At 38.5% G+C, this 144,179-nt stretch overlaps 7 protein-coding genes and 8 pseudogenes across 8 annotated transcripts in view; 11 read left to right on the top strand and 4 right to left on the bottom strand.

Annotated features, from left to right (window-relative positions):
- Window positions 1–2,628, bottom strand: part of LOC129376468 (OTU domain-containing protein 4-like) — an 11,986-nt gene extending 9,358 nt beyond the window's left edge. Inside the window, 2 exon segments of the mRNA XM_055056091.1 lie at window positions 1,824–1,907; window positions 2,219–2,628. Of these exon segments, the coding sequence (XP_054912066.1) occupies window positions 1,824–1,907; window positions 2,219–2,359 (225 nt within the window). The 5' untranslated portion in view covers window positions 2,360–2,628.
- A 7,431-nt stretch (window positions 2,629–10,059) lies between these two features.
- Window positions 10,060–20,362, bottom strand: LOC129376467 (zinc finger protein 169-like). Its single transcript, XM_055056090.1, has 8 exons — window positions 19,768–20,362; window positions 17,213–17,413; window positions 16,473–17,141; window positions 15,807–15,867; window positions 15,644–15,714; window positions 13,106–13,160; window positions 11,723–11,908; window positions 10,060–10,615 (listed from the first exon to the last, which is right to left on the bottom strand). The coding sequence occupies exons 1-8, from the start codon at window positions 19,982–19,984 to the stop codon at window positions 10,060–10,062; spliced, it is 2,016 nt and encodes a 671-aa protein (XP_054912065.1). The 5' UTR covers window positions 19,985–20,362.
- Window positions 20,363–27,766: 7,404 nt separating this feature from the next.
- LOC129376466 (reelin domain-containing protein 1-like) lies at window positions 27,767–31,530 on the top strand. The gene is made up of 5 exons (XM_055056088.1): window positions 27,767–27,926; window positions 28,674–28,721; window positions 28,776–28,950; window positions 29,048–29,205; window positions 30,451–31,530. The coding sequence occupies exons 1-5, from the start codon at window positions 27,767–27,769 to the stop codon at window positions 31,281–31,283; spliced, it is 1,374 nt and encodes a 457-aa protein (XP_054912063.1). The 3' UTR covers window positions 31,284–31,530.
- A 1,417-nt stretch (window positions 31,531–32,947) lies between these two features.
- On the bottom strand, window positions 32,948–38,385 carry LOC129376648 (sodium/bile acid cotransporter 7-A-like; the record flags this gene model as incomplete). Its single annotated transcript, XM_055056235.1, is given in 12 exon segments — window positions 32,948–33,357; window positions 34,513–34,658; window positions 34,883–34,956; window positions 35,147–35,198; window positions 35,629–35,794; window positions 36,240–36,323; window positions 37,156–37,191; window positions 37,274–37,312; window positions 37,408–37,483; window positions 38,115–38,251; window positions 38,328–38,358; window positions 38,360–38,385. Coding segments are annotated over 12 exon segments (900 nt in total), but the record flags the coding sequence as incomplete, so codon positions are not given.
- A 1,610-nt stretch (window positions 38,386–39,995) lies between these two features.
- Window positions 39,996–46,137, bottom strand: LOC129376646 (tetratricopeptide repeat protein 29-like). The gene is given in 12 exon segments (XM_055056233.1): window positions 39,996–40,529; window positions 41,088–41,177; window positions 41,251–41,374; window positions 42,453–42,544; window positions 42,633–42,718; window positions 43,283–43,495; window positions 43,567–43,743; window positions 44,331–44,444; window positions 44,447–44,493; window positions 44,574–44,633; window positions 46,062–46,083; window positions 46,086–46,137. Coding segments are annotated over 12 exon segments (1,209 nt in total). The 3' UTR covers window positions 39,996–40,397.
- Window positions 46,138–52,090: 5,953 nt separating this feature from the next.
- On the top strand, window positions 52,091–71,548 carry LOC129376649 (endothelin receptor type B-like; annotated as a pseudogene).
- Window positions 71,549–74,282: 2,734 nt separating this feature from the next.
- LOC129376645 (transmembrane protein 184C-like) lies at window positions 74,283–80,885 on the top strand. Of its 2 annotated transcripts, none has more exons than XM_055056230.1 (12): window positions 74,283–74,519; window positions 75,853–76,015; window positions 76,185–76,315; window positions 77,098–77,134; window positions 77,822–78,027; window positions 78,107–78,181; window positions 78,893–78,986; window positions 79,081–79,193; window positions 79,267–79,366; window positions 79,796–79,873; window positions 80,030–80,123; window positions 80,360–80,885. In XM_055056230.1, exons 2-12 carry the CDS (start codon window positions 75,899–75,901, stop codon window positions 80,632–80,634), a joined length of 1,320 nt encoding a protein of 439 aa, XP_054912205.1. In that variant the 5' UTR covers window positions 74,283–74,519; window positions 75,853–75,898; the 3' UTR covers window positions 80,635–80,885. The 2 variants fall into 2 exon arrangements, with proteins under 2 accessions (XP_054912205.1, XP_054912206.1); XM_055056231.1 differs by having other exon boundaries at window positions 74,283–74,545.
- A 1,291-nt stretch (window positions 80,886–82,176) lies between these two features.
- On the top strand, window positions 82,177–89,990 carry LOC129376640 (protein NLRC3-like; annotated as a pseudogene).
- A 3,694-nt stretch (window positions 89,991–93,684) lies between these two features.
- On the top strand, window positions 93,685–100,476 carry LOC129376749 (protein NLRC3-like; annotated as a pseudogene).
- A 3,448-nt stretch (window positions 100,477–103,924) lies between these two features.
- On the top strand, window positions 103,925–119,762 carry LOC129376750 (serine/threonine-protein kinase DCLK2-like; annotated as a pseudogene).
- A 6,215-nt stretch (window positions 119,763–125,977) lies between these two features.
- Window positions 125,978–128,342, top strand: LOC129376758 (tripartite motif-containing protein 16-like; annotated as a pseudogene).
- Window positions 128,343–131,298: 2,956 nt separating this feature from the next.
- LOC129376756 (tripartite motif-containing protein 16-like) lies at window positions 131,299–132,996 on the top strand (annotated as a pseudogene).
- A 1,628-nt stretch (window positions 132,997–134,624) lies between these two features.
- LOC129376754 (tripartite motif-containing protein 16-like) lies at window positions 134,625–137,260 on the top strand (annotated as a pseudogene).
- Window positions 137,261–138,524: 1,264 nt separating this feature from the next.
- LOC129376753 (tripartite motif-containing protein 16-like) lies at window positions 138,525–140,300 on the top strand (annotated as a pseudogene).
- A 1,653-nt stretch (window positions 140,301–141,953) lies between these two features.
- Window positions 141,954–142,526, top strand: LOC129376762 (E3 ubiquitin-protein ligase TRIM47-like). Its single transcript, XM_055056333.1, has one exon. It carries the CDS (start codon window positions 141,954–141,956, stop codon window positions 142,524–142,526), a length of 573 nt encoding a protein of 190 aa, XP_054912308.1.
- Window positions 142,527–144,179: the final 1,653 nt, after the last annotated feature.

Below are 144,179 nucleotides of genomic sequence, written 5' to 3'. Positions count from 1 at the left end.
TGAGACAGTAAACTAGATACATAGTTTTGTTTCTCTCAATGATATCGATGCAAGTTTTCTTTAAATAAATTTATGTTCTCTTCATGTTAATTACCTACTAAATAAAAACACTTTCATTAAAATCTCAAATTAAAGCAGTCTGACTTTTTATTCAATTATATCAATTAAATCTCCTTATTACTACATCTATCTACTTTGCTTATGTCCTAATAATAATCAGAAATATTCATAACATACTTTTTGTTGGTAAATTGAATAAAAATCTAATCAATAATTACTCATTCAATAATTTCATGACATGATCTGTAAAAGCAGTGAGTAAAGGATTCAAACTCCCAGAATTCACAGCATGTTATCAGTGAGTTCCTGAAAGTTGCCGGTTCGGTTCTGCAAGGCGGCCTGCAGCATTCTTTCAGGAGAAACGTCCTGATCGGCGTCACAAAGACGCAGCGTTCATCTTTCACTTTCAGTTTAAGGAAACAAACCGAGAGCCGAGTCTGAATCTCTGACAGCTTTTATTGGTTCCTCCTTCAGAAAGCCATTAAAGCAACATGCAGGCTCACTTTATGTTTATATTCACCGATAAAAACCTGCAATGTCTTCACCTCCTTCTGTCGTTCACTCAAACTTTGAAGATCTCCATTTTTGTTTAATTAAAATATAAAAACATCTCACGTTGCTCAAGTTGGAGTCGATATTTTTCACTTGTAAGACCAAAATGACATGAAAAAATGAGAAGCACAACTGGAAACCAGGAATCTGGGCTGTTTCTGGAAAACTGAAACATGATAGAAATATTTAACCGCTTCATTAAGTCATAAAACCAGAGCTGACCTTTAAGCCGTGTCGCCCAGTTCTACTGTACATCATGATTCTAGGCTCAACATGATAGTGCTAGCTGAGATGCTATCATTTGTATTTTAGCTTTTTAACTGTTACAGTTGAGCTTTGTAAACAGTGTTCTGCATGGATTTGTTGGTATTTGTGTTGACTGAAAGATTTTACACCTTTTCTGCTGTTTTTTCTATTTGCGTTTTTCAGGATTTTGCTTTATTCTGCTGCTTCTACTTATTTTATGTTACATTTCTGCATCTCTTCTGCAGCTGACATCAAATGCTGCTGCAATTTTCACTAAAAATATTCAGCTTACAGCATTCACACTGAATTTTCACAGGAAATGCAATGATTTCTAGTTAAGTTTACTTCAGAAAATATTTGGGGGAAAAAAGATACTTTTTTTTAACCACAGTGACTGTGGATGCTAATAAATATTTTACTCAATAATAATAGAGTAAAATCTCTGACTCCACCCAGTGGGAAATAACTTTTCTGAATGAACAATGTACCTGATATTTATGTCAAAGTGAGACCTCTTTGTGTGTTTACCATCTTTGATGTTATTTTCCATCTGCTGCATTTAGAGGTCAAGTAAACAAACAGTAAACAAAATGTATTGTCACTACACATACTTTAACTAACATTTATATTAGCTACTGCATGTTTTAGTTTTATATTTAAATATTTTTATTTGAGAGAATTTTGTTTTATAATCATATGTATTTACACATGACCTACATTTTAGTGTTTAAAATATCTAAATTTGCTCAAAACTTTATACTATTAAACTCTGAGGACATCATTTTAAATTAAGTCAGTTGTTATGAGCTCAGTGTTTCTTTATTCTTATTTCAGTATTAATATGTTTTAGAGGTGGTGCTATTTTTACTTTACTTTCTGGGTGCTGCACTCAACTCTGACTGGAATCATAATAACAGAATGAAATGATGCTCTAAATGTAAAGTGTGGTTAAAGCTGCTGCTTACCGCCTCGTAGCTGTCCCGGTTCTGCTTCAGGAACTCCACGCATTTGGCCCGGACCTCAGTGTGGAGGCTCTGGCAGTGCAGCACCTGGGCAGGGTCAAAGGTCAGCACTTAAAACAGGAAGGATACACCTTAAAACAGGAAGGTGTAAATATAACACGTGTTTTTAACACGAAAACATGTGTTATATTTGAAGTTTAGGTCGAGTGTTTGGGGATAGGGAACCACACATAGGGGTGTTAGATTTATCCCGCGGCGTTCCCCGCTTGGGAAAGTTAAATTTAAACTGGAAGAAGTTGCTATCGCACAGCAACACAACAAACACGCCTCACCTGAGCGCAGCAAGCTAACCGGAGGACAACTTCCTACAAACATTTTACTGCTTTGTCCCACTTTACCTGCTCGGCCACGGCTCGGAACAGACACGACCCATCTTTGGCAATCTTCTTCCGATGAAAACCAATCGCTTTCAAGTAGTTATCCATCTGTTTCTCCGCGTTTCGCTCCTCGTTACTCTGCATGTTTCCGCCGCTGTCCATGCTAGCGGGGCGCTAGCCGCTAAAGCTAGCCGCTTAAAGCGACGGTTAGGAGGCGATCAAAAGGGGGAAACTTGAACACAAACTGGTAATATCACCGCTGAATGTGGTCATGAAGACACATTTGTGATCTAAAGGTCCTTAGGTAAAACTAGAACTCCTTCTGGTTTCGTTTCCCGGGAAGTCCTGGGTGTCCTGCAGAGGAACCTCCTCAGCGGCAGAAAGTGAAACTTTAGCCTGCCGTTAGCAGGCGAGCTAGAAACTGACAACACGCCCCCTTCTGGCCATGAGAGTGAAGTCACACGCAGTGTTACATATTGTTTCCGGTTTAATTTCAAAGTAAAGCTAAACAAAATACCATAATCTTATGGAGAAATAATTGAATAAGACAAAAAATAAATAAATTACTGTTTTAGCAAACAGTCATGTAGCAAATATCTCTTTTTTCTTAAATAAACACAATTAAATTGATAAATAATTTGTCAAATAAATAATATTGGTGATATCCAAAACATTTGAAAATACTAACATTAAATAGATAAATTAATGAATGGATTTATTATTGTGTAACATTTATTAAACTCACCATTTAAATTTTTCGTGCAAAAATATTTATTTCAAACATATGTATTACATTTTTAAAACAATTACCATCATTTATTTATTTATTTTTATTATTTCATAGTCAGGTTTTTATTTTTTTCTGTAATTATTTCCTATCAACCAGCAGGTTTTTCTCATATAAACAGTTTTTTTCTTTATAAACAAGCTGATTGGTCTTCGGCTGAGTTGCTGCGCAGGATAACCAATAAGATGTTAGAGTCTATTTAATAAACTATAACTGCAGCTGAAAAAACTGGATAGCACAAGAAATACAAAATAATTGAAGAAATATATAAATAAAATAGTACAGAACTTTACTGATATGGAGAATTCAAGTTTCAATATCTATATTTAAATGTTTTCTTTACATTTCTGCTTCATTATGACAAATAATTTTTTAGTCATAATTTATTATAAACACAAAAAAACACAACTCAAACTCTCCATTTGAATAGAAGTCCTATTCCAATGTTAAATAATATGTTGGAATATATTTTCAAACGTTTTTATTACAAATTTTCTGTTGTGTTTCATTAAGACAAACAATATTGATGAAGTAAATTGTTAATTTATTGAACTGTGGAACATTTTACCTTGGATGGAAAAACTGGGTCAAACATTTAAAATGTACACAAAACACTAACAAAACACTAAATTATTATATTATTATTATTATTATTATTATTATTATTATTAATTAAAATAATGATGATGATAAAATAGATAATATTAACAATTCTAATAGTAATAATAATAGTAATAAATATTTACTACTAATATGTCAAAGTTTGCAGAAAACTAAACTAGTCATTGCTAAAACTTTTTGTTCTTCACTGCATGTTGCCTTTAAATGCATTAAATTTGTTGGAAAATCCCCAGAAGTTGTTATTCGCCAAATAAATCTGTGACTTTGTCACTTTTTTATTTACAGTAAATCTTAAAAGGCAAGAAAAGAGAATCATATCAACAGCAGCAGCAGCAGCTCCATCAACATCATTGATTTGCAGCCTTCAGAGAAGCTGCTGAGTGCAGCGGGGCGTCTGGGCAGCTGGAACAAGCTGTCCTGTACCAACATTCATTCAGTCATTACAGAAAAGCATCATTTTAAAACCCAATAATTGCATTTATCTCTAAAATTTCTTCTCCTACATCAGTTTAAAACTTATTTTGTTCCTCAAATTTCAGTTTTCAGTGGAGAAATCACAATGGATTCAAGTTCTGATGCTCAGTTGTTTCTATAAGATGGATCATAAACGTCTCTTCTAAGAAAAGACAAAATCATTTTTTTATTTAGCCATGCTTGAGTCGAACAAAGGTCAAAACAAGGGATCAAAACCAGAGGTCAACAAAGGTCAAAACCAGAGATGAACAATTCAAAGAGGCGTTTACACTGCAAAAACACACAATCCTACCAAGTGCTTTTCGTAAGATAAAAAAGCATTAATGACTTTTCAAAGGCTTCTGTGGTGGATATTCTCTCAACCAATAGAAAACAATCAAATCCTCGACTTCAGCATCTTTGTGACCAGCAAGCAGACAGAAATTTAAAGAGGAGTGGCCCAAGCAAAGGAGGTCGATCATCAGAACTAACTAATAACTGATGAGGTCATCCGGGACATGCTCCTGTAAAACATCTTTTGGTCTTCAGTCAGAGGCTTCTCCAGATTTGTCGTGAGACTGACTGCTACTGGAGATTGTTGGAGGTCGTTGCTGTCCACAGCATCACCAGCTTCAACGTTTCTTTGAAAAAAATGTATTAATAAGTTTCAGCAACACTTAATTTCCCTTTTGGGAAAATGTGTTTGAATTTAATTTTCTGCAACTTTTGTTTACATTTTCTGTCATTTCTTTGATGTCCTGTCGCACCTTTCCTTATATTAATAAAATGTGCCTTTAAAAGTGAGGAAAGCATGGCATTTCACATTTTTAAACAATTTCCAAAAGTTTTTAACTTATGCAGTTAACATTAATAATGAGAAACCCAAGGATTCATGCAGAAATTCCTAAAACGGAGTGGATGATTAGCCTGGATAATGACCTGACGCTACTTAGCCGTGCAGCAGGAGCCAATTCAAACAGGTTTCCTCACCGCTGGCTTATTTAATCTATAATTTATGGGGTCAGCAGGGGAACGGTAATGAGGACATGCAGCAGGCTGTACATATGGAAACGCAGCGTCTAGAAAGCTTTTTCTGCAACTGTTAGCTAAACAGCATCAAGGCGGGATCATCGATCAATAATCTGGATTGATCGATTTTATCATCTTTATCATATTGATAAAAATGATCAACTGAGACACTTAATGCAACTGTATGAACAACTGTAATGATAAAAGTTTCTGTTAAAGTTTTTAGACAGTTTTATAGTGGCCTAGTCAAAGTCTGAACTATGGCTTGACATTAACAAGCTGATTGTATTCAAAAATCTTCAATGTATCTAATTCAATGCAATTCTCCACAGAAATGCTGACTCATGTTCCAGCAAAGTGTTTTTAAAGACACACAGTAGTTTCTTCCTTTAATAACTGAAATCATCATTTGGGAATCAGCTCTTCTGTCGACTCAGGTTGAATTTTTATGATTCTAATGAAATGTTGGAAAACCTAATCCAGTTCAGATTTCTCCCAAACAGAAATGCTGCTCGTATGAAACGGCTGTTAAGGCAGCAGAGACGATGTTAGAGGGGATGTGTTTTAATATCTCTCTTCTCTCTCTGCATCAACAAAGCTTCGTCCTCAGCTTCTCCTGGAAATGGGGTCAGAGTTCAAGTATTCACTCAGAAAATGTATGTAGAAAATTAATCTCAGATTTTTCTTCTTGCACATGTTTGACATTTGGGACTCAGAGACTTCTTTATTTCTTCTAGAAAATTTCTGAAATTTATCTAAAAAAAATTCAGTTTTTTTCTATTCAGATTTATTTCTAGAACATCTTTCAGATTATTCTTTTCCTATAATTTTCTGAGCGAATCTCAAAATGTCCTCCTCATCTCCCTGCAGTGACCCTCATCTTCTTCTTCCTCCTCCGGTTCCGTTTCCTCAGATCTAATAATGACCTTTGCGCGCGGCGGAGCGCGCTGCGCGGCGGAGCGCGGCAGAGCGCGGCGCAGCGCCGCGCGGCTCGGTTCTACGGCAGGACGGGTCGCCATGGCAACGGGCGAGGAGGGGGACAGGACCCATGGCGGCTGACACTCATCCTCCCACTCGCGTGGTGAACGCGGTGCGTGACCTTCATCCCCTGCGCCTGCAAGGAAGCCGCTTTCCTGCATCGCGGCTCCGCGTCATGAAATCACCGCAGCCTTGAGTTAAAGCGCCGCTTTCTGCGCGGTAACGCGATCCGAAAGCCACGTGACCTGAGCAGGGCGGGAGCAGAGGTGAGCCGGATGAAATTAAAGTTTATTATTGATCATCGCAGCAGCAAACAGTTACAGGATACAGCAGAGAAACCCAGGAAATGAAAGGTGAACCACAGACAAACTGTTTCTACTATTTCATGCATCTGTGAGTAAATAAAGTGTTAAAAAAAGAGACGTGCAGAGTCCAGCACCACTGATTAGATTTCATATTACAACACCGGTGTGCAGGTTTGTCTCGTCCTTCCTGCACATGTTATTGTCTCTTCTGCACATGCGCACTGTGCAACAAAACATGAATAAATAAAATGCTTAGAAATATTCAGATTGCATCTCATGAATCTGCAGCAAACCACAACATAAGCAGTAAAACGTGGAGAGCTGAAACATTCAGATAATCACATCCTGTTTTCAGGAGGCTGTTCCTGTGTGAGGTGAGTTATTTTCATTACGGGCCTGTTGGTTAGACATGCTGGGTCACAGGAAAGCCACGTTACATTCAGTCCAAACATGAAAATGAAGTTAAAAAAGGCAAAACAAAAAACTTTTGGTACATAAAGGCATTTTAAGGGCAGCTGAAATTCATCCAAGGCTGAATCTTTGTTATGTTAAATTTGGAAGCAAAAAAATAAAACTAAAAATGTCAAAATTTAAATGTATTTTTCTGCCTTGATGGCACAAAACAAACTGATGGCAACATATCAAACAAAATAAGTTGTTTAAATCCAATTTTTCCCTAAAACAGCAAACAGACAACACACCAGATATTGAAACAAAGATTTAAATAGTGATCGGCACAGCTAGCTCATTTTTCATTTAGCATTTTTGCTAACATTGGAAATGTTTAGCATATATTTTCCCCTTAATCAACATTTTCAAGATAAATTTTAAGGTGCTAAGTTGAGGTACCAATGGATGCAACCATTTCACATCAGTTGGTAGCCACTAGCTAGTGAGCTAACAGCTAGCTAGTGAGCTAACAGCTACCTAGTGAGCTAACAGCTAGCTATTGTTCCTTTAGTGCTAACATGGAAAGAAAGTTACCAAAATAAAATTGAAATTAAATTTTTTGCAAATAAATTGTGAGTAATGAATAGAAGCGTTGCATATCGGTTAGTATTGATTAGTTTTCAGCATAATTCTGCTAATATGTAGCTAATTTTTGGTTTGGCTCCAGAAGGTGGATTACAGGTAAATCCAGCAGCTCTAGGAAAGTTTTATTAAAGGGATATAAATTTGGTCAATCCTTAGTTAACCACTTGAGGGCACTCACAAAATATTTTAATGAAATTCCCAGATAGACAGCTGATCTTTTATTTTGACGAAGAAAATAAAACAAGTTGTAAGTATCAGGGAAAAGTAACGTCCCTGGTTATGATCCAGCGGGACACTGAGAATTTCTCGCTGATGTATTTGACCTTTGACCCTTTCATAAAAACACATGTAAACATCACAGGACTTGAAATTTAGTTTCCTCATGTTCGCGCCAAACAGCTCAAGTGTTTTTAACAAAATCCCAGCATTCATGTCGACACGAAGCAGCAGCAGTTTAATGTTATGTATTAAAATGAATTAAGTGGAATGTGAATGGGTGTAACATAATTAACTCGAATTAAACAAAACCTGTCTCATTTTACAAAACGTTTGTCAGAAATGTTTACAACTGAATGAGGCTTAAAGATTATTATCATTTAAGCAAATTTTTGCTTTTGTCCAGTGATTTTACTTAAATCCTCAGAAATTTTAAATTAAGGAGTCAATTATAGGTCTAAAAATTGTTTTTCTGTTTTATCTCATTAAAAATATGTTTGTCTTCCAGCTGAATTCAGAAGATCATTCAGAAGATAATTAAAGAAAATTACATTAAAAAAATAAGTTTGTCATCTGGTGTGTTGTCTTGCTTATTTTCAATAAAATATTGAGTTGAAAAAATACAAAAACATTTACTTCCTGTATTTATTCACGCTCAACACAGAACCAGGTTTTTGAAAAATACTAAAGCAAATCAAGTGATTCTTCTCTTGGGGAAGAATCACTTCCTGTCATGCGTGATAATAAAGTCATGTGAAGAAATCCATAAATAAAAAAAAAATTGCACAATCCTCTATGTTTTGATCAACACTTTCATAAAATAACAGGTTTTAAAAAGATATGATGTTTTTTTTTTTTTTTTTTTGCTTTGTTCAGATTGGAAACAGAAAACTCACAATATTTTTACTTTAATCAAATCCACCCATTTGTTTGTGTTTCTATGGTTCCTGATATACTTAATTAAACCATTAATCAACTGTTAAAATGTGATATAATGTAAATATGAGGGTTTATTTGGCTTTTGAGTGCTTCAGTGATTGTAATCAAATAAAGAAATGTTTAAAATGATTCCTCTCTCATCTCGGAAAACCAACATTTTAGTGCAACTTTCGAGATGTTTTGTCCTCCGTAGAGCCTCATGTTGTTATGTAAACACAAATACATCATCAATACACAACACAAGTATCAGAAATTTCATCCCCGTCCTCCAGAAACACGAATCCTTAAAAATCCTGGAGCGGCAAAGAGAAGGCAACAAACTGAACAGGAAGTAGAAAAACTACAGCTGAGAATAAAAATAAAAGCACTTCATGGATTGATTATATACCGGTTACCTTAAATAATGACCGTTAGCCCTTCATGAGTTATGTGTTCATTAACTAATGGAAAATCTGGATTTCTAATGAACATTTTTAGTCTGGATTTTAGCCAATTTGTTTCCTAAATTAAGTGGAAAACGTTTTTTAAATGGTTTTTTATCTTGATTTCAAGTTAAAGTTAAGAGGGAAAAAAATGAGGCAGTAAGATTGGAGGCGACTTCACACAAAATGAGACGAAAACAAACAGAAAGTTGGTCATTAAAAGAAACATACAGTTATGGAATCAAGAGGTCATTATCACTTCATCCCCATATTATTACAACAATATTATCAAATTATTCTGACTTTGTTGTCGTATTAATCTGATTTTATTTTCACATTATTTGCATTATTACTCCAGTTTTATTATCATATCTCACAATTGTAGGAGAAAAAAAAATATTTTAATTTTATTTCTGTTATTACAAGAATAAAATTATTATGACCTTATTCTGGTAATTTCATATTTTTTATACGCCATCATAGTTCTAAACATCAAGACTGATTTTTGTTTTAATTTGTTCTTCATAGCATATAAATAATTACCTTTGTTTGTCTTCTCTGAAAGACGAACTTCTAAAATGCTGCTCAGCTTGATTTTCTGTAAACTGGAACCATCTCCTCTGATCTGACTAACCAGACTTCATTCAGAAAGGATTTTCATCCAAATAAACCTTCCTGTTGTTCACTATGAAACAATCAAGATTTTCAGTTTCAGCATTTCTGGAGGACGAGAGACGGGCGATAGATAAATATGTCCCACGGTCACCTAGCTAAGAGTAGAGTGGCTATATGAAGGAGTAAAGCAGGCAAAGCCACGAGCTTGATGCACAAGTAGAATAAATAGAAAACATTCCCTATGTGAGCGCTGTTTGACATTCTCATACGTAGTGCTGGGTGACTTTACATCCATCGCTTTGTAGTCCAGAGGACGGATAGAAAGAAGGGAGGACGAGAGGAGAGCAAACATTTACAAAGAAGTGAGGCCAAGGTAACCCAGGAAGGAGTGTTTGTTGGAGCAGGGCGGAGAGGAGGAGGAGGAGGAGGAAAAGGAGGAAGAGGAGAAATAGGAGCGAGGTTTCAGAGAGATGAGCGTTGTGATGGGGAGCAGAGGAGATAAATCCCTCCACCCTGTGCAGTCGGAGAGCAGCGGCTGCAGCAGAGGAAGAGGAGGAGCAGCGGGGCGAGGAAGAGAGGAGGCGGTGTGCAGCCGCCGGACGTGTTTGCTGGAGCGCTGGCCGTCTCCGTGGGGGGCGTAGGTCCGGTGCGTGTGCACATCGGCGTGTGAGCGCTGGCGTTAGCGCTGGCGTTAGCGTGCTTCACCTTGCAGTGCAGCCGCAGACTGTCCCGCCGCTTGGCGCTGTAGGGGCAGAGGCCGCAGGTGAACGGCCGCTCGCCCGTGTGGACGCGCACGTGCTCCACCAGCTTGTTGGCCGTCCGCGTCAGGTGGCCGCAGCGGTCGCATCGGTACTGGTTGCCCTGGCGATGACCCTGGAAGTGGGCCAGCAGCTCCGGTTGCCCGGGAAACGACCTCTGGCAGATGCGGCAGCGATGCTCAGAGGTGCTCTGCTCCGGAGGCGTTGCCACGGCGACCGGCAGAGCTCGGCTGGGGGCGGCGGGGAGACGGGCCGGCCGTCTGGACAATGAGAAACATCCTCAGCTGAATGTCAGGAACTCTCAGCGTCTTTATTTAGGATTTGATCTGATTCACACAGAATGAAACATTTCTGGATCCTCACTGGGTTTAGTGTTTTTATGATGGACTGTCTGGTTGCTGAAATGTTATCCACTGATTTATTGATTGATAATATTTTAGAAATAAAATCTCAAAAGTGTGGAGTGCATTTATTTTCAGCCCAACCAACCAGGAAAACCAACTGCCTTCAATTTACAAAAAATTCTAAGTCTATTTGTGGTTTGGGGATTTTTCTGCACTGTAAAAATGCCTTTCTTAAAAATTAATAGTTTAGGAAACAAGATGTTTTTTCCATATTACAAATGAAGAAATCTGAAACTTTTTATCAATATTTAAGAATTATTCACTCAAAACAAGCTCCTATGTCTTGTTAAACAGTTACCTGTAGTTTAGTTTTTTCTGATTTCAAATACTAATGTATTTGCACTAAAACTGGGTAAAAATACCTGAAGACATTTAGTGTTTTTGGACTGTGGGGATTGTAATTCCAAATTATTTGTGGAAAATTTGACGACTCACACAGTTCTTTGTATCTAAATTATTCTAAAGAAATAATCACAATATTACTTCTGTTACATATACATATTTAAACTTGCTTGTATAATTGCAAACGTTTATCTAAATGATTTATTTAGTCATCATTTTACCCCGAAAATGAAGTTAAAAAATAAAAAAGTAATGACACTCATACCGTTAGTGAGAGTATGTAAACTTCTGACCACAATACTATTCATAATGTCTGTTCCTATAAACACATTTAAAAAAACATTTAAGCTAAAACCAAACATATTTAGGTAAAACAGTATTGTTTGAAAAAATATAAGTACTTATTTATATTAAATGTGTCAAAAATTTGGAACATTTAGATAAAATTTCAAGCAGATGAAATCTAACAGTGAAGAGTTGAAAAACTTCACTGTTACAAAAAACTTGAAAAGTTTTTACTATTTTGATATAAAATGTTTAAACATCTTTGTTTCTGAAAATAAAACTAAAACATAATGAAGAAAACAATTGCAGAAAAGGATAAGAACCACATGAACTGACCTCATTTCTCCCGTCTTGCCGTGTATGTGCGTGTCCACGTGGGCCATCATCTCTGCCTCCTGATTGGTCGAATGGTCGCACCTGCAACAGTGCAGCGAGAAGGAGCTGTGTTCCCATTGGCGGTGCTCCGTCATGTGACTCTTGAAAAGGGCGTGGCCCTCCGTCTCAAAGCCGCACACGTGACACCTAAAACGGACGAAAAGGAAAACGTGTTTATCACCTGAAACAGGCTGTTGCCATGGTAACGGACCCGAGCTCTACGCCCTGAATGTGTTTGTCTTGAGTTAAATCTGTCTGACAGCTGACATCGAGTCTTTTGTCCCAAATCATGTCCAACTCAGTAATTCTTACTAGTGAGTTCCCCTCTATGCCGATGATATTGTAGTGGGATCATTATTTTAATAAAACGTTTCAGTACCAGCTGGACCTCAATGGAGCCAAGAACTAAATGGGCCCTCGGTCACATAAAGGTGATGTTAATATTGATATTAATTCACAACATATTTCTGTAACATACAAAAGTAAAAAGTAAAACCAGATGTCACTGCTTGTTCTGGACGACTAGGCTGAACACACCAACTGATACTACATGATATAGAAGAAACATTAGTTAATTTAAATACTGTTGTAAAATATTTATTTACTACACAGCACTGTGCCATTTAAATATACCATAAAATATAACAGAATTGCTAATAAATATTTTTCTACTGCTGTTATTTCTGTAAATGATGTTAAAAAAATCCACCAAATTTTGTTCTATATTTTTATAATTTGAAATTTATTTTATTGTGTACTTTAAACAAACTCACAAATAAAAGTAAAAATTAGAGCAACACTACTTGGCTATGAATGCAGTTTAAATGTATATGTATACTTTTTAAAAAAAAGTTTTTGGCGGTTTTTGCAGGAGATCTGGTGTTTGTGAAAAGCATTGATCTATTTAATACCATTTTAACCTTCAGATTTAGAATAAATAAATACGTAAACAGGGAAGCTTTTCCATTTACTGGGGGTTTAGCTTCCACTCGCTAATGCTCTTGACTGTTCTGTAGTTTAAGGTTAAAATGTTGACTGGTTTGGATTTTATTAGGGTTGTATTTGATAAATGCATTAACATTTATACTTTGAGATGAAACACAACATATTTTGATTTAATGACCTTCAGTTCAATGCAGTTTTTTACATTCTGATTCAGAGAAATAAAGCCAAATCAAAATGATTAAAACAATATATCGGTTAAAACACTAAAAAATGAAGAATAATGGAACATGTAAACCTAAATTAAATGATTTGTTAATTTAATTCCAGTTATGAAACTGACTAATCTAATTTATTTAGCTTTATTTTGTGATTCCTGAAAGGACAGAATATATGAATTACCTGAAGAAGTAAGAAGAACCCGAGGTTTGATCTCTAACGATGTTGGGTTGCGTTTCTGCAGAGAAAAAGGAAATATGTTTATAATCCTGCGAACAGATTCATGAATGAGTGGATTAATGATGTGAAGTTATTGTTGTCAAACCTGTCGTTGACGAGGTAATTTAACTTCACTTGCATCTTTATTATAAAGCCAAAGGGCAAAGCGTCCATTAATCCATAACACAAACAACAGCAGTGCAGCAGAAGACGGTCATTAAAAACCAATAACTTCACCAATCAGAGGGACAATAAAACCACTGCAAGGGACCGGAGGAACAAATTCCCTTGCAGCTTTTGTGACGACATGTCGGATCAGACGGGAATCTGACGGAGGGTAATTATTAACAAAGTCCCTTGTCTGAACCTGCTCCAGTCGGCACTTTGGATTTCACACATGCAGAAGGCGTGAAAATTATCTGCATGTGAGGCGGGTTCAGTGGGTCAGGCGTTGTTTAAATGCCGACCAGTCAGGAAGATTTGGCACGAAAAGGAGATGCCAGCTAATCGGGGAAATGTGAGAAAACAGAAAACATAACAAAACATGAGAAAACATGAGAAAAAAAGAAAACATGACAAAACATGAGAAACAAGAAAAAACAGAAAACATGAGAAAACATTAGAAACATGAGAAAAACAGAAAACATGACAAAACATGAGAAAACATGAGAAAAACAGAAAACATGACAAAACATTAGAAACATGAGAAAAAACAGAAAACATGACAAAACATTAGAAACATGAGAAAAACAGAAACATGACAAAACATGAAAAAACAGAAAACATGACAAAACATTAGAAACATGAGAAAAAACAGAAAACATGACAAACATTAGAAACATGAGAAAAACAGAAAACATGAGAAAACATGAGAAAACATGAGAAAAAACAGAAAACCAGAACAAACAGAAAACAGAGAAATATGTAAGCAAACTGAGCCTTTAAATGATTCATGGACTTTTGTACAGATGGAAGAAAAACATCAGACAAATTGGTTGGTTATGAAGCCGCTGACACAACATCCATCCATCCATCCATCCATCCATCCATCCATCCATCCATCCATCCATCCATCCATCCATCCATCCATCCATCCATCCATCCATCCATCCATCCATCCATCCATCCATCCATCCATCCATCCATCCATCCATCCAGTTTTGAATTCTCTCTCTCCTTGCTGTTTTCCTTTTCCAGATGCTGTGTCATGATTCAATTAACACAAAGAACCAAAGACGGTTTGACAGAGAGGAGGAAGGATTTGGGTCCAACAAGGACACATTATCTTAAACATCGATCCCTGAGGATCATCGCTCCGTCTCAAACTCTGCTAATCATCGTCTTATAGATTCACCTTTCTTCTTTTGTTCTCCTGCTTCATAAAACCTGCTGAAATCTCCCACGGTTCCCTTGGTGGACCCGCTTTCACTTTAAATTCACTTCCATCAATATTTCAGCTCTCCATAGCCCTCGTTTCTGGCAGTGTCACTTTTTATTATTCAAACTAAGGTCAGGAGTGGCAGGTGAGACACATCAGTGATGATGTTGACTCCATGTTTAATTAAATGTCTAATTAAAAGAAAACAGAGCCAAGAGACTGTTATCAACAGAGAGAGACCTATGCATCCTGAAGGAAGAACTGACGGTGCTGTGATCTGCATCATTAGTGTGTGTTTGTGTTGCATTTATCAGTGAATATCATCTGCAGAAACAGGAGGGTTATCTCTGTGAGAACAACAAAAGGTCTAACTCGATTCAGTCAGGCTGTTACTAAGCCAAACGTTTTGGTTTTGGTTGTAGTTGGACCCAACATGAGGAAGAGTGGCGAAGTGGCGAATTTTTAATAATTTAAACATAAAGACCTACAATGATTGTCACGAACAAGAAACCCTTATGAAAGTGACAGAAAAGAGAGATGATATCCAGAGGAAGGAGTGGAGGTTGGGATGGGAAACAGGAGAGCTAATCAGAGGAGATGTGGAGCAGCTGTGGCAGGAAGAGACCAGAGGATGGGCAGCTGTTTTCATGCCTGATCGTCTTGATACTGTTATATGTTCTGGAGATAATAACATTTTGAGAGGATATACTTGCATTAATATGTCATTAATATTATATTAGTTAAAAATGGAACAATTTATCATCCAGCAAAATCTGTCATCATAACAGGCTTAATGTCAACACATGCCAGACAATAATATACGCAGAAATTAAACATAAAACACCAGAGATCATAACACACTTTTCTGTCTCAGACATTGTTTCTTCACTAAGTTGAGCCCGTTCTGACAGGATTATTGGGTTTCACCAACAGATTTCAGGTAAACATCAGGATTAGTTTGTGCTAAAGTGAATAACATTCAGAAATGCCAAAAATATCTCCAACTGTTGCTCATTGTGGCTCATTGGTCTGGATTGATGGTATCTCTGAAAGAAATATTGGCCCGGTTCCGTTCGGGTTTGTTCTGCTGGTGAATAAAACAAACCAAAGCAGAGTTTTATTACCAGGTGGAGTTTCTCTGAGGCTGGACTGTGGGGAGGAAGAGACGTGGTCCATGTTGATCTTCAGAGCAGGACTACAAAGACGACAACAGGCAGACAGAGTCAGGCACATAACTGAGATTTATTTATTTATGGTGAGGTTATCTGTAGGAATTATTAATGCAACCTGCTTCTGATGGGTGGAGCCATCCTCTCCACCTGCTGACAGCTGGACTTACTGACCTTCTCTGTTGACAACCAAGAAAAACTTATTTTATAACTCATCAATTAAAATCACGTCACCAGTATTAATATCACAGTTATCCCTGATATTTACTGAGTTATATGTATTTCCTACCATTTTGCCAAAAAAATAAAAACAATGTTGCGTCTCTGATTCAGTTAAACTCCCCACAATCCTTTGCTGCTTCACTCTCACTGTCACATGACCAGCCCCTCCCCCAATGGCAGCAAGATGGAAGCAAATATTGCTTATCAATATCAGATCAATACGCTAAAACATGACATTTCCAATAGAAAAAGGTAAAACCAACAAATGTAATTTAATCTATTTGTATTTCTCCTAAATTTTGTTCTGATCTCCATTTGGGTCGGTTAAATCTTATGACTCCCGATGGAACCAGAATATTACGGTGATGTGACAGTGAATTTAACCAGCCGTTAAATTCATCAGCTCAACCGCAGTTTGTTGCAGTCAGTAACTGTTTTCTTTCAAGGTTTCCTTTTCAGGGTTGCACTTGAGTTCACATTGACCCCGGAGAATAAAAGTTGCACTATATCTGAAAAAAAGCAACATATTGACCTGAAAACGACCGGTGATTAATTAGCTTACCGGAGAGCTGATGCAGTAGCGTAGAGGCCAGGTTGACGGACATGTCCTGCCACAGGACCGCTCTGAGACACTCGTCCTCCATCTTGGCTCCAAACAGAAAGTGCTCCTCTATTTTCACTCCAGAGAAAACCTGAGCGGCCATCTTGGCTCCAGATACAACCCCGTTCTCCAACATGGCCGCTGATGGAAACTGGCTCTCCTTCGTGATGCCACAGAAAAACTTGTTGCTCATCTTAGCTCCACTGAACGGTTTCTCTGAAGTCTTTGCTTTGACAGGACGAAAGTCGGCCATCTTGGCTCTGGGATGAAGGAGGTCCTCGACTGCGGTATCAGGAGCTGAACAATCCTCCAGTTTCACCTGAAACTGAAAACCGTTTGATGTGTTCAAGAAGCAGTCTGCTGGGTGAGAGGAAGAAAATCCATCTGCTGCGTTAAGCCCAAAGCTGTACTGGTCCACCATATTGGGTCCAGGGTGCAACTGGTCAGCTGGGTTATTCCTGGTGAGGAACTGGTTTTCTGGCTTCACATTGAAAAGATGGTGGTTCGTCATCCTTAAGGTGGAATGAGTCGTCTCCTTGACGGCCGGCTGACTTGGGGTCATGGCGTCGACCTCCAGAGGCTCCTCTTCCTCTTTGAGCCTCAACATGTGGCCGCTGACATCCTGGCGCTCTGGAACAACATGACAATGTGCTCTTCATTATCTCTGAACATGGTGACGTTTCTCCAACGTTTGTCTGTACCTGCCAGTTTCCTGAGCAGGTCTGAGGCCAGGGTGTCTGAGGTCAGGGTGTCTGTGACGGCGTTTCCCTCCGGGGTGTGGGTCAGCGACGGCGGCTCGGGACTCGCACCGGGACCGTCCGGTGACAGGGCGACGCCGGGTTCGTCCTGCTGCTCCGCCTCCTCCTGGCTCCCAGGATGCATCTGGGCCTTCTGGGTGGCCTCTGAAGGGAGTCACACAGAGTTCAGCTGGCAGGACCGACTTGACCCCTGAAAGGCCAAAGGTCAGCAGAGATCCTGACAATACCATGTCATAACAAGTTGATAGCATCCAGTTTTCTGGGATTTTATTCCTCTTTACCCAAATTATGCTGATTTAATTTGTGGTTCTCATCAGATATTTTACTAGTTTGATATTTTTAAATGCAGCCTTCATTGTCCAACCAGATTGTTATTTAGATGTTAAAGTTTCTACCAATGACCAGCCAAGCAGCTGGTTTATCCTGAGGTAGACTGGAATGTTGGGGGTATACCACCAAATTTTAACCTTTGACCTCTGAAGACTTGTAGTAAATCTTGGTGATGTTTGGCTCAACGATTAAAGGCAGAAACAAGGAAAACTTGACATTAGCTTGTGCTGTACAGAAGCCAATCTTTGCTTCCTCTATAATAAGCTGGTTTCCACAGCATGTATTAGTGCATATTAAGGCCTATTTGGTGTCTGAACCATTAAGACAGGCAGTTATCAACTGATTAATGATCCATGTATTTGTTTCCATCCACTATCTTTCCACTTTCTATCCAAAAAATGTTAAAAAGTTAAGTTGTATGAAATGTTATGCAATATTCCAAAGAAATTCAGCAGCTTTCCAAAGCTCAAAGAATCCAAGTTGGCTGTGCAGAGAATACAAATGATCAGACGGCGTTTTTCTGCTGTTTTTAGGGAATGTTTATGGATCCAGGAGGTTTGGGTGAAGAAATACTTTTGGATTATTGCAGGTTTGGTAATTTAACAGGTTGCTAAATAAATGCTGCTCTGTACCAAAGATTTTTCCTCCAATCCTCTATAAGTATGAACAATTTGCATGTGCTCGATTGGGATGACAGCTTTCTTCGATGGTTGCTGCTGCTTTTCCTGTCTGTCGGATCGTTTTTCAGTTACAGCTGGAATAAATTGGCTGCACTTGGGCCTCAGAGTCAGCAATATTTCATTAAATCAGGTAACTTTTCCCAATTGTTGCTGCTTTACAGCAGACATGTTGACAGGCTGTTTCCCTTTGCCCAGATAGCCCAAATTGTAATGACTTTTAACACTTTCCCTATAATCAGAGCCTTATCTGCTTTCTTTAGAGCATGTGTGTTAAACTCAGGGCTCAGGGGCCAAATCCAGCCCATTGTCACATTTTATATGGCCCTCTTAATTCTATAAATATAACCTTCAAGATAACAGTTGAGTGCTTAAATACTGTTTTGTCAATGAAGTCAAAGCAGTTTTTAATCTGTATTCTGCAAAAATACATCAATCAGTTCCTCCTTTCTTACTTTTACTACACTGTTGCCTTAGTGTCTCTGGATGCAAGCTATAATCTGAGATCGATGTGCTGAATAACAAACAGTCATATTTACTGTCAAACATAAACATACTGCAAATATTTCTAAATTAGATCTTCCTGTTGGGTTTCAACTGCTTCTAAAAACAACCAAAGCGTTTAAAAAATCACCCAGACCCTTTTTGGCAATAAATAAATGTTTCTTGGTGGAAAATGAGTCATTTCAAAAACCTCCTGATTGGGCGCCGTGCTGTTACCTAGCAACCGCAACAAAACTCCACGTGTACCCTAGCAACCCAAGCTGAGCTCCAGCACGTTTGGTCAGCTGGTTTTACTGCTGTACAATGGCTGCTGGAAAAGATTAACTGCGAAACAGCTGAAACACTGATTTCCTTAAAAACAACCCACCTGTTTAGAGTTGCTTTTGAACCATAATAAATGGAACATTGAACAACACTTTGATAATTGTGACGATGGTACATGACCAAATTGAATGTGTGTTATTGGTTTTCACCATTGTTGATCATGTTTATGATGGAAAGCATTTTGATCTGCCATGCTGTTGAAATATGCTACAAATAAACTTGATGGGTTGACTGATTACCATCCAGAAACCACTTGCTGCATTGTTGATTGTGTAGAAGGCTCCACTTCTGCTTTTCAAACATGTATGGCTGTATGATTGCACATCTGTTTACACAGCCATTTGTAAATGTTGAGAGCTGGGGGGCGTGACCAACACCAGCTTACTCAGATTCAAGGTGACAGAGGTCCTAAAACAACTCATTCTGAAACAAAATCTTACAATGATTTTGTGCAAAAAAATATATATATTTTAATGTTTTGCATACATTAAAGCATAATAGCTCACCTTTAACGGGTTTTAAATATACATTCTGGGACATTTGTGACCTTGAAATGTCTCAAAATGACAATAATTGACACTAAAGTCAGTGAAAAAGGTCAAATCCTGGAGAAGTGAAGTAATGAATCACCATGTAAACTGATGAATCTGTGTGTGTGACTACCTGAAAGCCTGATGAGGAGGTCAGACGCCATCTTGGTGCTGACATCAGGGCTGAACAGAGAGGTGGCTGCTGGGAAGGGACTCGAACCCGCGGTGCGCGCGCCACACACACTCATCGACAAAGCCTCATCACTGGAGTGTGTCTTTGTCAGTGCGGGGTGTGTGTGTCGTTTGGCTGCATCAGAGGGAGGCTGCAACAAACTCGACCCACGCTTCATCTCACAAGAGTGTGTGTGCGTGTGTTTGACGGGAAAAAAAAAATTAAAAAAAGGAAAAATCAAGAGTCAAAACTGAGAGAAAGAGAAGGGCAAGAGAGAAAGAAGAGGAGGAGAAAGAAGAGGAGGAGGAGGAAAGCAGCGCTGCTAAATAAGAAGGCTAACGTATGGAAGAGAGGAGATCATGGTGGAGAAGAGAGGAGAGGGAGGATTTGCTCTTCGCAGCGAGCTGTTGCTGCCTCTCATTGACCTGAAACACAGAGAAGAAGAGAGACGGATGGAGGGGAGCGAGGTGAAGTCGGGGAGAGAGGAAGATGAGGAGGGAGGAGGAAGAGGGTGAGAAAGTGGAAGAGGAACACGAACAAAGTGAATCTGTGAATGAATCAATTATTAAACAGATAGAGCCTAATAATAATAAGAGGATAAATCTTTCCTGTTACCACCATGGTAACAAACCCTGCTGTGTCATCTCCCTCCTTGACCTTCCCACCGACAAGCAATCATCAATTACGATCAATAATCGTCACTTCAGCCTGCCACCCTCTGTTAGTCTTGATCTCTTCATGCACTGCCATCCTGCCTCTGTGCTACGAGCTACATGCAGACACTACATGTACATTTAACTAACAAATAGAAAATAGTACTTAAAAATATTGAAAATATCACATAGCAATCAAACTTAAATATATCTAAATATAAAAATCCAAATATAATAAGGAATCAGAATAGTTAATATTAACTAATTAAACCAGTAAGATATATTTCTAAGATAAACAAAAATTATATAAGTAACAGAATAAAATAAATGTAAATTAAAGAGTAGAAATTATGCAAATTTTTAAAAAGTGGTTAAAAAAAGGTACAAAAAATAGAAAAAAATTGTAAATTAAAATTTTATTAATTTTGTTTAGGTAAAAATATTAAAACAACATAGATTAAATAAATTATTAAAATTTGATTAATATCTCAATTAGCGGAAATAAATTCAAAGTAATATAAAAGTTATATTTAAAAAAATAAAAACAAAGAATATAGTTAAATTATTATTACAATTATAAACAATGTATTTAAAACATAAAATGATAATAAATAATATAAATATTTGTAAATGTGATTTTTAAAAGAAAACTAATTTTGTAAAATTATAATGAGCATTTGCAAATACTATAAAACAAATAAATAAAATTAAAAAAAATCTTTCAAAAAAAAAAAGATTGTTTTACAAAGTTACATTTATAAAATATAATGCTTTTTTTAAAAATGATTTATTCTTAGAGAAGACACAAACATTCACCCCAAACATGTTGCTTTCAGTAAAACATTAAACGAAGCGATTTTGTTCCCGTAATCTGTCAGAATATCGGGAACATGTTGTGTTCCTTCCCTCGACCCCGTTTCCTCCAGCCTCGCGCCCCCGTCTCTAGGCGACACCATGCGGGCTGCTGCATCCGGCAGGGGGGCGACGATCCACCGGACACCAGTTTCACCACAACACCCCTCCCCTCCGGTCCCCTCGGTGTCGGTCAGTCGGTCGGTGCCGGAGCCCCCCGGAGCCCCGCTGTGTGTTAGCTGGTCGGTTACCTCTCTCCCTCCGTCTCCCTCCTGCTGCAACATGGCTGAACGGCGCTCGCGCTCCCCGGCACGCCGAGTCAGAAAGTCATCTCGCGGGGCTTCGGGATGCTCGGCTCCGAACCGCTCTAACGGTTTCCGCTCGCGCGCTGCCTCTCGTTACCGGGAACAGGGGCAGGTGTCAGCGCGCGACCACACACACACACACGCACACACACACACACTGTTACACACCGTCACACACACACTGTTACACACACACACACACCGTCACACACTGTTACACACACACACACCGTCACACACACTCCTCCGCTCCTCTTCCCTCGCCCCCTCCTGCAACATGGCTGAACGGTAACCCGACCTCACAAGACCTCAGAAGTCATTTTCACGGGTCAGTTAGCATCAGCGCCCGGTCATAGCCGGGACCAACCCGCCCCGGGACGAGTCCATCCCCGGCTTTTCCCTCCGTGACTTACCGGTACCATGAGGGCAGATGGTGGCGGCGCGGTGGTGCAGTCCGGGGCACAGCCTATATAGACTATAGATCTCATCCATATTAAACCTCCGGTTTTTACTTCTTCTCTTCATCCATCCTCCCGTTGTTACTCCCGTTTCTGCATCCGGTGTTACATAAAGTATTAGGGAGAGAAGCGGAGAAGATCCGTCTCCTCCCGGTTCCTGAGGATGACGGGTCGGTCACCGAGCAGGGCAGATGGAGGTTTCCGCCTCCTCTCTTTCTCTCTCCCTCTCTGAGAGAGTAACACAGAGCAGAAGAAGCAGTGCTTCTTGTACATGTAGTCCTGGGTTCATGCAGTTCCCACCATGAAGAAACCCAGAAAATACCTGAAACCCTGACAGACATGATCATGTAACTCTGCAATGATCGTTCGGGCTGTAAGCTGTTCATTGTGTCCACTTACTTCAAACAAGACAATTTAGAAAAAAAAACAACGTCACTTTCTTTTGATAAAAAGTTTTTGCGCAAAGATAAAAAATCGATGCATTTGGCAGAGTTGCAATGGAAACACTCCCCCCCCCACCCAAATCATGAGTCACGTGATCAATAGCCGGATGTTACTCCTGGCGAAAACCATGAAGAAATGCAACTGGAAGTAGTCTTTTTTCTGGATAACTAGAGCTTCAATAGAGCTCTTCTGGCACAGTTCATAAAAAGTTGTGTCATCTAAACGGGTTAAATCATAGTTTCTCTGTAAAATGGCAGACTACAATTTCCTCCAAATGCTACATACTTAGCCATTTTCAGGTAGAAAGGGGTTGTCTCTGCAGCGCCTTTGAAAACCCAGATGTTTCCTCTGATGGCTGATAGATGACATTAGTGGAACAAGAAGTGGTAGTTAGCTAGTGCTAACTAGCTGCTGATAATACCATTGCTAGCTCGTTAATTAGCTTTTGCAGTTGCCATCTGAAATGAGGCTCAGTACATAACTATAAGAACTCTCAGGCACTCTCAGGTTTGGTTACGATGTGTGGTTGTGAGCTAAACAATTTTATTCACCAACATTCAAATGTCAGTTCTTCAGAGGCCAAACGTGAGTCTAGAGTAAACAAACATCGTTGATGAGGAAGAAGCAGTGACAATAGTTTGTAGACTATGTTTAACAAAGAATATTAATAAAAATAAAGATGTCTCCAACATCCGCCGGAATTTCTGATGCACCATTCAGTTGACTTGTCTTCAGGATTGGACCGAAATGCCTGAAATAGCATCGTCAACATGGCGCACTAGTTTGTCTTATGTTTGTCACAAGCAGTGACATTTTCTGTCTCCCAATCAGTGGACTGTGTTGTGTGACACCAGTCAAACCATCCTTCTATGGTACCATACCATTGTCCTTTCAACCTGCAGCTGGAAAGGTCCAGGAATTTTGTGGACCTAGTCAGTTGTGAGGACTATCTTTACAGTAGAACCAGACAATATACTGTACCAAACCACACCGACATGTGCCATATAGTGGAAAAGAGACGGAGTTTATTAGAAGACAATTAGCATCAAAAAGACCAAGGGATACAGGAGAAAGGTACAAAAAGGTTTGATGTTCACATCCAAATTGACAAGAAGGGAGCATTAATCAGAGAAGACGACACAAGATCCAAAGATCCACAGTTCCAGCCAACAGACTACTGACAGGCCGACTGTTAGTTGTCCACTCAACAAGTCTGGCATCAATGGAACAAAGCCATAAATGCACTGATTGTAGCTTTTCACAGTTCGACAAAGTCTAGAAAGTATTGACGCTTGTTGGGAGGTACAGATCTAGAGGAATGAAGCAACACTTAGCTGTACCTTTGACAACTCCAGGATACTGATGTTAAGGCCACATTTGCATAATGTCAAAGTAAGAGCCAATCATGACAAGGTTAAAAAGTTTGAAAGATTCCTTTAGAAAAATGCAAGGAAGATTGGACTGGTTTTCAGCTGGGAAAGTCGTCACCATTCCAGAGTATTGTTCTGTCAAAAAGATGAAGAAGGTTAGTCTGAGTGACAGAAATGTTTTCAGAGGAGAAAAGCTTACTGTTGAGATCCAGAGGGAAGAGCATTAGTAGAGGACAGGCAGGTGAGTTGATATGAAGAGTACTAAACAGCTTTTATTGAAGAAACAAAAGCCCAACAGAGGAATCACAGAGATTGGCTGGAGCAAGGAGAATATGAGTGGGCAAATCTTGGAAGGCTTCAACGGGACAGAGATCCAAGAACAGAACATGCAAACAGTTGCTGAGGAGCTCAACAGTCTAATTACTCTAAACAACAACCTGATGGACGACACAGGCTTCAGCTGGTCGTTATGTACTGGTGGGCCGATCAGATGATGATTAGCATGTGTACCCAATGCCTGAGGGACCCAACAACCATGACCTACTCTGGCCTGACAGGTGACAACAGGTGAGCAGAGAACAGGGCGACACCTTGGGTATTACATCATCAACAGTAACGAGTTGCTCCTAAAGAATCAACTGGAGTCCAGGTTCTAGTTGTACCAGTTTCAATTATAGAATTAGAAAATTTGCAATAAATCTGGTGAAAAAAAATAATAAAAAACGGACCATGAGGAGTTTGTTTGTTGTTCTGATTACTGTTTCTTGTTAATCCCCCTGATAAGGGCCTGATCAGGGGGATTGAACTATTTCTAAGGCTTTTGGATGCGACTATCACAATGTTCCTTCCCAGGAGAGGCTGGACTACGAACTATCTTCAAGAATGCATTGACGGCTCATCCGAAAGGTCACTAAGAACCCAAAACTACTTATTTGCCTCAGTTAAGGACAGAAAGAAAGAGACACTGGCAAAATGGAAGAGTCCTGGTCAAAAAACCACTGCTCACCAAAACAAAAAACACAAAGTCTCGTCTCACGTTTTGCTAAAAAAAAAACGTCTTGATTTTTCCAAACGTTTGGACTGATGAGACAAGAATGGACCATTTTGGAAAGTGTTTGTCTCATTACCTAAAATTAAAGCCTTTAAGAAACAAACCACCTCAGTGACAGTCAAACATGGAGGTGATAAATTAAAACAATTCTGCAAAGAAGAGATCACTAAATTTCCTTCATAAAGATGCACATGTTAGTTGTTGCTGCCACAACCATGGAATAACCATGGAATCATTTTAATAAATGAAAGTATCATTTAAAAAGTTAATTTTCTTAATTTTAATCAGGTTATTTCTGATTGCGGTTCACCCACAGACGTATAGAAAGGTGCAGTTCTTTGTTACAGCCAGCAGAGGGAGACAGAGTCAGCCATTTATGCAAAGACCTTTCACTACAAGAAGCATCAGTAAAAAGAGAAAAAGTGTAAAAAAAAATAAAAAAAAGTTTGAAGGAATGTAATAAATTTCATCTTAGGGAGAAACTGGATTCATTTGTTGTTACATTTTAACATGATGGAAGGAGAAGAGGAACAGAGACTTTTCTCATAACTTCTAACCAGATAGTGTCACTTGGCTTAAGATAAACCTGGGCACAACTTTCATAAAAACACGCTAAAAACAAAACATATGTTGAAGTAATTCATATCAAAAAGGTTTGTAACATATTAAACACACAAAATCCCTGATAACAGATAAAAACACACCTCTGTTGTAATCAACTGGAGTAAAACTGTGACTGTCTTCAGTGAAATTTTATGTTCAAACATGATTATTTTTGATTGACCATTGATCAGATAAAACAAATTTGAACTAAAAAAACCAAGAGAAATCTTTTCATTCAAGTCCAGATAAATATTCCTAATTTGAAAATATTAAATAAGTTGAACTCTGAGGAATCTATAAAATTGATCAAACAGATTAGTTATTTGCCGGTTGCTGTGATTAAATCTCTAAACACATAGAAAACAATCCAGGACAGCCAATGTCTGCTGTTTGGTTCCCTGTTGCTCCTCCACAGAAGAAAATATCTTGTTAATTTGGTTCAACTTTTTCTTTTTTCTCTCTCCAAGTCTTAATCTCCACTCATTCTTTCTTTTTGCATGTTGGTTAATGTGACCCACTCCTCTTTGTTCCTTTCTTTTCATGTCTCCCCCTGTGTTTGCATAACATCAGCCTGACCCAGACTGATGTTTCACTGCCTGTTAAAAAGCGGCTGCGCAGTCGCGCTTTATTAAATAGGATTTAAAAATAAAATAAAACAAAACAAAAAAAATACACATTCCGACGAGCAGGCGCTTCAGAAACCTGCCCGGCCTCCCATTAGACTGATCTGCTCCTGAATCCATTCATCCGTCCAGAAAACGATGTTTTCCCCCTTTTCTCTCTGCTGTGTTTAGTTTCTCCTTCACCGCAGCTCATTTCTGCTCTGGAGCGAAATGAGCTCAGAAAGAAGATCAACAGAAACGTCCAGGAGATCCTGGAGGGAGGCGGCTGCAGCTGGCCAACATCCTGCAGATAATCCCGTAGAGAAAACTCACCTAGAACTCAAGGAATCACATCACAGTTCACATTTTTAATGTTAGGACTGAGTTAAAGTTTAGTTTTTATTTGTAAAATCTTCACAAAGTGATGGAAACTTTTGGCTTTTTGTATCAACAAAATAACAAATTGAGTTATACACTGCAAAACCACAAAATCATACCAAGTATCTTTGGTCTATAGTTTCTCATGCAAATATTTTAGTATACTTGAAATATGACAAAGCTAACTCAGATAAATTTTCAGTAAACTTTAGGAGCTTATTTTAAATCAATAATTCATTAAAATTGATCTAAAAAGTGTGACTAAAATAAATTACAAAACAAATACTTTGTTTCACTTATATATATATGAACATTTTATGTCTGTATCTGCTCAAAATTACTAAGTATAATTTAATTATATTTTATCAGCAAAATTAACAATAATAAATAATGAAGAGACAAGATTTGCCTCAAGGTAAAACACATTGGTAATATGTGAATTTATTGCTTTGGTTCTTTTTTAAACTTCATGAAGATGAGATAGACTAGCGTTTGGGTAGATTCTGCAGTTCTACTGGTTCTGGTTCTATGTGTCTCGCTCCAGTGGATCCTGTGAAATCCTGAAGTCGTCCTCTTTTCTCCCAGATCGGATAAAAGCCTCAGAGCTGCAGCAAACAGCAGAGCTGCAGAGGAGACCCGCTGAGAGGTGAGGACGCTCCTGATTCATGCTACCATCATTTTTAGTAAGAACAGGTGTAAAAATCAAATGTTCATTTTTTAATTTAACTTGTCTAAAATGTCATTGTTTATTTTAAATGTAACTTCTTAAAAATTATTTATTTACTGTTTATTTTACATTGAATTTATTTAATATTTATTTTAAATTTTTATTTATTTTTCATTGAACTTATTTGAAAAATTATTAATCTATTTTAAATTTAATTGTGATATAACTAAATCAAAGACAAGTGTTAGGATTTCCTGAACAGAGACAATCAATAAATGAATTATGTGCACAGAAGGAAAAGAGTCCAGCGTCGTCCTCTGGGTATTTGTAGTACTGACTATTTTATTTATCAAATCATCTGTTTTGGTAAAACATTTTAGTTTTTCCACTTTTGTTGTATATAATTAAGTTTTGTTACAAAAATCCCTCTGATTCCCATGTATAGTTTTTGGATTAATTTGCCAGTTCTGCTCTTATCCTGCAACCTGTTGGTCTAATTTCTAATGGCAGTAATTATGCAGGTTTAATGATGTCATCCAACCTCCTTCTTTGGGGTGGAGCTGTGGTTTTATGCTCCATGGTTTTGCCCGTCCTATGTTTCTCCCACGGAGCAAGTCTCACTTCCTGTCAGGAAATGATTCCTCGACACATCCGTGCTCATCCCCTGGACCCGAAGCACAGCTTCATCACCTTACAAACCTCATCATCCTCATACCTGCCTGGGCAGCTAATGACAGGTACCAAATAACTCAGTTATTTAAAGGTTCCGTTTCTGAAAGTAGGGTCGTGTGTTAACAGGCAAGCTAATAGGCAACAATGTCAAGCTAACAATACCTAAGAGTTTACCTAAAATTAATAGTCTGCTAACATTAAACTATTTCCAATTAGCCTAGCAATAAGACTGGAGCTAACAATAAACTGAGGCTCGCACAAGCCAGCTAACAGTTAACCATCTTCTCCACAGACAATATAACTAGCAATGTTACGCTAAGTACTAACAGTAACCACCAAACAGCACACCTTACATCTACCAAAATGTAGCTACAAGATAACATGGTAGAGTTGAAAGCTGACACAGGCATGGAAACATAGTGAAGCTAATACCTAGCACAGTCGAGCAGCTTTCAGGAGTCTATCTAACAGCTAACACTTATCAGCAGAGCAGAGATAGCGTCTAGCCAAATTTAGCTAGCACCTAACAAATTAGTCCAAGCAGCTAACACAAGTCAGCAAACAGAAGGAAGTTAGCTAGTTTTCAGAAGTTTAGCTAACAGAGTCCATCTAACAGCACAGCTAAGGATGATCAGAATTTAGCTAGAAGCTAACACTGTAAAGCTAACAGCTAACACAGTTAACCTAACTGCACAGCTTACATCTAGCAGAATTTAACTAAAAGCTAACATGGTAAAGGTTCTATGTAGTTAACCTTAAATGATTCTCACATTCCCTCTGGTATGTCCATCAATCCCTGTCTCGACTCTCAGTGACTGTACGAAGCTCCAGAGACTTCATGGGTTTCCTGCTTCAGGCTCGCAGTATTGGTGGGGAAAGGAAGGATTTTGGAGAAGGTTCTGGTATCAGGACAGAGAGACTCGGTCCACTTCTGGTGGGTGGCTCCTGGATTCGATCTCCACCAGGTACCCACACCTTACGCTGCCTGTTTGAAGGTGACACGGTCACACACTCGGACAAACAGCTAAAGAGGAACCTGTCGTTTGTGTGGAGAGCTCCTGACATGCCAAAGGGAGACATACGCTTCCAGTAAGCTGCCATTTCTTGATCACTACAAGCTATTTAGGGAATTCCAATAAATCAAAATGTTTATTTTGCCATATTTGTCTTTTAATCTGTACGCCAGCATAACTGTGGTACAATCCTACTTCGTGTACTGGACTGGTATTGAGTCTGCAGTGGTGCGTGATCGGAGACCCAGTGCTTGGAGACGCAGTAAAACCAAAATGGCGGATGGAGCAAGCACAACTGTTGCTGTGCAAGAGACTGTTACTGCCCAGACAGGTTGGCATTCTGTGCTCATTATTAGCTAAAAACAATGAGAAAGTTAAGAAAATGAAAGGTGTTGTGAAATGTTATTTATTTGTCTTTGTCCTTTTTCCCCTCCTTGCGCTTAAAGCTAGCAGAAAAGCTACTCTTGCTTCCTTCTCTGGACGGCCTTCCAATATAAAAAATGCAACGGAGATTCTGAAATTTTTGAAAGTACAAACCGAAGATGATCACACATTAGAAACAAACAGCTCTGTAATTTGGACAACTCAAACAGTGGCTGCAAGGAAGACTTTAACTTCAGGATCTCCTCAAAGTGCCATCAATGAGTCTCCTGGATTCCTCACAGGGGTGTCAAAATGGATAACAACTGAACCCTTTTCTTACACAAGTATCTTTCCCTTACCATCATCACCTCCTGATACAACATATAAAGGCACTACAGCACAGTTTCCACTTGCTTCATATTCCGCATTAAACTCTCTTGTACCCTTACAAATGGACACATGGACAAAGAGCAATGATCTCCAGATAAAATCACAAGAGCTAAAACTTAAAAACAATCCTGGAGGAAAACATTACAGGACATTTATGGTAATACCAACCCAAGGTCCAACAATGGAAACCTTTATCAGTACAGATACTCCTGTAAACCACACTTTGACAGACCCAAACAAAAACAAATCAAGAAAGTCTGAGACCTCAAGCAGCACAGAGAAACTGGGTGACAGTGTCCTGTCTAATTCCCAATTGAAGATAGTCAAGACCGAAGTAACCCCATCCTACCAAAGATCTTCGTTCAATTCTTCTAGGGTTCAAATGGCTGTAGATCTTAAGTCCCAAACTAATGCAAGTCAAACTTCTGTAGGACCCAAAAGTACTGCAAAACAAACGAGTTCACCTAAAAAAACAATCCCCATCTTTCAGCAAACTCTGCCTCAAAGTCAACCTATTTCTCTCCAGGGAGAAAATACCCATTTTGACTCATTAACAGAGTCTTTGAGACCCTTTTCCAAACAACTGTCCCAAACAAGAAGGGTGTTTTCTGTAACTCCTCAACCGGTCACAGTCTCCTCAGGAGGAAATGATCCTACGTTTCAAGGAAATACCAAAACCATGGTCCCAGTTGTTGGTTTTGTCACTTCATCATCTTTTTCAGTGTCTAATTCCTTAAGCAGTTCTTTTGCTAGTTGCCGCAGTGAAAACTTCACCTCAGTCACATCAGTATCTCCTATTCATTCCCCTTCTCGCCCATCTCAGAACAAACCTCAAACAACCCCAATTATTCTGTACCAGCATCACCTTCCCCAATATCCATACCTCACCATTTAACCTCTACTAAATACCAAACTACCACTCCACCAACCTTCTCTACCCCTTTCACCATTTTTTCCTTCAGTGCCTCCAACTATCCAACAATGCCCTCTTCCCCTACTTCAACGTCCTCAACTTCTAAATCCTCGACTTTCTCTTCTTCTACTCCCTCTTTCTCAGTTACCTCACCATCTTTAAGAGTGAGTTCCTCATCTTTTATTTCACCCATCACCTCCCTTAAATCAGAACCAACATCCGCACCTCATAAAATCACTCTAGATCAGAAGTTGGTAACCCAAACCCACCATGCACCAAACTCTGAGACTAGATTCACCTCTCCGGCACACAGAAAGTTTGTCCATCCAAACCCCAAACCTTATCCCAACCTCAGACCAAATCATGACCAAGAGATCAAACCAAACATTCAAAACACGGATACCAAACCAAAGCATCCCTCAGATCCCGCTGACGCTCCGGACAAAGAAGGAAAGTATCCGGACATTGTTCCCAGACACAGCGCCTGGGAGCTGGGCATGCTGCTGGGCTGCTCAGCCGGGTTGGGCATGGTGCTGGTGGTCGGGCTGAGGTACGTCTACCGGCAGGCCTGCGGCAGGCGGACTGAGGTGACGCTGAACGGCCGCGAGCGAGAGTACGGGAGAGGGGACCAAGGGCTGGTTCACCTCCAGGAGTGTGGTGATTTGGTGAGAGTTAGAAAAATCAGAGAGAACAGCTTTGTGCTTCTGGCGGAGTACGATATTCTGGCTTCACCTTCAAACTGAGAGGCTCATAAAGACCGATTTTAAACATCCAGAAGAGGACAAGGCCCACCAAAAAAAAGAAAAAAAAACTTCACAAAATTCATATTCTGTCATATTTTTTTCATACAAAAAAGTCAAAAATTTTGAGATCTCTGTCAGAATTCAAAGGAAAAATAATGTAAGAATTCTGAGAAGAAAAAAAAAATTCTGGGATTAAAGTCACTTGAGAAGATTCTTTTTCGTGGCCATAATCCTCTTCCATAGGGAAGCGAACGATGACAGAAAGAAATGTCAAAATCTACCAGAGGAAATTCCTTTTAAGAAGAAATGGATATTATCCTTTATATCCCAAACCTGTTGCCATAACGCTTACTTTATATTAGTACAACAATTTTAAGTACTTTTATCATATTTTTATATCGTTGTTGTTTTTATTGACTAATGTTGACACGTTTGTTTCATGCCTATAACTGTCTGAGAATATAATAAAAATACTTACAAATTGGTTCCCTTCCACTACGTTGTGGCTATTATTTCTAAACTCAATCTGTTGTTTTCCTTGATGGTCCATTCATGTTTCACTGATCTTGTCAAGAGCAAATACAAAAACTGTAGAAAACTATTTTCCTCAATTTTGAAATTAAGGAATTTTCTAGAAAAAGTGAAAATCTGAGTTTCAAAGGTCAAAGATTTAATCTCAGAATAAAATCTGAGATTGATTGGCGACTTAAAATGCCACTTTCCTCAAATGTCAAAAATTTCAAATTTACAAATTTGACTTTTCAAATGTCAAATTTTTTCTCAAATTTCTCACTTTAATTCCCAAATTTGTCATTTTTTCAGAAAATCTGTGACTTTCAAAACTTAGAAATTGAGTGTTTTTAATAGAACATTTCTCGTTATTTTTCAGCAACTTTTCAAACTTACAAAATTTCCTTGCTAGATGTAGGAAATGGCTGAGATTTTTGGCACATATTTTCTCCTTCTATTAATAGTGGCTCAAATACATCATCATATGTCTGCTCATGTGTAAAATAACATTTTCAACTTTTAAGTCACATAAAGGTAATAATCCAGTTTATTTTCAGTGATATGTGGTTTATCCCTGCAGGCGGAGACTTTACATTAGACAATGATGTTTCCTAAATGGCCTAATTCGCGTTAAACCCCCCAGATATTTCACAGGCTGATATTAGCTGCCACTTCTGCTTGCAAACGATGTGTCAGAAGCGCCATCTGTCCTGGAAAATGACAGGTCACTAAATTAATGAGCCGCCAGTCGATTTGTTGCCAATTTGTTGTCTAACCAGCAACTAAAAGGAATTATTTCCACATGGATTTGTCCTGCAGTGCAAACGAAATGCTCATGAGGAATATTCCATCTTAAACACCAGGTGCTGCGTTGTTTTGGGGCTCCATTTTATGAAATGTGTGATAAAAATATTGTTTTATGTATTATTTCAAATGAAAAAGAACAAACTACCTGGTTAAAACCCAAGAAACGCATCCAAACAGAAACTGTGGCGTTTAAATAACACAATAGATATATTAAAGTTAAATAACAGGAGATCGTTTGTTTAGTTTTGTCGATTAGAAATATGAGTGATTAGCTCAACACCGCCCCCTGTCTGTGTAACACCAACACTCCTTCTGCTATATTAAGAAAGGGTCAAGAGGCCAAACTGTTAATGTTCATTTCTATATTCAATGTAACAATCCAGCATTAATTTAAACAAAACCATTTACAGTTTCTGGCAGTCAAAGCTGGAAGAACCAGAATAGAAAACAAATAACAGAACTGGTCCCAGAAACCTCACCCACTTCCTGAAAATAGATCCTTTTCCCCCAGCACTATTTTTCCCTCAAAAGTTCAAGATATAAAAAAATAAAACACATTTCATTTAAATATTAAACAATGGAAATGTGATTTTTGTTTTGTTTTTCGTAGAAAATAGTAACAGGCTTTGATGGCAAACAGCAAATCCCGCTCTGCCACCTGGAGGTCCTAGTTGTTGTTGGTCGTAACAAGGCACTTTTTGTATCCTTCCGCCGCTCTGACGCATCAGACCGGCTGCAGGTTTGATAATTTGATCCCCTAAAACAGAAAAAAACATGTTAAAACACTGATATTAATTCTTGTTAAAGATTTTAATTAATTGTGTTTTCATTGACATAGTTTGATGAAGAAGGAAGTGAAATGGTGAAATAAAGGAGTGAATTTCCCACCACCAAACAGAGAAGCTAATTTTTGCAGCACTGATCCCAGCAGGTGAAATGTGGGCTTTTACCAGCAGGGGGCGCTAATACATAGTACTCTCAACTAATTTACAGCCAATCAGAAAAATTAAACGGTTAATACTGTAAAGGCAAGACTAAGAGGTTTTATCATTTGAAATTATGAGAATAACTTTCTAATATTAACAGTTTAAAGACTGAAAAATGTCATAAAAATTCCAGGAAAAGAGACTTCTTAATGAGAAACGGGCTTTTATAGAAGATCTACTACGACGTATTAAGAGCCAGACGAAGAGAAAACAGAGTAAAGAAATTACATTAACAGAATAAAGATGAAATATCAGAAAGAAATTATGGAAATGTTGTTTTAGGGAGAAAAAGCTTCAAAAATTAAAGACATTTTTAAATTTTAATATTTCTTATATCTATTTAATTTTTAAATTAACTTATATTTTGTTTTTAATTTATAAATTTTATTGACTTTTATTGCTATTTTGTAATTTTTGAAAAATTACTTTGATATTCTTTTTATCATTTAACTTATTTTCATGAATACTTTTTTTATATTTAGTGACTATTCTTTTTTTATCTTATTCAACTGAATAATTTTTATTCGGTTTATTTTTTTCATTGCTTATTTCTATATTTTTAGGAAAGATTTTCTGTCTATTTTATTATTTAACTGAAGGATTTTTGTATTTTTAAAACAATCATTTTTAATCGAATCATTTTTTAAGCCAAGTTTTCTTCATCGTTGCCTCTTGAAGACCTTAATTTGGGCTGAACGGCGCCACCTGCTGGCGGAAGGAAACAGGATAGTCTGGGATAATTAAATAGCGGCACAAATCACTCTGACTTAAAGTGTCAGGCAGAGACAGTCTGCTTGGGGTCAGTCTTTACTCACTCAGCCGTGGTCTATCTCAACAATAGACTAGTCTGTCAGAGAGGACAGAAGGTCAAAGGTCAGAACTGGAGCACAGCCAGCAGCCGGGGAGCTCCACAGCGACTGGGTTACCTTCTGTCGGCTCGTCATCCAGCTCCGGATGGTCGGCACCAGGACGGAGCCGAGCAGGATCTGGGCCGGGTGGTAGATGAGCAGCGGGACGGAGATCAGAGACAGATGCTGGTAGCCTTCGAAGACGATCTTCAGCATCGGGATTCCTGGACACAAAGCCGGCGTTCAGTCGCGCTCACAGCAACGCCAAACGGTTTTCCACACAACGAAAATTGTATTTCCCCTCATAAAACTATGTATTTGAATCCATTTTGTCTTTCACTCTTTCTACATTATGGCCTGTCATTACTTTTGATTTGTTGTCATTCAATGCAAAACTTGTTTGTTCAGTTAAGATTAAAAACACAGTAATGTTGGGAGCCGACAGTACCCAGAGTGAGAGACTTGTGTGTGGAGCAGAACATGATGGCGACGGTGTCAGCGGGGCTGAATCCTGATCCAGACCTGAGAGGAAAAAACAGTGTGACGCCATGTTAGGGCCACTGTAGGCAGAAAGAAAGAGGAGGAGCCAAAATAAAATCAGATTCCCTGAAATTCTCCAGAAAAGCCCTGGAAATTTCTGCGTATCAAAAGGCACAGATTTGCTGGTTAAAACTGGTTAGTGAGCCGAATGTTAATTCATGAAGAAACTGACCTGGTGGAAAAGGTGAAGGTGAGCAGCATGAAGCTGACCTGGATGGAGAAAACTGCAGAAAACAAAAGAAAGTGAAACGTTTACAACCTCGATTTTAGCTGAATCCAAGAGGAAACATCTTACTTTACATTAGAGAGGCAAAGCTACATTTATAAAATACATGCATTTATTTACTTAATATACATTTACATAGAAACTTCCAGAAGCATTTGCACCTCTTGGTAAAGTCTGCACTGCAAAAACATAATATTACAAAGTATTTCTGTTCCAGTTTGGCAAGATTGTTGATTTTGCAGTGTATAAAAAGCCTCAAAATAAATTTACCAATCACCACAGGCAGTGTTGTCATTGAAACCACCTTTTCCAATTCAAAGGTTGGAGTTTTCTAGTTTTCAGGTTGACATTAATTTATTTCAAGGCTTTCAAACCAAAAGCTGAAAGCCAAAAACCCAAAAGGTTCCAGTCAGGCCTTCAATACTGACTGATGATGACGACCAGCAGCAGGCTGGTGGGGTCCAGCTCGATGTTGGGGTTGCTGAACGTGTCGCAGAACGTTGTGTAGATAATCATGAGGAGGACAGCGCTGCTAATGGCGCCGAACGGAGGCTTCCGGCGCTCCAGACACTCCCTGAAGAAACCGCGGCACACCTGCAGGCCGAGCCGGGAGGGGTTAGCAACTCGGTGTGTCCCAGTTCAGGAGCTGCATCCTCCGAAAGCCGCGGATATTCGACAACCGGGACAGACAAGCTGTGAATTCGGACATATCGGAAATATCGGAGCAATATTGCAATAAGGTCATGTGCTGATAAACTGAGCAGGTATTTGAGATTTACACAGCTTCAGTAATTGCTGCTCTTCACCGCCATTGCCACTCAAGTTCAACACTTGGCCCCGCAATGAATCATGGGATGTGTTGGGCCGTGAAGGATACGCCGAACCCATCCTTCAAATCTGGAGAAACAAGGGCGCATTTGGAGGAATCTTCGTGTTCGGTTAGGATCTATCGCGGCCTCTGAAGGATGCAGCACTAATTTCGGACACGGTCAACGGGAACAAAGTCGCCGGAAGTGGTGCGTCAAAAACGTCTTCCTACCTGTCCGAGGATCAGCGGAACAACAACCGTCATGAAGAGCTGAGAGAAGATGGAGGTGAAGGGGACAGAGGATGAAGATCCGAGCTGCAGGAAGAGGAGAAAAAATGAAACATCTCCAGAGTGGACTGGGATGGTTTAAAAACACAAAACATTGCAAAAACACAACATCTTATTAGTTCACTTTAAATAACTTACAAGTAACTTTTCAGCAAGATATACAAGCTTGTTTTAAGCCAATATTTTTTTAATATTGATTAGAAGTGATAGTTCTCGTGGCAGATTATTTCACTGGTAACAAAATATTTTTCTCATGTTATTAGTGAAATAATCTGCCATCAGAAATAGTACGTTTTTCATCAGTTTCAGCCATGTAGTGCCTCTAAATAAATTCCTATATCTTGCTGCAAAGTCACTTGTGAGTTGTTTCAAGTGCACTGAGATATTTGGAGTCAAAAGTAGACCAGAGTTACTTGGTAATAGTTTGTGTTTTTTGCAGTAATTAAAGCAAAAATTATTCAAAATAGAAGATAGATGATCCAGAGTGGGTGAAGATTTTGTGATTTAATTATAACTGATTAATAGTAAAGAAACCCTGAATTAAAACATTATAATATTGATTTAATTATGAATGTAAAGAGCAACAAGAACATCTTTTAAGCCCAATTTACAATAATTTGAGTAATTTTATGGTTTGCAAGCATTTTTTGTGATTAGAAAAAGAAATTAGAAAGGTTTGGAAAGGTAAAAAAGATAAATATAATTTAGATGAACAGATTCCTACCAATGAATGCTGATATGAAATAAGGTGTAAACACTTATGCAACAAGGAAGTTACACCACCTTTACTAAAGAAAATGCAAAAAGATAAATACTTTGAGTATTTATCTTTGTGTATAGTGAATGTTTTATGACTTACAAAGAGGAGCAGCAGCAACGGAGTCACCACAATCCCCTGCAGGACAAACAGAAATCATTAGAGTCCGGCCCGCTCCGCTTCGGCCCCCAACCCGACCCAAACCCGACCCGCTCCTCACCAGGAAGCTTCCAAACGCAGAGTTAAAGATGGCCGCCGCCTGGAGACACAGAGAGCAGGCGGTCAGCAGGGAAACAGCACCAGGCCGACTCACCAATCTCCTCTCAGGCCGAACCGACCCGGTGTGAGCGTCACCTCGTTCCCGCCGACTGCTTTGGTCAGAATGACGGCGGAGGAAACCGGAGGGGGCATGCAGCTCACCGTCTGTAACCTGGGCAACAACAACAGGAAGAGGGTCAACTGGGGAAAAACACCAGGAAAAAAACGTTTTCCAAATACATTCACATCTACACACCCCCAGTGTATTAAAAGCCTGGCGGGCCACCAGGCTTTACTTGTGCCCCCACCTGGCTGAGCATTGCTTATTTAAGTCCTTTTAAAATGTTGGCATTTTTTAAGAGTTTATAGACTTTATATTAATCTTCCAATCTTTCAATAACACATAATTATCAAGAGGCATTTTAAAATTTCCTATCAACTTTAAGTATTTTTTAACTCAAAACATGACGGTCTGCTGGATGAGTGACTGACCTCTGACCCAACCCACCGGGCTGAGCAGTTTTCTGGAGGAACCTGTTACACAATAAAATGTGTTCTTGGCAGTTTTAAGTATTTTTACATAATGTTGACTTGGTATTTTCAATGCTGCTGCTGCTGTTTTAGTAGCAAGCCCCAAAAGAAAAACACAGAGCTTCAACTGAACATGAAGTTTGGATGTTGCTCCTAAACTTGCATAGAGAATCAGCTGTAAACGGTGACTGTGGCTCTTTGTGTTCGGCTCTCAGGTTACAGTTTAGACCCAGACAGAGAGCCTCTTTCACACACACGCACACACACTGTACCCTTTGAGAAGCCACTGGTCGATGGTGGTCAGCGCCAGGACCTGCAGCAGCATCCAGACGACCAGGGGGAAGAAGACCAGTGTGAACGACTGGACGAAGAGGTGGAGGCGAACGTGGAACAGCGCTTTCCTCAGCTCCTGACGGGGAAAAAACAGACGTGACGATGGGAAGTGTCTGAGCTGCACCTGAAGGCATCGCGGCGCTGACTCTCACCTCTGTTTTCAGAGACAGGCGCTGTTGAAGAGATGAGGGAAACGGCGATGTAGGCGATGGTGACCTCTGGCCTTAGTGGACCTGAGAGGCAGGAAGAGCGAGGTGCTATTGTACACTGCTAACCACAGTAACAGCTGATAGACCTTCAGTTTATGTTGTTCTGATGCAGTGGTGTCCAAACATTTTGACCTCTCACATTCATTGGCCAAATTTCCTACCATTCTGGACTTGTGGTCAGAAACTGAACAATAAGAACCATTTGTGGAACAAAGTGTGCCACACTACACCCCTGTTCAAAAGTTTTAAATTAGAACAATGGTTAATAGTCTTGGATGTTTTTTCATACCAGATTAAGTTTTAATTGCTTATTATTTCTTTGTTTCTTCAAAAAAAAGAAAACAAAAATTACAAATGGTAGAAAATATTTTCATAAAGTGGCTTTGTTTTCAATCACTGAATGTTACTGGAAGGAGAAACGCCACATTTTTTATATTTTATTCATATTAAAATTTAAAAGGCAAGAATAAATACATATTCCTATGTTTTGTAAATCGAAAGGAGGATTTTCGAGGCGCCTGAAGGCATCACTACAGTAGCAGCCCAGCAGGTTGTCTTATCTACAGGTGAGGCTGAATTACATTAGATTACTTATTTATCAGTATTTGTTTCACTACTGTTGAGATAAAGAATCTCTACAGTAGTTCTAAAACTGTCCTCAGATTAAGTCTGAAAATCCCGAGACTGATTTTTCCTATAAAAACTAAAAGATAAGAGGTGAAAGGAGTGTTGACATTCCCGCTGAATGCAACGTGTCACTAGGATCCAGGCAGGAGGAAACATTTCAGCTTCTTCCAGATAAATTGGGATCAATTCACATTTATATTCAGCTGAGCTCTCCGTTTCTAACGTTTGAAGTTAAAAACTCTATATTCATTCAAAACTTTGACCCAACCGCTCCGAACTCCGAGGCTCACCTCCTTTAACACCGACACGGGCAGCAGTTTGGCCGACAGGATGACCAGCACTATCCCGATGATGAACCACTCCTTCCTCAGCTTCGCCAGGAGGCCCATGATTCAGCTGCCGGGGCTCAGCCTGCGGCCTCCCAGCCGGCCCTCCGATCGCAGCAGCCAGGCTCAGGTTTCTGCAACCTGCCGCTGCTTCTTCCTTCCCGGAGCTCAGTTGGAAAACACCAACGGAGCAATAGGAGCCTCTTCCGGACACGTGGGCTGTGACGCCACCGTAATGACCGAAGAGAGGCGCACAATAACTTACCGTAACAAACGTTTGAAAAAAAAAATATATATAAAAATATACAGAGAACACAACACACTTCAGCCCAAATAAACCACTCAACCGTTTACTTTTGCAACTTCAGAGAAACGTTCACAACTGAAAATACCGGATACAATCTCAAAGCCGGAACTTGTCCCTTAAAAATAAGAGCGATAAATCTAAAACCGGAAGTTAATTATACATAAGCAAAAACCCTGTGTGCCAAGAAGGGATACAAAAAATATAGAACTTAATTTTGGGTTATTAAAAAAAAATCTAATTATAACACATGTTTTAAAGTTAATATATTTAAACAATAAAGAATATTACAGTATAAATTAAATCAGACAAGAGGAGAAATGTTAATATTAGATTCTAATAATTTTTTGTAAGAAAAAACGATTAAAAGAACAACTACATTATAGACATCAAACAAAACATTCTGACCAAAAACATTGGCGTTTAAACATTTATTTTGTTGGTCCATTGACATCTGGCACAAGTTCATAGAGTTTAAACTGAAAGCCAAAAGGTTTCCAGACACTTTAATAAAGATGAACTGAATCAATATAAATAAGCTGAATACTAGTTAGATCACATCATCTTAGTTGGAATTTGCTGATAAATGAAAGTTTTAAATTATTTTCAGATGTGAAATCTTGCCATTCTGTTAATTTATTATTTCTTGAACAAAATAAGTGGTGGGCAATATGCAAAGATAAGTAATAATATATGTTTTTGTTTGTTTTCTCCTTCCTCTCAACAATCAGCTGCTGAATGTTAATTTCTAAACCCTCAGCAGAAGTCCTGGTGTCCTCTGGTTTCCTTCCAGTCCACCAGCTGCGTCACAGAGGACTGAGAGGGCATCTCCATCTCAAAGATGTATCTCTTGATGAGAGAGTGTGCAGATGTATGACCCAGCTTCACCTGAAAGAGGTGACAAAAAACAGGAAAATTGAGAGATATCCTCTGCCCTTACTTGTAGTTTTGGTGATCCTCAGGGATCTACACTCACACCGCTGTTGTTTAGTTTTAAAATAAATTATCTCTGAACTGTATCCAAAAAGTCTGAGGTGCATTCTCACCAGTCTGGTTTAGTCTGCTTTAATCAAACTGGTTCTTTTGCCTCGAAAGTTTGGTTCGTTTGCGGAAGTGTGAACGTGCAATCGGACCAAAACAGTGAATTCTGGTTAACCTACAAGTCTTTGTTCGGTTTAAATGAATTCTGGAGCAAAACAAAAGTATATGTGAAGGCCAAGCGGACCGGAGACCTTTCCAAAAGCAGGAAGCAAACTACAATGCAGGGCATTCTGGGTAAATACAACCAAAACAAACACCCTTTTTTAAAAAATGCAAACAGCAACAGGAAATTGTGTTTTAACGACATAAGCGTAAAATAGTTTTGAGAAAATTTGAAATGGAAATGCAGCTACAGTTTCCTGGTACCAAACAGATGTCTCCAGATGTGATTTTAAAAAGATGCACCTGTGCTTTATGCTGCAGAAGCACTTCTCTGGCGGTGCAGGCAGCTTTGTAACTCTGCAGGAAGTATTCACACGATTTCAGAGGCCGATTCTGCAAAAAGACAGATGAAATCACTTCAAAACTGACAGGATAATAATCAGCTTAACGTGTCTCAGTTTGGTACCACATCGCTGTAGATGCAGCCCAGAATCAGGCTGATGTCCGCCAGCCTCTCCTGCATGTCGCTGCTATTGCACAGATCTGCTGACTTCTCCAGGATCTCAATACACTCCTCGATGTTTCCTTCGCTGTTAGAAAGATAGAAACCCTTAGACCAACACTTTGATTAACTGTTGTACCAAGCAAATTTTCTCTTTAGACCATTACATGACCATTAGCTTTTGGAAAAAGATCATGCTCATGTACTGATTCAGTCTAAGCAAAGAAGATTTTTCACTAATATCTAGGTGCACGGCAAACAATATGCACAAATTTCTACTTGGGACTCACTAAGAATGACACCATAAAATGCTGATGACTTCAGATTTTTAAATATGGCTGATTTCATTGCAGCGATATGGACGTAAAGTTTAATCATGATATTTTGTGCAACAATCGTAATAATGAAAAAATGGCAATAAAAACTATCCACTATCTTTTTCAAGCTTCTGATTGGCTATGACTGCAAGACGCAGCAAACCAGAGCCAAACAAAACCAGCCAAGACCAACCAAAGCCAATCAGGGCCAATCAGAGTCAACCAAAGCCAATCAGGGCCAATCAGAGTCAACCAAAGCCAATCAGGGCCAATCAGAGTCAACCAGGGCCAACTAGATCAAACCAGAACCAATTGGGGCCAATCAGGGTCAATCAGGATCAAGTCAATAATTCCTTAGTAATGATAGAGAGCATTTGTTCCCCTGGCTGTTTTTTCACTTATAACAAGACATTTTCCCCATGTGATAAATGAAATAAAGTGCCAGTGGAACTATTAACTTTTATTCACTGTTAAGAACTTAATGACTATATCTTGCTTTGTCTTATTTCAAGTGTACAAAGATATTTCCACTAGACAAAAGTGGAGGTATCTTCAAAATATTTTAATCGTATATTAAGAAAAACAAAACAAATGTCAGTGTATTTTTTCCAAACCAAACCAAAGGATTTTGGAGGTGAAGCTGAGAAACTGCGATACAAAAATAAAACTAAATTTAGCTAAATACAATTTAGGTTTTGGATCAAACTTGACTTCTGTTTGAAACGTCTCATCATTTCATCCCACAGCATGATGCAGCCACCACCATTGGTCGGATGATTGACCAGAAAGCTGAAGCCAGGTTTGATTTTTTATGACTAGAAACATCTGTGATGATGTCGGTGTTCGTACCTTTGTAAGGACTTGGCTATGGCCTTGTAGGACTTCACCAAACCTTTAACATCTTGCAGAGAGTCAAACAGTTTTACACAGGTGTTGAAGAGCTGGGAGTCATTTGTAAAAGACACTCATGAATTTATTTTCGTCAGCTGAATAATGTTTCTGTTTCCAGCTAAAGTCAAGATTTGATACCTCCTTGGCTGCTTCATGATCTCCTGAGCTCTGTAAGCCCATTCCTTCCCTGAAGAACGACTCGGCCTTCACCGACTTATCGCCGCCTGAAAAAAACAGATTACAGACTCATGACAAAATGCTTAAGTTAGGTTTCAAATAAATACATTTCAACCAAAAAACCTACAATTTTTCAGAAAAACCTGTTCATGGAAGCATAATAGGTCACATGTTTAAACTCCAGGGTAGAACAGAGGAAAACGGACGGCCTGATAATATTAATACCACATAACGTTTTTAGTTATTATTTTCTTCCTCTCCCCCCTTCTGCCCAAAATAACTGTGACCCTCAGTTAATTGAGAAATATCAGAGAAAAGCAAAATAATGCAAATCAGACAATAATTGCCAGGATGAGAGAAAATAAAGTATATTCTAATATTTCAAACAATTTTACTGTTTTTGTTGTGACACAATTTGGTTATGTTTTACATTTGTCCTAAATATATCCATTTTAATGTTTACTTCATTTTTTTTTGTTCTAATTTAATTTTGTTGCTGTTATTTGCTACTTATTTTGTAGATCAACTCCTCCTTTTGTCAGTCTGTAATGTTTGTTTTACGTGCACTAATTGGTGAATTAGTGTGAACTCCATATTCTCCTCCCACTCACCCTCAATAGCCATCTTGGATCCCAGCTGCAGCAGCATGGTGGCTGTGTCGTATTGCTTCGCTGCGAGGCAATTTTCACCCAGCAGGCTGTAGATTTCTCCCAGTTCCCTGCAGCCCCAGAGCCTCAGTGGCCGGCCCTCCTGGTCCTTCCAGCCTCCCTCCTCCGCCTGCTTCAGGGCCCTCTCCGCCTGATCCCTCGCCTCCATCAGGTCGCCTGGGGGACGGGACACAACTGCGTACATTTGGCGTTTCTCCAGGCGTGACGGCGTCTGTGTGACGGCTTACCTTGCTGCCGGTACAGCTCAGCCAGGTGGAATCTGGCCTCCGTGGCGAATTTGGATCGGCTTCCGAACACTCTGTCAGCGCAGCTGTGGAAGAAGTGAAAGCTGAGCCAGATGTCGGTCGGATGGTTGAAGTAGCGACCCAAATGCAGCCGCTCTTCACACACAGCTGTCCAGGAACCTGCACGAAAAAACCTTTAGTACTTAAACTACAGTAGGACTAAACGATTAATCGATTATTAAAATAATTATCAACTAATTTAGTAACTGATTAATTGTTAACTGGAGTATACAAACTGAAAGAACGACACAGGCAGAGCAGTGATTATTGATTAATTAATACGTATCAGATTAATTGATTATTTTGATAATTAATTTTAAAAAGGATTGAACTGAAAAATCCACAGAATGTCCCAAATCCTGTGTCTGATAATCGATTAATAGTCAGAATATTTTGTTATCGCAATTTAGGCAATAAAATATTTATTTCCTTATTTAAAAAGATACTAAATTATGTCTTTACTTGCATCTTTGAAGTATTTTTAATATCTAATAAAAATGTTGAATCAAAAAATATGCAGAATTTGCCAATTTCTTGCGTCAGACGAATCAAATAATCGTCAGAAGAAACGATCAGTCAGTTAGTAAAGTAATTGTTAATCACAGCTCTGAACTAAAGCTAGATGATTTTATGGTTTTTTGGATCCAGATCGGATTTTTCACAACTAATAAAATAACTCCAGATGACCATCTTCTTCCTCTCCTCACCGTCCCGTTCTGCTTTCTCTGCCCGGCTTAGGTGCAGCCGGATGGTCTCCAGTTTCTCCCGCTGCTCCTCCAGCGGCGGTTCCTGCAGCCGGGGCGATCTGTGCGGGGCGTTGGCCTCTGCTTCAGGTCTGAGCACAGCAAAGTGAAGAGCTCTGCAAACGACCTGAAACTCAGACACGGATCAGTCAGCCGAGCCGATGTGCGATCGATAACTCAGGGTGATAGCAGGGAGGGGAAGGCTACCTGTGGTAGCCGTCCTGCAGCATCTCCACACACATGTAATGCTTCGGCGTGTTTCTGAACCTGAAAAACAGGAAAGTATCAAAGGTCAACCCTCGTAGAATCAGAAAACCACTGCAGTCCTGATGTTGTTTCCGCTCTGATCATTAAAACATCACAGTTCATGTTGCTGTTTTCTCTCTGCTCCTCTTTTCTATCCCATAGAAACTACCCCTGACTCAGCGTCTCTCCATTTGCTGCCGTTCCTGTTCCATGGAAAGTTCTCTAGGCTCAGAGCTTCTTTCTCTAGAATTGTCTTTTTGATTGGGCCATCAAAGAATTTATTACAGCTTTGTGTGATAATTTTTTTTTACTAGATCAGCTGATTGAAGATATTGCTAGCTTTAATGCTGAATTATTTTCCTTTCTTATTGAAAGTACACCTCGCTCAATGTGTGTTTTATTGTCTTTTTGTAAAAAGAAAGAACTACAACCTCAGTTGTTCTGTGCCAAGCTGTGTCTTGGCACAGAACAGAAACAGTTTAAGACAAAACAGCTTTGTCCCAGTCAAAGCTGTTTTTTGTCTTAAACTCAGTGGTATTTTTTCTCTCTTTAAAAAGTACACCTGTCTCAGTGATATAGAGTATCCTTCGAAATGTTCTGCATTGATACAAAGCATTAAAACAATGCTATATATCTTTTCTCTAAATGCTATTCTATCATGAAATGGATTTCTCTGCGTTGTGTTCTCATTTGTTTTGAACTGCATGTGTTTGACCAGATTAATGTCTGAACTGAGATTAATTTGAACCACATTGTATCTATATAGAGTTGATCTTACATATTTATGGACATCTCTTAAATTACTGCTTTATAATGTTGAGTTAGTAGGTGGTTATTTCTTGTCAGCAGAGGGCGCTCTAACTCTTACTCTCATTGTTCTGATAGTTTTCAGTTGTTGATCTTAGATTAGTGGAAGATCAGGATTTATCAGGTCCTCGTCTAAATGTTGTTAAAGTTGAAATTTTTACACGTTTCTTCTCTTACAGCTGATCCAAACCATCAAAACTCACCTGAATTTTATCTAATCTGCATTTTGGGTTTTTTTTAAACCACGGCAGACACAAAGCAGAATAAACATCAGTTTTTAAATGTGTAAATATCTGATGGCTTTTGACAGTGAAGAAAACATATAAATATTCTCATTTTGCCTTTGGAAGAGTTAGAAATAATATAAAGAAAGATGGAGGATATATTTATGTGATAATTTGTGATTTTATTAATGGTGCAGTTAAATTCATCTAATCTGGAAATAACTAGAAGCAGACTGTGACTGAAATTTCATGTTTATTTCTACCACAAATTGTTTTTCCAAATTTTGCCTCATTTTGTCTAAAATGACTTTTAGGCATTTTAAACTCACAAATAATTTATTTGCTATAAATTTTCCTATATATTGTTTTTTCTATTTGATGATGGAAAACCACTGACAGTTAGTCATTCTGGACTCACAGAGCTATTTCCTTTCTGGAAGGATGGATGAATCCGAAATCTTTCTGTGTCTGAACATCTCCACCATCTGCTTCATCCTGCACAAATAACAAAGTCCAGTTAAAATCTTAGCAGAGACAATTCTGATCATTTGAGGCAAATCTCAGCCCAACTTCTCTCTCCGTGTAAACTGAACATTTTTACTCCTTTATTATGTCCTTGTCATGTCTAAATTCTGACGGTTTACTGACAAAAACTGAGAATATTAACATATTCGGTGGGTTTTCTTTGATTTGATTTATGTTATTTTACCAGCCTTGGAATTACACAAGATATTTTATTTACTGGTTGGCAAGAACAAAACTAGATGTTACTTAGATGTTGTAAGTAATGCTAGTAATTCAGTAATGGTTGGATTTGCAATTACTTTTATAATTCTTAAAATAAGTTACGTAACTTGGTAGAAGTTCATTTCAAAATATCACATTTGATTGAACAAAAATTTTATTTAATAAATATCGTGTCTTTAAACGAGCTTTCTGCTATCAGGAAACACTGCACATTACAATGCGGACATTATTAAAAGGCAATAAGTTAAAAATAAAGTTACTTTCGCAGCTAAACTTCGGAGCTTTTATAGCTTAAGCTAACTAAAACGGAAGCTAGCAGCACTTCATTAGGTTAAGAGCCACAAACGGAAGAATTACTGGTGTGCAGCTAATTTTACTGCGACCTCGCCTGATTCAAACCTGAGCTTCTCTTGATGCCACTTTGCGTCTCTTCTCAGTGAAACTGCAGGGAAAATGTACAGAAATACAAACAGCTAATTTAGCCTGATTAGTTTCCCAAGTCAGCGTACAACAGCAAAGCTACGTCGTCACCATGGCAACGAGGGGATGGCGGAAGCGTTACGTCACTGGTACCCGAATCTTTTGGTTCTAGTCACAAAATAATTATTTTACTCTTCTAAAATCAACTAAACAGAGGAGCAACACAAGTGACATATATTAGCCCTAATTATTGTCACATTATCAGAAGGTATTTTCTAAATAAACCAATAAATTCACAATCAGATTTGTTGAGTTTGCTGTGTTTTACCACAGGCAGTAAGACAAAATGAGTAATTTGACTAGAGGTTAGAAAAGTCACAAGTGTCATGATAGAATATATACTAAAATAATATGCTGAATAAATAAGTTATTGCATTTGAAAATGGGTATGTTGAATGGAACATTATTTGCATATTAAAAATATTTACAGTTGATGTTACTGAACTTCATTTATTTCATAGTCTTGTGTTGCAACATAGCTAGCTATATCACTATCTTGCTAGCTGTCTATCTTGGTAGCTAGCTAGCAAGACATAGATCGCTAGCCTTAGCGAGCTAGCTAAATAGAGCTAGATAGACTGATTACTAGTTAGCTAGATAGCTAAGTAAGAGACAGATAGATAAATGACCTCCTTGTTTATACCAGAAAAACCTGACGTCAGCTGATATGTGCACTCTTTTTATATCAAACGTGTATCTCAGTCACAGTTTAAAAGCACCTCTTTATCCCACATCTGGAAAACAAACCCCAGTATGTTCTTGCTGAAATGTTTAGCAAAGACCAGATGTTGGGTCTGTGCAGTGAAACTTTCCATCAAACTCCACCACAACTGGATGGAAACTCAGTTGATGTGTGACGGCGCGCGATTTGTGGTCAGCTTTGGTTCTTTTATGCATAGAGCTGTTAATAAAGTCCCACATTCTGCATGGAAAGCTGTTTCCTGAGTGAGCGTCTGGCTTTGATTTGCTTTTTGACTTTGGTTTGTTTGTTCTTTTTATTCTAATTAGCTTCAGGAGTAATTTGTTGATTAACCAGCCTGCGCTTTAAAGGGACAACCAAGAATTAAACTATCATTTTCCCACTAGAAGAGACTAACAATGTGGAAACTGCATGCGACGCTGGCTGTAAATCCAAACATCAAGCATTTAGTTGTAATTGTCAATATATCCTTTCATCTCTGTAATAGAGCTCAGGAAATAGACCAATAAAGCAGACTTAATGATAAAAAATGTTATTTCCCTTTTTCCCCTTCAAACCTTCTGTTCAGATGAAGATAATAGGCTTAGATCCAGCTTCTTCTGCCCCCCCAGTGGTTCCCAAAGATTTTCTGGGCCCCTTAATGGTTTACAATAAAATCCCCCCCAAAAAAGAAAAAAAAATCAACTGGGCCCACATCATTCAACCAGGCATAAACCTTTACACATATTTTGTTTTCAAACTCCACTGAAATTTATTTCACACTTCAGGTTGCCACAAAACACACTACAAACCACCTTTACGGTGAAATACTTTAGTGTAACTGTTATTTTATTTTTCATTTATCCATACTGCTTCCTGCGACCTCCTGCAATGGCACTGCACCCCCTTAGGGGGCGCACCCCACACTTTGGGAACCATTGGGTTAAACCAATAATAAAATAAGAGATTTTGATTCTTGTTACTGACTAGTTATATATTGACCAATGACATTAAAGTGTTAAATCTTAACCTGAAATGAGTGTGAAATCAGAGAGGAGAATGAAAAAGTGTCTATTTTACATCAACAAATGTCCATTTTAATTTGAAAGCATGTATGAATGCTAAGGGGACTGCAGAACGCTCCAAAGGCAGGAAGTGAATTACAGCGCATGGCATTCTGGGTAAATACAACCAACACAAACATGTAAGTTTAGTGCTAGCAGCAGAAATGACTGTAAGTCTTTTATTAAAGGAAAAAAAGAAATCCTACAACCGTTACAATCTGACGCTACTCCATTTTTGTTTACTTATTTGAACAAGGAAGTTGTGCTGGTATTTCACTATGTCGTTTCCTTCAGTGGTTCTTGTTGCAGCGCCACCACAGGCGAGCAGGGGAATAGGTTTTTCAAACTGTTTGGTTGGTTTCACTCATTGCAGCAAGAAAGAAAACCACACCAGCTGAAAATATATCAAATGCTGCAACTGGATCCACTGGATAATAAAGTGTGAAAACATCCTTAAAATTGTTAAGGAGTATGTAAAAGAAGCAGGGCTGAGTAACTCAATAACAAACCAGATTAAAGTGTGTAAATGCACAGACTGAGGAAATAGAAATTATTTAAAATAAATGTTTTATCTTTGGCGTCAAACAATTATCTTTCTGCATGATTCAAGTCACTTCTGCTTATCTCTCTATTTATAGTAGTAAATGAACAAACAGACTCACACGCTGACGAACCACATTTATCCACCGACACTCAGTGATGAAGATAACACAAAATTCTTGAAACGAATTTAGACCATCAGCTACACAAGGTCAGAGGTCAGACAGGCGTGAGCTCAGACACATTATGTGTTACAGATGTGTAAACTCAGCATGCGTGGCATGTGTTGCGACCGCAAACATATTCCAGTCAGAAACCAACAGAGCAACGACAGTCCACAGCTCAGAGTGAAAACTAAGGTCAAAACTGGGCAAATCTGTTTCCTTCAGCGATTTATTAAATAATAAAAAAAAGACGTGCAAAGCAAGAAAAGTTATCGATCAAAGCTTTCAATTCCAACTCTTCTCTCATTTTTGGACAAATATTTCAGAATTAACCAAAATTACAATAAAATTTGAATAAATGTGAAGACATAAAGATAGCACCCTTGAGAACACACTGAAGCAGTTTACCAGAAAAAAGTTGATTTGGGGGTTAATTACTCTTTAAAATGTCCTTTTCAAACTTCCTGTTGCAGATAGCAAACCATAAAGTGGATATTTACTTTCACTTGTCCTACAATAGCAAATAGTGCTACTGTGCTACAGTGCTAATGCTAACTTGTACTCCAGAACAGTAAGAGGACATTTATGCTCCACTGTAGCAGTATGGAGGACAAAGCTTGCCATGAATAAGAATAAATACATAAATAAAACAATGCTCATTAAATCAACATACTCACAATGCAGCTTGAATAAATTAAATAAATCAGTGCCATTAAACACAACAAAATAATAAATGAAAGTATATAAATGGAGACAGTGTCACAGAAGTTAAATAGGAACATATGTTTGCCAAATTAACTGACCAATTATTAAATAAATATGTCCTTTTTATTATTTTGTTGCATGTAATGAGGCACTAATTTATTTGAAAAGCTCCTTTTAGCTGTACTTAGATCAAGATTTATATATGTATTCATAATCATGGCAGGATTGGTCCTATATATAACCATAGCTAAAAATAAATGAAATACATTTAAACAGTCTTATAAAGTCTGGCTTTATTACTCCTTATTTACTTTTATGTCAGCAGTTCATTGGTAATTTAAACTGTGCTCATTTTATAGCTTTCCTATTCAGTTTCATTGTTAATATTTATGTTAGCATGACAGCTTATTTAAATAGGCATTTTTAATATTAAGACTTTAATTGGCTTTCAAGTCAAGTAAATTAAAACGCCCTCCACTTTCTCTAACTGTTTCTCAAATCAAGTTGTATTAAATTTGTTTACCATCCTTTGTTTTTTTGCAAAGAACATGTTCTGCTTACTTAAAATGTAGCCTTAGTCTAACAAAAACTTTTCTTAATAATACTTGTTTTATATTGCAATCTTGTCAACATTTGTTGAGCTGCCTTCAAAGGAACCAAAGGCGAAGTCTTACCCCGAGTGTATCTCAAATTTCTCAAACACTATAAAGTTGTGTGTAAGATGAAAAGAAAAGCTTGAAGAAAATGAGTTTTGTGTGGCATCAGTTTTGTTCAAACAGCAACCCAATATTAAAATTTACAACCTTCCACCAAACTGCCAGCCAAGGCTTGGGTGGTAAAGCAGAAAGACTGTTGTCTGTTCGTGTCAGACAGTAAAAGTTCAGTCGTCAGCGTGTTTACGAGATGTTCCGTCGTAACTGAGGAAAATGGAGGAGAAAAGCCAGAAGGAAACAGAGAAGGAGGTGAAGGGGGGACAACAGAGGCAGGAAGCTGAAGGTCCAGCTGATGAGCAACAGCAGCAGGTGGGAACAAAGGAAGAAACAAAGAGAATAAATGATCTCAAAAATATCACACTGACGTCAGCTACTTTATTTCACTCAAAATCAAATTAAAAAATACAACAATAAGCATGAGAGTCAGTAATCAACATGCAATACAGACTTATTTTCTCTCTCTCTGAGAGACACATAAGGGCCATCGTTGAAAGAAAAAGAAATGAGTAAACTTCTTCTAAAAAGACTCAGAAAATCTGGATTTGTCTCAGAAATTTTCTTGGAAAAACAAGGATATTTCTGAGCGGAAATATTTTGTTTCAAGAGTAAAAGTCAAATTTTCCTACATTTCTGAGTTTTTTGGGGTATAAATTTACTTCTTGTTTCTATCTACAATGGGTCTAACTTTGTCATTTTATTGAGTTGTATTTTAGAAAAGAAAACCAGGCAAATGCAAATAAATAAATAAATACTCACCTCTTTCAAGTCTATAAAATGACCTAAATCTCATTTTATTCGGGTTCTGGACCGATGCTGAAAACCTTTTCAATGAAGTCATTTATTCTTAACATTTCTAAACTATGGCAGTTTTTCACAATGGGTGTTAAGGCCATTGTCGATAGAATAAAAGAGTAAATTTCTGTCCAAAAACTCCAAAAATGTGAGATTCTCAGAGATTGCTTTGAAAGGTTAAGAACATTTCTGAGCTTCAAAAGTTAAATGTGTGAATCAACACAATTTATGAGATTAATGTCAAACTTTCAGATTTTGTACATTTATCTTTTACATGTAGGACTCAAGAGTTTTATTGTTGTTGTTGTTTTTTGTTTCTAGACAATTTCGGACATTTCCGGTCTCGTTTTGCGCCTCTGTTAAATGGCGCCCGGAGCGTCGCCTCGCGCGCAGACGCGCCGTTTCCTGTAAGATGGCGGAAGAACGAAAAGGAGCAAATCTCTGCCCAAAAAACTTTAAAAATGACGGATGAATCAAGATGAAACTTGGAAATTTAGAAGTTTAATAAATGTAAAAAAAAATAAAAAAAAAATTAGAAACTCGATTGGATCCTGAGTTGCCATGGCGACGGGAAAACAAACGGTTGTCGCCCGTTACCGGGAGAAACGGGAAGCAGAAAATGAGGGAGGAGAGCTGAAAGGGCGGCACCAGAGGCAGGAAAACAGTTAATGAGCGATGACTGGAGGAGGAGCAGAGGATAAGGGTGAGTAGGAACCAGAACCCGACCGTCTGGACCAGTTCTGTCTCGAGCCTGAACGGAACGCTTGTCCTTTTCGTGCCGCTCTGTCCCGAAACCTCACATGGAATTTTGGAAAAAATCAAAATAAAGAGCAGACAAATAGAAACAGGTGAGATTTTAGTTTTTTCCTTCAATAATCTTCTTTCAGAAAAACATTTAGAGAGAAAAAAATGTTTTATTACAGAAATAAACTCTTTACAGCAGTGAAATCTAAGATTGTTCAGCGTTAAATCCAGATTATTTTGTCATATTTGCAAAGACCAATGTTTGTTGTGGTTTTGAAAGATTATAAATTTAACTAAAACTGTTAGCAAACTGTTTGCTGTGGTCAGATTTAAACATTAGGAAATAAAGATAATGTACATTTTAGTTTAGCTTAAGAGAAAGTAGATCATTGTTGTAGCATCTTTTGTCTTCATTTTATTTTGAAATACTTCTAGTGTTTAATCCAAAAAACTCTAGCAGCACATTTGAAATTCATATCCAAAGACACTTTATTGGTCCCAAAGGGAAACTAAATGTTGTTGGAACTCAAATTAATTCACATTTACATTTTAGGTTTCCAGCAGGAACCATAAATGGTAACAGAATGATGTGTGGTGGTGTATTTTATAAACATTTTAACTATTTATAACATAGTTTTCCACTTTTAGGGATAAAAAAAATCTATAAAAGTTAGTTTTTGCCACCGATTTTTGGGTTATTCTGAGCTTTGAAGTTTGTAATGCTTCAGATTTAAAGTTTTATTCTACATCTGGAAGGTATTCCTGTTACTATTCTGTCATTTAAAAAAGATAATCAAGGTCTTGAAGTTGTGTTTAATTGCGTCTGCACAAACTAACACAGATTTGTTTTTCTCTTTTTTGTCTCCAAACAGCAAATCAATCTGACAGCTCCTAGTTCATGCTGAAGCAGTTATTTGTGCTTTCAGTAAAAGGTTCTGTTTTGGTTTTGAGGACACCAAGTAACTACTGTAAGTACTTTCTCCAGGCAGTTCCAGGATTTCAGAGCAGAGTCCAGGATGATTTCTGGAGTTCAGGATGTTGACTCAGTGAAACCAAGGAAGTCCATGTTTCTCCCGCTGCTGCTTGTCTGGTGTTTCCTGTTTGTCTCCCATGTTGAGGGCCTTCAACTTCACGCCTCAGCCTCCCAGTCAGAGACGGCGTTACCTGAACTCCCCAGCACCAATCGTCCTACAAACGCAGAGACGCACATGTCGCAAGAGACGGTCAATAAACCGTCCGTCTCGTTGGACTCTGAAGCAGAAAACCTGAAGGCTGAGAACAAACTGAGGGCCAAACATAATAGAAAACTTGCAAGTTCCCAGAACTCGTCTCAAAACTCAAACCCTAAGCTGCCAGTCCGCCCTCGGTGCACCCAGGAAATGTCGGTAAGAGCCGTCTTCAAGTACATCAACACGGTGTTCTCCTTCATAATCTTTGCTGTGGGGATCATCGGCAATGTCACCCTGTTGAGGATTATCTGCCAAAATAAAAGCATGAGGAACGGACCCAACGCCCTGATAGCCAGCCTCGCCATGGGAGACATACTGTAATCGTCATAGACGGCCCAATCAATGTCTACAAGGTACAGCTCTTCATGTGTTTTCACCTGTTGCTTAATTCAGGGGGTCAAACCCAACTTCATTTTGCCATATAGGGTTGCCAGATCTGGAGTTGCATTCACACCATCCCCGTTTCGTCCGCTTTAATCAAACTGCAATTTGTTTACCTTGAAAGTCTGGTTAATCTGGGAAATGGGCAAAAAAAGCAAACTCTGATGTGTTGAAAACGTTGGTCCGGGTTTGTCTGAAGTGAACTCTGGTGCAGTCTGAATGCATATGTGAATGCCAAGCGAACTGCAGACTGCTCCAGAAGCAGGAAGTGGACTGCAGCTCAGGGCAATCTGGGGAAATATAATCAAAAGAAACATGTGAGAGTCTAGCATTAGTGGGAGAAACTGCCTGTGGTTCTTTACCCAACAAAAGAGAAATCCTACATTCGCTAAAACCTAACTCTACACCATTTTTATTTACATTAGTGAAATGTAAATACTCACTCTGTTCTTCTGGGTTTTTTTGAGTTGCTTCTTTCAGTACTTGTTGGTGCAGCGCCCCCACAGGTGAGAAGAGGAACAGGGTTTCAGTTAGTTTGGATCGTTTGACAGTACAGTGTGAAAGCGAACCGCACCAGCTGAAAATTTAGCAAATGTTACAAGTTTGGACTATCAGGTACAAAAAATTCATCTCAATCTCCAAAACTCCTGTTAATGGCACCAGATTTACAATGTGAGAATTCACAACATTTTTGGTCGTCCTTCACATGTCCTTTTATTCTGACCTGAACCAGATTGTGCGACACCTTTTAAGTCACGATTTTACACAAGGATTTATGTTCAGAAATACTACCTACACAGTGATACTTGACTAAACAATGAGTAATCATTGACAATGTATTCTAGATATTTCAAAATGAATTAATAAATGCAATTACAGCATTTTATTAAACCTTGTGCTTTTCAGCCAAACACAATTATTTCAAAATGATTTTTTCTACTAACCTTTTCTAAAAACTCACCAAATGTAATGAAAAGCTGTCAAGTTTTTAACATCCACACAAATCACAAAGACTTTGTGGCTCTTTGTCAACCTGCTGAAGCTTTGTTGGTGTTTTCTTGTGTGCAGCTCCTGGCAATGAGGTTCCCATTCGCCGACCAACCGTTTGGTCAATTCCTCTGCAAGTTGTTACCCTTCATACAGAAGACTTCAGTCGGCATCACCGTCCTCAACCTGATTGCTCTCAGTGTGACAGGTAACAAACACACAATGCCCACAGCAACGTCTACGGCCGAGTGTACAAAAATAAAGTCACAATATTCTTAGTTGTTTTGAAAAAAATCATACAATAAATGCATTGTTAGTGAAAAGAATATGCCATTGCAACTAGTATTTAAAAAAGAAATATTAAGGAATTATTGACTTAAAATAAGCCCTTTTGTCTGAAAAAGTATTTTCAAGTTTGTTTTGTCTTATTTCAAGTGTCCTGAGATGTTTGCAGTAGAAACTAGACCAAATATATTTGGTAAGATGTTTTTGCCTGATAAAAAGATTTGATGATGTGTAACTGAAGGATCTGTGTTTGTAGCGCTACAACAACTACAACCTACAGCGTTGTTTGCTAATAAACGCGGTCTGAGAGCTGTTGGTGAACCTGAACTGGTGACGTTTTGTGTGCAGGTATCGTGCGGTGGTGTCCTGGTCTCGGATTCAGTGCGGCGGCATTCCCAAGGGAACGGTGGTGCAGATCATGGTGATCTGGTTGCTGTCTGCCTTACTGGCCGTGCCGGAGGCCGTCGGCTTCAACCTGTACCGCTTCACTATCGGCAACAACACCATTAGTACCTGCCTAATAAGACCCGAGAACTCCTTCTCGAAAGTGAGTTTGTGTTTCCAGGCTGGAGCTGAAGGTGTGTGTGGGAAGCGTTTATGTGTCGGGGTATCGCTGTGTGTGTTAGCTGGAAACTCCACAACCTGTAGCACAAAGCTTGTGCTACAGGTTCCTGCTCTAAATTAATCTATCCAATGGTTATAGCAGTGCTGCTGTTTTATAGCATAACAACAGTAAGTCACATCTACTATCTATCTATCTATCTATCTATCTATCTATCTATCTATCTATCTATCTATCTATCTATCTATCTATCTATCTATCTATCTATCTATCTATCTATCTATCTATCTATCTATCTATCTATCTATCTATCTATCTATCTATCTATCTATCTATCTATCTATCTATCTATCTATCTATCTATCTATCTATCTATCTATCTATCTATCTATCTATCTATCTATCTATCTATCTATCTATCTATCTATCTATCTATCTATCTATCTATCTATCTATCTATCTATCTATCTATCTATCTATCTATCTATCTATCTATCTATCTATCTATCTATCTATCTATCTATCTATCTATCTATCTATCTATCTATCTATCTATCTATCTATCTTCCTTCCCTTCTGTCCAAGAAAATGAAAACACATTCATCTTGTTTACTTACTATACTGTTAATAATATTGAATTATTTATTTGTTCATATATTTTCCTATAAATATGTCTATTTTATAACTATAATAGTGCTGCAACTAACAATTATTAAGTAATCAATTATGCTATCACTTATTCTGATGATTAGGATTAAAAAAATGATCACATTCTACAGACTTTTTATTTAACCACTGAGCCATTTTTCTGCTCCCGTTATCCAATCAGTTTTCTTTTTCTCTCTTCCGGTTTGGTCTTATTGCTCCTTCAGTAAGACTTCATTCTGCAGTATGTTTCATCTCAAATGTTTGTTTTGTTGCCGGAGTGAAATCTGTGCAGTCATTCATTTATTTCTACACCAAAGAAGACAAAAGGAAGAGCGGGGAATGGCTGGTGCTTATCTAATCTAATCAGAGAAATTAGACAGGAAAAGAGTCGTTGTGTGAAGTCAGCAAACGTCCGGCAGGATCAGGAATCAGCATGAATACATTTCTGTAATGCAGTTAGCAAAGCGATGAGTTATCAATTACACTTGGAAGAAGACACAAGAATTCAAGTAAATTGTAGGTTTACAACATAAGCTTATGTCGGGAATAGAGATTTTGCACACAGCTTCACATTTTTCATGTTTTTCCTTCTTCCATTTGGGTTCCGACTGCGTCCAGAAACAGCTTCCAAACAACATCCAGCCGTTTTGTTGGCAGTGAGTTAAAGTTGTTTAGTGTCTGGAGAGTGAGCAGCTTTCAAACCCATCCAGATTATGAAATCACATTCAACGGGAACCGGCTGCTACCTAGCAACCCAAGCAGAACTCTACCCCGTTGCATAGCAACCCAAGCAGAGCTCTGCCCCGTTGCATAGCAACCCAAACAGAACTCTGCTCTGTTGCATAGCAACCCAAGCAGAACTCTGCTCTGTTGCATAGCAACCCAAGCAGAGCTCTGCCCCGTTGCATAGCAGAACTGTTGTTTTAGGAGCCAGAGTTTCAGAATGAGATCCAAATGTTCAGTTTCATGTTTATGTAAGAATCATTTTATGGGTTCTTGCTAGTAAAACACAGCCAGTCTGATGCTGAGGGTTCTCCATCTTCCAGTTACCTAGCAACCGAAGCAGAGCTCCAGTACATTTGGTCAACTAGTTATTGACTCTTTGCAACTTCGTCACTCAATCATTCGAGGCGTCTTGATGGACGTCGTTAGTGAGGGACAGGAGTATTGAACTGAACGACTGAAATTGTTCCAAGTTCTTTTTGTCAGTTTATTCAGCTTCTACTTTTTGAGTCAAGCTAATTTGTCTGTTAGCGACAAAGAGGTAGGTCAGCAGCAACTTGTTTGTATTTCAAGTGACAGAGGCCCTGGAACAGCTCATTTTCAGAGAAACTGAGCTGATCCCATCATCTGTGCAAAAACATATGTTGAACATGTTTGTATAGCCCATAGATCTATCCTGGCTTTTCAAGGAAGCGTAACACGTCACCTTTAACTTTTCTATTTTCAGTTCTACATCAACTTCAAGGATTGGTGGATATTTGGCATTTACTTCTGCATCCCTCTGACCTGCTCGGCGATTTTCTACGGCCTCATGACTCATGAGATGCTCCGGCATGAGAAGGGAGATCTAAAGCGGTCACTGGGTGAACAACTGAAACAGGTACGTCCAAAGCATGGCCCAGAGGCCGTTTGTGACCCTGGACCACAAGTTAAGCATGATCAAAAGCACTGGGCTACAAAATATAAAACAATTTGTGATCAAAAACATTTGGAAATTGCTTTTTTCTAATAAGAACCCTAACCCTAGCTCTAAGCCTTTTTTGTGTTTTGCATCTTGAATGTCACACACATTTTATAAAACTATTAATGTTGAGCAGGTAAAACAAAATAAAAATAACAAAAAAAAAAGTCTTCATAATTAATTTTATTTGTTATTTATGTTGTTTTATTTTAAATATTTAAATGTTCTCCAGTTTGTGTTAAATTTTCATTAGACTATAAAGTTTATTGATCTTTTTGAATGTGTTCTTGCATTTTTACTCTTACCATTAATTACTTGAAAATGCTTTCAGGCAACAATATTTTTGTTTATTGCAATAACTGCGGGGACAATTTATTGTCCAGCAAAATGTGTTATGGTGACGGGGCCTTTCTGGGCGGGATGATGCTTGGACATCCCCATCATGTCTAGATTTATATTAGTCTTTGAACAGGTGAAGGCGGCTCCTTCAAGAATCAGTAAATTGTTCCCATCGATGAACCGAGACGCCATGATTGTAGAAAGTTTGGACGACTGCTGTTGTTGAAATTAATACTCTGAACTTCAGTAAATAACCTCCTCAAACACACTAAGGTTTGAATCAATGTCCTCTCTGCAGCGCCGCGAAGTGGCCAAGTCTGTGTTCTGCCTGGTGGTGATCTTTGCCCTCTGCTGGTTTCCTCTCCACTTCAGTCGGCTGCTGAAGTTGATGATCTATGACCCCAGCGACCCTGGCCGCTGTGAATTACTGAAGTGAGTGCCAAAACTGAAACCGAAGGCTGAGTCATTTTTACATTTGTGGTTTTGTTCTGAAAGCCTCGCCTCCTGTCGGTTGCAGCATTCTGCTGGTGCTCGACTACTTCGGCATCAACTTGGCGACCGTCAACTCCTGCATCAACCCCATCATCCTCTTCTTCGTCTCCAGGAAATACAGGCACTACTTCATGGTAAGGATGTCTTGTTTTATGGCTTCCTGGTTTGCTACGAAGCAACAGACTCTGTGCTTCGTCCTGGGTCAGTGCGACGTCACAGTGAGGTCACGGGGTCATGAGAGACAGATCTAAAACTGGGGGTTGGGAGTTGATTAAACACAGAAAGGTCGCGACCTCTGATAAAGGGTTTGTGGGAAGTCAGTAGAAGCTTTCTGGTTAAGAAGAGTACTCCACTCAGGAGTGACATATTTACTGTTCTGTTCTTTTTATATTCTGGGAATCTAAGGACAGATTTTCCCCTTCAGCTCCACGTTCTGTCGCTTCATAAATGTGCTGCACCAAGAGCAAGATTTGAACGCAAACGATTCAGCAGGCAGTTTTTTGATATTTAACTTACTTTTCTCACATCTAACACACTTTCATCATATATCTATCTGATGATATGATGATGTATATATATTTATATTGTAACTGTCATATATCATCACAATGAAGCTGAAACAGCAGCTGGACTTGCGTTGTGTTTCTCCTTTATCTGCATGGAGATTTTCTGGAATACAGAAACGATGGCGGTGGTAGAAGTTTGTCCTGCTCTGAGTGGGTTGCTGTTCTCCACCCACGTTGCCTGTTGGTGGTGGTCAGAGGGCCCGGTTGCCCCAGCCAGCCACCATCAGCGTGTGAATGTGTGTGTGAATGACCGAAGCACTTTGGGGTTCTCTGGACTTGATAAAGCTCTATAAAAGCACAGGACGTTTACCTCTTGATAAATTCTTCCACACGATGGGGTAGGCTTGAGCGTCATGAGAAAAGGATCAGTAACAACAAGCTACAATATTTTCAAATCCCCCCTCCGATTTCTCCAGGCAAAGAAAGTCTGTACAAGATCCATGGGGGCAGCTGCTGTGGATGCTGACAAGAGGAGCTCCGACACTTCTTGTGGGCGTCGTCCTTCGTCTTCACATCAAGATTTGATTTCCTGGCCCATATTTGACCAGTAGAATCTCTCAGTTATCAACTGTAGAGTTCTCTAAAAGCCTAAAGGCCTCAGTATTTTCAGAGATCCACTCAAGATGGCCTTGCACATCATCCGCAGAAGGAGACACTTATGACCACATGTGTGTACTTGGTGTCGCACAGTGTGGGCAGGAAACAAAGCTCAGATCGTGAACACCGATTATGTGACACCAGTTTGATAAGGTTGGCCTGATGGAGCAAAAGGCCTTCGACTAGCTCATCAGACATTCCACTATCCTAGAGGTTTGTAGGGAACGAAGGAATTTGTCACAAGCAATGTAGGCAATCACTATGCTTGATGATGTCTCAGAAACGAGGCAGTCGACCCGCTCCATTCCATCTCCACGTTTCAGTGCATGAGCAAAGCAGCCACTCTGGATTAAATATAATGTAAATTCAGTTTTTATGACAGCCAGTGTTGCGACCTGTCCAGGTGACCCCGCCTCTCGCCCGGAACGCAGCTGGAGAGGCACCAGCAACTCCCCTAGGGATAAGCATGAATAGTAAATGGATGGATGGATGGATGACAGCCAATGTTTTCTTTGTTTGTTGTTTAGCCAAAACTGCTAAATCGCCCCAAAAACGTGCATTTGACTTACACAGCCTCAGTGTTCTGTTAAATGAAGGTGGATACAATAAAATAAAAAATAAGGGACATCCTGGATCTGTTTCTTGATTCCCTCTGCAGACACCATGTGGTCCAGATACTACACCTCCTTCTTCATCAACTGGCACATCAAAGACCAGCTGGATGTGTTCCAGATTCTCCTCAAATGTTTTAGAAAATATTATGAGGCCATCAAGGTAACTGAGCAGGTGAGTGAAACTCAGATGTGTGAGGAATAAATGGGGTATTCTGAAGCCCGAATGGCATTCTGTTGGCCTCAAACAGCCCGATGGGCGTTCTGGATGGAGTTCTGTGTTTATCATGCGCTGCCATATCCATTTGCCAGTAACCGGTCGCTGGATCCAGCCTGGACAAGTATTCAGATTTCCCCAAGGCCTCTAATGCTTCCTCACTTTGTGGCAGAGGGAATATGTCACATGTGGTGCAGGAGTTCAGTTTTCTGAATACAGAACTTTAATGTCTTTCTTGTTGGCCTAGAAAGTCCGGTTCATTTGGGGAGGTCTGAATGCACAATCGAACTCTAATGTGGACCAAATGTGTGAGTTCTGGTCCGCCTAAAAACCTAGATTTCAGTTCGGTTGATGTGAACTCTGGTGCGGTTTGAATGCGAACACCAAGCAGACTGGAGACCGCTCCAAAAGCAGGAAGTGGACTAGAGAGCAGGGCATTCTGGGTAAATACAACCAAGACAAACATGTGAGTCTAGTGTTAATGGGGGAAATTATATGTGGCTATTTACCAAAGACAAAAGAGAAATCCTACAACTGCTAACATCTCACATGATTCCATTTTAACTACATCTTATGAAATGCAGTTGTGCTCAGTTTCTTCTTCATTGGTTTTCTGTAGTTTCCTTCAGTGGCTCCTGGTGCAGCGCCACCACGGTCGAGGAGGGTGCCTAGGTTTCTCAAACTGGTTGATTTGATCAATACAGTGCAGCGTGAAAGCAAACCACACAGCTGAAGATGTAACAAATGTTGCAATTTTCAAAAATTATATTGCCATAATATAATTTGACAATATAATTGCACATGTTTTGCAACTGCGCAGTCAGTGTTACTAACATAACCGATTAGCTTTTCGGTTATAAACATGGTAATATATGACAGTTTTTGTTTTTAGACATTTCCATTTTAAATGTGATGAAAGTGCGCAAAATGTGAGAAAAGTAAGGTAAATATAAAAAAACCTGCTAAATATTTTGTGTTCAAATTTTACACTTTGCAGCCCATAAATAAGCAAACAAGACAATCCAAGCGGTTCTGCAGCTAATGCTAACTGGGATTAAAAAATAACCCAAATCAGCTGAAATATTGTTCAAGATCTGCTGAAGACTTCAGATTGAGAAAGAAGCAACACAAGAAAAAATAAAAACAATCAGATTTAAAAAACTCATGAAATTAGGAAAAAGTGAAACAATGATTTTTAAAAATTATTTGTTTTTTGTATTTTGTTGAACGAATCAGAAAAGGAACGTTTGAAAACAGGAAGATAGTTTTGATTTTCAAATGTTTTCAACATGACACAGTGATGCTGCTGAAACACTCAGAAAGGCTTTTTATCCATTTGATTTTATGAAATATATCTGGATAAGTTTTTCTCCATCATCATAAATGATGTTAAATTTTAAAAAGTTTAACTTTAGATTTTAATTCTTCTGTTAGGCTTCTCTCTATCTCTTAAATTATTATTTAATTAATTATTTAATTACTATCACTTCCACCTCTTCTTCTTTTATGGCAATTAAGAGTTCGTCGCACTGCTGGTGTGAAGTCAGCTTTAATGAAACTCTTTAAAGACGTTCTTATTACAGCTTCAGTTTCCCTGACACCAACACCACCGTCGAACTAAAACACAACGTAAACTTAGTGAGATGGTGTCAAGAATACAATATCGATATAAAAATAACATAAAACATATAAACATACCTCGCTGGCTAACCCTTCCTTTTGAGGTAGAAATGAGGTCATTCAGTAAATTCTTACACTTAAATCATGTTTCTTCATCTGCTTGCCAACGCGATGCTGTTATATCGCAAGCGTCTCTGGTAACCTGGTAACCAGACGCTTCTACATCTACTTCCTACCTTAAACCTTCAAAATAAGAGTCTTAACAAAAAACTATAAATAATACAAAATAAAATCTGTAAATTAAAACTTTGGCAGTAAAACTCCCACCAAATCACAAACCTATGGTGATTTCAAATAACATACAACATTAAATAGGAATATATTTACATTTTAACATTTACTCTGCTTCCAGTAACAACACAGTTTTATGAACTGGTCTATCAAGATACACTGGCTTGACAGTCCTTTTCCATCCTTATCCAAGGTCGAGTCACTTAGTAACAGCTTCACCTTCCTGATCCTTCCATCTGCGCTTGTATATACTTCTGTTACTCTTGCCAGTTTCCACTTGTTCCTTGGAGAATTGTCCTCTTGAAGAATAACAATGTCGTTTACCTTTGCATTTCTCTTGTTTCTTTGCCAGATTTGTCTCTGTTGAAGATTAAGAAGGTATTCTTTCTTCCACCTTGTCCAAAATTTATTAGCTAAAAACTGAACTTGGCGCCACCTCTTTCTCAGGTACAAGTCCTGGCTTACAAATTCACCAGGAGGAGGCAGAATAACACTGGACTTCATCATGAGAATATGATTTGGTGTGAGAGGCTCTGAACTTGGATCACTTAGGTTTTCTACTGTTAGCGGCCTGCTATTCACAATAGCCATCACCTCATACAGAAACGTTCTGAGGGAAGAACTATCGAGTCTCTTATAAGTTTTATCCAGAATAGCAGTTAAAACGCTTCTGACAGTCCTAATCTGCCTCTCCCAAACACCTCCCATGTGACTTGAGGATGGGGTGTTCAGAACAAACTCACATCCATATTGTTTCAACTGTTCTTTGTCACAGTCCTTCAGTGCATTCAAAAACTCTCCCTTAGCACCGACAAAATTTGTTCCTTGGTCACATCTGATTTGTCTTACATGTCCACGAATAGAAATAAAAACAACGCAATGCATTAATAAAAGCATCAGTAGTAAGGTCATCTAACATTTCAATATGTATTGCCCTGGAACACATACATGTAAACAAAAGACCATATCTTTTAGTTCTTTCTGCCTTCTTTTACATAAAAAGGTCCAAAACAGTCAACACCACAGTAAGAGAATGGGGGGGTTGTTTCCATTCTGTCCTCTGGTAGATCTGACATCTGTTGATCTTGTGTATGCCTCCTGTACTTTCTGCAGGTTGTGCACTTGTAGATGTGTGAAGCAACTGCACTGCTGCATCCTGTGATCCACAGTCCATTGGAACGCAGCTCGTTGACAGTAATTCCTCTTCCTTGATGCTGCATCTTTTCATGGAAGTGTTTAATCAGTAAAGATGACACATTACTTGATTTGGGAATAATGGCAGGATGTTTGATGTATGGGTGCAGACTTGCTCTTGTTAAACGTCCTCCCACCCTGAGTACTCCTTGCTCATCAACAAATGGGTTTAAGCTATGCAGCCTGTGTGTCTTATCCTTGAGTTGGATGTCTTTTCCTTGGGTTAAGTCCTTGATTTCCTTACTGAAGGTGTTTCTTGTGCAAGTTTTTTATGAATAGTTCTGCTTCTCGTCTGTCCTCAACACATGTGTTTCCACCTTTTGCTTGTGTGTCTCCTTTAAAATCTCTCACAAATTTCCTTAGACGAGCAATAGCTTTAACAGCTCTTCTCCAGTCAGAAAATTTATTGAGACGATCAAGTATTGTTCTCCTTTCTTGTACTTCTGTTTTGAGCACATGTACTGTTTTTAGCTCTCGATCATTAGGAAAAACTTCAACAACCTTGTCAGTTTCGATGGGTAACTCACTTTGCCACAAAAACTCTGGTCCTTTAAACCAGTTAGATTTGAGTAGCTGTTGGACACTTAGTCCTCTTGATGCATGGTCTGCAGGATTATTTTCAGATGGTACATGATGCCACTGATGTGGATCTGTGAGTGACCTTATCCTTTGAATCCTATTTGCCACAAACACATGAAATCTTTTGGCATCATTGTTCACATATCCTAACACCACTTTGGAATCTGTCCAGAAATATTTTTGAAGATTGCTGATTTCCAGTTCACTTTTTAGCATTACACTTGTTCTTGCTGCAACTACTGCAGCTGTCAATTCAAGTCTAGGGACAGTAGTGACTTTGGTTGGGGCAACACGTGCCTTTCCCATGACTAGTGCACAATGAACATCCCCTTTGGATGTGACTGTTCTTAAATAGCTACATTGTCCATAGCCTGTCAAACTGGCATCTGAAAAAACTGTGTAAATCACACTGTGTGATATCTGTGTTTTCAGGTAGCATACATCTTTGGATTCTCACCTTTGACAAGTTTTGAAGATCTAGGAGCCAGGATTCCCACTCTCTGTAGAGCTGATCTGAAAGAGGCTCGTCCCATCCGACTTTCTCTTGACATAACTGTTGTAGGATTTGTTTTCCTTTTAGAATGAAGGGTGCCACAAATCCCAGTGGATCATACACTGATGCTACTGTGCACAGGATTCCTCTTCTTGTCATTGGGTGCTCTTTGACTTTTATTCTAAATTGAAACTCATCAGAAGAGATGCACCACTGAACACCAAGTGCTCTTTCCATCAGTGGCTCTCCAAGTGCTAGATCCAAATCTTTAATACTATCAGCACACTCCTCTCTGGGCAGCGATTTTAACACATTTTCACTGTTTGATACGAACTTGTGTAATCTTAGTTTAGCTGTGTTACACAGCTCTCTTGCTTCTTTGACTAGTTTTATTGCTTCTGCTTCTGATGCAACATTTACAAGTCCATCATCTACATAAAAGTTTCTTTGAATGAACTTTACTGTGTCTGGAGAGAACTTTCCCTCACCTTGTGTGGCTAGATGTTTTAAACCAAAATTGGCACAACCAGGTGAAGAAGCTGCACCAAACAGGTGAACCTTCATGCGAAAGACCGAGGGGGGAACACTTAAATCACCATGCTCCCACCATAAGAAGCGTAAATAATCCTGGTCTTGAGGTGTTACATGGAACTGATGAAACATACGCTCCACATCGCACATTACAGCCACTGAGCCTTTCCTGAACCTACAGAGTACTCCCACCAAAGTGTTTGTGAGGTCAGGCCCTGTAAGCAGGTGTTCATTCAGCGAAGTGTCCTGATATTGTGCAGCAGTCAAAACAACACGGATCTTGCCAGGCTTTTGAGGGTGGTATACCCCATGATGGGGAATATACCAGGCAGGGGAATTACATATTTCCTTCTCCGGTATTTTCTCTGCATCACCACGTGCAATAATGTCCTCCATGAACCTTGCATAATCTGAGTAGTACCTTTGATCCCTTATGAATCTGCGTTTGAGACTGCTTAAACGTTGCATTGCACTTGACATGTTTGTTGGGAAGATTTGGTCTGTCACTTTTGAAAGGCAGAGGCATTTCATAATGTCCATCTTGCTTTTGTTTGATTCCTTCTTGCAGCTTTCTTAGGAAGCAGACATCTTCTTGTGAAATGCTTGTTTCTTCCACTGCTCTCTCTGTAAAATCTAATTCAAGTGCTTTGATTACATCTGGACCTGTTACTTCTTTCATCTGTGTCTTGCAGATGTAATGAACTTTATTCTTTAGCTTTGTGGTTGGCTCAGTCTCTGGTATTACTTGCTTTACAGTGATGCGATGACTTACTCCAATTACATCGCTGCCTGCATCACACGAATCACAGTAACTTATGATGCTCCAACCCAAATCTGTTTTCTGGGCATAAGGTGGTTTTCTTCACCACATATGACTTCTCTGGGCATTAAAGCTTGTGTGCAATTATAGCCTAACAGGAGTCCTATCTCACAGTCCAATAGTGGAGCAATGTGTTCAGTGAGATGTTCCAAATGTGGCCATGACCTTGCTGTGTCTGGAGTAGGAATATGGCTACGATTGACAGGTATAAAATCACGTGTGTAAGCAACTGGCACAGTGAGTTTCTTTTTGGAAAACAATCCTCTTATTTGCAGAGCTTCAAGTTTTGTACATGCTACAGTTGTTTTCTTGGATGACATTGTAGATAATTTGAGATTAACCTGGGTTTTAGCTGTGTCCAGGTTGTTTGCTACTTCATTAAGAATAAAAGACGAATCACTCTGTGTGTCCAGCAGAGCATAGGTAAGTATTTCTTTGTGTGGCTCATTTTGTGTGGATACATAGACAGGTACTATTGCAGATGTCTGTGTGTTTCTACTTTCATGAGTCACTCTGTTAGATGTACTTTCATTAACTTTCGTTGTTTCTTGTGATTGTGTTACCTGTTCCTGGGTTTCCTTCCCTTCAGCTACTTCTTGTTCTTTAGGTTGTTCTTTCTTTGTCTCGTGTCTTTGTCTTTCTTCGCAGACATGTGGGATGTTGTTTTGAGCATGTGTTGCATGTCATCCGATTGCTGCAGTTCTTGGAGAAGTGACCACTGTTTAAACAGCCAAAACATAGTTTTTCACCGTGAATGAACTTGACTCTCTCAGTGACTGGTTTCTCAGTGAACTTACGACATTTGTGTAAGCTGTGTCCTGCTCTTTTACAAATACACAAGAGATCATGCTTCTTTCTCTGGAGTTAGTTGTGAAGATGTTCGCTGTATTTTGCTTCTTATGAATGGGTGTAAGTAGAGACTTGGTCTTTGGTTTGTCAAAGTCACTTTGTCTTATAGCTTCATATGATGTAATGGGATTACATGCAATACTTGCCTCCATTGACAGGAATGTTACAAAGTAACTGAAACGTGGGAACTGTCTGTGCTCTAACTGATACTCTGTAGCCTTTCGGTTCCATCTGTTGCTTAACCAGTCTGGCAGTTTAGCAGCAAGTCTTTGATTCTCTATTGCATCATTGAGGATGTTCAGGTTCTCATTGGTAATCATTGCAGATTGACAGCTTTGTAAGAAATCCACAAACTTTCTTAACTCTGCACTGTTTTTACCTTGGAGCTTTGGCCATGTGTGCAACTTGTCCCTAAAGGCTTTTGCAATAACAAAAGGCTCTCCATAACGATCGTTGAGCATATTCCATGCTGCCATATAAGAATCTTCAGAGTCAATCAGAAAATAGCCTTCTAAGGCTTCTTTAACACTCCCACCTACATACTTCTGTAAGAAAAATATCTTTTCTGCAATGGGAATGTTCTTTCTCTCTATTAGAGTCTGAAACGATGCCTTCCAATGTTTAAAACTTAAGTGGATCCCCACTAAATATTGAAGGCTCTGGAATTGGTAGCCTGTTAGCTGACATAGCTTCTGCCAAACTTTTACAAGCTCACCTGTGCTCTCGTGAACGACATTTAACTGTGGTGGTTGATTGGCAGTGTTCTTCATCTCAGTTACCTGTATGTTTGCAGGATTCGGAGTGATTCTTTCTTGCTTTACTAAAAAGTAGTCTTCTTCATAAACTTGTAATTTTGCCTTTGCTGCATTGAGTCCTTTCAGATTTTCCAGTCTTTCAATTTCTCTTTTTAAGTCCTCAACTGATCTTTTCCTTGCAGCACTTTCTTCTTGTTGTCTCTTTATCACAGCCGCCTTCTCCTTTTCTCTTTTTAACTTGCGTTCTGTTTCCTCTCTTTCCTCTTGATGGCGTTGTGACATCGCAGCAGCTTCTTGTTCTGCAGTTCTGAGTTTGTCTTCTTCTTCTATGGTTTGCATTTTTTCTCTAATTCTCTCTTGTTCAGCCATTATCTTAAGCACAGCCTTTGTGGCTTCATACTCTGCTACAGCTTCTTGTCTTTTGGCGGAGGAGCCATTAGAGATAACTGAACTGGGTTTAAAATGACTATGAACTGAGACACTAGTTGAGCTAGAAGATGTAAATATAGAACTGGCATCAGGCCAAACAATCTCCTCCTTATTTGTTCCCTCAACATGGCACTGGATGTTTTGCAAAACTAACTTAGTCACTGATGTACATTTGTCTAATTTGGAACGCATATCATGAGGTGGTCCATCTATTGCTCTGTATTGATCATAAATATCATTAAGAGCGGCTAGTTCTCTTTGCACAATGTCCATGTGACCTTCAAGAATGTCAAATGGATCTCCTCTGATAACAGATTTTTTAGCAACTTTAATTAATGCTTTCCATCTGTCATAGGTACTTTCAAAGTGACGCTGCAGCCCCTTTAGTTTTTCTTTATGAAATTCTTTTCCTTTTTCCGTTAACATGCGAGATCTTTCACTTCTACGTAGTTCTTCTTGCCCAGGTTGCTCTAAAGAGGTTCCATCTACTTGCTCTGCTTCAGCAGCTTGTTCTGCACTGGCAACTTCTATTTCTGTTTCATTGTTTCCAACATTTTACTTTACTTGAAATCTTATGGACTTCTTAATTGGTCAAAATTTCCTTTTAATTTAACTTAAATTAACTCTGAGCTTCGTTGCATTACTTCCCTTCTCGTTACTTTGTTGCGCTCTTGTTGTCAGGCTTCACACGGTTCCTTGTTGTTACTCCTTCCTTGTGTCACTTTCCAAACATGAACTTAAATGTCTGGCTTCTGGACGTCTTTATGAAGAAGCAACCGTTGAACGTGTGTCCGTTAACATTTGCAACTGACCGATCTTGATGCCCGTTAATATTGTCAACTGTCCAATCTTCGTGCCCGTTAACATTTGCAACTGACCGGTCATCGATGCGACGATGGGAAAATCGTGCAGCTCCGAGTTCGACTATCACTTCCACCTCTTCTTCTTTTATGGCAATTAAGAGTTCGTCGCACTGCTGGTGTGAAGTCAGCTTTAATGAAACTCTTTAAAGACGTTCTTATTACAGCTTCAGTTTCCCTGACACCAACACCACCGTCGAACTAAAACACAACGTAAACTTAGTGAGATGGTGTCAAGAATACAATATCGATATAAAAATAACATAAAACATATAAACATACCTCGCTGGCTAACCCTTCCTTTTGAGGTAGAAATGAGGTCATTCAGTAAATTCTTACACTTAAATCATGTTTCTTCATCTGCTTGCCAACGCGATGCTGTTATATCGCAAGCGTCTCTGGTAACCTGGTAACCAGACGCTTCTACATCTACTTCCTACCTTAAACCTTCAAAATAAGAGTCTTAACAAAAAACTATAAATAATACAAAATAAAATCTGTAAATTAAAACTTTGGCAGTAAAAGTATGTAAGATGACAATTTTCAAAGGATCTTCTAAAATCTAGATTTTAGAATCGCAGAAGATGCTAATTTAGGCTTTTCTGTGTCCCTACTGACTAAATAGACTATGTTGATAGTGTAAACTAATTGTTATGTTGAATCTAAGTCCCATAAACTACAGTTTTAGTGGAGTTGTAGTTTTATTCTGGCAACAGGACTGGATTTAAATGTATTTTTTGGTGTCACAGTGACCGCCGGCAGCTTCATCTTTGTTCTGATGGAAAGTATTTCCAGCTGGGACATTCTGCTCCTGTCTGTGAAAGCAGCTGACTCAGTTGAATTTGCCATTTGTGGTTCTAGTGCAGGACTAAAATGCTTAAAGTTTCAGCCATGTCATCCAGGTCATCTTCTCTCGGCCTTGGAGATTAGAGATGCATCAGGTCAAGAAAGGTCAAGCCTGTTTACTGGGAATTAAGTTGTCACAAAACAGCTGGCGTCACAAATACCGAAGTAAAGATTGTTACGACAGGGGAGTTTAAAAATGGAGACATTAATATGAAAGAGACCAGAACCTGGCTGTAAACCTGCTGTCAGTCGGATTTATATACCAGCGACAGTCACTGCTGTTTAATAATAAGAAAAAGTTACTAGTCTTGGTTCCATCCTTCACTGTTGCTTCTTTCTACCTGATTTTCTTCTGTTAATTGGCCAAAAAGAAAAATCAGGAAGAGGAGAAAATATACTGAATTGTATTGTAGCAGATCAATATAAACAGTATTGATCCATGTACTTTGATTATTTAATGTCCTGATGTTATAATATGTGTTTAAACTGCCTGAATTAAATGGTGCAAAACAGATTCAGAAACAGCTTCCCAGCGGCTGTGTGAAGGATAGTAAACATTATTCAAACAGTTTAATAAAATCAATCGTATTTTATTCTTAATTATGTATCCACCAACTTTTATCAAGTTATATACAGATGATATTGTCACTTATATTTCAGAAACATTTGATTTTACCTCATATTTAAATGTTTTAATGGAAAGAAAAACAATTTTGACTTGTTAAGCACTTGGCGTGAGCTCAGAAGTGTCTTCTATTGCTACGGTATTGTGCAAAAGTCTTGAGTCATCCCTTATTTCTCTGTTATTTTTGCTTACAATCAGAATCTATTGTAGTCTTTTAACAATTTGAATGTCTTCCAAAGAGTTTCTTTGGACTTTATTCCAGGAAATGTTCAGCTGAATATTTATTCCTTTGTTGAGCCCGTTCAGGTGCTGCCAATTTGTTAAAATAGTCCAAATACTCCAGTTTTTCAAATTAAGCACAAATTTTAAAAAAATCTAAGAAAAACAATTTGAAGACTTTAAGAAAATTCTGCATGTCTCCAGCTGATACTGAACATTTTGAACAGTAAAAGAGAAAAAACATAATTTCAACTTAAGCACTTGGAGTGAGCTCAGAAGTGTCTTCTTGCTACTGTGTTGTGCAAAAGTCTTGAGTCATCCCTTATTCCGCTGTTATTTTGCTTACAATCAGAAAAGCACTTTGAAGGCTATGAGTAAATTCTGTATGACTCAAAGACTTTTTCCTCCAGCTGAGACTGAACATTTTGAACAGAGTAAAAAGGATGACCCTGCCTGTCTCTGTCTTTCTGTGTCTCCCTGTAGAAGATGCTGTTTTGCTGCCGTCACTTTTGGCCTTTCTCCAACAACCTGCAGCCTCTCCAACACGGGAACAGTCAGCAGTTTCAAAACTGACCGCTGATGGTTTCACCGCCACAGAAATGTTTTCACATACGACCCATAAAGTCATGTTGGATCTTATTTGAGCTCTTCCAGTTTTGGAAAAACAGCTAAGATATTAGGAAAAGTAAATATTTTAGATAGTATTTGAGCTGTTTCCCAGAAAGGAGATGAAAAATTGTGTTTAGATGATTACCTTTAACCTCATCCACCTTGTTTGAGAACCTAAAAGTGCAATTCATAGTAATATTTAAATCAAATAGAGGATGTTACTGGTTCTTCTGATGGTGTAAAACATAAGGTTGTGGATAAAACTAACGTTCAACAACGCCGTCTAGTTAAACCTGGAAGACTAAAAACTACATTTGATACGTGTATTTAAAAGATAAGCAAATATTTCACCATAAAATAATAAAAGATACCCTAAAACCGTAAAATAAAAAGGTGAAAATGTCCATCAATCGTAACAGTAAAAGTTCACTGGAGCCAGTAATCCAGGACTTTAACTAGACCTTTATGCTTCCTTGCAACATGGCGGGTTAAAAATGTTTCATTTTATTTTTATTTTTTTCTCTGTGAAACAGGAAGATGTTATTTTCAAAACAAGACTGCAACTTCAGCAGAGTGCATATACAACCTCCATTTTCACTCGACAGCAAATATTACTAACTTACCATTCATTTAAACAGCTGAGATCAACCTGACCTCCTGACGTCACAAACTGAAACGTTTTACTCACCGATGGGTTAAAAACTTGGATTATTTTGTTCCGTTTAAAGGTCGCAGAGTCTCTTTTTTTCTTGTAAATTTCGCCATTTAACTCTATTATTAAACACATTTTTTTAAATTAGTTGTAGCTTTTAGCTGGTTAGCAAATAAAGCAGTTGTCTTCTTCCACGTGACGTTTTTGTCTCGATTCGGACAAACGGGGAGAGGAGCGCCATCTGGTACAAACTGCAGGCCGTGTCGAAATAGACGGACACTTTTTCTTCGGGTCACATGAATCACGTGATCAACAGTCGGATGTTTCTGCTGACGCAACAGACGAAGAAGAGGACAGGAAGTTGGAGGAGGATGTTTTGTTTTTTCAGAAGATGTTCATGAGCCAGTAGAAACGTTTTCAGGAAACAGGAAGTCACGAACTGATGGATATTTTTCACGACTGATTAATTTAAACAGTAAAATTATAAAAACATGAATTTAGTCTAAATGTATTTAAAATGACTGCTAGAATTAAACAATAAGTTTTGCTCTCTGCGTTTCTTTTAAAGACATTATTTCACTGGACTCTGAGTTATGACTGAAACAATTAATTAAATTAATCATGATTAATCGATTATTGAAATAATTGTCAACTAATTTTGTAATTGATTAGTTGTTAACTTGATAATAAACTCAAAAAAGCTCATTTACTGAAAGAAAATCACATTCGGAGCAGTTATTAAGCCAAAATTGTACAAAAATTTCCTGTTTTCCACCCAGAACTTCTCAAGTTGCACATTTTCAACTTTTGTAAAAAAAACTTCTGTTATCCAATTATTAATTTGTTAATCCAACAGATCCGAGCCTTTCACATGTTCATGTTGGCATTTTTAGCTGCAGATTCATCATTTGCTGCAAATAATCAATCATTTACAAATAGATTGCCATGTTGCATTTAAGCAATAAAATGTTTATTTAACAAAGGAATTTAATAATTTATTTGCATGCATTTCAGTAGTAGCAAATGTGACAAATGAAATCTGATTAAATGATTAATTGTAAGGATTATTAATTAGTGAAATAAGTTGCATCAAAAATATTCAGAATGAGGCAATGTTGCCACAATATAATATTGATATAAAATGAATTTGACCCGATTGAAGAACAGTGCTGACAGTTAAGGTTCTTGTTTGTTTTATGGGTCAGAACCAGTCGGCTTCCCTTGGATCTGAACCACTAATCAAGACGTAGTTCCTGGAGGAGGAAGTGAAATGAGGAGGAAATGATTCCTGCAGAGTTTTCCTCATTAACACGGACAGGATGGACGGAAAGGTTTTCACAGCCACTGTGGGTGAAGTCATGGGAAAATGAGAAATTAAATCTGCATTTAGTCCCAAAACAACAACAGTTTCTCTCTTTACAGCAACATTGTGGCTCTGAAAAAGAATTAAAGTAGGAATATAAATAAAAGTCAGCTTTTTTACTCCATCTGCTTATTGTTGTTTTTAAAATATTTAAAACTCCAATAAGTTTGTGAAGATCCAAGGAAAAGAAGCGCAACTTGTCCTTTAGCGGCCTCTGGGGGCTGATGTTTGTATTACACCCATTTTATTTAATCTTTTCTTTATAAACATAATAATGATGTATAAAGTCAGATGTTACGAAGCCATTTTAATGTGTTGGTTTTTATTTTTGTTTGTTTGTTGTTTTTATTAGGTGTTGTGTTTGTCAATAAAGTTATTTAACCCTTAATGAATGTTTGCTTTATTTGAGTCTGATTAACTTCCTGCTCTATCAGTCAATAGATTATAGTTTTCATTTAGTAATTTAAACATGTTCACATCTTTCTGGCCTGTTTTACACGTCGTTACCTTCACAGCAGATTCAGTCGGTTGAAAGAGTCCCTGATGCTTTGCAGGTTGTCCTGCAGGCTGGAGGCCCCTGATCGGCTCTCCGGCTCCTTTAACCCGGTTTTCCGCTCGCAGCGCAGCCTACGTCCGTCCTCCGCCCACCATGTGACCGACGGGCAGCCCGGTGCCGCCGCTGCCTCCTCCGGTGACGTCGGGCCGTAAAGGCGGCAGACAGGAGCGGATCGGCGGGGAGCAGCGGCTGAGCGAGCGGCCCGTTGTGTGGATTAATCGATCAGTGATCAGAGCGCGGCTGATTGACGGACTGCCGAACGGCGGTTTAGCGGTTTAGCGGTTTCGGATGGAGGGAGGATGCGTTGCCTGGAAACAGAGAGAGGACTGAGGGTGGAAACAGGCCGAGCGTCACTGCAAGTAAACATCTTCAGCTGCACCGACATGTCCGTGTTTATTCACTGCTTCAGCCTTTAAAATGATAAATGTTTTCATTTTAGTCAAATCCGAACACAGTGGCTGAAAGATGACGTCAGAAACGGGCTTAGAAACGTTGATGTTGGAGTGACTGATGATCCAATAGATCCGATTTGGCTGCAGAGAAAAACAACCGTTTTCAGTTTCAATCCAGTTTCATTATTTCTCATATTTCCAAACAGTTTCAGCAAAATAGATGAAGTTTATGAGATTTAAAAAGCTGCAAAAATTCACCAACAGTTTGGTTCTGGTTGTTTACGATAAAATAAATAAATAAATAAATAAATAAATAAATAAATAAATAAATAAATAAATAAATAAATAATATTAAAAAAGAAAACTCACATGTCTGTAATTTCTGGTGAATGTGGGTTTTTGGACTCATCCTGGAATATTTTAATAACAATAAAAACTTGACTTTAGTTTCATTCTGCTACTAAACTCTTTCACTTTCATTAGATGTGAATCCATTCTTTATTCCTCTGTTGTAATTTAATCTCCAGGCTTTATGAAAATGTTTTCTTTTAACTTTGGATCCTGTTTTGACTCAATTAATTGCAACTGTACTATTTTTATTTGCAGAAAGCAAAACAAGTGCAAAAGACACAATAACAATAATTATATCTTATTCTTATTATTGGAGAATTGTGAGGCGCAAAACTCTCAAATACATGGATAATAAGCAAAACAAACCACAGAGACGAGTTCTTACTGCCAGCCACGACGGGTCGGGAGATTTATTAACATGATGCATCATACAAAACATAGTTTCTCAAATCTCAAAGTCTCAAAATCAAAAGTCCCCAAAATCTCCAAAAAATCTCAACCGTTCTTTGTCTACAGACATTTTTATAGCTTCCAATGACGTCGGTTTTGCGTCAAGACTTCTGGCTGCCCATTGACTCAGTGTGTGTTGGAGTTTCTCCGAATTTCTTACTGACCTCTCATCTGAACATCTGCTCCATCTCAGAACTGCAAAACAAGTCAATTAATAATAATTGTTGTTCTTATCTATCTAAACAGCTTACTTTCCAACCCGAGTTTTGTTCCTACATTTTGCACTTTCCAGATAAAAATCAGGTCAGATTGACCTTTCTGGCGCCAGAAATCTTTTCCCTCAAAACAACTCTTTAGAAGTATTTCTGCTCTAACATTATTGTTTCTATTTCTATAAGTTTATGTGTACATAATTACAACAGTAATCTCGTGCATCATTATCATAATAATTCAGTTAAATTTCAGAGTCCAGCTCTAACTGTCTGCTTTTGTCTCTCAGGTTTAGGATGAGCCTGTAAGTCCGCACTCAGGGAAAAGCAGCCGTCATGCCGTGTTCCTGTGCAGAGTGGAGGAGATGGATCCGTCCGCTGGTTCTGGTTCTGTACGCGCTCCTGCTGGTGGCCGTGGTGCCGCTGTGCGTCTGGGAGCTGCAGAAGGACAAGGTGAGTCAGCTGGACTCTGTGATGAGCCTCATCCGACCCAAACGTTTTGACCCAAAGAGGTTCTGACTGTTTGCCTGTCTGTCTGTCTGTCTGTCTGTCTGTCTGTCTGTCTGTCTGTCTGTCTGTCTGTCTGTCTGTCTGTCTGTCTGTCTGTCTGTCTGTCGGTCAGGTCGGGACTCACAGCAAGGCCTGGTTCATCGCCGGCGTGTTCGTGTTCCTCACGATCCCCGTCTCCCTGTGGGGGATCCTGCAGCACATGGTGCACTACACCCAGCCGGAGCTGCAGAAACCCATCATCAGGTGAGACCAACACTGACGGAACCAGAACAACTTCACAAATCTGACAACGTTTAGATGTTTGTGCTGCAGTGGAGGGAAACTAACAGAATAAGACATGGCCGGATTCAGGGGTGGGTTCGTGGGGGACACTGACCCCTGCAAAAATTAAATCAACCTTCATTTCAAATAAACTTTTGATGACTCAGTTGTTTACAGATTAATATATTTCCTGCTACACAAAGCAGCATGAGCGGATTCTTTAGGTTCATCCATCAAGTTACAACCAGCTAAACTTTTTAGTGGCGAATAAAAGCAGAAAATTTCTGACTGAATGTTAGAGAGGAGCAGCCATATTTATCTAGCTGTGGTTTGAATAAAAGTGAGACTAAATCACATTTTATCTATTTTAGTTATGATGATTTTCTGCATGAAAACATTAAATTTTAAATTAGAATATTACATCAGACCCATAAGAATATTTATTACATGCTTAATATTTGTTAATTTTTCAAAAGACACTTTTAATCTGATTAACTACAGAAATCGGGATGCATGTTCAAGTTTATACGTAATTTTAACTACATTTTGTAATTTGTGTTGGTAAATTATTTTCATGCACTTTCAATCAATTCATAAAACAAGAGGAATAATAAAAATTTACAGTTTTAGTGAAGAAAACGGAGATAATAACGACATGCAGGGAGTTTCTGAAATATTCAGAATTTCTACAGAAATAAAAATAAAGTGCATAAAAATTCAAACCTGACAGAAATTCTTGAATTTTCTGGTGTTTCATCTTGCAGGATCCTGTGGATGGTGCCGATCTACAGTTTGGACAGCGTGAGTCAATAATGAGACGATAATGAGACGATAATGAGACAATAATGAGACGATAATGAGATGATAATGAGACAATAATGAGACACTGTAAAACATTTTAAGGCGATTTAACTTCCACCTGCTGCCATAAAAATGCAACTTAAGTCGACAAGAAAATAGTTTTGGTTTAAACTCAGAAATGAAAGTTTATCAAGTTGATTTAACAACAAGAGAAAAGTCGCCTAAATATTGTATTTTAGCTTTAATAATGTTGAATTGTGAGTTTTAACTTAAAGCTGCAATTTAAACCAAGTAATTATTTCACAAGCAAACTGTCACACATCACTCGAGTTAAAAAAATATCAAGTTAAAACAACTACTTATTTTACTTTAGGATCATTTAAGTTCTTGTCTCTAATTGCATGAATAACATTTCTGATCTGAGAATAATTTTTATTGATCACAATGAATTAATCTCAGAACCATTTATAGTGAACAGGACATGAAAATAAACATTTGCCTTAATAAAACAGATCAATCAATGCAGGCACAAAAATATGTTTTACAGTGTAGCAGCAAATACAACTGAGCTCCATTCTTCATGTGATTCAGACCTTCCTCTTCCTCTCTCCTCTTCCTCTTCCTCTCTGCTCTTCCTCTCTCCTCTTCCTCGCTGCTCTTCCTCTTCCTCTTCCTCGCTGCGTCCAGTGGTTGGCCCTGCGTTACCCCGGCATGGCCATCTATGTGGACACGTGCAGGGAATGCTACGAGGCCTACGTCATCTACAACTTCCTGGTGTTCCTGCTCAACTTCCTGAGCAACCAGTACCCGAGCCTGGTGCTGATGCTGGAGGTGCAGCAGCAGCAGCAGCACCTGCCGCCGCTCTGCTGCTGCCCGCCGTGGCCCATGGGAGAGTAAGCCGAGCCGCCTGGGGAGCCGCGTGGCGAGCCGGAGGAGACGCAGGATTACATGTGTTTTGTATTTCTGTGACAGGGTGCTGCTGTTCCGGTGCAAGCTGGGAGTCCTGCAGTACACGGTGGTCCGACCCGTTACCACGGTGATAGCGCTGTAAGAGTTTTTTAAAGGCTCTTTAAGGAGATTTGTTCTACGAAATTCTAATCTTTAACGTCTTTATTCGTCCATTTTTGTCTCGACTGCTTTAAAAAACACCTGGTCACATTTTAGCAGGAAGTTTTTCAGTGTCTGGAAAACGAGTCATTTCAAAAACCTCCAGAATGTTAAAGTCCAGTCCTGTTACCTAGCAACCCCAGCTGAGTCCAGTCCTGTTACCTAGCAACCCCAAACTGAGTTCCAGCATGTTTGGTCAGCTGGTTTTACCACTGGCTGCTGGCAAAGGCTCACCGTCCAGAAAGCATTTCCTGCATTCCTGTTGGCTGTGCAGGAGGCTCTACTTCTGCTTTTCAAAGATGAACAGTTGTATATTTGCGCATCTGTTTGCAGTTATTTTCTTGTGCGACTGCAGACGTTGAGTTTAAGTTGAGCTTATTTGGATTTAAAGTGACAGAGACCCTAAATCAGCTAAAATAGGCAGAACTGACTAAACCTCATTGTCTAAGATTGAAAATAAAAATGTAATGAACATGTTTTGAATAGGTCATAACTCTATTCTGATCTGTTCAAAGATGCATAACAGGTCACTTTTTATTTTAAGCTTCAGTTGCTTTACTTCTCATTTTCATTCCAGTTATGATATTTTTAGCTGCAGTTTTCAGCTGATCAGAGTATTTTCATACTGAGTGGATCGTTGTGTTTCTGCAGCATCTGCCAGCTCTGCGGCGTTTATGATGAAGCCAACTTCAGCTTCAGAAACGCCTGGTCCTACCTGGTTATAGTCAACAACATTTCCCAGCTGGTAAAAAACATCAGCACAACAAACACAAACAAAAATGATCCGTAAATGTTGGTCCAGTTGTTCTCCTCTCTGGTTCATGTCTCTGTCGGTCCAGTTCGCCATGTACTGCCTGGTTCTGCTGTACAAAGCCCTCAGAGATGAGCTGACTCCCATCAGGCCTGTGGGGAAGTTCCTCTGCGTCAAACTGGTGGTGTTTGTCTCGTTCTGGTAAGACTGGAGGCCGGACTCCATTCGTGTCTCGTCATGTTTCAGATCAGAAAGTGCTGCTGTTTCCCTGCAGGCAGGCGGTTTTTATAGCCTTCCTGGTGAAAGTGGGAGTGATTTCTGACAAACACACCTGGGACTGGGACAGCGTGGAGGCCGTAGCCACTGGACTGCAGGTCACAACATGTTTAAAGACCTTTTTAAGACTTGCTGAGTTTTCTTTACAATGTGCACAAAATTTATTGATATTCGGCGAATGTCAAAAAACCCAACAATTTCACAAGTGTGATGTTTCCATGAAGTAAGAAATGCAGTTAAAATCACACATGAATAAGTTTGTTCAACGCAATCGTTCTCCAACCACTTCCTGTCGTCTTATTTGTTGTCTCTGCCAGTAGTAACAGCTGGCTGTTGATCACATGACTGGTGTGATGAGAAAAAAACCAAAATTCTTCTGTTGCAGTTTTGTGAAATATACTAATTTAATTTAAACCTAAAGAAATCACTGCATCCTATCGCAAAAACTTTTTATAAAAAATGTGTTTTTTCACAGTGCCCCACTTTTTGATCTCTAAAACTGATTTATTGTCTGCTTAATTTCACAGGATTTTATCATCTGCATAGAAATGTTCCTGGCTGCTATCGCTCACCACTACACCTTTACCTACAAACCCTATGTCCAGGTATCCATCCATCCACCCATCCATCCATCCATCCATCCATCCATCCATCCATCCATCCATCCATCCATCCATCCATCCATCCATCCATCCATCCATCCATCCATCCATCCATCCATCCATCCATCCATCCATGTATTTCCGTCTGGTTTCCTGCAGGAAGCAGAGGAGGGTTCGTGCTTCGACAGCTTTTTGGCCATGTGGGATTTCTCAGACATCAGAGCTGATGTAACTGAGCAGGTCCGCCATGTTGGTAAGCATCGTTAGCAGATGTAAGCATGTAGTGATGATGTAATCGTCACTACATGCATCACTGCATAGCACAACTTTGGATCTTTTCCAAAACATAAATGTCCTTTCTGATACTCTCCATGTTATTAGAGTTTCTTCATTTCAGAAACAGAGAAACGAATCTTGTTATGAGTGAAATTATCTGCCAATGAAACCATTTCATCGATATTAAGGATGATGATGTTTCACTCCGTTCAGGCCGTACTTTCCTGGGACGACCCAACAAGATGTACTTCGGTGCAGCGGCTCGACCCGAGCACACCGAGCACACCGGCCTGCTGAACTCCACCTCCCAGGATCCCATCGTCGCTGCGGCGTCCTCCATGCCGTCCTCCCCGTCCTCGGTGGGGCGGTACCAGGGCCTGGGCCACACCACCGCCCCTCACTCCATCTCCGCCCCGGCAGGTTTCACGTCTTCGTCCTGGGAGGACGACAGCGACTGCACGCCTCCGCAGCCGGGACCCGGACACTGAGAGAGATTTAAACTGCAAATGTAGGACAGAAAACCGAAAGAGCGAATGCACTCTGAGGTCAAAGCCATGTCTGGTCAGGAGCTGGTATAAGATGTAAATGTTTCTCATCTGTTTTGCTGTGGTTTTGATAAATGTGACGGGTTGGAGGAGGGAAGCTGCTTGTTGTTTCAGTTTGTGCTTCATGATGTTGAAGTTCTTCAGAAAGTTTTAACTGTTTGTCCCAAAACAATAAAATCATAAAAACACCCGAATTAACAGAATCTGGATCTATCATTAAAAGGCTCTAATGTAGTAAACTTTAGAGAAACAAACATGCCCTAATATTTTCAGCACTGTTACTGGAATTAGGCAGGAACCAGTTACATTTACTCAATTACTTTTGTTATGAAGTATTTTTACTCTCTTGAGTGAATTTCTGGATTTTCTACCCAATGAACGAAAAAAAAAGTTTTAATCAAAAATTCCTCAGACACAAACAGACCTGCAGCTTTTATTAAAGTTTCATAAGATTTTTTTTATTGAAAGAAACTAATTTGAAAAAAAAAAGCCAGATTTTTTTTTGTTACTTATATGATTTATTGTAATTTTTGTCCTTAAAATGCAAACATTTTCATGAAACTTTATATTTTGGTTCGTCTGATTATGAAACTTGTAAATATTAAATGATTGATAATTTGATCCGTTTCTCAGTTCTTGAGTGAACTTTTACCAAATCACACATGATTTGGTAAAATCATGTGTGATTTTACCAAATTGAGTAAAAACATGTTGAAGTACTTTTATTCTGTCCACCTCTGACTGTTACTTTAGATCACAGGTGTTTTATAAACTTCTCTTCCTGCAGATTTAATAATCTCATTCTACTTTTTGTCCACTAGATGGCAGGCCAAATGAGACTGCAACTCAGAAATAACTGTTTTAAAATTATGTAAAACAAAACATATAACAAGCTTATAAAACATGGAGATGGAATAAAACAAATCTTCCTATTGAAAAAAAAAAACTAGCAAGACTTTAATCTGCCTGCAGATGATCATATTAAAGAAAAACAAGTTATTTTTTATAAAAAGTCCTGTTGTTATTTTGCAGATATTTATTATTCGTGATTATTTTCTTATGAACAGAACCCTCATCTAATAATCAAACATTTTCTCTAGTTTTTAGCTTGCAGTTTTGACTCAATTTAAACCTTCCTGAACCTTAGAGAGACTTTTTCTGTAATCAAATAGAAACAGAAAGAAAAATCCGCGTTAGTGCAGAATAAGCCCAGCAGCACACAATCTGTTATTGTTACAAAATCTGCTTTTACTACAAAAGATTAGCAGAAAATCTGCAAATACACAAATACACTTCCTGATTAACTTTAGTATTAGGTTCAGATGTATTAATAACTTTTGTCTCCATCTCTATAAAGTGTCATTTTGAATCAGTTTCTGCAGATCAGGGAACATAAATGTTCACGTCATCTTCAATAAAAACATGTTCTGTCCCTTTAATGTGGTTCTGACGAAACCGAAAGTCAGATATTGGATCGAGCTGCAGGGACTTTTCGGTGGTTTCCAAACGGTCACAAGAAAACAGGGAGTGAAGCTCCGTGCAGGTTCGGACTGGTTCCGAGGACGGTTCCGAGTCCAAAGGTGGAAGAAAGCGACGAAACCTGAGCAACAAAATGTGAGTTTGTGCATGTTTTGTTACCGTTGTTCATGTCTGACTCGGATATATTCTCACATCTTGTTGTTCGGCTCTCGGCAGACATTTTATTTTAGCTGCGCAGAAAATAAACCTGCAGCTGAAACAACAACTTCTGCACCAACCAAACCCGAAACCGCGTTTTTAACTGTGCTTTGGTTCAGCAGCCATGTTGATTTTCAAACGCGCGTCGAAATATGTTTTTATTGTTATTATTTGTTTTTACGTATTCATAATAAACAACATGGTGAAAAACGAGCAGAAACTGCAGCAACATTAGCTTTAATGATGCATCTTAAATTAATTTTACATTTATTTCTATTATTTTAAACATGGATCAGGTTATTTCCTGGATTATTAGGTTATTATGTCACTTTGTTCTCTTGTCTCTTTAAGTACAGGTAGAGAAGCTCCTTTGTTTACACTCGTGAACTTTGCGCGTGCTTGTGTCAGAGTTCTATGGCAAGCCGTTAATATAAACAATAATATCTATAATAACACGTTGCCTAAGTGGGTAATGTTTTTTTTATTACACATGCAGCGCAGACAGATTTGTTTTTACTTTTACTTTGCCTTTGCTGATGCTTAGTTTTATTTTCAAAATAAGAAAATCAATTTTCAAGCTGCTAATTGGCTGAGAACAAACTGGGAATCAGCCTGTAGTTCATCTTAAATAACAGCAGGTGTCAGCAAAAACTTTGAACATGAATTAAAAAAAATCACACAGCATATCAATTTTTAGACATGTACATCCTTCCTTTTTATAGCGTCATCAGTGAACAGTGAAATGTTGAAGTCTGGGCTCAGCTGACACTAATCTGATGTTTTTATAGTTGTACATGTTGAGGATCAATGTCTATAACTTAGATAAGACAAATAAAATCACTGAACTTAAATAAAAACTACAACTGATTTATTTTGCTTGGTTGTGTTATTTTTCTTCATTTCAGCTGCAGCAGTAGAAATGGCCGACAGGAAGAAGAAGAGGCGGTCGGAGTCGACTGACTCCCTCAGCGAGTCGTCATCCAGGTAAAGCTATTATTAATCCTTTAGTTTGTTTCTTTTGCCTCATTTTTAACTGTTTATCTGTCAAGTATTAAGATCAGGAGATCAATAAAAACAAACATAAAAAGCTATTTATTTAGTCACAAACAAAAGTTAGAAATATAAAATCTTAAAAATCTTCTTAAAATCGGTAAAACCATTTGAATTATTGGGACAAATCCTTTTGCTCCACTTTTTTGTTGGGCTTCGAAGTTTGTCATGATTCTATAATGTCGCTTTAAAATGTTGGAGTTGTATTTTCCTTTTTTTCTTTGCCTCTTATTTTGGAAAAGATGAATTAAATCTGCATATAACTGCAGATATAATAGTCCCTGTATAGTAAGTAATGTTTGATTTTTAAAATATCTGTTTGTAGTTCAAAGTTAAGAAGAACTGAATCTCCAGTTTCCAGCGGCGTGTCGGTGAAGAGCGATTCATCCAAGTTTGATCCACCATTTTTCAGACATGAACCAGCTTCAAGGTAAATCTGCTTTTTTTTATCATACTTAAAAAACAAAATACCTGAATGTACTTTAGAATCATTATAAGTTGTTTTTCCTATAAGAGAGATTTGCTTCTGTAGAATACTGCAGAATGTATTTTCTTTATTAAATTTATAACTATTTAATAAACTTATTTATAACTATTTGTATAATTGTTATAAATAACTTTTATAACAATTGACAGATAGTCATTTGTCAATTATACAAATGTATAAAAAATGTAAATATTGCTTCAGTATTTTTGTAAATCATCAGAGGTAAGTGGATTCGTGCAAAACAGCAAGAGTTTGTTTATTTGTAACTTTATTTACATTTCTTCGTTGAGATGATGAACATAATTAACATATTAGTTTGAGTGAAAATACTTTTTTTGTTTGTAGTTCACAGTTGAGAATCAGGCCTTCATCTCTAAGCATTGTGTCCTTGAAGAGCGACAGCTCCAAGGATGAAATGCCTTTTTTTGCTCCTGAAACACCTCCAAGGTAATTTATACCATTTATTATATGTCTGAAAAAGTTTACACAAGATTTCTAAACTGTCATTATTTACAGTTTGAGGTGGTGAGGACTGACAGGTTGTGGTGTGAAAAATAATGACTGAAATGATATTGATGAAAAACAAGAAATACAGAAATCCAGGCAGCACACCTGAGCCTATAGCTCAGGTACGGGTAGCAACTGGATACGATACACAAGTGGAGCAGAGGGACCAAGACAATATACAACCAGGATCAGACAGGGAACAACAGTCACTGCTGGGTTTAAATACACAAGAGGTAATCAGGGAACATGAGGGACAGATGGGGACAATAATGGGGTAGCCGGGACAATACAGAGACTCAATTAACTGAAAACACAGAAACCTAAATCCTTACATTAAAAACTAGTATGTTAACTGGCAAACCTCTGCTGGAAAGCTGTGCTTTGATATGTGATTTATTAAACCTTTTCTTCATTTGTAAAAACAGATATTTGCTACACAGAAATTTCACTATTTTGGCACAAGAGCCACCCTACTGTTGGTTAACCATTGAGTAAACTACCCAACCTTCCTTACAGAACCTTTGATTTGTGAAAACATTTCTCCATTTTTGTAAACTCATCTCCCTTTTCAGGTTCATACTGATCTGCTCCTCGCCCGCCTGACTGTTCACTCCTGGTTCTCATGCCACTCATCTGTCTTCCCTGTAGCTCTTAAGCTAGTCAGTTTCTCTCACTGCTTGTTGGACCTTCAATCAAGTTTCCTTTTCACCTTTATTTTCCTTTTTTATGTTAATTTCTTCTGCACCTGTAAGTTTTCTTCACTCCCTTTTTTTAAATTAAAAAAATAATTTTTACAAACCTCCCCCTACCTTTTTTACATTTGTGTCCTCAAACAACACATACATCTCATCTCTTAAACTATATCTATTGAGTCCTTATTGTGACTGACATATACCAAAACAGGAATTTTGATGTTTTGTTTGTCCTGTTTTAGCCAAGCACTGCATTGTTCAATGTGCAACAAGGATTCAGCAGACCAAGCCCTAATGCATTGTGGATGCCGGTTATGCAGAGAGTGTGCTGCCTCAGAATCACACCGATCTCCTTCAACAGTGGACACATGTTGTCCAAAATGTGGAAAGAAACCCAAAAGAACAGATGGTAATTACATATATATACATACATCTATCACTTCTTACAGTTCATCACAACTTAAATGTGCTGTTCTTTGGGCATATTTCAAACATAAAGAGAGTTAAAGCTTAATTTAATAACATGATATTTGATTTTCACAGGAGAAGAAGACATTTCAAAACTAAAGAAGAAGCTTCAAAAAGCCATGCAAAATAAATTTTCAGTCACAGGTGAAGGTAATGGTGACCAACGAATTTCACTGAAAAGTATTTTCACAACTATCTACATCATCATTGGTGAGAATAAAGAACTTTCTGAAGAACATGAGTCCAGACACCTAAAAGGCAGTATTCAAACATCATTGGATTCCTCAGTGAACCTCACTGATATCTTTAAACCTTTGACAGACCAGGAGAACCCCAACAGAACAGTCATAACTAAGGGAATTGCTGGAATTGGAAAATCTTTTTCTGTTCAGAAGTTCATCCTTGACTGGGCTGAAGAGAAAGCAAACCAACACGTTGATTTTGTTTTCTGTCTTACTTTCCGAGAGTTGAATCTGGTTACAAGAAAGAAAAGCCTCAATGAGTTGCTGGTAGAGTTTCATCCAGAGCTCAAACCCCTGAAAGATTCCTTGGCTTATGCCAAAGCAAAGATAATCGTGATCCTTGATGGCTTGGATGAAAGCCGACATCCACTGGACTTTCAGGACATGAAGACAGTGTCGTCTCTCAGGGATGCAACATCTGTCGGTAACTTACTCGTAAACCTCATCAAAGGTAACCTTCTTCCTGAAGCAAACATCTGGATAACATCCCGTCCAGCAGCAGCCAATCAGATCCCTGCTGAGCATGTCAACATGGTGACAGAAATAAGAGGATTCACTGATCCTCAGAAAGAGGAATATTTCAAAAAGAGATACAGTGATGATCCGAGTCTTGCTGAGAAAATAACGTCACATATCCAGTCCTCGCAAAGTCTTGACATCATGTGCCAGATTCCAATCTTCTGTTGGATTTCTGCTGTTTTATTCCAGGAGCTCTTTGGTGGAGAGCCAGACACTGACATCCCTCAGACTCTGACAGAGATGATGGCACAGTTTGTTTTGTTCAAACAAAACGCAGAAGCAGAAAATATGAAGTGAAGAGTGAGACACACAAAGGAAATCTTCTACAGACACACAAAGAGTTTCTTCTTAAACTTGGGAAGCTGGCATTTAACCAGCTTCTTGAAAATAAATTAATCTTTTATGAGGAAGACCTGAGAAAAAGCGATATTGACACTCAAGAAGCGTCCATCTACACTGAGTTTTGTAACACAGTTCTTAGAGAAGAAGAAATCTTCTACCAGAGAAAAATCCACTCCTTGTGCATCTGACAGTCCAAGAGTTCTTTGCAGCTCTCTATGTTTATGAATGTTTTGTAACCAATCAAACCAAACAGCTTGAGAAGTTTCTTGATTTGGAGGACAAAGACCATGCTTTAGTTGATCTTGCAAAGAAGACAGTTGAAAAAGTCCTGCAGAAGAAGAATGGTCATTTAGATTTTTTCTTGCGATTCCTCCTTGGTCTCATGGTTGAACCCAACCGAAGAGCCCTTCAGGGCATGTTGACATCCGTGGACCCAAATGACGATACAGACAAGAAAGTCTTGACTTACCTGAGATCAATCCGAAGAAAGAACTTGTCTCCAGATAGCTGCATCAACATTTTTCAGACCATGGTTGAGATGAGAGATAACAAACTCAAAGACGAGATTCAAGAATATCTTAAAATGGATGACCGTCCTAAAAAAGAGTTGACTCCCCTGCACTGCTCAGCCCTGGCATACATGCTGCAAGTGTCCAAGAATGAACTGGAGGAGCTGAATTTAAGGAGTTATAACACAACGGATGAAGGCAGGAGGAGACTCATTCCAGCTGTGAGAAGCAGTAAGAAGGCAGTGTGAGTCTAATTTTCTATTTACAATGAATAATCTATGATTAGGAACCGCTGCCCTGTAGCATTGGGTCACAAAGGTCTGGTCACTGTGGAGACCTTGGAGAACAGAGATTCTCCAACAGGCTCAACATTTTGTTAGTTCTTGTCTAATTTTCTGTTGGCTGTTTATTGCTCTTAGATGACAGGAATGTGTAGCACTGTCCCTGCTTTAGATTATGACCATATATTATATATTTCAACAACATTAAGTCTTCTATTTACGTCTTGTAGGTTAAAGGACTGTAAAGTGACTGGAGAGTGGATTGGACATCTGGTCTTTGGTCTAAAGTTTCCATTTTCACCACTGCAAGATCTGGACCTGAGCAACAACGATCTGAAGGATTCAGGAGTGGAGATGCTCTGTGATGGACTGTCCAATCCTGCTTGCAAACTCAAAATATTGAGGTAAGATAGATGTAAAACATATGTTCTCTATGCTGCTGTAATGGAATATAATTTATTCTTCATCGTCAAACGTGAATCTGAAACGAATGTAAGATCTTGTTTACATTTATTCTATATGCAGTATTGGTGTTAAGGTTTTGTGCAGATTAATCCAACAGTTGCATCATCCTCTGTATTTTCTCAGGTTGTCTGGTTGCCTCATCACAGAGAAAGGATGTGAACATCTGGCCTCAGCGCTGAAGTCCAACCCGTCCCACCTGGTTGAACTGGACCTGAGCTACAACAATCCAGGAGAAACAGGAAAGAAGCTGATTTCTGACTGTCAGCTCAAAAAATTCAAGTAAATACAATAATCTGGATTGTATTATAATCTTAAAGGCTTTTATAGTTTCTAACTCTGGTCTCTCGTTAAAGGTCCGATCATGATGGACCCCATCGGATGAGACCAGGATTTAAGAAGTGTAAGTAACAAACTCCTTGGTTGTTATTTATTTCTGGTAATCAAACATCGATAACAATCAATGCCAAACTGGACTAAGAAACCAATTTTAAAAAAGCAAAACAGACTTGAACACTTACATTTCTGTAAACTGGGTTACTGCACATTAATCTAGCAATATGTCTGGATTTAAATATTCAGGAATTAGAACAATAATTGCTACAGTCTTGTTACAGTACTTTACTAAGGTACTTTACTCTCCTTCATGCCAGTCTTTCTCCTCAAGAAGCCAGGAAGACGAGCTTTTGTATGTTTGAACTAGTGGTTTTTGTTTTTCCAGATGCCTCCACACTCACCCTGAACTCCAGCACTGCACACAAGAAGCTGCTTCTCTCTGACGGGAACAGAAAGGTGACCTGGGTGGAGAAGGAGCAGCCTTATCCGGACCACACAGAGCGGTTTGATCGGTGTCTGCAGGTTCTGTGTGAACAGGGCCAAGAGGAGCGCTGCTACTTTGAGTTGGAGCTGGTGGAGCCCTGCGCTGTTGGCTTAACGTACAGCAGCATCGACAGGAAAGGAGATGGAGAGGACTGCAAGTTGGGCCTGAATGATAAATCCTGGTGCAAGATTTGCTCAGAGGAAGGTTGCCACATACAGCACAATGGTAACAGAGTTTCAGTTTCCTCTTTGCGCTGCTCTCGTGTTGCAGTGTATCTGGATTGGGAAGCTGGCAGCATCTCTTTCTACAAAGGTTCTCATGACAACCTGACCCGTCTCCACACCTACAGAGATATAACATTCAGAGAGGCTCTCTATCCTGCTGTCGAACTGTTTCCTCACTCTTCTGCTGCGTTTTGTCAGATAAAATAAGATGTTTTAATGTAGTACGGGGGATGTATATACATTTTTATAATCCACATTAAAATATGGTTTTTACACTGTTTCATGTCGTAGTACAACTGTTTTTTAAATAAGAAAATAGATGTTCTATTCCTACTAAAGCTCATGCAAAGTAAATCACATAAAAGTCATTTAACATGCCTGGTAGCTTGAAACACTGTAAACTCACTACAGAGTGGATTGAACTTCTAGTCTTTGAACAAAAGTTTCTATTTTTCCCACCAAGATCTGGATCTGATGGATTCAGGTGTAAAACCTCCGATGCCTGTGGAGTCCATGCTGCAAACTCAAAACACTGAGGTGAACATACAACTGGAGTTTCTTATCTAACGGAAATTACACATTCTTAAAGAGCAATAAACTTTAAATTCAAATGAACACTGGAGCTGGAAGAGATTTTAAATATCCAAGATAAATAAACAAAACAACAGAAACAACTAATAAGATGAATTATGAAACCTCTGTAAGCAAAATTGTTCTTCATAAAAAGGATTAATTGAGGCCAAAGTGCCAGACTGGAGACTTGTTTGTTGTTGGTAGAAAGAAAAAAGAGACAAATGATAAATTACTGAGCTCAATTTAATTTATTGTATGAATAATTATTTTATTGCTTTTGCGACAGGCCTATGTAATACAGTACATATATAATGGAAATGAGGTTTAGTTATCAGGTGTGTTAAACAGCTGCTTGCAGGACGATTCATTTATTGATTAAAATGACTAAATGTTTGATTTAACAGTAAAACTAAAACATTTTCTTGACTCTCATCCTGTCTGAGGTTTTGTTTTGTGCTCTTTTATTAATGTAAAATAGTATTATGATCGGTTTTTAGAACAGTATTCAGGTAAACATCAGTAAACAACTTTACTTTTTGTTTTGAGTGTTTTGTAAATATTTAAATGAATTTTAATGGTAGACTGTTGTACTCCAACACTGTAGATGAATCTAACGTCAAATTAGTTTGATGTTAGTGAGGCATGTTGAATAACATCTGCAATGTATATTTACAAATTTATACAAAAATGTTAATTTGTGGGGCTACACAGTGGTGCAGTGGGTAGCGCTGTTTCCTTGCAGCAAGAAGGTCCTGGGTTCGATTCCCAGCCCGGGGTCTTTCTGCACGGGGTTTGCTTGTTCTCCCTGCTGGGTTCTCTCCAGGTTCTCCGGCTTCCTCCCACAGTCCAAAAACATGACTGTCAGGTTGATTGGCCTTCCCAAATTCTCCCTAGGTGTGAGTGTGTTTATGGTTGTTTGTCTTTGTGTTGCCCTGCGACAGACTGGTGACCTCTCCAGGTGACCCCAGTGACCCCGCCTCTCGTCCGGAACGCAGCTGGAGAGGCAGCAGCACCTCCCGACCCGTTAGGGAGAAGGGTGAACAGAAAATGGATGGATGTTAATTTGTGTTTGTTGGATAAATTGTGATGTTAAAATATTTGTTATTCTCATGTATCTTTATAATGTGTCTTTTCTTCTATGCTTTTATTGTTTAATTTCATCTTAGCATTAAGAATGTTTCTGTATTGTTGAATTATTCTGATTCTGTTCTCAGAAGGCCTCACTGAAGGAAAGCATTGATCAACAGGTTTCTGCAGGTTTATCTCTCAGCAGGAAGCAAGGCCTCTTTGATTGGCTAGATTGCTATAAAACTGACCGTGAAGATGTACAACTTGTTCTGTTTAACTCTGTGTCTGGAACGAGACTATCTTGTGTTAGATACCTTGAGTTTTAGTTAGTGATTGTCATTGGCGCTGTAGCTGTGTGATGAAGTGTTTCCCCTCCCTTTAGAGCTACAGCGTTCTTTGTGATTAGGGATCCTGAAAACAATAAAAAGAGAGGAGCAGGCAAATGTGGTTTCAGACGGTAGGAGATTGTGACTGAAAGCACATCTCTGTCTGTTCTCCTCGCGAGTCAGAAAGAATCTAAATCTTTTGTCTTTTAATCTGTTTAATAGATGTTAAACCTGACAGTGTTAATTTGTCTTTATGCTATTCTTTGCTATTCTTTATACTTCATAAATGTACAGTCACTAAATGTAGTTTAACTATTATCATCTGTTTTCTGACATAATTAATCTTTCCCCTAGATTTTATAAAAAAAAACAAACAAAACAAACTAAATGAACCAAAGAGTTAATAATCAAATAAATGCAATAAAATAATAAAAATATATTTTCTTCCTTGTCTGGATCACAGTATCTGTATACTAGGACTGTAATAAAATGTTAGCCAACTACTGTTTATTAGATATTGGCTTAAAATATGTTTTCTGTGTGTTAAAATCTTTTAAAATGTTTTCAGTGAACTACATGTTTTGAAACGTCTGTAAATGATTTTGAATTAATTGGTTATATTTAGGTACGGCTCCCCGCGAGGGACACAGACGACGTTTTAATTTTTTATTTCTTTACCTTGCAGTAATAATGTATTTAGTGATCACCTTGCACACTGAAGGCTTTTCTGCTGAAATTTAAGGTTGTTATAAGACTTTTCAATTTGTAATTTAAGTTTTACATATTTTCCTTTAGGATTCAAAAGCACCACAAACTAATGTGCAAAATGCAGAAGCAAAACAAAAAACAGATCAATGTTTCCAAAATAGTCCAGGGTGTATTTGCATAGTTTATGTGAAAGAAAGCAAAAAAAAGAAAGTATTCCAACTGAAATGTTATGCATTAACAACTTTTATTGATAATCACGTAATAAAAGTCTTTTCAACACTGAGATCTTCATGTTTTTTCTACAGGAAGGGTCGGGTGTCTAGAGGGTGGGACTTAACGTCAGTTCACCACAAAGACGAGAGACTTTGCAGTCTCTCATTACCAAAAGGTTTCTGAGCTGTTTAACCTGATCTGCACGTCTTTGCATTTAGAGACATAAAATTCAGACGCAACAACCAGTTGCATGTGTTTTGTTGTATTTTTATTTGTTCAGTATTTGCATATTAAATAATGTACTGTTTTATGTAAACAATGAAGGCAAAACAGCAGATGGTGAAATTTGAAACCATTCAACAGTTTCAATGAACAGACGCCAAGGTGAATAAAAAAAACCCGCCCATAGTAGAGGCGTGGTCCTCTAAACTGATATGTCTGTTTTCCTGCTCACATGCATTCAAGCAGAAAGAGGTTGATGAACCAAGTCTTCCAGGACGGACAAATTTAAGGCTGTTAATTTTTTTTAAATTAAAGGAAAGAAGAAGGAACAACAAAAACAATATTTGTCAGTAAGTTTCATTTTGTTCTCTAAACATCTTTTATTTTTATTTGTATAATTTTTTTCATGAATGAGTTTTTTGTTAATTCCAAAAAGTAATTAAACTGGGCTTTAGCTGGCATCAATAATCAATTTATTATAACTTTCTCTCAAAGATATTAATTTTTGTTCAGCCAGAATAAATGATCAAGCCTTTCTCTTCTGCACAGACTTCAGTAGTAAAGACGCAAGATGTTCTTATAAAGAAGATTATTACTCTGTCAGTATATTTATAACGCAACAATGTGTAAATGTATTATTTATGCATGTATTAATGTATTCTTCTTTGTGAAATATTTAAGTATTTCACCGTTTACTAGACAAGAAGGAAATAAATGATATATTTTGATGTGTTTGGTGCAGATATAAACTAAAGTTTGATTAAATGCAGGTTGTATATTATGTGGATGGGTTAAATGCATTACTTTTTGTTTTTTTCCTCTTAAAACTCAGACAAGCATCTGCTGCTGAAGACCAATGAGAACAAAAACATCCTGACTTTAAAGATGACCAGTTTATTTTATTCTTAACAACACACTATATCAGAAACAATATTTACCTTTAATGCTGGAAATCTCTTAAACTCTGTGCTCAGTTTTTCTTTAATCCTGTTGAGAAAACTATCATCAACTATAATCTCTGAATTAACGTTTATTTAAGCTCTGACATTTTCCCACCACAACCTGCACTTTTACTCTTATTCAGCTTTTTGTAACTATTTTACACAAGAATCAGAATGTATATTATATTAATCTATTCCTGTGGAAACGTCTAATTGAGTTTTTCATGTTGGTTTAAAGATATTTTGTGTTTTGTTTTGGTGGCAGAGTTGTGAAATAAATAGAAACATGTAGTGAGATTTTAGTTCAACATTATCACAGAAGAAAAAGAAGAAGTGGAAGCAGAGGAAGCAGATGTTGTAACGGTTAATTTCTGTTGCAATAACTTCTCTGTGCACTTCACATAAAAACAACTAGAAAAACAGAAGAATATTTATAACCTGTAGTAAATATTGTTAAAATTAAACCATGTTTTCATTTAACCTTCATCACACTTTCACAAACAAACCAAAACTAAGCAAATGTAAAATGTTCCACATTATGCTGACCTACATATGCAACCAGAAACCATAACCTGTAAAAATGTTAGTTCCTCTTGAACCTGCAGTTAAACTCAGTTATTAAATAAGTATAAAAGTATTTCTGATCTCCTGCAGCATAACAAATGTCTGACCGGAGCAAGACAAGGAAATCTGCAACAAAGACCAGATCACCTGAAGGGCCCACAGTTTGGTAATTATAGTTTTGACACGAGTAGAAAAAATCTAACAAGTGTTAATAGCTTATGAAATGCAAGTTTCAGCAAAACATAATTATTCTGTATGTCATTGTGTTATAGTATGGGTGTAGTGTGAAGTGCACAATTCAGAGCCTGAGGTCCAGACAAAAGTCAGGGAGCAAAAACAATCTTTAATACATCTGCAGACGGAGAGCAAAACAGTCATTAGTTTTCTTATTTTTCTTATCTTGTTCAGCTGATTTCTCATGTTTCTTTTTCTTTCTTCAGCTTTCTGAACCATCTGAAATCTATGTTGTTGTGCGTGTTTTGTTTTGTTTTTTATTCCTGTTTCCAGACTCTGAGTGTATCTATGTGTGCTTCCATTATTTGTAAATGGTTGAGTGAGATTTCTATTTTTTTTTCAGCATCTGTTGTTTCTGTAGTAGTAAATTACTGTCAAAAAACTCGGGTTCAAATAACCCATGATTAGGAAATCCAAATTTATGCCATTGTGACAAATACTGAACACATAATTCCCCATTCTCTAATTGTAATTCTGAAAACCTCCTACAATTTAAAATGTTTATTTGAAATGTTGACTTCAATCCTCAGTCTAATTTGATAGACCTACAACTCAGTCTAAATTAATAGACCTACAACTCAGTCTAAATAAATAGACCTACAAACCTTAAGATGTTTTGCAGCCCCTCTCAGCTCTGTTTTTATCCTGTCGTGGCTGATCCAACCCGGTGGAGCACAGGAAGAGTCCTTTTTTCTCAGACAGACCTGCCAGAGGTTTGGAGGAAAACTAGTTTGAAGGTTTGGTGATCAGCCCTCTCCTGAGGTCCACCGACTTGGATGAACCAGCGAAGGTTCCCGGCCAATGCACCAAATTGTGAAGTGCACAATTCAGAGACTGAGATCCAGACAAAAGTCAGGGAGCAAAAACAATCTTTAATACATCTGCAGACGGAGAGCAAGAAATCCACTGCATTAGGCACAAATTAGGATCCGCTCTGAGGAACCCAGAGTTGCATAGTTACTTTATTCATCTCTCTTTACTACCGAGGCGGAGACTCAATCTTCGAAGACCAAACAAAAGAAACAAAGGAAAACATAAGGAACCTTGTATGTTCATTCACTGTAATGTCTATGGGAGGTGAAAACTAAACACTCCATCTCCATGCAGGGAAAAACAGCGAGTTCCCAAATAACTGTCTGGGGAAGTTCAGCAACCCTGGGAAACTTACTTCAGTAGACGCATCATGTTTCATTAGTTTGTACACCGTTTTCAGCTGCACAGAAAAACACCTTGACTGTGATTCAAAAAACATTACATTTATATGATACATAAAGGAACCTCATTTAATACGAATAAAACCTCTTCACAGTAGTTTAATTACAAGATCATAATTGAATTTATACAACCTGCTTACTTTGATGCCAAATCTTCATCAGTTTCACTTATTTTATTTGCTTTAGAAACTAGACCAAAATGTGTTTTTGCAGTGTACTATCTCCTTTTTGTAAAGTGAATCTGCCTTGCAAATGTAGTCAAATATTCTTTCATAACAGTTGGCCTCCAACGTCTCAACATGAATGTGATAAAACTATCAATAAAATGCAAATCTTGAGAAAACATTTTGTTCTTTTAGTTCCCAGAAGAGTGAAGATGAGCCAACAGGCCCCAGCGGCGTCTCTGTTAGAAGTGACAGGTCAAAGGGTCCACCAATTAACTTTAGAAAAGCCAGATCAAAACGGTATGTGCAATTTATGTTACTAATTAAGAAAATCCTGAATGTGCTCAGAAGAGCTTTTGTTTTTGCCAATGCAGCAAGAAATGATAAAACTGTTTGGTTTCTAGTTTCAGTATTACTGTTTCTTTTTGATTATGTCAACTTTGTTTCTAATTCAGTCCTTCCTCAGTGACCCTAGACTATTTATTTATTCCTTGTGACAGATTACAATGACATTAATTTTTCTAGTTCAAAGTTGTGGATATTTTCTCTTCATATTAATGTGCAATTATTATTTTCCCTTTAAAGAAACTGTTTTAATTTACAGGCAGAAATTCAGCAAGGAGCTGAGCAGCTGCTCAGTTTGTCAAAAGGTTGTGAAGGATTTGCTTTATCTTATTTGTGGACATCCATCATGTAAGAAGTGTTTGGATTTGAGCCTGACGGATTTACCTACAGACTCGCCCTGCTTAACGTGTGGAGAGACATGTAGGAAAAACACACTGAAAGACAGAGGTAAGTTTTAAAGAATATTAAATTTAGTTCAGTAAAGCACCAAGGTACAACACAAGGAAATTTATTTTAATCAATTAGTGACAATAATTCTTTATCAAGGGAAAAGAATCAAGTTAAAATGTGAACTTAGGGTTGGTTTTGGTTTGCAGCCAATTTCTTATTTACCCTCCAGCTGTGAACTCAAATTACAGTTGAGACACCAGGCTTTTTTTTCTCACTATGCGGGCAGAAGATCAAGTTTCTTTGGCTTCATGATCTCATTCAAAGATAAGAAAACCGACAAATGTGACTTTTCTCACATTTTCTACAACATCTCATCAATCAGGTTTTAGGAGACTATTTACAATTTAAAAAAGAGCAAATAACTGAAACGTCTTAATTTAGTGTATTTCAAACTTCTGATGATAATTGTTATTGAAGTGTCTTTATATTGTTATGTCTGAAACTGGTATCTATTTATGAAAAAACAGAATAAACAAGCATCCAAGAAAACACAAATTGATGTAATTTAGTTTAACCTGCCATAGTTAGGCTGGGATAAACCATGCATTCATAAAACCTTTGTTAGAAAATGCATGTATTCACTATTTATTAGTACTTCTGATATGTTCTAATAGTTTTAACTAACCAGTTAAAGTAACCAGTAAGACACGTGATATGTGTTGTATTTGATTTCAGGTAACAGCGTCTCTCTGGAAGCACAGATGAATCTTAAAAAAGCAATGAAAAATAAACTCACCTTGACGTCTGAAGGTAATGGTGACCATCACAGCTCCCTCAAAAGCATCTACACAACCCTGTTCATCACCACTGCAGATAATGATGGACGAAACGAAGAGCATGAGTACAGACAGATCAAAAATGATCATCCAAACCAACCACTGCATGACTCTACAGTCAACCTGAGTGAGCTCTTCAAGTCAGTGGCTGCCCAGGAGAAACCCAACAGGACAATCCTGACTAAAGGAGTTGCAGGAATTGGAAAATCTTTTGCTGTTCAGAAGTTCATTCTTGATTGGGCTGAAGACGAAACAAACCAGGATATTGACTTTGTTTTCAGTCTTGCTTTCCGAGAGCTGAATCTGAGTGTAGGAGAGAAAAGCCTCCATGAGCTGCTGACTGAGTTTCATCCGTCTCTCCAACCTCTAAAAGATTCCCAGGATTACGCCAAAACAAAGATCATAGTGATCCTTGATGGTCTGGATGAAAACAGACATCCACTGGACTTTCAGAAGTCAGCCAAAGTAACTTCTCTTGATCATATAGCATCTGTAGGCGATCTTGTTGTAAACCTGATCCAGGGTGACCTCCTTCCTGAGGCAAACATCTGGATAACTTCCCGACCAGCAGCAGCCAGTCAGATCCCTGCAGAGTACATCGACATGGTGACAGAGATAAGGGGGTTCACTGATGCTCAGAAAGTGGAATATTTCAGAAAGAGATTCGGTGATGATTCCAGTCTCACTGACAGGATAACATCACATATTCGGTCCTCACAAAGCCTGGACATCATGTGCCAGATCCCAGTGTTCTGTTGGATTTCTGCTGTCTTATTCCAGGAAGTCTTCAGTAGAAATGAAGAGACCGAAATCCCCCAAACTCTAACAGAGTTAATGGCACATTTTGTCTTTGCTCAGACAAAACGGAGAAGCAGAAAGTATGACATGAACCTAGAGAAAAACCGGGAGAAGCTCCTGAAGACTCACAGAGAATTTCTTCTGAAACTTGGGAAACTTGCGTTTGTTCAGCTTCAAGAAAACCAACTCATCTTCTATGAGGAAGACCTGAAAGGTTGTGGCATTGGTATAGCAGAAGCAACAATCTTCTCTGGTTTATGTAACACTGTTCTCCGAGAAGAGGAAGTCTCCTCCCAGAAAAAGGTTTTCTTCTTTGTGCATCTGACTCTTCAGGAGTTCTTTGCAGCTCTGCACGTCTATGAATGCTTGAAAACTAATGAAACCAAAGAACTTGGGAAGTTCCTTTGTGTGGAAGACAAAGACATTCCTTTACTTGATCTTCTAAAGATGACAGTCAACAAAGTGCTTGAGAAAGAATGGTCACTTAGACTTTTTCTTGCGATTCCTGCTTGGCCTGATGGTTGAACCCAATCAGAGAATCCTTCAGGGTCTGTTGACTCCTCTTGACGAAGGGGATGAGATGGACAAGAAAATCTTAACTTACTTGAGATCACTTCGAAGAAAAACCATCTCTCCAGACAGCTGTATCACCATCTTCCAGTCCATGACTGAGATGAGAGATCACAAAGTCAAAGATGAGATTCAGGAGTTTCTCAAACTGTCTGACCATTCGAAAAGGAACTGTCTCCTTTGCACTGCTCTGCTTTGGCCTACATGCTGCAGGCCTCCAAGAATGATCTGGATTTACTGGATCTGAAGAGCTACAACACATCAGATGATGGTAGAAGAAGGTTGATACCAGCTGTTAGGAGCAGCAAAAGAGTTGTGTGAGTACGCTTTGCAATCCTTTTCAGTTTCTTTGTTTGCGCTAAGTCCAATCTTCAAGAGCTACTATCCTGCAGCATTTGGATACATCCCTTACCCAACAATCTCATCAAAAGGTTCAATTCCATCATCAGCATTATGTCATTAGGCTCTACAGAGGCTTGGTAATGGGCCATTCATTTGATGGATAGTAGCCCTTGAGGACTGGATCAAATTTTGACATATTTACCAATTTCTCATTTCTTCATTGGTGTCTGTAGGCTTTTTACATTTTTTATTTGTTCACTAAAGTCAGATAAATCTTTATTATCTTGTGATGAATTTCCTTAGGCTTGCAAATTGCAAAGTTTCAAAGGACTGGATGGTTCCTCTGGCCAATGCCCTCAAGTTTTCCTACTCAGCTCTGAGGGACCTTGACCTGAGCAACAATGACCTGAAAGATTCAGGAGTGGAGGTGCTTTGTGGAGGACTGTCGAGTAATTCCTGCAAACTGGAAATACTAAGGTAACAACACATGAAATACCATGAACAGCATGGTTCATGAGAGAACAGGCTCCAGTCTGAGCTCAAAAAACATCCACTGACAAGAGATATTTCATACCCAGAAGCTATAGTTTGACTTGGGAACAATGTATGGAAATCAGTTATGAAAATTATTTGCATGAGTCTGCCATATCTAGCATGTGCATCAAGATCATCCATTTGACCATTCTATCACTCAGTCTTCATGTTTATTCCTGTTTTCTACTCTTTTCCTAGGATGTCTGGCTGTTTGGTCACAGAGACGGGATGTGATCATCTGGTCTCCGCTCTTCAGTCCAACCCGTCACATCTGATGGAGCTGGACCTGAGCTACAACCATCCAGGAGACTCTGCTGGCAAGAAACTCTCTAAGCTGAGGGATGATCCACAATACAAGCTCAGAAAGCTGAAGTAACTAAACTGTTTATTGTCTATTAAACTAAAACCCTAAACTGGGTGTCAATAAACTAAATTTGGTGTACCTTTTGCCTCTACAGCCTCGACAATGGAGGGACTCACAGATTGAAGCCTGGCTTTAGGAAATGTACGTCACATGTACATCAATGCATTATTTGTCTCATGATGGCTGAATTTGTGTTTAAATGATTTATTCTTTTCTCTAGATGCCTGTGAACTCACTTTCAGTCCTGATGCAGAACGCCAGAAGCTGGTTCTGTCTGAAGGAAACAGAAAGGTGAGCTGGATGGAGGATGATCCAGAAAACTCAGGTCACCACCAGGTGGTGCTGTGCAGTCAGGGCCTGACAAGACGCCACTACTGGGAGGTGGAGGTCTCTGGATCTTTGAGCATCGGGGTCATACAGGAGGAGGCCCGAAAGAAAGACACAATGAGTGATTTCACAATGGGGCACAATAAGGATTCTTGGTGTTTGGTTTGTTCGGATGACGGTTTTCATGTTTTGCACCATGATGACAGAGTAAACGTATCTTCCCTGGGAAGACGTACCAGTCGGTTGGGGGTGTATCTGGACCGGCCTGCTGGTTCTCTGTCTTTCTACAGAGTTTCCTCTGACAGTTTGATCCATCTTCACACTTTCACAGTGGCTTTTAATCATCCTCTGTATCCTGCAGTTGAACTTAAAGCCCAATCATCTGCTGTATTTTGTATTTTATAACTTAACTGGGTCCTGCTCACATGTAAAATGTAACGTCTCCCTATGGATTCATCACAATTAATGCACCAACATACTCGGGTGTACTTCACTCCCTGGCGGTCCGTGAATGTTCGAGAAGGACTCGATACGTATTTGAAGCGGATGCCTGTCGGACATGTTTGAATGAAGATCAGTTTTCATGATGGCGTGTTCAGTACCGCACAGTAATCTGATCGACGGGAAACAAAGCTGACATTGACATCATGCGACACTGAGATTATAAGAGTCATGAGGATGTGCAGCATGACTGTGACTCTCTGTCCCACAGAGAGTCTGTTAAAGTTTTCCTGATGGTGAAGAAACAGAGCTGGCGTCCAATTGACTCATCAAACTTGCTAGTATTCATTAGGACAATAGGAAAAAAAAGAAATTTCTCACAAGAGTACTTTAGGCAATCATTTTGATCATCATCAAGATTTATTTTGGGAAATTGTGAAACGGCTTTTCATAAACTCTTTAGTTTTGGAGAAGTACCTCTTTGTTATTATCAAATCAAGTTCTCTTACTTCCATTGAGGCGAATGAGCCCCAATAGGCTTTAGATGTAACTCTGAGTTCTTTCATAAACTGCTGGATGCAGTTTAGATATGTGGTTTGTGTTGTGAAACAGATGATATTCAAGTGATTTATTTACACCAGGCAACAATCAGGCCTCTGTGTGGTTTGTGAAACTAAGTCAAAAAACTTTGGCTAATCAAGTTAATTTTATGCTCTAATACGGGGATAACAGCGAGGAGAGTTGTAACTTTTTCTTTTAGTAAACATTGTTTCTTCAAGTTTTTACTTTTGCAGTTAAAGCCTCATATAAACACATCCTACACTCTTCTGCATGTGTGTTAAATTATAACAAAGTTTACAATTTCTTCCTAAGGATTACATTGGTGCTTCGTTTTTGTTATTAGCATTTTTATTGTCAGTGGCAGAAATCTGCTCCAGCTGAATGGGAAGTGTGTATTTTTCAAAACTTTGTTCTCATGTGACTTTGTGTTTTAGCTCAGATTCCAGTGTCATTACAAACCAGATGGTGTTTTTTGTTCAGCATTTGACCTAATAACTTTTTCGCTTCAAAGTTTTTTCTTGAGAGAAATGAGACATGAAGAAAAAATCTGTACCACCTCATTCATTTTCTACTTTGACTGTTGTATGAGTTATAAAACATTTGTGAAGATTTGTAGTGATTGTTACCTTAAAGTCAGTTATTTTTAAAGTGTCATCTGGTTCAAAATGTTTCATCCGAAGATTCAAATTGTTCCATTAAAGCTCTGCTTGGTGCTCCGTTTGTGTGAATTCATGTCTTTGTTTTGTTTTTATAACAATGTATAAACTTTTGTTTTTTGTGTTTGAGATTAAACAATTTTTAAAAATGATAAAATTGTGTGTTTTATTATTATAATTTATTTTAACAAACGTTCCTGATCTGGTCATTTCTCTTCTGACTTAACACTTGATTCTTTGCAAAAATGAGCAACTCCTGCTAATTTCTACCAGCAGGGTGCAGCACTGAGTTATCAGGGTTTTATTGAAATTAACTGGAAGCAAGGAATATAATCACAATTAATATAACTAAGGCATTATATAAAATCTTTAGAAATATCACATTGAATGATGGGACTTTCAGGCTTTCTGCTTTCAGATGAATTGTCAAAATTACTTAACAACTTAGAGATTTAAACTAAGATGCTCTAGTCAAATACATGAAAATGACACGTATTGTTTTCAGTCAATAAAATTACATCTGGTTAGAAAAATGCAGATATGAAATTAATAAAGAAAAATAAGTGAGCCAAATCCCTTCTGTTTGTTTTATATTTGTATATACAAATCATGAATGTGGGCAATTATAGTGAATTTATTTATTAACGTAACACATTTTTTGACTTGTCAGCTATACAAATCATGAAAGTTTCGCTTTTAAAAAAAATTTTACTTCCTTATTTTGAGATTAGTGCTCCTCTGGAAGATTGATGTGTTACCTGATAATTACAACAAAAATGTAAAGTGATATTGATCCCAGGAAGATTAATTTACTTGCTAATCTGTTACTCGTCTTGACATGTTTTATACTCAGTTTGCACCAAATCTAAAGACAAATCTCTCCTAACACTGCCGTTAAACCTGTTTCCTGGTTTATTTTTTAAATTAAAGGCTGTTTTCTCTTGCTTGTTGTGTGTCAGAACATCATTGTTTGTGCACCTGGTTATTAATGGTTCAGTGGTTTCTGGGTGTGTCCTTTCTTTCTGCCTCGGATCCCAGCTGTCAACCCCATCCCATCAGGGTGGGGTCTCGGCCTTCATCCAGGATAATAACAAAGAAAAAAGTCCCGGAAAAGACAAAAAGAAGCAGGTGTGATCCAGACACAGGATAATGAAACATAAACACCAGGTGTTCTGGTCTGTTTAAAAGGAATGAATGTAAAAAATGCTCTTATACTTTTGTTTGCATAAATAATGGCATAATGGAATCAGGTTTAAATGATTTTTGAAACTGTTAAAGATAAAGTTTATATTTTAAAACCTCAGCTGTAAAAAAAAAAGGCTGCACTTTGCTTATATAACTTCTATTTTAACCACAGCAACAAATCTTGTGAACAAGTAACAGATTTTCTCCTGACTTCATAACAGCAACAGAAAGTATCACACCTTCAGTTTAACCCTGTAATTTAATATAAGACATATTTATAGCTCTCTGTTGGCTTTTACTTCTGCTTTAGTTGTAATCAATACGCAGTTGATCAGTAAATCATGTTGGGTTGCCCGTAGTTATAAATCAACTCTCTCTCTAAGACAGAGTTTAATTAGATTTTTTTTAATTAGTGAATAAAGAATAATGTCAGAAAGGAGGAAAAAAGAGGATTTTAAAAGCAATATCTGCATCAAATTCTAAAAAAAATTAATTTACAAATAATTAAGTTGATGTAAACTGATGTATAGAGTTTAAGGTTTATTATTTTATTCTAATAATGAAATAAAAATAATCAATGAATAAATATTGATTTCTAAAATACTAAACTGAATAGAAAAATATATAAGAGGGAAAGAGCCTTTTTGAAATATTACTCCTGATAATAAAAATAAATAAATAATAAATAGATACCAAAATGATAAAGCTAAATAAATAAAAGACTTTAACTAAAGTATTAAATAAAATAAACAAATCAATGTATATTTTTCCTTCCACTGGTATAATGCATTAATAACTAGAAAACTTATAATTTAGCCCAATTTAAATCATAATTGACTTAATATTCTTGACTTAGTATTCAGTTAAATTAATTTATTAATTTAACTGAATACTTTATTATGGATTTAACCAGTTTTCACCAGCAGAGGGCGCTATTATACCAAAATGCTGCTGTTCCACCTTCTTTTGTCTTGTGGTTAAACTTGTTTACACTAAGAATAGCTTTTTTTCATTTTTTAAAGAACGAAAATAAAAATAGAAGTGAATATTATGTAACATGTATAAATAAATGAAGTAAACTTTAAGTTTATTAAACAAATGTAATAATATATATTTAACTGTTTACAGTGTAAAGTGGTTTTTACTCAATACCTCCATTTAAAGTGATTATTAATTAAGAGAAGAAGCAAACAAAGGAGAGAGAGGCGAGAGACGGTAGAGAGACAGACAATGGGAGAGAGAGAGAGAAACACAGAAATAGAGAAAGAGAGAGAGAGAGAGAGAGAGAGAGAGAGAGAGAAGGGGAGAAGGAGGAGGGACGTTTGTTCACGTTCCGCCGCGGAGAGGACGGGGAGGGCGGGGTGGATCCAGCCGGTGTCTCCTCTCTGCTGCAGCGGCCATGCTGCTGTCTGCCGCCTCGCTCCGCGCATCCCGCTCTTCCGCAGGTGAAAGCGGCCGCCGCTGCATCTCCGAGTCCCGGGTTGAGCCACAGGCTCGGCGCCGCTAGGCTCGGCCGCTGCGGTTCGCCCCAACTGGATCCGCCGGAACGGTCCGGAACGCGGCGGCGGTGAGAAGGGGGAGGAAGAGGAAAAAGGCTCCTTAGCAACAAACCGGTTTCACGGCATTATTGGTAGGTACCTCCCTCTGTCTGCCTGTCAGGGTCTGTCAGCAGCTTAGCAGCAGCAGCAGCAGCGGCGGATTGATGGATAAAGTCAATGAGATGGAGAGAGAGAGACAAACTGTACTCAGGTTTTAATCATCCCAACATTTTGTTCTTCATTTAAATGGATTTTCCCTACAGGATGTCCTCGCAAAACGTGGACAAACCAACCCATTTGACCTAAATGTTCTTTTTTAAAAACAAAAGATTAAATATCATGTTGTGGTGATATTTAGCATCCTCCAGTGAAACCCAACATGATTGGGTGAATCTGTCTTGTCAGTTCAAACCATCTGATTTTTTTTTTGTATGTCTTTTCAGGGATGGACGGGACACTGAGGATTGAACTTTGACCTGTGCCAAAAAACCCAAAATGTACTGGATCAGAGTGATAATGGTTTATTGATTAGGGTTTACAGCAGGACTGGTTTTGCTTGGTTTGTTCGAAAGCCAGACAGCAGAGGTTATGGTTGGGTCAGTGAGACTGCAGTGAATCAGCCTCAGGGATTGAATATAGGAGGTCTAAGATGATTGGCAAGTCTTCTTAGTGTTCATCCAGAACTCTGAGGTTCTTGATTGGCTAAATTCTTAGTTGGCATTTTTAAGGTCCACTGTACCGTAGAGGACCACTGGATTTACACCATATCCCAATGTGAAGACATATTCCTGAACTACACTGGACCGTAATTGGAGACACTAGATCACGATTTACAATCCTAATACTTTGAGGACCAAAGGTGACTGGTTTGAAGGGGAATAGTTGTCCTCTTGAACTGGGTTCGGACCACTTTACCTAGAATTGACTCGTTTTGTGTATTGGAATATGAATCTTAAATCAGATGAACTCTGAGTGCAACTGTAACCTCATCCGCCATGTCTCTCAGTAAGACCCTTGAGTTGGAGCATTTTGATGAACGGAACAAGGTTCGCCGGGGACGCTCCACCCGACCCAAACGGGATGACTCCACCGGCAGCGGTGGGGGTTCCGGCCCCAGTTCCAGGGGCAGCAGCCTGGTTCCCAGTCCTGCCCCACAGCACCAACTGCAGCTACTACAGGACCCGCACCCTGCAGGCCCTCACCTCAGAGAAGCGGGCCAAGAAGGTCCGGTTCTACCGCAATGGGGATCGGTACTTTAAGGGCCTGGTGTACGCTGTTTCTAGTGACCGGTTCCGGTCGTACGACGCGCTGCTGATGGAGCTTACTCGATCGTTAGCAGACAACCTTCATCTGCCACAAGGAGTTCGTACGATCTACACCATAGATGGCAGCAAGAAGATTACCAGTATGGACGAACTGGTGGAAGGTAAGACTCCTTTATTTCAGGATTGGGTTTCTGATACATCAGCTAAGGCAAAGTAGGGTAAGCTGAAGGTATTCATCTGGATTTTTGCTTTGTGTGAATCATACTTAGGATCATTTCAAAACGTCACAATGTTTCCATCATCGTTGAAGGACTTGTAGGGATCGTATTATAAGTCTGGACAATATGGCTGAAGAACATTTCAATCTTGATATCAGGGTTTTATATCAGTAAAATAGAAGATTATTGATAAAAATTTTCTTTTGTTTGTTTTAAATTTCTGATTTACTGCCAAACTGGTTATGTGTCCATCACGGTTTGTTCCAGTTTCCTCTCAAGCGCCGTTGTTTTTTATTTTTATGCAGTTTTGAGGCGCGGTGACAAAACCTGAAACCAGTGTTGCGCAAGTTATTTAACAGGTAGTTGCTAGGTAACCAAAGAGTGAGTGGGTTGCTAGGTAACCAAAGAGTGAGTGGGTTGCTAGGTAACCAAAGAGTGAAAGCCTTTTCTCTGCCTACATCCCCCAGAATGCTGTGCGGTTCTGGTTCAGTGAAATTATTGAACGTTGTGTCGGACGTATTATCTATTGATATTGATCACATGCCTATCGAGATGGCAGACACAAAGTACATTGTGAGGATGGCAGCAGTTTTACTTACCAGTTTTTAGCTCCAACAAGAATATAGAGATTATAAATTAGTCTTACATCATTTAAATGTTTTAAAATAACTCTTATTCCAAATGTAACGTATCATAACCACTAAATCTGATAATATCACCCAGCAGATTTCTTATTGATTGATGAAAACACATAAGATGCATAAAAGTGCAGCCTTGGGCAACATGGTGCAACATGTGTTATTGATGGCTGGGAGCAACATCTCTGGTGCTCTGACTGATGAACTGAGACGTCAGTCTGAGTAACAGAGTCTGGCTGGACCTGCAGCTTTTCAACAGCCTCAGTGAAAACTTACCAATATAAATGGTAAAGTTAGTCCTTTGTTTGCACCAGTATAAGAACAGAGCTTTCAAAGATTTTTAAAAATGTTTTTTCAAACAGACTTTGTAAGAACCAAACCAAAAGTTAAGCTCCAGATTTCAGTCAGTTCTGTTTGTGTGCTAAACATCTGCAGGGAATCTTAAAGATGGCAGGAATGTTGATTGTTAGCATTTTTGTGTGATTTAAATCACTGAACTGGATAATTTTTAATTGCATTTACTAATATTTTTAACTTACTGATATTTGATGATGCTCTCATGGAGCAAACAGTTAAGAAAATAGTAAAACTAACATTTCAGTCAGTTAACATCAGTGATTGAAATTTATCAGGGCTAAATAAATGTAAATCTAAATTCTTACCATAATAAAATCTTTCACAATAAATGAATGATACGATAAATGGCCACTCCTGCTACGTTGTTCAAAAAGAAATGTGCAACTGGTCATTAAAGTACAAGATATTTGTGATTAAAACAGTAACATAATGGAAAGCAGCTGGATTTAACTCTTATTAGTTTGTTAAGGTCTGACTAATCGTAAGAGGAAGGATCTGTGATAATGCGACTTTGTGCACCGAGGATATACTAAATGTATGGAAAGAAGCTCTCTAGTTCAGAAACAACTTTTCTAATGAGCTTTATCTCTTAAAAAACAACAAAAATCAGACTCTAATACAAACTATGAGAATAACCAATGTACTTTTAGATTTTACAGTACTTTGAGAATCTAAACAATCGGTACTTCTGAAGGTTAAATCTTTTTAAATAATGACCTGAGATCTTGAACTATTTTCTTCATTATTATAATTTATTGCAAACAGCTGAAACATGTCAAACATTTTCTCCTTTGTGGCCAAATAACTATCCATAATATCGATTGATAACATCAAGCCTTCATTCTGTCATCCTGCTCTTTACCTGCGTTTGTTATGCAAACACTTGAATTATTTATCTCTGTGTACATCAAGGGAGGAAGAAGTATTTCCTAATCAATACAGAAAGTCTCAAGGGAGCTCAGACACTAATATTCAGACCTCAACTCGGCTGGCTTAAATTTCCACATTGAATTCAAAATATTTTAGAAACTTCTTTGTCAAAACTGAAATATAAACAAAATGTTGAAACTGTAAAGACGATAAAAAGCCTCCATACCCAGATATAAATAATATATCTGGGTAATTTTACCAATGTCTCCAATGTCAGCAGCAGCAGCAGCAGCAGCAGCAGCAGCAGCAGCTTATCATCAATATTGATGCTGGACTGGTTGTAAGCTCTTCTAATGAACATTAGTGGCAGGAAGCCGTTCAGCCGGAGATGCTCTAAAAGACAGAGGCATCACTCTGAGCACTTAACACACAGAATGGACTGTGACGGATTTAATCCGAGTGTCCAAAGTGGGAAATGCATCATTTACAACTTCTGTCTGGAAACATGAAGGCATTCTGTTGATTAATTGGCTGCTACCAGCCAGCATGTTTCTGGTGGAGTTAATCAGTGAAAAGCTCTAAGAAGCAGCATTACTGAGAAGAAAAAGGGAAAATGGCAGCAAAAGTTAAGGGTGTTTTCACACCTGAAGGTCCAGAAGATTCGGTTTGATTTGATTTGTTACATTTTCAGCTGCTGTGGTTCACACTGTGTCAATCGAACCAAACATTTGGAAAACCCGTTCCCCTCCTCGCCTGTGGAGGCGCTGCAACAAGAAATGACACGAAACTACTGAAGACCTTTTTCATTAAATGAAAACTAAAACGCAGTGGCGTCAGACTGTAGCGATTGTAGGATTTCTGTTTTGTCAAAAACAGTGACCCATTTCTTCTGTTAGTGCCAAGCTGCCTCGTCTGCTTTGGTTTACCCAGCATGCCCTGCACTGCAGGCTCCTTCTGCTCTTTGAGCGCTCTCTGGTTTGCTTAAATATTTCACTTTTCTATACATGTGCACCAGAGTTCACTTTAACCAAACTGACACAGAGGCTTTTAGATTTACCAGACTTCACATTTTTGGTCCAAACGAATCAAACTTTCTAGGCTAACGGACTAAAGTTTGATTAAAACTGATTAACAGGGTTGGTGTGAACGCAGCCTGAATGTTTGGGCTCCCATCCAGTGTTTTTGTAAAGCCAGAATGAAACCGGGGTGTTCTGGTGGCCCGGCTGAATCGGCCCGGAGTGTTTTTGCGTTTAGTCACTGAGGTATTTGTATAACAACCCAGAGCGACTCTGTCCAGCTCATTTGAATCGCAGAGTGAAAGTCGGCACATAGAGAGACAAGGTCACTGAACAAAGCCTGGAGAGACGGAGGCAGAGGAGGGAAGGTGCGTCTGTGACGTCTGGAGGCAGAAATATGACGGATAAAGAGATGCGGCGATGATGAGGAGGCAGATAAACCTGTATTAGTCTTTTGTGTTGGTTATTGTTAAACGTCATTTATGGTAACTGTTGACTTTGGTTGAGGGAAAAACAAGTTTTATGCTCCTAAAGGGACATTTTTGGACGTCGGTCCTGCTAAATTAAATATTTCCCCCCAGCTGCTGTTGGACTCTATATCCATCATTTCTCCCTACAAACTCAAAAAGTCTTTAAATCTCTGATGTAGTTTGCAGTTTTTCTCATCTGTCGTCATTCAGACATTTTTATTGTTTGCACAGTTTTATTGTCACTTTTTCTTTTTAAATAGCTGCACATTTTAAATGCACATTCACTTTTATAAATAGTTTCACTCAGTTGCACATTTCTTTGGATCGGAGTATTTTGTTTTAATAGATGTCAGGTTGTAATTTAGCTGTTTCTGTTCAGTGTGATATTCTTCATATTTAATATTTTTGTGTTTGTGTAGATCTATCTTGCTCTGTTAATGTCCCACCAAGGGACAAAGAATGGATTTTTATTTAAATCTGGTAGATTTTAAACTATAAAATCTACATGACATTATTGAAAAAGTTTTTTAAAAACTCAGGAATATCTACTGCAGGAAATTTTTTTCTATTTTCTGGGATCAGAATGAAAGAAAAAACAAAAAGAATAAATGTATTTTCTTGAATGTATTTGGAAAACAAACAAGAAGACAGTTTGTAATGTAAGAAAAATATATAAGTTTCACATATTTTTATAGATTATAGATTGTTATAAATATCTTAAAATAAAAGCTTAAAAACTTTTAAAAATAATTTTTTTGCAGTATGAGGGATTAAGTTGAAAATAAAGGTGCTTTGAATCCATCTAACAGCGATTTGAAGCTGTTTGTTGATCATTTTCAGCTTGAATATTTTCAGCTTTAATATTTTCAGCTTGAATATTTTCAGCTTGAATATTTTCAGCTTTAATATTTGCTCTGAAAGCAGATATTTTGAACGGTTGCTCGCGGTACGGTGGTTAACGTTGACGCCGTTTGGCCGACCAAGCGCTTCATGTCGCTGCGTCTGATTGCTGCTCTCAGGCTGTTATCTGTACCCTGCTATTAATCGGCCAGTTAAATCCTGAACTCAGTGACTCTGAAAGCAGAAGCAACGGCTCCGTTACAGGAGAATGTCTGCAGGACAATGGTGATAAAACACTTTATTATAATTATCTAGCTGGATTTATGTTAGTTTCTGTCTTTCTGCTGGGATCTTGAACGTGACTCGATGACTGATGTCAGAGCAGAAGAGTTGATCTGACTGCTGTCAAACTCACCGTCTTCAATCACTGCCTCGTATTTCAACATGTCCTCTGATCTGTTCCTTATATGTCATTGATTAATGAGTTAATCTAAAATTGATTAATTGATCATTTTCTTAAAACTTGAGTTTATCAAAAGGGCCAACCATCCTTCCATAGGATAAAGTCCTACATTTTTAAAAATATGTTGAATTTTAACTGTATGTTTTGGCAGCTGTATTAAATACAGACAGAAAATTGTTTCCCACGTTAGTAAACTTAGACATTTTCATAAATTATAATAAATTATCAACCTGTTTGGTTGCAGAGTATAAAAATAAAATATGTGAAACGGTTAATTCCTTATTAACAGGTGAATATTTATACAGAAGTGCTGCCTGCAGTCACTGTAGCTTCTTGGCTTCATGTTTTTTTTCTATAATTTTAATCTGAAAGTTTCTAAAAACCCAAGAAAATTTATGAGTTCAAAAAGTTAAAAATTTGTTGGAAAAAAAAGAAAAAATTGTAAGATTTCTGAAGTTTTGAGTTTCAAATTTGAAACATTTTGAACATTTGATATTCAAAATTTTTTCTAGAAAATTTCTGAGGTTAATTTCAAAATTTCTGATTTGTTTTGGCTTGAATTTACTCAGTTTTTTCTGTTTAATACTCTGTCACAAATAAACGATTATTAGATTCATGTAAGCAGTAAATTTGATGGTTTTCTCATCGATATTTCTCTCAAACATCATTCTTGTCTTCTCTAATCGCTTCCCTTTCCGTCCAGGCGAGTGCTACGTCTGCGCCTCAAACGAACCCTACCGGAAGGTCGACTACACCAAGATCTCCGTCCCGAGCTGGAAGCCCGGCGCCGGTTCCGGAACCGCCACGTCCGCCTCCAGCCGGACCCCGACGCCGTCCACCGGAGCGTCGACGACCGCCAGCGCCGTCGCCAAAGACCGACCCGAGGGCCGGGAGGGCAGGGAGAGCAAAGACTTCATCAAACCCAAACTGGTGACGGTGATCCGGAGCGGCGTGAAGCCCCGCAAGGCGGTGAGGATCCTGCTCAACAAGAAGACGGCGCACTCCTTCGAACAGGTGCTGGCGGACATTACGGAGGCCATCAAGCTGGACTCCGGAGCGGTGAAGAGGCTCTACACGCTGGACGGGAAGCAGGTGGGACCAGAACATCTGGACATCTCCTCAAATTTATTTAAATAAAAACACGACAAAATGTGTCAGTTATGATTAGAGCTACAGCTAACTCTGCTGAAGATTAATCAATTTGATTAGGTTTATTATATTTTTCAACAAAATATGCAATTAAAAAAGTTGATCCTGTAATAAAGGTGATTATTACATTATGTTCTTAAAAAATGTGACCTTTAATCTTATGAAATGTCATTATTTTCTGTCATTTCGTCCTCTAAACCATTGATTTCACTGCGTTTTCTGCTTTATTCAGAAGAACTTTAGCATTTACAGCAGCTTGTGATTCCCATTAGGTGAAGTAGAATCGAACAAAGCCGTCTGAGTCGAGCCAGAAATCAAATTAAGCGCATTACAGAATTACTTCTCAACAGAGCCGCTAATTTACAGTTTGGGTCGTGTTTGGCGCCCTGCAGAACTGCAGCAGTCAGCTGAAGTCCAGTTGTTGAACTCTGGATGCGCTCTGATCCGCTCTGCAGCTCATTTTGGTGTAAGGATTTAAAGTTATCGCAGACCGACCGGCGGATCTATTTTTAAACACAGACAGGTTTTTATTTGAACTCGTAGATAAGCTGAAGGAAAGCAGAGGCAGCAGAAAACGGACTGAAGGACGTTTGTGGTTGTGAACGCAGCTCAGATCCGAGCGAAGAAAAAACCTTTTATTGAGTCACGCAGGAACGAACACACCCTGATTGTGTCAGAGTGGATGCAGCATCCACTTAAAGATAATAAAAGCAGCGTTCACGGCCTTCAAAATAAAAGCAAACTTGGCTGCAATCTTGCAGAAGTTGTTTAATTTCCGCTTTAAAATCATTTTTGCTCACATTAAAACGTTGCTGTCGAGTTTTATTCATGTCGATGCTGCAAAAAGTGCAAAGAAACATTTTTTATTGGTTTTGCATGTATTAAGATCTTAAAGGAAGCAATTTGAAATGGAAATATTCAATATATGCAGAGCTTAACGGGCTGAGATGTTTGAAATCACATTATTGAGCCACCATAAAGTTGTTTTCTTGGTTTAAAAAGCAAAATGTCTTCCTTTCAAATTAAACCTTTCATCTAATTTCATAAAATATTAAAACAAATAATTATAGGATCTGCATAAAACCTACAATACATTTTCTCTAAGGTTATTCTTTTCCCCTTTTTCTAAAGTAAAATTGCTGATTGTTTTTCTTTCTTTAAACTGGGACTTTTATTTTGAAGGCATTTCAGACCCAATGAAAGCTTTTATTCTATCGTCTCAGCATGAATGCAGCAAGGCCAAAGTGTGTGTGTGTGTGTGTGAGTGTGTGTGTGTGTGTGTGTGTATGCGTGTGTGTGTGTGTGAGTGTGTGTGTGTGAGTGTTTGTGGGTATGTGTGTGTGTGTGTGTGAGTGTGAGTGTGTGTGTGTGCGTGTATGCGTGTGTGTGTGTATGCGTGTGTGTGTGAGTGTGTATGTGTGTGTGTGTGTGTATGCGTGTGTGTGTGAGTGTGTGTGTGTGTGTGTGAGTGTGTGTGTGTGTGTGTGGTGTGTGTGTTGTATGTGTGTGTGTGTGTGTGTGTGTGTGTGTGTGTGTGTGTGTGTGTGTGTGTGTGTGTGTCCTCTGCTTGCTCGGAGAGAAACACTGTCTCTCACCCTGCAGCGTGGTCTCCATGGCAACCGGCTAGCCAATAAACACACACCTGGTCGTCATGGTTCCAGTTCCGGAACCGTTAGGTGTCGCCGTCGCCATGGAAACAGAGTAGCATCAGCAGGCGTCTGCTGATGAACTCTTTGCCTTTTCTATTGAATCAGTTGGATTCAATAGAAAGAGCTTCATTGATCCCACAGGGAAAATGAAAACAGTTCAGTAGAGACAAATATAATCCTTCATTTCTCTGGAGAGCCTCAACATCGACTGTTTTCTCTCTGCTGACACCCAAACGCTTCCTGTTAAACCTCTGAATTCTGATTTATGGACCTTTCAGACACAGAAAAGCTCCTGAACTCGGGATGAACCCAGTTAGCCACGAGCTAGCTGCTTAATGCATTACTTAATGTCATAACTTCAATAATATAGGGAAGAATCACATTCTTAATTAGCAAAAGGAAATACTCAAATATTTTCGCATTTTTAGGCTAAATTTGTTTTAAGTTGTGTTGATTTTGTTAGATATTAAACCATAGATGTTAAATCATTTTGTGTCATTTTAGTTTGAAGCGTATGAACTTAATTTTACACCTAATTCAATAAATTACTTAATTCACCTTAACTTTGCTTTATTTATTTATTTTTGGTTTTGCTTTCGTTTGTTTTTTATTTACATTTTATTCATTAAAGTAATAATATTCGTTTTATTTTGGACATTTAACATGTCTTCCACTTCCAGTGTGGCCTGTTCTGCACAAAATTAAATAAAGTTACTGAACAATGTTATCGTTTACTGCAGTAAATCCTGAGACAGTTCATCATGGGGCAGACCTGGTGTGAACTTGGCTGCAGCTTCCCTCCGTTTAATCCCTTTTTCAAACCTCTGCTGATCCCTCTTTTCTTCACCTTTCCTCTCTCGCTCCGTTTTCTCCGACTGCATAAATCCGTGATGATGAACTCTTTGCCTTTAATCCTCAAGACAGTTCTTCGGCGGCTCGACGTGTTTGTTTCTTGTCTGTCAGAAACTGCTGAAGAGATGCAAACATGATTTAAATATTCCCATCTGTCCTCGGCTCAGCGCTACATAGAAAAGAAATCCTCCAGTCACTGAATCAAACTCTCTGTGTGTGTGTGTGTGTGTGTGTGTGTGTGTGTGCAGCTGACCTGTCTGCAGGATTTCTTCGGGGATGACGATGTGTTCATGGCGTGCGGGCCGGAGAAGTTTCGGTACGCGCAGGACGACTTTGTGCTGACGCATTCTGGGAAAACGGCGGCCTTCGTGAGCGGTGAGCACCAAACACAAACTGAAGGCTGAATTTTTACCTCCGTTAGGTTTGTTTCAAATACAAAATCCGAATAAATATTCTGGATATCTAGAATATTGGTTACTGACCCTGAGCTTAAAATGCATGAAAGGCTTCTTAAAGGTGACTCATGCTTCGTTGAACAGGTTAGGATGGATTATGTGCTACACAAAACAAGAAAATACAATTTTTTGCACAAACTCATTCTTAGATAATGAGATTTTACCTCCTGTCATTTTAAATCCAAATAATCTGCTGCTGGCCACGCCCCCAAATCAATGTTTGCTTTGAAAAGCAGAAATGGAGCTTCCTTTACAATCAACAAGAATGCAGCAAGTGGTTTCTGGATGGTAAGTCAACACCTTTCCTTGTCTTTTCCAGCAGCCATTGTACAGCACATCTCACCAAACATGCTGGAGTTGCTCTTAGCTTGCTAGGTAACAGGCAGACATTTTTGAAAAGGCTCAAAGGACAGCTGGAATTTTTTTTAAACATTTGGACTGTTTTTATAAGCAGCAGAAAATGGAAGAATAAAAATGGGAAAAATACAAATTTTGCTGATTCTGAAAGCTGATTTTGGCCAAAGTTCTGTTTGGAAAGTGAAGTCTCCAAGTTGGCAGCAGCAGGGTGGCTATCAGCAGAACGAAGCATAAAACCGACTTTCGGCAGAAACATGAATACATTTCATGGTGCATATGAAAACGTAACAAACTTTTCCGTCCGTCTCCAGAGTGCAGGACCAAAACGCCTCGTCCAGCTGCTCCTCAGAAAACTCCCAAAACTCCCAGCAGCTCCGGCTTCTCCTCCTCCAGGACTCCACCCAAAGGTTTATCCAGGTCCAAATCACCGAGCTCAGGTAGGGAGCCAGGACGCTTACCCTGGAGACACAGGTATAGAGTTTAGGAGCTGCATGGTTTAAGACAAACATAGAAACATACATGTATTTATTCTTTCTGTTGTTTTATGGATCTTAAAATGACTCGGTGACTTTAAACATATAAACACATTTTAACCAATCAGATCGCTCTTTTCTCCGTCACGCAGCCAATGAGGCGTCAGGATCCCAGTCGGCTGTAAAGTCCAACAGATCCAGTCCGTCTCCCACCAGTCCCGGGACGCGACGCAACTTAAAGGTCAGAGAGACAATTTAGTTTGAAAACTCGTTTCCTGTCAGATTGTTTTCCTGCAAAAAAAAATTAAAATTCAAATAAACTGATTTAAATTAAGTTGTGAAGGAGTTAGCGTTGAACTGTTTTTGCAGCAGAAACTTAGAAGGAAATTTCTTACACATTCAGAATGAGGAAGGTCAGACTGTTTAACTTTTATTCTGTTGCTAAAGTTAAACAGAGAATAGCAGAGCTTGCCCCCTGGTGGCAGCAGGAAGCTACTGATTCTTTCCTCTGTCCTGTTTTCATTTATAGTTAATCGCCTTCATTTTGCATCAAATTCCAAACACTATGAAGCATTAAGAAAAATGTCTAAAACCTCATCACATAAACAACAAAAATAATGACAAAAATTAGTTATAAATCCCAAAGTTTTATGATTTTGAAGTCATAAATGGCTTTAAAAAAAGGAAGCTTTAAAAATGTGGATCATTCTCAACAAATATATTCACATTTCCTCAGAAAAAAGCGATTAAAATCTAAAAACATCTTCCCAGTTAGTAATTCTGAAGATTTCCTGCAGCGCTAACTCAGATCTGACCTGGTTTTTATTCCCTAACATCTGTTGTTTTCCCATCAGATCTCTCCTCGCCGAGCGTCTTCCACGGATGTGAACGGCGAAGCCGAGCAGCCGGACGACGCAGAGGAAGGTTTGTGCTTCCATTGTGGTAAAAATGAAATCTAATGAAGATCTTTTTAGTTGTTTCTTAAAATAACAGTTTTTAGTCTTTATTATTAGAAAAACCCACTGAAGATGAAGCTGCATCTTTACTTTTAATCAAAAGGTAAAATAAATGTTTTGTTTTTTCTGTCAGTGAACGGAAACCGATCTGTTTCGTCCTCCACCATCAACGAGAAATACAAGGTGGGAAAAGTGATCGGAGACGGAAACTTTGCTGTGGTGAAGGAGTGTGTGGAGAGGTAAACCTCACTTTAAACGTTATGAAAGTAATTAAATGGTTTTTAAATTAAATAAGTACATAATAAAAATGAATCAACTGTTCCTGCTCGTTTCTTTGTGCAGGTCGACCGGACAGGAGTTCGCTCTGAAGATCATTGATAAAGCTCGATGCTGCGGGAAGGTAGCTGCTATTTCCACTGTGCAGAAAATGATTTTGTTATCTGCAATAATCTAAACTAATAAACAGAGTTCAGAAATCATCCAATCTAACTGTTTAAATACATCAGCTTGTGTTTAATGATGAACTTTTTTAAACAGGTTCAGCAGAATAAATGATCTTCTGGTGAAAACGTTTCTCTGAGCAGGAACACCTGATCGAGAACGAGGTGGCGGTTCTGAGGAGGGTCCGGCATCCCAGCATCATCCAGCTGATCGAGGTGGACGAGACGCCCACGCAGCTCTTCCTGGTCATGGAGCTCGTTAAGGTCCTTTAATTAACCTCTGACCTTTGACCCAGAAACCAGCGATCTTAGACCTTTACTTTAAATTAGAAAAGAAAAGTCTTTTCATGGTCAGATGTTAAAGCCTTAATATTGTTTTTATCCAAAACTAAATAAATTGTTAATATTTACCATAGATTAAAAAATTAGAATTTTCTCAATGTTTTTTTTGCACATATTTGTGTTAATTGTTTAATCATCATCGAATGATTAAATGAATAAATAAAAGCTCCATTCTCCACGTTTCACTGGTTTCTGGTTCCTTTAGGGCGGCGATCTTTTCGACGCCATTACCTCCTCCACAAAGTACAGCGAGCGAGACGCCAGCGCCATGGTGTTCAACCTGGCCGGCGCCATCAAGTATCTACACCGGATGAACATCGTCCACCGAGACATCAAACCCGAGAACCTGCTGGTGCAAAAACACCGTCATCCACAGATCTGTTACTGTAACAGGAAGTGTTTCTGTTACACCTGAACTCTGCGGCGCTCGGCTCTGGTTTCGTTCTGCAGGTGTGCGAGTATCCGGACGGCACCAAGTCCCTGAAGCTGGGCGATTTCGGTCTGGCGACGGTGGTGGAGGGTCCGCTGTACACCGTCTGCGGCACGCCGACGTACGTGGCGCCGGAGATCATCGCCGAGACCGGGTGAGAGACAGGAAGTAAAACATGACGGCCATTTTTTAAAACCATTTATTACTTTTAAAGACAACAACAGCAAAAAGAAACATCAGGACAGAGAGATGTGACGTCTCCCTCATGCCCCTGCAAGAGGGCAAAAAGCTGCTTGTTTCCATTTTAATTGATGAAATAATTTATTTGGACAATTTAGGTTATGGGAGGTTTATTGTTGTTTTTAATTCTTTTGTGTTTAACTACTTTTATACAAAACAGATCCAACAATCATTCTGCTGCTAAATGAAATATTATTTTTTATTGGTTTTTAATTAAACTATTTAAGCTAAAGTTCACATTTGCAGACATACTAGAGACTAGAAATGATGATAAATACTCATATCTCTATGAGTAAATCATCCCATCAGTGGTAAATAACCAGTAATGTTGATGTTTTCGTCCAGTTACGGTCTGAAGGTGGACATCTGGGCGGCAGGAGTCATCGCCTACATCCTGCTCTGTGGATTCCCTCCTTTCAGAAGGTCAGTAAACGCAACATTTTACTTTGACCAGGAAATTCCTAATGAATGTTTTTATCTGCATCATCATGTTATCATGAACGTTTCCTGTTTTGTGATCGAGTTGGCGGGAAGAACTTTGGAATATTTGTCATTTGTGTGACAGGTTATTAAAAATTTACGCATTTTTGTAACTTTATTGAGTCATTAGTTGCGCAGTGTGTTTCATTTGTAAGTATGCTAACAGAAATCTGCTTTACTTTCCGCAGTGAGAATAACGTCCAGGAGGAACTATTTGATCAGATCCTCAGAGGGAAGCTGGAGTTTCCCTCTCCAGACTGGGACAACGTCAGCCTGTCAGCAAAGGTTCGGATCAGTTTATGAAAAATAAACGTCACATATAAACCTGTTAATCTATAGCAAGGTTATGACTTAACAACATGCATAAAAGTCATTGTTGTTCTTTAAAATGATCATAAATTCAGTCAAAATCTCTGTACATAAATATTTTGGTGTAAAAGAACAGAAAACAAATTATCATTGTCCGTTTTAGTTCGTTTTAGACGAAGGCTTGGTCAAAAAACGCCAAAAAACAAATCAGAAATCAAAGTGAACCTAAAAGAAACAATCTGAATCCCATTCTGTTGTCTGTAGATGTTATTAAATCTCAGATCAGATCAGTCTATTTTACTGCTAACGGTCACATGACCTGCTCTTCAGATGCTGATCAGTCAGATGCTCCAGGTGAACGTCGACGCTCGGTTCACTGCTGAGGAAGTCCTCTCCCACCCTTGGGTGACGGTAAGAAACACAAAAATTTACATTTTTCCACTTCGCTGCAGCACTTTGGTTCTTATCGTGTAGAAATGTATTTATGAAGGTGGTAAAGTTGCTGTTTTTGTAGGACGAGGCACCAGGAGAGTCCAACACTGTGAGCGGCCCGGAAGATCACGACGGCGAAGAAGCGCAGGAATCGGATCGTGAATCTCCGATTCTGGAGACGAAACAAGTTCCCTCACCGCTGGTTTAGGCCACATCCCACTGGTCTAAAGGAACCAACATGATGCAGACTGGGAACCAACTGGGAGCCAATTAATCTTCTTAAAGTCTCCATTTATCTCCATTTACCTCCAACCGACTCCCTTTCATTTCTAGGAAAGTAAAACTTTAAATATAGACAGAGGTAATTAAACATTCTCAACTAGTGACTTAATACACACAAAGTGAAGTTATCCCAGCATTATCTTAGGGATGAGATGACGTTTAATCTAAAACCAAACTGTTCAGTAGCTGCATCTCCTTTACAAGTGTGTGAAAAACTGTTGATATCCCATTAATGTTTGGAAAAAACTATTTTACAATTACGACACTCAGAAAAAACACATTAAAATTACAGGTCTTTAAAAATCATGGTGCACCATTTTCCTCAAACTGCTTCCTGCCGTCTTATTTGTCGTTTCCAGCAGTAGTAACATCCAGTTGTTGATCACATAATTTGTGCAATACACTGATTTTGATAAAACCACCTCATCCTAGCTCAAAAAGTTTTATTGAGAAATTTAAACTTTTTTCAAAATTGCTGTTTCCTAACAAAAGATTATTGAAATTATTGGAGCAATGGAAACGCAGCTACTGACAGTCAGACAAATCCACTGCATTCTTACAAATTTATTCAACATATCTACAGGACTTTCCCTCAGATCTAGTCAGAAATGTTAAATAAGTTTGAGAAATTTGCCTTATCTCTCAAAAACTCAGCCAAAACAAAACCCATTATCTCAAAGTGGACTTTTGTAAACTAAACCAATAGTCTTTTATTTAGTTTCTTTTCCCTAAAAAGGCTTATTATGGTTCATGTTTAAGTTTTCAGAAATGGGAAAACTTAAAACGGTTTATAGAGTAGCCTTAAATCTATTTTAATTTAGAGCAAACTGAACGAGTTTGCAGTATTTAAAATGAACCCAAAGGTTATTTTCTCCACTTTTCTCTCTCTTGGTCTTCTGACACAGACTGAATTTAATGGTTATTTTCTCCAGACCAGTCTCTCCAGTATTAAGTCCAGTTTATCTTCTGGTAACCGTCCAGACGCGTGCCAATTGATCACCAGAAGGTTTTGCACAAGGCCCGGCTCTGACCCGTTAAAACTGGCACCGCTACTGAAACCCATTCATGCTGCTTGCAGGACTTCCATGAACATACAGACACCATCCAGGTGCTGCCGACTCCTTCGATTGGACTGAAGTTTCCTGATTAAATACCATGGTCTGGAATGAACTTTAAATGGGATTTTACTGATTTTACTACAAGTAAGAACTGCTCTGACCTTCTCTGAAGTTCCTGCTAAGCCAGGATGTCTTCCATTTATCTGAAAATATGTCCAAGGTTTGTCTCTCCTTCACTGGAGAAGACTCACGTCGTCTTCTTGCCATCAACCAACTAAGGAGATATTTGAGCACTGTGCCTGTCTGCGCTGCTGATCCAGTCTTTTTCTTTTTCCTTAATATTCCCATCTTTATAAAAATAATGCAGAATCTTTGGAAATATCTCTCTAGAAGAAATAATTATTTTCATATTTTTTGTCTGTTTATCAACTGAAGTTTGAGTTGATTGGAAGAGTCTCGGGAAAATGAAGGCAGCAAATCTGAATTTTGGGTTTTCATTCAGATATAATGAGCAAGAAAGAAAAGTCAGAACTCAAAACGCATCCGTTTACCTTCGCTTGAGCTGAATCCCATTTCCTACTCATCATATCCGGGCTACACTGCAAAAACACAAAATATTACCAAGTATGTTTGTGTAGTTTTCCAAGTTTTTCTCTTTGAAAAGAAATTAGAAAGGAACTGTGGAAATGGGATTCAGCCTCAGTCTTTAACCTCTTCATACCTTCACCTACTTTAAGACATTGTGTTTTATTCCTGATCGACTGACTGACGTCCATTTTTATCACCTGAACTTTTCAAGCATCACTTTAAAGATGCATTTGGACTGAATTTAAGGGCACACTGAAGTCCAAACGATGAGCTCTTTGCTTCTCCTCACTTTATATCATTTTAGATAAAAGGGTAAGACTGTAAATAATGTAAATACCGTTCTGTCCGTCAGTGTCTGTGTGAGTCTGTTGTGAAGTAGGAAAACAGTAGCAGATTGAAGAATAAGTAGTGTTACAAATTAAAAGAACAATCTCATCGTCAATGCCTCAAAACAAAAGAAAAAAAAAAATCCTACCTAAAGAAAATGATTTTCCACATAACTAATAAACCATTTTGACATTTCAAATGTAATTTTTAGATAGTTAAAAAAATATTTGGATTCAGGATTTTTATGTGATGACCTGTAAGGAAAGGCAGCAAACATCCGAATCTCTTTCTTTTATATAATCATGTTGCATCCAACTAACGTTCGTCTCCATTTGCACTTTTCATAAAACTGTCTGTCCAAAGCTGAGTGTTAGTTTGATGTTTTCGTTTTTAGGAAAGAGGAACTTTTGAAATGGGTGTTTGCATCAATGGGAAAGAAGTTCCCGTCTATAAAACTTGAAAAGAAAGTGTCTGAATAAACACATTGACCTGATGCAGTGATGCAACCTTTCCATGGCCTTTGACCTTTGGTTGGAGCCGCTCACTCAGAGTTTGGCTGGAGGCTCTCCTGAAACTATAAATGTTCAAATTCATTGAAATTCAACCATTCTTGGCACATAGAAAGCCTTTGTAACCAGGCTTCAATTGAAGTAAATATTTAGAAGAAACTGAACTTTAACTGATTAATTTAGGCTGAATTACTTTAAAATGGGAAGCATCTGAACATTACATGTACTGGTCCAGTGGTGTCCAAATGATTCACCTCAAAATTCATTAAATTAAAGTTGCAAAAATTAGATTTTTAAAAATATTTAAAAATATTTTTATGGATTGTATATCATTAAAGATCCAAAACATAAATAGGGCTTTGGAGTGCTACCTTTTAAAATAAAAACCTAAAATTTTAAAATTTTTACTTTCTGTTTATTGGCCAAATTGTTACCAGTCTTGACTTGAAAAAATGGCCCCTGACCCACACTTTGTTTTACAAACTCCTGATAAAGCCCAAAGTGATTTGAATCAGGTGTGTCAAGGCACAATTGCAAAAAAAAAAAAAAAAAAAGAAGAAAAATCAGACTTTTGCTGATGCAAACAGATTTTCAGCTGCATCAAGATGTCTGCAGTCAAATGTTTTAGTTTATTTCAATCAGAAATATGTATCTGAAGTTTGGTAGTAAAAGTTTCTGATGAGCTCAGGTTGTTATCAACAGTCCCAGATTACTCTACTTATCACTGGGCTGTAAAATTGCATCAACTTTTGTTATTGAGATACTAACAAGTCCATCTTTCTGAGCTGTTGTTACCTTGGAGAAAAACTTCAGCCAAACTCTGGATTGGCGACTTGACCTTTGACCTTCTATGCCTGCTATGAACCCAGTGGTCTTAATTCTTTTCTCTTTGCTTTATACCAAACCAAGAGGAGCCTTCAGTTGTTTGTCCTGCTAACACCTGAGTCAAAATTGAGAGGAAATCTGTTCAGTTCATAAAAATCTTTGATGACAATGTTTTACTTTTTCAAACTGTAAAAAAATGTTCTAAATTTATTCAGTCTTGCAGATAAACTCCTAAGTGGTGCATTAAGATAACTGAAAACTTACAAAAAACATAAATCTAGAATTGAAAGAAAATATTGAAAGTATTAGGGCCAAGTTGAGAAAATAAATAATGAAATTATGCAAATGAGTCAGAATAATATGAGAATGAAATTGTGGTATTACCAGAAAAAGTCATAATATTGCAACTATTTTTTAAATATCACTTTAATTTCATATTATTATAACTTTTCTCATATGACTATTCTCATAATTTTAGTTTATATTCTCATTATTCTGACTTAATTCAGAATTCAACTTTATTCTCACATTATTAATGCTTTTTTTCCTCATAATTAAATTTTTTACTTTTTCTTAGTGCAGCCCTAATACTTAATAGTAAAAGTACGTATGCAGCAATAGTTAATATCATCTGCATTTGCATTTAAATTTGCTGTAAATTGTCCAAAAATCAGAGCTGGACTGATTATTATTTTTTTTGTTTTTGCCACTTTTTTCTGCGTTTTCTGTCTCACTGACAGAAAACCAAAAGCAGAGAAGCAACTCGCATCTTTCTAAACTTCCCATTGAAACCTTGAGGCCAGTTCTCTTTAAATCACAGATAAAGTTTTATTGACAGGCAGTGTTCAGGTTTTATTGATGTTGGACCATGCAACGTAGCGATCAAAGATAAGATGGAGCTGAACTGAATTTTTCCCAAGCAGATTGAATCAGGTGGCTTTACTTACTGGGCCCTGTTTTTTTGGGTGTGTGGATGGGTGTGTATGTGTGCGTGTGTGTTTACTTCATTTCAAGCCTCATTATTATTGATTGAAACAAATTTTCATTTACATAAAGTGACAAAATTCCCAATTTTGAAGGAAATTGATCTAATTTTTCCGAAAAGCAGATACTGAGCTTCATGTTCCTTTAACTCAGTTACAACACAGTAATAACTGAAATATTTACATTAGATCATTTTTGGTAGAACGTTTCTTCCTGAGATGCCTTTGAGAAAATGAGTCAAGTTTTCACATGAAGGAAGCGTGAGAACATCAGTGTTTTCTAATGACATGTTTTAATCTCACAATAAGCTGTAATGTTTATGTGTGTCGAGGTGAAAATGTGTATGATCGCTGGGATCTGGGTGAAATGATGAATCCCTTATTTGTTTTGAGAAAAGATTAATTAAACTGTGAAATGAAAGTCTTGCTGACATCGCTGTATACTGTTGTGTTTTTAACTATAAAAACATATTACTGCTGTCATATCTTTTAGTATCAGCTTCCTGCAGAGGGGAAAACACCTTAAGGCTCCACTTCCTCATGATTTGGAGACATCTGTAATTTACACTGGACATTGAAAATATACAAACTCTGTTAAAAAAGCTGGACAGACAAGAATAAAGAAACAAAAAACCATTTCCACCTTTAATGTAAGCTATTTTCTGCATGTAAAAACAAGGCAGCAACTTGGTTGAATTGAACAGTTTTCTGATTCACGTTTTGATTCTTCTTGAGTTCATGCCTAAAATCAGTTTTTTTGTAGTTAATTGACTTTTAACATTTGCAGTATTTACACTGCAAATCCACAAAATGTTACCAAGTATTTTTGGTCTAGTTTTTAGTGCAACAATTGTAGTGCATTAAAAAAAGAAAAAAAAACCTTTAAGTAACTTTTAAGCAGAAATAGGTATTGTTTTAAGTAAATAATTCCTTAATATAAAAAAAGCACTTCTTCCATTTGCAGATTATTGTGTATTGTTATAAGTGAAATTATATACCAATGGAACTAGTATTTTTTATCTCTATCAAGGAATTATTTACTTAAAACAAGCTTTTATTTCTAGCTGAAGTTACGTGTAAGTCGGTTCTGTCTTGTTTCAAGTATACTAAGATATTTGCACAAGAAACTAGACCAAAAATACTTGGTAAGATATTGTGTTTTTGCAGGGTAGCTAATCATAGCTATTAAGGACCTTGTACAACAGTGTAATTTAAAAGAAAGTGTATAAAGTAATGCATAGAATACTGAAGCATTTGGGACAAGGTCCAGTGGAAGTCTGTTTTCATCCAAGCTCTTTCATTCGATACATGCAAAGAAAGGCTATAACTCTACATTACAAAAATTGTACTGAAGTAGAACAATAGATACAGGAGCTTGTTTCTTCAGTTTGTACTTTGAGGACAATAAATTGCAGAATACCCAATCATATAAGATTAAACCTCCATCTCTTCTCATTGAGAAGAAAGACAGATGAGGAGTACCCCAAATATTTTTTTAAATACACTCAAATCAAGGACTTATTTTCTTTTTCTAATCTCAACAACACATGAGTCCAAACACATACACACTCATTCTGGTATCAGTATAGGTTTACATCTTCATTGTTTGTAAGCATTACTAGCTGTCAAAATTACACTGTTTTAATCATGCTTTCTATAAAAGAAGTGAATTGGAAAAAATCTCCGGCCTGAAAAAAGTGTTGGTTTTTGCAGTCTGTTTTGCTGTCTTTGACTTCAACCACTAAAGATTTGTTGAAGTTAAAGTTCTTATTATTTTCCACTGGCAAACATCCAATTAAGTTGGAAAACTGTATTAACATTCTGTGAATGTTTAGATGAGACGTGTTTTCTTCATCACATTTGTCACATGATCCAAGTTATATTTTTGCAGGTTTATATGTGGTCAAAACATGCTGTAAAAGTTCAAAGGGTGTGCTTGTTATGTACTCATAAATACTGATACCTGATAACATAATTATAAATCTCTGCAGTGGTTCCTCCCAACTAAAAAGTAGGTTAACGGATTCACAGAGCTGAACAGCAGAACTTGAAAAGTCACAGGACTGAATGCTTCTGTTTTTTGAAAGAGAACCTTGTATTTTTCTGCACGCAGGTAGCTTTATGTGTTGTAGAGGCAATTAATGTTTTAACAACTTTTTGTTGAAGTGGGATATGGCACACAAAGGACTTCAGATGGATTCTCAAGTCTCCTGTTGCATCTGTCTGGATCTACTGAAGGATCCAGTGACTATTTTCTGTGGACACAGCTACTGCATGAACTGTATTAAAGACTTAGGGGAAGGAAAAGATCAGAAGGGAATCCACAGCTGCCTTTATTGCAGGAAAACTTCAACACTGAGGACTGCCTTGAAGAAAAACACCATGCCAGAACAGTTGGTGAATACAAAGAAGATTGAACTCAAACACGCTCCAGCTGATCACTGCTATACTGGACATGAAAATGTGATCTGTGACATTTGTACAGGAAAGAAGATGAAAGCTGTCAAGTCCTGTCTGGTTTGTTTGGTTTCTTACTGTGAAAATCACCTCCAACCTCATCATGATGTTGCTCAATTGAAGAAACACAAGCTGGTAAATCCATCCAAGACACTTGAGGAACACATCTGCTCTCGTCATGATGAGGTGATGAAGATCTTCTGTCAAACTGATCAGAAGTGTTTTGTTATCTCTGCTTAATGGATGATCATAAAGGCCATGAAACAGTTCAAGTTACAGCAGGAAGAGCTGAGAAGCAGAAGGAACTTGAGGCAAAGAGAAGAAAAGTCCAGCAAAGAATCCAGGACCAAGAGAAAGATGTGAAGCTGCTTCAACAGGAGGTGAAGGCCATCAATGTCTCTGCTGATAAAGCAGTGGAGGACAGTGAGAAGATCTTCACTGAGCTGATCCGTCTCCTCCAGGAAAGAAGCTCTGATGTGAAGCAGCAGATCAGATCCCAGCAGGAAACTGAAGTGAGTCGAGTCAAAGATCTTCAGGAGAAGCTGCAGCAGGAGATCACTGAGCTGAAGAGGAAAGACGCTGAGCTGGAGCAGCTCTCACACACAGAGGATCACAACCAGTTTCTCTACCACTACCCCTCACTGCCAGCACTCAGTGAGTCTACAGCCTCATCCAGCATCATTGTTCGTCCTCTGAGACACTTTGAGGACGTGACAGTAGCTGTGTCAGATGCAAAACGTGTTCTAGAAGAGCTACTGACAGAGATAAAAACAAACATTTCACTGACAGTGAGTAGAGTTGATGTTTTACTGCCAGAACCCGAACCAAAGACTAGAATTGACTTTCTGAAACACTCACAAGAACTCACTCTGGATCCAAACACAGCAAACAAATTTCTGTTGTTATCAGATAGAAACAGAAAAGTAACATTAATGAAGCAACAGCAGCCTTATGAAGATCATCCAGAAAGATTCACTTATTTTTGTGAAGTCCTGAGCAGAGAGAGTCTGACTGGACATTGCTACTGGGAGGTTGAGTGGAAGGGGGGAGAGATTGAAGTTGCTGTCGCATACAAAACATTTCCAGAGCGGGTACATCAGAAAATGTGGATTTGGACTCAACAACAGATCTTGGGCTTTGCACTGTGATGCAAATAGTTACTCCTATTCCTACAACAATATTAAAACTCCAGTATCAGGTCCAGTTTCCTCCAGAGTAGGAGTGTACCTCAATTACAAATTGGGTGTTCTGTGTTTCTACAGCATCTCTAAGAAAATGACTCTCCTGCACAGAGTCCAGACAACATTCACTCAGCCGCTCTACGCCGGGCTTTGGCTTCTAGATTACGGAACCACAGCTGAGCTCATTAGAGTTAAACAGAGTACCAAGAGCAACGCAAGCTGGGTTTTGTAATTATTTTATTTGGTAAAAAATGACACTTTCAATCCAAAGTTGCATTAAAAGTTCAGTAACTGTGAACTTTGTCTTAAAATGTAATTATTTACCAAATGACACTACCTGACAACCGTCACAAACATTAATTAAAATTCCTTCATGTTTATGAAAGTGATATGTCAATCTTATGCACAGCCCATAAAACAAAGTGGATGATGTCCAAACACTAAGAAAAACACACAGGAACAACTGAAATCAACTTTGTTAAAATATGGTTTTAATTTAGTGTAACATCCTTTTTTGTATTGAGAGAGACTTTTGGTAATTAAGTATTTGCAAAGCTACAAGGTTATTTTAATTCTGGCAGTAATGTGATTCCTTATCATTCAATCATGTACAATTGATTTTTAAGGCTCATTGGATAAGTAGAATATTTACCCTTCATTTTCATACTGATAAAAAACATTATGTATTTGATTTTTAATCAGATTGATGCATTTGTTGATCATTGACATAAGAGTCCACTGTTTATGAGGCCTTATCAAATCAATTAATTGATAAATTAATACTTAAAGTCCGATGAAAGTATTGCACTGATCTAAAAGATTAATGTGGGATGTAAATAACTTTCTTAAGGTCATTCAGGAAGATTTGACACTAAATGTTCAAGATTTGAACTTTGGTATTTAAGAATGCTGTTAAGGTTTAATTTTTACTTGTTTCAACTGGAAAAAAAAAACATTTCTGCGACTCAAATCGTAGAAACTGGAAAGATTTTCATGTAAATGTTTATATATCTTCCTTGTCCTCTGTTTCTGAACTTGATTATCATATTAACACAAATCTGGGAGAGAAGGTCTGTAAGCATTGTGTAAAGTTTAAAGATAAAAATGTAATTCGACTCTGTGTTATTGTGTTTTAATCAGATGTGGATTGGATGATTGTTTAACACATGAATCATTTCAGAAACTAATGAATTATTAACAGTTTATTGTTTTGCTTAGCTGATCCTTATGTTTGCTTTTGATTTCTTTTTAAATGTTTTATGAAAATAACTTCTTTAATTTTGTTTTGATCACAAAACATATTGAATTTACTGGGTCATGTTTTCTTATACGAAAAGAAATGTTGAACATTTTAACTCTGCTCATTGCTACTAGAATATTGAAAGTTGAAGATGAATTGAGGATGGATGTTTAATAAAAAAAAGAAAAAAGAACTGTTTACTCATGGTTACTTATTACTTCACTATTATTCAGCCTCCTGAAAGGCAATTCTGACTCAGCCACATCTTTCATGGCAACACAAAGTCATAAATACATTCCAGTGCAGAAACACTATGCAGCTGCTACAAAAAATTTTCCAACACAAATGAGCAACTTACTTAAAAAACAAGACACTTAATTAAGCCAAATCTATGGAGAACATGAAAGACCAACACCAAACAGAAGAGGTGACCTTAGATCAGCTTCAAGTTTATTTATTTACCACATTTCCAATCACTCATGCTGCCATAAGTGCTTTACCAACTAAACAACAAAAATATACAATAACCTGAGGCAGTTTTGTAATAAAAATATATAAAAGAAAATTAAACAATCTGACTAAAACAACAATGACTAAGGTTGGTAAAGAACAATGCACATAAAATTGTGTCTTTAGTAGAGATTTAAAATGTCCCTTTCTTGAAGTGCGGTGTAGAGCTGGAGACCCAGGTACAAGTGACAGACGAATGTTTAATGATGAAAATAATCCAAAAACAGTCCGGAGCACAATCCAAAATTTGTCTAACAACCAGGCAGTACGGCTGAGTGGAAGCCAGGGCTCAATGCCCGTAGCAACTGCAGAAACGAATGGACAACAGTATGGCAGCTAGACAGAATAGATACTGATTAGAAGCTGGGGCCCGACCAGGACCAAAGAACACAGGTGGAGTTAAATACACAAAGGATAATCACGAGACATGTGGGAATAATCAAGGCAAGACAAGACAACACAGAAACTCAAAATAAACAGAAAAACTCAAATCAACTCAGAGAAAACCCAAATCTTTACAGTCCATGTGTTTGTGCAGATCAGACTGAGCCAGAGTCTGAGAGCTGCAGCAAGTTAAGACAAGACTTTAGAATAAATAAAGTCAGTTGTGAGCTGGAGCTCATGGTTCTTACTGGAGCGTAGAAAGATAGGAGCTGAGATTACATAGAATGGGATTGGCTGTTGAGTGATTTAACCCTCTCCAGGCAGGTGTTGCAGGTTTGCAACAACTTAGTCAGTCTTTTAAAGTAATTTGAACCTGAGAGGGTTAAGAAGAAAAAGTAAATTAAAATTTCATACTGTGTGTAAGAGGAAGCTAGTGCAGTGAGGCCAACACTGGGGTTTTATCCTTCTGTTTCATTACAGTCCACAGGATCAACAGGTCTACCATTATTAGATGAGGCATAACAAGTGCAACTGCTGCAGTTGTCTCACAACTCACAGTAGTTTTTACTTCACAAAATGGTGAAAATAAAGGAGTTTTTCTTAAAAAACTAAAACTGCCCAATTTATCTACACTAATGTCAAAATTGTATAAAAAGATGCATACATGCATTTAGGAGTACTAACTAATGAATCCCATGCAACACTACTTCCTCTATTATTAATTATGGCTGTATGAAAAAAAGCAAATAAATTTTTATGTCTAAGATAAGAAATTCGTAAATTTTAGAAAATTATTATTATTAGGTTTTAAAATAATTAAAAACAAAAATCTTTAGTTTAAAGAGGATGGATACATTTTCTGCTATACTTGTGTAAAACTATGTTATGAAAAACCACTGAATTTCTAAGACATTGTGAGAAAAAAATGCATCTAAGATTTTATTTCTGGTATTTTCAGTGTCACTGTAAAGATTGCCATGCCTTTATTTCTCACTGTCTTTAACGTAGAGCCTTTAAAACCACAAAATCAGAATATTTTTCTATATAAACCCTAGTGCTTTAAGTGTTATGTTTAAGTTATGATACTTCTCAGATATTAATTTCTATCTACCTGTAGTCATCCAGGACATGACAAAACTAAAAAAGGTTTAAAAATAAAGCAACTTAACAAGTTTCAATAATATGATTTAATAAAACCTGCTCTTTGCAGTTTTTCAGTTTATTGTGATATAATTGCAATGAATTCTGTTTTTTTTTGTCTGTTCTCGGCTCAAATGCAGAGCTGTCGGTAAATCCTCAGCTCCTCCCTAACGTTTCAAACTCTTCTCATTAAAGTAAGAGTTAAAGGGATAAATATAAATGAGATGTTTACTACCTTTGACAAAAAAAAAAGCTTAAGTCTATACAAAGCAATGTAGCCTGTTTTGCTAGTTCTGATTTCCATGACATCCCAAAGCAGTTTATCAAGATTCAGCCAAAGTAATGGAATAAACTGCAGTCTGATCTTCATTGTTAATCTATTTCTTCTTATTGAGCAGTGAATGTAAATAAAATGTTACATGTCTTTTGCTTTAAGTATTTACTAACTGGAGGGTTTTTTATTTGTGCTGAAAGGCCACAGTTAGCTCCTCCCTTCAGCGGCTCTAGGGGAGCCTGTGCCTTCAGTGCTGCTGTTGGTCCTCCTACACGTTGGGAGGAACCATTGATCTAATGGGGGAACGTAAAAATGTATTCTTATTTTCTAAGATGAATGAAAAATTTATTTCGTTCTTTGTTTCTTTTGCCTTTTTATATTGAGCCTGTTTAAAGGCAGACTTTATTTAATCTTTTTTTTTTTCTTTTGGGGAGGTCGGGGAGGATTTTCCAAGATTGGGGAGGTCCAGATCCCTTCCCGACTCCAGGATCTAGTCTATGGGAGAGCCGGAAAAGCAAACAACTTCTTTTCCTGAAGTGGAGTCCGTTTAGCGTTTCCACCACTGTTCAGTTGTTTAAAAAGATTTCTTTGTTCCTACTTTCTAACAGGTGAGAAATCTTTGTGATTGTTATGATCTCTGTGCAGCAAAAGGCAAGAGGTGACAAGTTAAGTGGATTTGGCTTCTGGAGTGACTCATTTGGTTTCTTTGTAAGAAATTAAACTTCAGAGACTCTCACTGGTATTCAGAGCTGCAATGGAGCAGCCAGGATATCAAATGGATTCTGTGAAGTTCTCCTGTTCCATCTGTTTGGATCTACTGAAGGATCCGGTGACTATTCCCTGTGGGCACAGTTACTGTATGAATTGTATTAAATGCCACTGGGATGGACAAGATCAGAGGAGAATCCACAGCTGCCCTCAGTGCAGGAAGGAGTTCATACCAAAGCCTGCTCTGGAGAAAACGTCATGTTAGCTGATTTGGTGGAGGATCTGAAGAAGACCGGACTCCAAGCTGCTCAAGCTGATCACCGCTATATTAGACCTGAAGATGTGGCTTGTGATGTCTGCACTGGTAGGAAAATGAAAGCTGTCAAGTCCTGCTTATCTTGTTCAGCTTCTTATTGTAAGAATCACCTCCAACCTCACTATGATGATCCACCATTACAGAAGCACAAACTAGTGAATCCTTCCAAGAACCTCCAGCAGACCATTTGCTCTCATCATGAAGAGGTGATGGAAATTTTCTGTCGCACTGATCAGAAGTGTATCTGTTATCTCTGCACTATGGACGAACATAAAGGACATGAAACAGTCACAGTTGCAGCAGAAAGAGATAAGAAGCAGAAGAAGCTCCAGGAGAGTCGACAACAAATCAAGCAAAGACTCCTGGAAAGAGAGAAAGATGTGAAGCTGCTTCAACAGGAGGTGGAGGCCATCAATGTCTCTGCTGATAAAGCAGTGGAGGACAGTGAGAAGATCTTCACTGAGCTGATCCGTCTCCTCCAGGAAAGAAGCTCTGATGTGAAGCAGCAGATCAGATCCCAGCAGGAAACTGAAGTGAGTCGAGTCAAAGATGTTCAGGAGAAGCTGCAGCAGGAGATCACTGAGCTGAAGAGGAAAGACGCTGAGCTGGAGCAGCTCTCACACACAGAGGATCACACCCAGTTTCTCCTCAACTACCCCTCACTGCCAGCACTCAGTGAGTCTACAGGATCATCCAGCATCAACATCCGTCCTCTGAGACACTTTGAGGACGTGACAGCAGCTGTGTCAGAGCTCAGAGACAAACTGAAGGACGTCCTGAGAGACTCATGGAGAAACATTGAACTGGCAGTCACTGATGTGGATGTATTGCTGTTTAGACCAGAACCAAAGACCAGAGCTGGAATCTTACAATATTCAACCGAAATCGCTCTGGATCCAAATACAGTAAATATAAATTTGTTATTGTCTGAGGGGAACAGAAAAGTAATTGTGGGTGACAGACAGCATTCTTATCCTCACCGTCCAGACAGATTCAGTGACTGTTTTCAGGTTCTGAGCAGAGCAGAGAGAGTCTGACTGGACGTTGTTATTGGGAGGTGGAGATGAGAGGAGGTGTAGTTGATGTAGCAGTTTCATACAAGAGCATCAGCAGAGCAGGATGGTCAAAGGAATGTTTATTTGGATTCAATGACAAATCTTGGTCTTTGCGATGTGACAGAAACATTTCTGCATTTTTGCATAACAACACTAAAACTCCAGTACCAGGTCCAGTGTCCTCCAGACTGGGAGTGTACCTGGACCACAGAGCAGGTATTCTTTCCTTCTACAGCGTCTCTGAAACCATGACTCTGATCCACAGAGTCCAGACCAGATTCACTGAGCCTCTATATGCTGGAGTTGGACTCTGTAATGACAAGTCCTCTGCTGAGTTGATGAAACCTAAATAGTCAGATGGTTAAAATGTGTATCTTAGTTTCTGTCTCTTTAGTCTCCATCATTGTTGTCGTTCTTCAATGCTCAGAAATCAGCTGTCTTTCTGGAGCTACTTTCTCATCTTGTTTGTTGTTTTGTTGATTTTGTTGTTTGTTTCGGTGCTGCCCCTTCTGCTTTCTGTTCAGCCATGGTGACTATAACTGCTTTGAAGGATTTTGATTCACCTAAGCTAATCACATCTACATTTATTACTTTATCAGAGCAAATGGTTGTTAAAATCCACACAGCAAATTCAAAAGTGTTTTGGTGAGAACTGTAAGCACCATCATCATCCTCATGATCCTCATGATCATTTTGATTATCTATTTGTGTAAAACTAACAGTTTTATTCTGCAAATTACAACTGTAACGAATGGTAGGTAATTTATAACACTGCAAAGGTGCAGTTTAGAAAATCCTGTTTTTTGTCCTCAGATCTAATTTACCACAGACATTTAACAATTACCTTATGTTATTTTATTTTCCAGCATGTAAGAAACTATCAGTCTGTGTTACATTGTTTAAGAATTTGACACTGTGAGACATTCATCACATCAAGAAAAACAGTTATTTATGCTAAACAAAACTTGTTAGTGTGAAAATAATGAAGAAATGAAGTAAAAGCAGAGCTGATCTTTTCTTGTCTATTTTAATTACTGTAAAGAGTAAAAAATATAAATAAATAAATAAAAATGAGCATTATTTATCATGGGTTTTGTCTAGTACTTGTAAATGAACACTAGATGGCAGTATAAGGCAGAAAAACCAGGGTAAAGGTTATTGGACCAGGACTAATACATGAATTAAGGAGCTTATTTATAAACCATGGCTTGGTTACTATTTCTAAATATTGTATTGTATTATTCACAAACATATGAAACTTTGTTGTTGTATCACTGTTTCCAGAATGGTTACTGAAGTGAATATTTGAACGACTTGAATAATTATAAATTGAAACAGCTCTACTTTCTGTGAAGAAACATACTGTACAACCATATTTTGGTAAAATAATTAATTGCATTGTGGTCTAACTGGTTGAGTGGTGGACAACACCTGAATATGTAAAATTAAAACATTTATCCATTATTTTATGTCTTTGTTGGAGATTACATATTTTAAGGTTTGGAAGAAAAGTGGAAACTTTACATCTGTTAAAATCCCACGTTAGAAAAACCAGGTTTTCCCTAAAGTAGTGTTGTGTCTTATAGTATCTATCAATTATGAACTCAGCTGGTAAAGTATAGTCTGGTCCAGGCACATAAACCAGGGCAGCATTGATCTGTCAAGAACACAGTCAAGATGTAATAATGTTAGGTACTGTCGGTTTCACAAACCGTGACATAATCCAGTAGCTACTACGGGGTGGTTCAAATGAACCAAAATGTTTGACTGAATTTTCAGAATGAAACATGCACGTTTGGTTAATTTGACTCTTACCTAAGCAACATTTTTTTTTTTGTCAATTCAATTCTCTAATGTCAAAACTTGCTCAAAGTGTACAAATCTTTACTGTGGAACAAACACTTACTATTGCAGAGTTAGTAAATGGTTCACATAGATGAATAATATTAACACTGGTTACAGTCAGTGTAAATGGTGGGAGCTAAGATGCATGAAAAACAAATGGAACATTAAATATGGTTAAACGGAGGCCAATTTCAGTCTGAATTGAAATATTTCAAAAGCTCAACATGAAGTGACAAATTTAACTGCAAGTTGAAGCCTAAAGAAATCCCTCCCAAGCAGAAAACTGCTGCGAAGCTCCTCCCTTTTATTCAACAGAGTTCAGCTCTGCTGCTTCATTTCTGGTTTTTCCCGTTTAACTCATCTGAAAGCTTTAGTATCAATAGGATCCTTGAGCTCAGAACACAAGCTGCTGTAGATCAGCAACAAGTTGGTGTTTGTCTTCTTGTGAGACATATCTACTGGAGGAAAAGAAACTTCAGACATTAAGTGTTGTTGAGAAGTGAAATGGCTCACAGAGGAAATCACATGGATTCAGAAAAATTTTCCTGTTCCGTTTGTCTGGATCTACTGAAGGACCCGGTGACTATTCCCTGTGGACACAGCTTCTGTATGAACTGCATTAAAGACCACTGGGATGGACAGGATCAGGTGAAAATCCCGAGCTGCCCTCAATGTAGGAAAGGTTTCATACCAAGACCTATCCTGGTGAAAAACATTGTGTTATCAGAGTTGGCAGAGGATCTGAAGAAGACTGGACTTCACGCTGCTCCTGCTGATCATTGCTATGCTGGACCTGAAGATGTGGCCTGTGATGTCTGCACTGGGAGGAATATTAAAGCTGTCAAGTCCTGCCTGGTCTGTATGATTTCTTATTGTGAGAATCACCTCAAATCTCACTATGATGTCCCTGGACTGAAGAAACACATGTTGGTGAATCCCTGCAAGAATCTTCAGCAGAACATCTGCCCTCATCATGATGAGGTGATGAAAATCTTCTGTCGTACTGATCAGCAGAGTATCTGTTATCTCTGCTTAATGAATGAACATAAAGATCATGAACACTCCCAGCTGCAGCAGAAAGAGCTGAGAAGCAGAAGAAGCTCCAGGAGAGTCGACAACAAATCCATCAGAGAATCCAGGACCAAGAGAAAGATGTGAAGCTGCTTCAACAGGAGGTGGAGGCCCAATGTCTCTGCTGATAAAGCAGTGGAGGACAGTGAGAAGATCTTCACTGAGCTGATCCGTCTCCTCCAGGAAAGAAGCTCTGATGTGAAGCAGCAGATCAGATCCCAGCAGGAAACTGAAGTGAGTCGAGTCAAAGATGTTCAGGAGAAGCTGCAGCAGGAGATCACTGAGCTGAAGAGGAAAGACGCTGAGCTGGAGCAGCTCTCACACACAGAGGATCACACCCAGTTTCTCCTCAACTACCCCTCACTGCCAGCACTCAGTGAGTCTACAGGATCATCTAGGATCAACATCCGTCCTCTGAGACACTTTGAGGACGTGACAGCAGCTGTGTCAGAGCTCAGAGACAAGCTACAGGACATTCTGAGAGCTCATGGAGAAACATCTCATTGGCAATTTCTGATGTGGATGTATTGCTGTCAGAACCAGAAAGAGAACCAAAGAGCAGAGCTGGATTCTTAAAATATTCAGAGAAAATCACTCTGGATCCTAACACAGTACACAGAGAGCTGTTATTATCTGAGGATCACAATAAAATATCAACTTTGGATGAAGAAGACCACGAAGACCAAGAAGATGAAGAACATGAAATAGACGGAGTAGAAGATGTAGAAAAAAAAGACAAAACAAGAAGTGAAAAAGCAAGAACAAAAAACAGACAAGCAACTAGAAGAAGAAGTGCTTTATTCTGATCATCCAGACAGATTTAGTGATATCCCTCAGGTCCTGAATAGAGAGAGTCTGACTGGACGTTGTTACTAGGAGGTGGAGTGGAGCGGGGAAGGAGTTGCTGTAGCAGTTTCATACAAGAACATCAGTAGAGTCGGAAGAACAAATGAATGTTTATTTGGATTGAATGACAAATCTTGGGTCTTTGATTTGTTTCAACAATGGGTACACTGTTCATCACAGCATTGTGTCACGACCTTCTATTTTCCAAAAATTAAAATTTCCATCCAAGGCTGTGGGTGTTAAGAGGCGGTGATTTGAATGCACTTCTTTAATGTTTGTAAAAATTATAATTTATTTCTTTGAAAAAATAGTGACAAAAAAATACATAATTAAAGTGTCTTAAAACATAGTCAAAATGAAAATTAATCTCAAAAAGGTGTCCAACAAAATGCTCCTGAAAAGTGGTCAAAAAATCATTTTCAGCCTCCCCTCAACACACCAGACATTTACCAAACAAATTTTCTCCTGCACCCAGCACCCGGTGTGTTTTTAATTACTCAAATTAATGGGAGGGTCTAACAATTAACATAGTCTTACTCTAAACAATTCCAAATACAAAAAATATTACAAATGTCGATTCTAAATCAACTTAAATATATTTTAACTACCCAAAAAAGAAAACTAAATTGTTACAAATTATAATTCACAAAATTTAACATAATTGGCCCCGACACATTGAAACTCCAGTACCAGGTCCAGTTTCCTCCAGAATCGGAGTATATCTGGATCACAGAGCAGGTATTCTGTCTTTTTACAGCATTTCTGGAACAATGACTCTCCTCCACAGAGTCCAGACCGGATTCATTCAGCCGCTACATGCTGGAGTTGGAGTTTATAATGATGGAGTCTCTGTTGAGTTCAGTAAACCTAAATAGGCAGCAACGATTTGATCCAGCTGGTTAGAATGTGTATTTTACGTTCAGTTTCTTTGTCATTTCTTCATTGCTCAGAGATTAGAGGGCTGCTTCACATATGTTGAGCCAGGTTTAAGTAATTCAGGTGATTACACGTCCTCAGATGTCTTCAGTAGACCAATGAGATCAATCATCGATTCACTGACACTATGCTACATAAATTGCATGAGCCATGTGTCTCAAACAAACATCTTTTGATGAAGGATTATGAGGAATTGAAGCACATCATACTAAAGAAAAAAAACTGCTGCTACAATGATAGTGGACTTATTGAATGCGTAATTAGCTTAAAATAGACATCTTCAAACCATTCTTAATTAAGAAAAGGTTACAAACATACCTGTCATTTACTCAAATAAACAACTTTAACCACATAAATGAACAGTGGAAGTCAATATTATGTTGACATGCTATAAGACAGAATCATTCGTCTTTCTCTTGTTTTTCCACATTTCATTGCTGTTTAAATAGTACAGAGCAAACAGAAAAACAGGTCAAGATTAAATGTAGAACATTTGCAGCCTCTGGGTAGTATAAAATTTTGACTACTATATGTGAATCACTTATACTAATAATTTAAAGGCTCTTGCCTAAATCAACTTTAGTTAGCTTTACTTGTGCTAAACTTATTTTTTGAATTGTGATGCTTTCGTTTTGAACAGGCAATTTCTTGTTTAACTGTCTGATCTCCTGAGGAAGATAATTGGTTTGAGAGGATCCAAGATGTCGTAATGTTTGGGGCCATAAGTTTCACAAACCATGATATTGTTTGCAAAGATGTTCTCCACCAACAAGGATAATCCCACTGCTGAGATTTTCAAATGAGCTGTTAAATGTATTCACTCAGATGAATAATATTAACACTGGTTACAGTCAGTGTAAATGGTGGGAGCTAAGATGCATGAAAAACAAATGGAACATTAAATATGGTTAAACGGAGGCCAATTTCAGTCTGAATTAAAATATTTCAAAAGCTCAACATGAAGTGACGAATTTAACTGCAAGTTGAAGCCTAAAGAAATCCCTCCCAAGCAGAAAACTGCTGCGAAGCTCCCTTTTATTAAACAGAGTTCAGCTCTGCTGCTTCATTTCTGGTTTTCCCGTTTAACTCATCTGAAAGCTTTAGTATCAATAGGATCCTTGAGCTCAGAACACAAGCTGCTGTAGAGCAGCAACAAGTTGGTGTTTGTCTCTTGTGAGACATATCTACTGGAGGAAAAGAAACTTCAGACATTCAGTGTTGTTGAGAAGTGAAATGGCTCACAGAGGAAATCAGACGGATTCAGAAAAATTTTCCTGTTCCGTTTGTCTGGATCTACTGAAGGACCCGGTGACTATTCCCTGTGGACACAGCTTCTGTATGAACTGCATTAAAGACCACTGGGATGGACAGGATCAGGTGAAAATCCCGAGCTGCCCTCAATGTAGGAAAGGTTTCATACCAAGACCTATCCTGGTGAAAAACATTGTGTATCAGAGTTGGCAGAGGATCTGAAGAAGACTGGACTTCACGCTGCTCCAGCTGATCACTGCTATGCTGGACCTGAAGATGTGGCCTGTGATGTCTGCACTGGGAAGAAATTTAAAGCTGTCAAGTCCTGCCTGGTCTGTATGATTTCTTATTGTGAGAATCATCTCAAATCTCACTATGATGTCCCTGGACTGAAGAAACACATGTTGGTGAATCCCTGCAAGAATCTTCATGAAAACTACTGCTCTCATCATGATGAGGTGATGAAGATCTTCTGTCGTACTGATCAGCGAGTATCTGTTATCTCTGCTTAATGAGAACATAAAGATCATGAAACAGTCCCAGCTGCAGCAGAAAGAGCTGAGAAGCAGAAGAAGCTCCAGGAGAGTCGACAACAAATCCATCAGAGAATCCAGGACCAAGAGAAAGATGTGAAGCTGCTTCAACAGGAGGTGGAGGCCATCAATGTCTCTGCTGATAAAGCAGTGGAGGACAGTGAGAAGATCTTCACTGAGCTGATCCGTCTCCTCCAGAAAAAAAGCTCTGATGTGAAGCAGCAGATCAGATCCCAGCAGGAAACTGAAGTGAGTCGAGTCAAAGATGTTCAGGAGAAGCTGCAGCAGGAGATCACTGAGCTGAAGAGGAAAGACGCTGAGCTGGAGCAGTTCTCACACACAGAGGATCACACCCAGTTTCTCCTCAACTACCCCTCACTGCCAGCACTCAGTGAGTCTACAGGATCATCCAGGATCATTGTTCGTCCTCTGAGACACTTTGAGGACGTGACAGCAGCTGTGTCAGAGCTCAGAGACATCGTACAGGACGTCCTGAGAGAACCATCCAAAAAGATGTCACTGAAAATAAAAGATAAGAATGTTTTAGTACCAGAACCAAAGAGCAGATCTGGATTCTTAAAATATTCAAGAGAAGTCACTCTGGATCCTAACACAGCACACAGTAGGTTGTTGTTATCTGATGGGAACAGAAAAGTAACTAGAATGGAACAACAAGAGTCGTATCCTGATCATCCAGACAGATTCACTTATTATGCTCAGGTCCTGAGTAGAGAGAGTCTGACTGGACGTTGTTACTGGGAGGTGGAGTGGAGCGGAAAGCAACAGTTCACATAGCAGTTTCATACAAGAACATCATCAAAGCAGAAAGATCAAATGAATGTTCATTTGGACTTGATGACAAATCTTGGGCATTATCTTGTGACAAAAACAGTTACACATTTTATCACGACAACGTTGCAACTCCGGTTCCAGGTCCAGTTTCCTCCAGACTAGGAGTGTATCTGGACCACAGAGCAGGTATTCTGTGTTTCTACAGAGTCTCTGAAACCATGACTCTGATCCACAGAGTCCAGACCAGATTCATTCAGCCGCTACATGCTGGAGTTTGGCTTTTAGATGATGGATGCTCTGTTGAGTTCAATAAACCTAAATAGTCAGCAGTGATCAAATGTCCCTGCATTTGATATACCTTTTAGTTTCAGATTCTTTAGTCTCAATCAATGCTGCTTAGAACTGCCATTTCAGACCGATGTTGTTCAGATGCATGTACAGGTGAGCTGATGGAAATTGTAATCATCATCATCATTATTCTATTGAACAAACATCACATTCTGGCTCAACTTGACTATTTTATTAACTTGACATTTGAGATGCTTTCAGCACCTCTTGACAGGAGGATTCTGCTCTACTTAATATTACTACAATAAAGTTAACATGTTTCATGTTTGTACAGGAAAAACATCAATCCAATTAGAAGAATATACAAAATGCATTTTTAAAATAATTATAACAATGAAGAGCAGTTGTTTTTAATCCTGAATAGTAATGGCTCTTGAAAACATTGAATAAATGCAGTGACTGGTAGAATAACACAATGTTATCTGACTTGAGATGTTAAACAGTGAAAAAAGACTTGAAAAATATGTTGTTTTAGTGGGATATGAAAATATAAGTTGACTTTTTTCAATCTGCTGGTCCCACTCCTTAAAACTGTGCATGATGTGATCACTTGGGATCCTTCTAACAGAGGATCTCAACCACACTTGAGGCCAACTCTGACCATCCCAATTTCAGTGCACATAATTGTTGGTGACCTTCTGTTAAACCCCTAAGAGGCCATCCCCAAAACTGACTGGGCCCAGGAGTTAATGACAAAGGAATGAGTGGACTTGTTTGATTGCACAATCCTGCTCCTTAAAGCTGTACCTGGTAAAATGGCATTGGACCCTCTCAAGTTCCACTTTCTCACTCCACAAACTTGATTCATCTCCCCTCACACTAGATGGCCTCCTTCACCAGTAAGCAGCTTATTCTCAATAGCCTCCTCCCAGCCACTGCTCACAAACCATGGAAGAAGAAGAATGTTTAATAATTCTTCATCATTTTATGTGCTTTTGCAAATAAACATTTTTTCCTTTAAAATGTCTCCCATATGATTCTGCATGGGAAAGAAAATCCTGAAGATATTTGCTGAGATTTGACTTGTGAGAGGTGGACAACACCTGGACACATAAAAATTAAAACATTTATTCAGGATTGTATATTTGTGTTTTATATGTCGTGTTGTTCAAGGTTTGTCAGAAAACCAGTAACATCACCACATCTGTCAAAATCTCTCAAAAATGATAAGTTCTGCCTTTGCTTATTTTCTCTTTACGTAACAGAAAGATGTTTAATAGAGTTCGAAGTCCTCATATGAATATGAATTCTGGATCGATTATTTACTTTCCCAAGTAAATAATTTACCAGCATATATTTAATGCACATGGATTATTCTACAAGAGTTGGTAAGTGTACTCACACAAATTGATATCATATGAATATAGAAATGAATGTAACACTGATTACGATCAACTGGAAGCAAAGTGGGAGTCTGAACTAAAAAGTTTAAAAATAGGAAGTGAAGAGAGAAATGCATCAGCAGTCTGAAGGATTTAGAGTGTTTGCAACAAATACTGTGAAGCTCCTCCCCTCTGTTGAACACAGAGTTCAGCTCAGCTGCTTCATTTCCTGCTTCGCTGTTTCACCCGTCTCAAAGCTTTAGTATCAGTGGAATCACTAAGCTGATGAGACAAACTGCTGCAGATGAGTAAGTAAAAAAACTGGTGTATAGCTTCTGTTTGTACATATTTACAGAAGGAAAAGACATTCAGTATCGTGAAGTGAAATGGCTCAAAGAGGAAATAAGATAGATTCAGGTAAATATTCTTGTTCCATCTGTTTGGACCTACTGAAGGACCCGGTGACTATTCCCTGTGGACACAGTTACTGTATGAATTGTATTAAACTCTACTGGTATGAAGAAGATCAGAGGAAAATCTGCAGCTGCCCTCAGTGCAGGAAAGGTTTCATACCAAGACCGATCCTGGTGAAAATCATGTTAGCTGAGTTGGAGGATCTGAAGAAGACTGGACTCCACGCTGCTCCTGCTGATCACTGCTATGCTGGACCTGATGATGTGGCCTGTGATGTCTGCACTGGGAGGAAAATGAAAGCTGTCAAGTCCTGTTTATCCTGTCCAGCTTCTTACTGTAAGAATCATCTCCAACCTCACTATGATGTTCCTGGACTAAAGAAACACAAGCTGGTCAAACCCACCAACAAGCTCCAAGAGAACATCTGCTCTCGTCATGATGAGGTGATGAAGATCTTCTGTCGTACTGATCAGCAGATCTGTTATCTCTGCACTATGGAGGAACATAAAGGCCATGAAACAGTCCCAGCTGCAGCAGAAAGATGAGAAGCAGAAGAAGCTCCAGGAGAGTCGACAACAAATCCATCAGAGAATCCAGGACCAAGAGAAAGATGTGAAGCTGCTTCAACAGGAGGTGGAGGCCATCAATGTCTCTGCTGATAAAGCAGTGGAGGACAGTGAGAAGATCTTCACTGAGCTGATCCGTCTCCTCCAGGAAAGAAGCTCTGATGTGAAGCAGCAGATCAGATCCCAGCAGGAAACTGAAGTGAGTCGAGTCAAAGATGTTCAGGAGAAGCTGCAGCAGGAGATCACTGAGCTGAAGAGGAAAGACGCTGAGCTGGAGCAGCTCTCACACAGAGGATCACAACCAGTTTCTCCTCAACTACCCCTCACTGCCAGCACTCAGTGAGTCTACAGGATCATCCAGCATCAACATCCGTCCTCTGAGACACTTTGAGGACGTGACAGCAGCTGTGTCAGAGCTCAGAGACAAACTACAGGATGTCCTGAGAGACACAGGGACAAACATTCAACTGGCAATTACTGATGTGGATGTTACTGTCAAGACCAGAACCAAAGACCAGAGCTGAATTCTTGAAATATTCAACAGATATCACTCTAGATCCAAATACAGCTCACAGGAATCTGTTATTTTCTGAGGGGAACAGAAAAGTCACAGTAGTGGATGAAGAACAGTCTTATCCTGATCTTCCTGACAGATTTGATTGTTGGTATCAGGTCCTGAGCAGAAAAAGTCTTCCTGAACGTTGTTACTGGGAGGTGGAGATGAGAGAAGAAGTTTATGTAGCAGTTTCATACAAATATATGGGCAGAGGTGATTATTCAGATGTGTGTGTTTGGATATAATAACATGTCTTGGGCATTCTATTGTGACAAAAACAGATTTGATTTTCTTCACAACTATGTTTATACTCCAGTACCAGATCCAGTTTCCTCCAGATTAGGAGTGTATCTGGACCACAGAGCAGGTATTCTGTGTTTCTACAGCGTCTCTGAAACCATGACTCTCCTGCACAGAGTCCAGACCAGATTCACTCAGCCGCTATATGCTGGAGTTGGATTTGTCCAGATGACCATCATGCCGGACCCTATGCTGAGTTGATTAAGCTGAAATAGTCATCAGTGATCTGAGGTCCATTTGGTTAACATGTGCATTCTAGTTTAAGTCTCTTCCAGCTCCATCATTGTGGCTGAGAGTTCATTGTTATTTCTTCACTGCTCAGAAATAAAGCTACTTTGTCATCTTGTATGCTGATCATTTGTGTCTTCCTGTTTCTGGTCCGCCACGGAGACTACCAGGAGGATTTTGATTCACATTTATTGTTTCTCTGACAAAATGTCAGTGAAATTGAGATGAGCTGAAGGAAAATGTGGTTATCTACAGATTAAATGATGATTATTGATCAGGACATCAGTCATTGTTTGTTGGACAGAGCTAATTAACTTAGAATGTGGTCGGACCTCTTGTCGGAAGAATTTATGCTGCTAATAAAGCTAAAATGTTTCACTTCATATGAAACAATCATGAGAAAAACTGTAATCTCCTGGATTTTATTAAAGCCTGACATGCTGCCAGAAATAAAAGGTTTACCAAAACATGTGATATTAAAAAAAAAATCAAACTTAATGAACATAAGTCCAGGTCATCAATTGTGTTTAATTCTGGACAGTACTGAC

This window comes from Poeciliopsis prolifica, unplaced genomic scaffold (genome assembly GCF_027474105.1).
Source record: "Poeciliopsis prolifica strain line A6 unplaced genomic scaffold, Auburn_PproV2 SCAFFOLD044, whole genome shotgun sequence".
In the NCBI taxonomy this organism is placed as follows: Eukaryota; Metazoa; Chordata; class Actinopteri; order Cyprinodontiformes; family Poeciliidae; genus Poeciliopsis; species Poeciliopsis prolifica.
Note: the sequence above shows the minus strand (reverse complement) of the source record. Positions and strands in the feature narration are given on the sequence as shown.

Coding starts and splice junctions, on each gene's coding strand:
- LOC129376467 (XM_055056090.1), bottom strand. CDS start 19,984: ATGAAGCGTGGGTCGAGTTTGTTGCAGCCTCCCTCTGATGCAGCCAAA. Junction 17,142..17,212: donor CCTGCTCAGGAAACTGGCAG/GTACAGACAAAC, acceptor ATGTTGTTCCAG/AGCGCCAGGATGTCAGCGGC. Junction 11,909..13,105: donor GGTTCTTCTTACTTCTTCAG/GTAATTCATATA, acceptor CGTCCGTTTTAG/GTGTCACGTGTGCGGCTTTG.
- LOC129376645 (XM_055056230.1), top strand. CDS start 75,899: ATGCCGTGTTCCTGTGCAGAGTGGAGGAGATGGATCCGTCCGCTGGTT. Junction 78,182..78,892: donor GTTACCACGGTGATAGCGCT/GTAAGAGTTTTT, acceptor GTGTTTCTGCAG/CATCTGCCAGCTCTGCGGCG. Junction 79,367..79,795: donor CCGTAGCCACTGGACTGCAG/GTCACAACATGT, acceptor TTAATTTCACAG/GATTTTATCATCTGCATAGA.
- LOC129376762 (XM_055056333.1), top strand. CDS start 141,954: ATGGCTCAAAGAGGAAATAAGATAGATTCAGGTAAATATTCTTGTTCC.
- LOC129376466 (XM_055056088.1), top strand. CDS start 27,767: ATGGTTTTGCCCGTCCTATGTTTCTCCCACGGAGCAAGTCTCACTTCC. Junction 27,927..28,673: donor GCCTGGGCAGCTAATGACAG/GTACCAAATAAC, acceptor CTCGACTCTCAG/TGACTGTACGAAGCTCCAGA. Junction 28,951..29,047: donor AAGGGAGACATACGCTTCCA/GTAAGCTGCCAT, acceptor TCTGTACGCCAG/CATAACTGTGGTACAATCCT.